Genomic DNA, 144,179 nt, shown 5'->3' with positions numbered 1-144,179 from the left:
CGCTATCCCCCGAGCATTCCCTTGAGCCTTCAAAGCTCTTCTGGGCAGCTTGGGGAGTGTTCGGCCTGTATCTTGGGCTTTGGGCCTCATCTTAGTGCGCGTACCTCATTAGGGTGGACACATAGCATTCTGGTGGTGGAGCTTGTGCCGTATGCTCCCTTCTATGAAGGAGAGCTCCTTTGTAGGAGACTAGCTGCATGGGGTGCTCCATGTCGGGTTACTATGGAGGAACTTGCAAAATGTGAACCAAGGATTAGGCCCTAAGGTGGGGTAGAGCTATTTGCATGAAAGGGATTAAATAGTGGATTATCAAGTGCATATGCCGAGGAGGGGTGAGGTGAGGCATGCAGTGTTTTCTATAGAAGGATGGCCTCCGTGATGATGTTCATCTTGCCTCAAATATGGGGCGGATTCCAACCAGTAGCAGATCTTTTCTCATGCCAAGTTGCACAGACTGGTTGTGATGTAATGGGGTAGGGATCGTCCCTAAAAGAATAGATTGAAAAGGGAAAAATCATGTAGAAGGGGACGATGCCCTATCTACACCCTCAAAGGTGTTGGCCAGTGCGTCCCATGGTGCCAATGAGGGCTGCATGGCCTCCACCTGGAGGCGGGAACGGTCACACAACTTCTAGATGCGTGGTGAGAGGACTTGAGGAGCTTAGCCTGCCAAACCCAAACTTTTCTCCCTGTGCTTGACTATCATTGCTTGTGTGTGTTGGTATTATCTATACAAAGTCACAAAACTCATTGTTTATTTATGTACACATTTATGAATCCATGTTACTTCATGAGGATAAAAACTAATTGTAGAACTCAGGATTGTACTAGAGTGTGGCACACACATCCACTATTCATGGCAACCTACTCAATAACAATAGATATTTTGCAACATCGAGTAGCATGGTACCTTGTCTGAGTCTACTTGCAACATGTAGCTCCTCCTCAGTGAGAATCTTATCAACCAGAGAGTTCTCTTGGCTAGTTCTGGCTAAGTCCATACCTCAAATGGTAGCTAGTACTCAAAAGGAAGTTAGTGCCACATAGATTGGGTCTCTTTGAGACCACCATTTGGCCAATTGCTCCTCTGAGATTGTCATAATCTTGGTCATTGTAACGCGGATTTCAAACCAACATTTTTTAAATTGACTTCGACCCTCTAATTGTCGCTTTAGTTGCTCTATCTCTAAGAGATTTGGTTGGCAAAGTGCTTCGTTGAATGTCACAATTAAGTGTAGTTTGTCGGCCTCCTCGTCAGAGATGAGTTGCATGTGCTCATGTAGGAGCATGTCATAGTGGTTGTTAAGTTATTCTTGCTCTTCCCAGGATAGAGGACATGGTAAGTATTCTTCAAGCTGCTTCCTAGGGAATGTGCCCATGTCTGCAAGGATGTAGACACGTGTGAATAATTTGAGTTTAGTGTCTAACTCAGTCAAGCACTCTGTGACACTTCTATGTTCTATGAAGACTTGCTCAGTTGCTATCTCATGCAAGGTTTTAGGAGTTTCTCTAGGCTTTAGCATAGCTGGGGGGTCGATGGACCTAGATGAGCAAGATTGGTCAATGCTAGGATTTCCTATATCCTTGGGGTTTTCATGTTTCTCTTGAGGCTTTGCTGCTATTGTGTCATGGTTCTCCTCAGATGTGACTGGTATAGTCTTGTCACCCTATTGTGACATTGTTTTATCCACTCTTGATCGGTCAATGCAAGTTCTATTGTCGGTGGATGGAGTGGTGCAAGCAACCGTAACGATTGCTTTGATTTTTTAGAACACACGGAAGAGTTTGAGGTTTCACCGTTGTTAGGAAAGATGGCAATGGGTTCATTGGTGGATCGACTAGATGTTTTATTTCTCAGCTCTTCATCAGCGCTCTTGGTCTCCATCTTCTTGGTGTCTACAGCCACTAGCAACTGCCATTGTTTTCTCCTCTTTTTCTTGGGCAATTGTGGTGTATCCTTTAAGGACTCGGGACCCTGAACTAGGTCAGATGTTGATGTGCTTGGTTGGGCTACCTTAGCATTCTCTTCCTTTAGCGTGTCCTCATGGGACATAGCTGCGGCATACTAAATAGCCTCGCTAGGTTGTGAGGGTACAAGCTGTGATTCCTTATTGGAAGTAATAGCGGCTAGTTCAATGGATGGGCCACTATTGGTAGACTGCAATGTCAAGTCCTTATACGAATCGGAAGTGGTCATGTCTTTTGTTGCTCTTTGAGCATTTACTTGTGTAGATCGAGCATCAGTTGAGCTAGCCACGGTGGATTGCACGAGCACATCCCTAGGTTGAGAATTAGGAGTGCTGTCATGTCCCACACCTTGGGCATTTGGAAGCTTAGATGGAGATAGAGATTGGGATTGAGTAGCCGCACTTGACGACTGTTGTTGTGCTTCCTGTGTCCGTTTAGGGGACTTGGGACTCCTAAGTGGCTTTGACACTGGCTGGAATATTTGTTGTGTCTATTAGATGATTCTGCCATTTGCTTTGTTGAGTAGTTAACCTTACCATGAGCAATGTTCTACCTATGATGCTCATTATCCTCCTAGGAAATCAAAGGCTCCTTAGGCACTAGTGGATTTTGCATACCCTCAACAATTACATCCAATATCTACTTGTCAAGCATGCTAGGCTGATGATCTATCATTTGAATAGTTTCATTTGGTTTCTTGCTTTCAATCATGAGGGGCTCGCTCACTGCACATTATCATCACATGCATGCCTATCACACATTTATTTAGATAAATTTGGAATCATTGAGATAAAGCAAAGTAGATTGTATTAAACAAAAAAGATACAATATGTGAATGAAAATATTGACTAATATAAAATTGATTTACAAAGATATGCAAACAAAGAAACTCAATGTTTCATCAATTTCTTTGATGGTCGAGATGCATGCCTTCAAATGTGAACATTTGACTCAATCTAAGGCATTTTCACTTCAATTCTTACTATAGGATAAGTGGGTCAAATACCTTACCTAGCTCACCTAATGAAACAAGCATGTAGATTGCTCCACCACATTGATCAAATAGGTACAAAAGCTTTTGGTGCTTCATGAGCACCACCTTCTCCATGCTGAGCATTGTAGGTATTGTAAAAATGGGTGTAAATTTCATCAATGCTCAAATCTTCATTATTGTCTCATCCTCTCCATGCAAATGCTTCATATGGAAGATGATCATATTGATAGAAAGGTTTTTGATGTACTTCCTTAGGACTAAATCCTTGTGATTGTCTAGATGTCTAGATCCTCCTTGCCGAGACATAAACTCATTAATGTAGAGTAATAATAATTCATGAATCACATTGTCAAAACAAAAACATGACTAACTGACTTGGAGTTATTGGACAAAAATGGACCTATACTTATTGTGACAAAACTTAATCGTAAGATGCATCAAGATTTCCAATCAAATATTTATGAAAATTGAATGCTACAACACCTTGGTTTGAAGTCTATCTAGGAACATGTGTCCAAATGCTATTCGAACCAAGGCCTTACAATATTCATTTTTCATCAAGATTCTATTAGCAATATCAAATGCACTCGATGCACCCCTTGGTCAAAATTTGTCACATGGAAATATATAAATCTTGGAAACTTACTTTCTTCTACTCATCATGTAGCTTCAACTTGTTATTTGTTAATGAAGCACCCTTTTGAGAAAAGGGATTGGCAAATTACCTCATGGTAGAAACCTTATGCCTCGTTCTGAATAGGTCATGTTGCAAATCTTGGAACTAGGTCTTGAAAATGTTGTTATTTGGCTTAGTTGTAGCAATGTCCTCCTACATAGCTATGATTGCATTCACTATATCCTTGACCTCGAAGATGCTATAATTTTCCTCAATTGTATCAATGTACCCCTGTGTAGCTGTGATTGCATGCACTATATCCAAGCTTGTTCCATCATACCCTTTGGCTTCTACTACTATTGGACACACACCCATCTAATAGTAGTTGATGAGGTGATCCATTGAATCTCTAAGGAGATTTGAGAACAAATCTTTCTCCATCTCCAAGTACTCCTACACATTGAATAGTACCAATTATTATACACCCTCTATCTATATAGGTGTCAAGGAAGAGATTGAGTTTTTCCAAGATTGGCTCTTCTAAAGGTGATGGCATTATGAGAGTCAACCCTTGCTATGTTGCCATCTAATATTTCTCTTGAAGGTCGATAGGCTCTTCTTCCCTATAAGTGGCAACAATTGAACTTGCATCTTTATTGCCCTCCTCCTCTATGGTTCTTTGAATGCAAGTAGGTAGATGGCTAAGGCACAACCGTGCTCCACAAGCTCAAAGGGCATTGTACCTAGTGTATTGCCCGTAGGTATAGTGCATGTTGTATGCCATGGACCCATATGGGACAAGCACATATTGACCACTTTTTGTGGTTCAATCTAAAGGCACTCAATACATATCGAATCCATCAATGGAGTATAGTGGGTGGCTAGTGAAGGTAGTCACAAACTACTCCATGATCTAGAGGTTGAGATTTGGCATTGAGAGAATATGTCCAAGTTGAAGACCTTTAACAACATCTCAAAGATCTCATCATATTGGCTATAGCAAACCACATATAGTGGACCCATAGTTGAAGTGTATATAAGCATCATTGCAATAGGTAGGAGGGATATGTTCAACATAAATAAATTAAGATAAAGTTTATGGAATGAAACAATGAAACCAAAAGTAAACTAATTTTGTCTTAAAGGCCCTAAGTTTTAAACTATTAAGGGACTATTGTCATGTAGGAAATTTTGGCATGTAATTAGGACATAACCACAACCATAAAATGGGCTGACATATGTAAATGTAACCAAAAGACTAGGTTTAGCTATAGTTTGACTAGGGTTAGCTATAGCTATAAATGGGAGAACAGCCACTAATTGGGGATATCATGCTATTATGGAAGATTGAGTTTGGTTTTTGTTCTCTCTAGTAACCATTTCCATTTTTGGTAGTTTAATGGTAGCTAGCATTAGATTCTTGTTTCTTTGTCAATTTCTTGTCATTTCTATTTGATTCTAGGCTTGAATAGGCTAATTTAGTCTTAGGCTAAGATCCGTTCATTACATCGGTATTAGAGCCTTGCTTTGATCCAAGGCAGGCTTTAATTCCATCATTTTCATGATTATGACCTTGCTAGGGAGGTCATTGTCCATGTACAATTTGATTATAGTACAGGTTTGGTTTGGTTAGAACCATGGATTTCTGTGTCTAGTTGAATGGGGGTGACTTGCACAGTAAAACCGAGGTTAGAATTGAAGTAACTCTCATTAATCTTGGTTAAGAAGGTGGTTCTTGGCATGATCTTGGTCAAGATGGAGGTTCTTGGCATGATCTTGGTCAATATGGAGGTTCTTGGCATGATCTTGGTCAAGATGGAGGTTCTTGGCATGATCTAGTAGATAATGGCAGACTCCAGCTAACTTTGTCAGGTCATGGTCCATTTTGAGGCCTTTTTGGAGGTATTTTGGCAAAAAGAAGGCTACATGCATTTGGAAAAGAGTAAAACCTTCACTCCTTTTTGAAACAAACACGTTTCTTTCTCTCTTCAAGCTTCCATTGAAGCTCTTGTGCAAGAAATCTTCTTCCATTTCACTACCTTGGCTCCTCACTTGACTCCAATGGTTTCCATGGTACCTTGCGCTTGAATCTATAGCTTATAAGCTCTCTACGGAGCCCCATTTTAACCATGATTGATCTCATTTTTCTTCAACAGTAAGGCAAGCTTATTCTGCATTGTTTGCACCTGAAGAGCCCTTCTCCCTTCTATTTCTTCTCGGATAGCAGGAGCAGATCTTGGATGTGCTCTCTGCCAAGGCTTAGTCAAAGTGATAGAAGACTATGGACAGTAGCAAAGAACTTATGCACAAACTCCCCAGCATCAACCTCGTTTGGCAGTGAGAAGTTCTTGGCTTTTTCCACAATAGAGATACTGGGAGCAAAAAGCTTTGTGAACATAATACAATGATTCCCCAAAGTACCAAGAAGCACAGTTTGTAATACAGTTAAGTGACCTCCCAAAAACAAATCTCTGGCTGTAGTAAAGCTTTAATTGGATGCCATTGCAAGCAAGGGCTTGTGCATGTGTGGCACAACCACAAATTTCCAGTGTGCACAAATCATTTCTGTAAGTTCGCACTATGGGAAGATAATCTCCAAGTCCTGTGATCAATGCGAGCATCTCATCGTCATTTCCAGAATCCCATGTGCCATCCACGATCTCAGAGAAGTCTGCACTATTCTTTGTATCGGACAAATCCTGCGTATCTTCAGTATTCCAAGCAGAAGCAACTGGATTATGGTGTGTTGCTTCAGATGTGAGAGAGCTGGCCCCTTTCCCCTCTACTTTTATGAAGCTCATGGCCGACTCTAAATGCAAGGTTAGCAAGTCGCGCAAAGGGATATGGAACGGACCTAAAGCTTTGAAGCCCTTTCCAGTGATTATCAAATGCAAGACCTATAGTCGGGTTAAGCTTCCTCACTTCTCCCTCCCAAGATGGAACGGTAGCATGATCGAATGCTTAGAGTAAAGGAAGAGAAAAACTGCTTCATGGCATCTGTTCACTGAAGCTATGACAACGACATTCTTCACTACGCATCCTAGAAAGGCCTCTGCTATCTCCTTCATTTTAATCAAGACCATGGAGGAGATCTCCTCGACAGCAAACCTCTTAGGAGGAGGAATTGCACCTTCTCATTTCCCTCACCACTAAGAATTGTAGCGTGGACAACAGTACTGTAAGCAACTGCCTCATCAGGGTTGATGCTCTTGCAGAGCTCTTTCCCATTGAAGAAATCCTGAAGCAATTGCTGCACTTTGGGAATCCTAGTAGAATCTCCTATCAAAACCACATCGTAAATGTTGCTCTTGTCCATCTTTGCATCCCTCAAGCACTTCTCCATTGGCTCCATACATTTCCTGAACAAATCCATGTTGAGCTTCTCAAATCTGGTTCGAGTAATGGTGGAATAGAAATCAATACCCTCATACAGAGAGTCAATCTCAATAGTTGTTTGAGCAGTAAATGAGAGGGTTCTCTTCGCTCTCTCACATGCAGTTCTTAGCCTGCAGCTCTTGAGGATTTGGATGATCTCAGCAAAAACATTACAAGCAAGTGGAATGATGAGACATCGGTGTGAGGATCGCAGCCATCCTGAATAGGATTTTCCAAAAGGATGCGGTGTCTACCATGTAATAGCACCAACCATCCAGAGTTCTCGAACTACATATCCTCACATGTCTATACAGCATGGGCGATCTATGTCATCTCCCTAGTGTTCAAAAAAAAAAAAAAAGACCATTAAATCTACATATTTTGGAGCTGATCCTTATCTTTGGAAGACCAGCAAGCTAATCACAAGGACCAGAACCTCGTTCATCATTCAGATATATAAAATAACCAAAGAAGTCACACAACAAGGGGGATTTCAAACAACAAGGGGGATTTCAAAATTTTGAGAGTCTCAGTACCTAACTGGCATTGAACCAGGGCATCAAATCTTGGACTCCTCTATGTCATTTGAAGGTTTAGTAACAATCTATTTGAAGAATCCATCAAGATTTTGTACATTTGATTCCTCTTCTTCAAACTATTGCTCATGGAAGACCAATTGAGCATTCTCAATGGTATGGTGCTATAAGTAAATCTCTCTTCATGGAACCATCAATGGGAAGATTATTTTACTCTTTTCAAGCTGAAAATTGAAGTTCTTTAAGCAACATTAGTCTACAAGAAATCTTCTACAGTCATATACTTCTTCTTATCAATGCCTCTTGCTTAGTTTGGGATGCAATTTTCCAATGCCATATTCATGGAATGGTTTGATCCTTTGGGCAAGGCATTTTATGCTTGAAGCGCATTGGTTCTTGCACTATTATGGTTTATTCTAGCAGGTACTTGACTAATTGATCAGTGGCAATTACACATGGACAAATGGTTCAATGTAATGTATGCAAGATGGCAATGATGTATGGCATTTTGGCAAGTAAGTTGGGATATTGGATTTGGTAGCAAGTTGTACTCTCCAATGGGCATATGTAATGCAGGGGTGAAAATGCAATGAATGTATAATGCAATCTATTTCAGCCCTACACTTTTGTACTTTGGAGTATGCAATGGTATTGACAATACATAAATGTTTATTGGCATTCTTATGGACCATGGGTATCATTAGCAGTGAATCTTGGCTTGGTTCATATTGCCTATTTCTTTAGTTTTCACATAGGCAAGAATTACTTCAATCTTGGAAATTGCAGGGGATGTTTCCACCTACTTCAACATTTTACAGCTCTCTCCTACTCATTTGAGTGTCTCGGTATTGGGGGTATTGACTCAAGTTGGATAAGAAGTACTCAAAACACTTGGAACAGGGCCAAAACAACGTGTTGTAATAATAGGACAGAATTGGTAATTTTGCTACTGGAATTTTTCAACTCATTCTAACAAGAAAAGACACTTGCAGTGGATACTAGACATCACAAGCTTCGAGTGGAGCTATCAAACGCTTCATTTGGACACATATTTCTCAAGTTAGAGCCTATTTAGTACCGGTAGTTCACTAGCAGTTCACTGTGGACAGTTCTAGAAATTCTTAAACAGAGAGGAGTATTGCTACTCCTAAATTCAAACCAAGATTTCTACTTGATACTAGACATCTTAAGCTTCAAGTCAAGCTATCATACACCTTATTTGGACTCATATTTTTCAAGATAGGGCTGATTTTGTACTAGCAGGTCACTATGGACAGCATGTATAACATGGGGTATAGGCATGTAAGTGTGAGACCTATGCTCAGTCAAAGGCAACAACCTAATCATCAGCATTCCTATAGACATCAAGTGCATGAAGGGCATTGTTCTTATGATGATAGATCTCATAGGTATTCTCCTTATGGTCAGCAAGAGTATGCAGGGAATTACCATATGGAGCAGCATTCATATGATCATAATCATGGTTATTTTCATGAGACTGATGGGTAGCATCAACCTTGTACAAATGAGAAAAATATGGGAGCAAATGATGCCTATGGAATACACTATGCAGAGTACCAAGGTCTGCCAGCATATGTAATGGATAGTCATTTTGAAGAAGAAGAACCCATCCATCCTTTCTCATTCAACAATGTACATGGTACCTATGTGTCAAGTCGCATGTTTGAGGATATCACTTCAAAAGGGTTTTGTTATAAATGCGGTGAGAAGGATATTTGTGGTCACATAAAGGTATGCAGGGCAAAGCATGTTAAAGTATCGACTGTCCTAGAATTTCCTACTCCCTATGGCATTCAACAAAGGCTTATACCTCACCAAGAGTTGAAGGAAATGTGTCGGCAATTCATATGCTATAAATGTAAAGAACGATGGACTCCTAGTCATGACAATTACTGCAGAAACAAACATTTTGCTACAGCCGTTGTTTTGGAGGATTCAAGTGAATATGAAGAAGGGGATTACCAAGTTCAACAACAAGAGTTTTATGGAGCTGAAGTTGAAGACAAAGTTGAAGATAAAGTTGAAGATAAAGATGAAGATGAAAATGAAAATGAAGATGAAGATGAAGATGAAGATAAAGATGAAGAAAGGATTGATATTAATGCAGACAATGTAGTCAAAGAGCAAGGTAACGTGGATTACCAAGAAAAAGAAGACAACTATGATGATGATGGCATACAAGAGGGCAACATTGGGTATAATGAAAGCTTTTATGAGTCCATTCATTCCCAAGAGGGTGATCGTGAAAGTTTTAGCAATGCATTTCAGCCTTGTTGAGAGTGGAAAAAGACTGAATTTTTGACTGATTTTTGTTGTTTTTGAGGTTTAAATGATTGATTTTTTATGGATTTAGAGTGATGTATGGTTGTTAATGGAAGTGTTTGAGAGTGCTTTGGATGATATTAAATATGTTTTAGAAGTTCATGATGATTCTCAATGAAGATATGAAGCTCTATGATGTTTTGTTGAGGTTCTAATTGGTTCTGTGTACCTTCTATATAGCTTCTGTTTTGTTCTGACTGTCTTCTGTATGAAGCATGGATTGATGATTGATGAAGATTGAGATCTTTTGGAAGCTTATTGAATAGTTTTTGATAGTTTGGAATGGTTTGAGTATGAGTTATGAGGTTCTAATGACCTTGTGTAACCCTCTGTAGACCTTCTGTAGAGCCTTTGTCTTTGCTTTGTCTCTGTACTGTAGCTGCTCTAGTACTGTACTGTAACTGTTATGTAGATCTTCTGTAAGTGTTTCGTAGAATGTATGTGTGACTTTGGGAAAGTTTTCTAACTTTTGGAAATGATGAATCTAAGTTCAAAAGAGCTAAAACAAGTGAAAGAAGCGGTTGCTAAAGACTGAAGAGAAGACTGAGTGATAGTGACAGTAGTGAGCTGTGAAAAGACACTGTAGTGGCTTTGGTGACTCTTCATATCAGACATACCTCTTGGGAGGTGCATCCACGAACTAAGAAGGATTATTGATAGTTATTATGATAGTATTGTAGTGAGGAGATGATGTACTATTGAGAGAGAGAGAGAGAGAGAGAGAGAGAGAGAGAGAGAGAGAGAGAGAGAGAGAGAGAGAGAGAGAGAGAGAGAGAGAGAGAGAGAGAGAGAGAGAGAGAGAGAGAGAGAGAGCCAGAGATAGTCAATTCTATCAAAATAGTGTAACTGTATATGAGAGATTGAGAGAGAGAACTATGAAGATATTGAAGATGAATAGTATGTGATTGATTTCCATTCAAAAATGGTGTATTATTCTAGGTTCTTTATTCTATTGAAGTATTCTATGAAGATGTTGAAGAATATGGTTGATTCTATCAAATCCGTGGGAGATATCTACTATGATGCTGTGTGAAGATTTGTTGTTTTCTTTGTTTTGATGATCAAAAGAATGATCAACAAGTATCAAAAGAGGCTGAAAATGAAGGAAATGGCATTGCCAAGAAGAGAAGAATCCAATGGATGTTTGCAAAGTTCCTTCTCTTCCACTGAAGAGTTGGAGATTCTTATTATCAAAGCCACTTTCCACAAGAAGTTCATCCCACAATGGCGGAAACATATCACCATCATGATGCATGCTCCATGTGGTGGATTGTTTCCTCTTCCTGTTGAAGCAGTAGAAACTTGCATCTTGGTGGCAAGTTGTTTGGAAACAAACTGAAGAGCAGAAATAGAGATAATGACCATCCATGGAAGATTTGGCATTCATTGAGAAGTTTCCAGACATCATCAAGTGGAAGATTGTGAAGAAGCTTCAGGAGTCGTGGTTTGTGGAGGTTCACGAAAACAAGAAGGAAAAGAGTTGGAATTTGTTCGTGGATGCTCAATAGCAAGTTACGTGGGATGCTTGGTGCACTGAAAATCTTCTGTTTGTCCAATTAGCAACCCACTGGAAATTGGTAGATAGAGTGTTTTTCACAACATACACTATTGAAACCCTAAAAAGCTGGCATTATTACAATGACACAACAACGATCCTAAGAAGAATGAGTTTTGATACTTTCAGAACATAATATCTTCCCCTCTGTAGTGGTTTGAAAGCTGAATTTAGAGATGTTGAAAAGAAGGAAGTAGAGGAGATGTTAGCCAGAGAATCCCTCAGAGACTGAAGCCCTCTCTGATACTATCCTGTTGAGTACAGACCAACTGGTTGGAGCCAACCTCCTAATGAATGATGCAATAAAGAGGCAAGCGTTGGAACGAGTCCAGAGGTACATGAGAAGAGAGAAGGCAAAAATCAAAGCTAAGAACGGGCTTGCAGTAGAAGCCTCCTTTTGACGCCCTAAAAGCACTCTTTACAGTAGTCCCCATGGCAACTCAAGGTCCCCTTCCTAGTCAGATTCGTTCTAGAAATATTGATGACATGCAAGCAAATGTAGTCCCATTGCCAGTTTTTAAGGGAGAGTATAATGAAGACCCTGATCTTCATGTACCAGAATTTATGGTAGCATGTGTGGCTAACAATGTTAGAACCCTTGAGCATTGGTTAGCAATATTCCCCGCCACTTTCAAGGGCGCGACGTTTCAGTGGTATGAGAGACAAGCAGCAGGAACTTTTGGCACTTGGGACGATTTGAAGTTGGCCTTCCTCACTAAATTCAGGCGTGAAGGTTTTGAAGAGCGGATGCGAGAGGAGTTCATGAACCTAAGTCAGTCCTCTGGAGAAAGAGCAGAAGCTTATGTTTCGCGAATGGAATCCATCCTGAAGAGATGGACTAACCATCATTTGGATGAAGGCATCCAGAAAGGAGTGTTTCTCAAGGGCCTACAACCAGAAATTCATAAGTTTGTGGAATTGAGAAGACTAGTCAATCTATAAGCTGCAGTGGAAGGTGCAAGATTGTATGATGAAGTTGAAGCAAGGCTGTCAATGACTCCAGGAAGAGGAGTCTTACCTCCTCCCATGCCAGGAATGGTATACCCACCAAATGCAATCCTAGGGACAGTTTTCTACCCCTATCCCCAGATGCAAATAGTGCCGCAGTATAATGCACCTAATCCAGTGTGGTCACCGGAGACGACAGTGCCTCAAATGATGGTTCAAACACAGCAACAGTGGCCTCAAACAGTTCCTCCAATGGCGACTCAACAATAGTGGAACCCTACCAACAACTGGAATCAACAACCTCAAGTCTCATCAGAAGCTCTGAATTAGAACCAAAACAGAGGACCCTCTGGATCGACCCAACCAGTGTATGCAGTAATTATAGAAGCTTCCCAAAACTCTACCACAAGCACTTCAGGAGGTGAAAATTTGAAGGAATACTTATCCAACTTAGTTGCAAGTATAAAGAAAGAGCTTCTGGATGTGATTACAAAGCAGCTACAGACATTGAAGGTGAATACCGCCAATATATCCACTCCTGCGGGAGTTGGAAGAGATGTGATGCACTCTAATACATGGTGTAGAAAGTGTCATCAAGCGGGATATTTAGCCACTGAATGTACCCGAAAACCAACCATTCCTGGAGCCTTCTATTCTTATTGTTTGTGGAAGAACCATACAAAGGATATTTGCTCTCTGAAAGAGATGCATGAACGAAGACAGAAGGATGAAAATGTAAGATTCAACTTGCTGGAATCTAAAATGACAACACAGGATATTGGACCAAAGCCTAGGGAGCTTGGTCCTAATTTTGGTCTAAGGAGGTTTCCCTCTCAAAGTTACAGAGGACTACACTCTGGCAGTGGTCAAAGATCAGAAGTGGAATGTTATAGGTGTGGAGAAAAGGGACATATCTCTCTGAATTGTCCAAAGCCTAGATGATCTGTGGATTACAAGCCCTTATGCAGTCGATGTAAAGGTGAAGGCCACACTACAAAGGACTGTCCATGCCCAGCCCCCCCTTAAAGGCCAATGGCACTGATAACCAACATAAGGCACAAGAGCCTGCCTCCAATCTGGTAGAGTTGGAAGTTGCTGCTATTACACCCATCAAGAAGAAGGAACTAGTGGTTCAGAATGAAAATAACTCTCCTGCCAAGATTGTGAAATTCAACCTGCTAGCAGAGGGACAGAGCAGTACAGAACAGAACAGTGTAGTATAGAGCGCTGTAGTGCCATAGAGAGTTACAGAGACAGTCCCAGAGATAGGACCAGAGGTCTAGGAGATAGATGAGACAGAAGTACTTCCAAAAACATAAGAAGTGTCGATGCTGCAATTATTAGAAGAAAAAGAAAAAATGAAAATGGGTGTAGCTCCATTCCCTAGGAGGTTGGAGAAGCCTGTGGATCCTATCAAAGATTATGACTTGGTAAAAGATCTAGACACTTTTAAACCAAACTTAACATTTCGACAGTTGCTGATGCTATCTTCTAGCTGCCAAAAGAAATTCAAAAGCATCTTGACAAAAAGACGTGGACTAAGGATCGCTCCTTCAACAATGACAAAGACCAATAAGGCCCTAGAGCCTGTAAAGGAAGTAGATGTGGCTAATGCCTTCCTAGATCCTGGAATCCCAGAGATTATTATATGGATAGAAGGATGCTTCATTTCAGATGCATTGATTGATGGAGGATCATCAGTAAACATAATGACGGATGTGACAATGAAGGACTTAGGGTTGCAAGGAATTCAACCTACACAGTGGCTTATTAGATTGGTAGATCAAAGTAGAGTCAAACCGTTGGGCATCCTCCCATACATAAAAACAACCCTTGTAGGAAGAGATTATTGGCTGACATATCTGGTGGTCAAACCAAATTCTTATGGGACCTCATACCCTCTACTGTTGGGAAGACCTTGGCTTTTTGAAGCAAGAGCCAAGACGCACTGGTTCAAAGGAACCCTAACCCTAGGCAGAGGACCCAACAAAGCGGTGTTAAAGTTGTATGGATCGCAAAAAGGCAATGGATCCACATCCATTGAAGTAATAATTGATTCCTCCGACGAGGTAACACATGGTACATCAGGAGATGAAAAGGCTGTTAAGCAGATCTTTCCTAAGAAAATAGAGGCACAATCCCTAACAATGGGTACTATAAGCCAACTGCCAAGGGAAGAAAAATCCTTGTCCATGGGTGAATACCTCCTGCCTCAACTAGAATTAACTTCTGAAATCACCTCTTACAGTGATTTAGAAGCATGGATGTACTATTCTTCTTGTTACATGACAGTCGTAGAGACAATACAGAGACAGAACTGTTACAGAGCAAAGTCAGTACAGTTACAGAGTAGAGATAGAGTGGATATAGTACATATACAGAGCAAATATAGAATAGAGGCATAACAGAAACAGAGCGGATATAGAGACAGTAAGACATAGAGCCAGAGCTAGAGCCAGAGGCAGAAGCAGAGTCAGAAGCCGTGACAGAAGCAGAAGCAGATGCTGAGGCAGAAGATCTGTTCTTCTCTTATAGAGCCTCTACAAAAGCAGAGACAGAGCCTCAAGAGAAAGAGGATAAAAATGATGAGGAAGAAAATGAAGCAGGTTATGAAAGTGCAAATGAAGAATTTCCTCTGATAGCAGATGATCCTCTTGATGTCCCTATAGAGACCTCAGAGGTCGAAGATCTCAGGGTGTTGGATGAAATGACCATGGTTCCATTTGGGTTGGCCAATGGACCACAAAGTATGCAAAATCTGTATAAGCAATGGATTAGAAGCACAAAAGTTAAGTTCACTAGTGGCTCCTGTCGCCCTGACCATTCAGTCCATAGAAAAGATGATGATGATGCCCCCTGCCAACAGAAGCCCAAGCCCTCAGAGCCACGGCCTCTAGAAGGTCCATGCTATGTGACATTCCTGGATGCATTCTCTAAAGATGAATATCTAAGTTTAGAAGAAATTACCACTCACACAGAAGTAAACAAAGTTTTGATACCCTTTCAGCAACTTCAACAGACGAATGAATCATCTGTTCAGAAGGAGGACACTAGATGTAGTGGAACATCAGACGAGGATAATACCCTCTTGAAAGAGTCAGACCTCTACCCAGAAGCAATTCATGGGATATTTATCCGCAAAGTGGAAGGTGAAAGACAAGTAGCATTCCTGGATACTGACAGTACTGAATGTCACCTGAAAGTGGGTCTCAATCTTCCAGAAGAAGAACTAGTGGTCATGTGAGACCTACTCAAAGAGAAGTTAGACGTGTTTGCTTGGCCATATAAAGATCTAAAGGGGATTGATCCCACAGTATGCCAGCATCACATTGACCTAGAGCTTGATGCCAAACCTGTAAGGCAAAGACAAAGGCGTATGAGTCCTAATTACTCTGTTCTGGTGAAGGCTGAATTATTGAAACTTCTTGAAGCAGAGTTCATTTATCCCGTGGCTAACAGTGAATGGGTTTTGCCCATTGTGGTTGTACCCAAGAAGAACGAGAAACCTCGAATATGTGTCGATTTTCGAAAGATGAATTCAAAGACAAAGAAGGATCATTTCCCTATCCCTTTTACATACCAACTGTTAGACACAGTGGGGCAGGCCATGTATTCCCTCTTGGATGGATTCGGTGGATATAACCAAGTCCAAATCGTAGAAGAGGACCAATCCAAAATAACCTTCACCACATAATGGGGGACCTTTGCCTATAGAGTGATGCCATTTGGGCTCTGTAATGCTCTTGCCACCTTCCAACAAGTAATGATGGTTGTCTTCCAGAATCATCTTCATGATTTCATTGAGGTGTATTTTGATGATATCTGTGTCTATAGTTTGATCCGAGAGCACTAGGGACACCTAGAGCAATGCTTTGATAGATGCCGAGAGTATGGTATTTCTCTCAACCCCGACAAATGTGTCTTTGGCGTCTCATTAGGAGTTCTTCTGGGCCATATTGTCTCTACACAAGGGATTGCAACAGACCCGGCAAAGATTAAAAAGATTACCGCTTTGAAAGCACCAACAAACCTCAAGCAATTGAGAGGATTTCTTGGCCATGTGGGCTATTACAGAAGATTTATTGCACATTTTGCAACCAAGGCAACCCCTCTGCACAAGCTTCTAAGGAAAGAGGCGGATTTCCTTTGGACTGATGACTGTGAATAAGCCTTTAATACCCTAAAACAGTGCCTGATCCAAGCACCTATTTTACAACCTCCTGACTGGACGAAGGAGTTCCATGTTCACACAGATGCATCAGTTGAAGGGCTAGGTGCTGTCCTATGTCAAAAGGGCCCCTCTAAATTAGATCAACTAATATATTATGCAAGCCGAAAGGTCACTGATAGGGATTGGAACTACATAGTGAGACAGAGCTTGAATGCTTGGCAATGGTGTTTGCACCGGAGAAGTTTCGACACTATTTATTGTCAACGCATTTCAAGTTCTATGTGGATCATGAAGCCCTCTCCTTCCTGATGAATAAAGCAGATGTTAAAGGACAGCTGATGAGATGGTTACTCCTATTCCAGGAGTTTGACTTTGAGGTAGTCACTAAAGCCTAGCCGTTCCCATATCCTAGCTGATCATTTGTCAAGGATCCCTCAAACAAAAGCAGAGGAATAGGATGATCCAAACCTTCCTGCTGCTTCCTTGTTTCTAGTTGAAACAATTACTCCCTGGTATGCAGACATAGCTAACCTCCTGGCATCTCAACAGTATCCTCCTGGCATCTCAAGCCGTGAGAAGAAGAAGCTTCTATTAGAATCAGCCCCCTACACCTTGTTAGGCGGTGCACTGTACAAGCGAGGCAAAATGAAGTGCTGCGAAGATGTGTTGTAGGGGATGAAATAGGCATAGTATTGAAAGTATGCCATGATGAACCCTGTGGTGGACACTTCGCAGGAGAAGCGACAGCCAGGAAGGCTCTGTCAGCAGGATACTGATGGCCGACCCTCCACAAGGATGAATATGATTAATGCAAGAGATGTGATGCTTGTTAGCGAATGGGGAACCCCACCAAAACAAGTGCCATGCCACTGCAACCCATTCTTCCCCTAAAGCCGTTCGAGAAGTGGGGGATTGATTTTGTGGGTCCCATTGATCCACCCACCAGACGAAAGCAAAACATATACATCTTAGTATGTACGGATTATGTTACAAAGTGGTGTGAAGCTAAAGCCCTGAAGTAGGACGATGGTAACAACGTAGCCCTATTCATATACGAGAATATTATCACCTGTTTTGGTAGTCCCCTCAAGCTGGTAAGTGACAGATGTACTCATTTCCTTAACAAAATCATGGAGGAGTTGACAGAGCTGTATAAGATCCGCCATCGTAAGTCCACTCCCTATTACCCCAGAGCCAACAGCCAAGTTGAAGTCACCAATCACATCCTCTGCTCGATCCTGATAAGAATAATTGCCGTACATCATTGCGACTAGGATGATCGACTTACAGAGGCCCTCTAGGCATACAGAACCTCCCATAAGGCAGCTACAGGACAGACCCCTTTCTAGCTAGTGTATGGTACAAAAGCCGTCTTCCCTGTTGAGCTGGAATTGCCCTCTTTGCGAGTGGCAATTAAAGAACGCTTAGGAGATGCTGAGTCACTATAACGCCATCTTCTGCACTTGGAATGCTTGGATGAGATATGGTAGATGGCCCTACAGTGCATGGAAACCACTCAAGCACGATGCAAGGCCTATCATGACAGTTTCATAAAGCACAAGGAGTTCAAAGAAGGTGATCAATCTTGTCCTAGCCTATGATTTGAGATTTGGCAAGTTTCTTGGCAAGCTTCAACAACGGTGGATGGGCCTGTACAAGGAACTTGCTGTCAATCCTAACAGCTCTGTTCAGGTACAGACCGTTGATGCCTCCGATGATCCTTTCCTCATCAATGGCTATCACTTGAAGATGTACTTCCTTCCCTAGGGATCTTGACAATCACAGTCAACCTACTCTTTCCCTTTTGGGTGGCACACTGTCATTCTTGTCGTGCTTTTGATAGCCCTTATGATTCTCCTCATGAGGCGGTCTCGTTCTGCTACACTCTCGCAGAAATATCTCAACTTGACATTGTTCTCTTCTCGTCTGATCCAACAACGGTGGCAAGGTTGGTCCTGACACATGGTATTTCTACCATTTTTCTTTCTTAACGAAAAAAAAAGAAGAAAAAAAAGAGGGAAAAAAAAGAAAAAATAAAAACAAAAATAAAAAGGAAAAAATAAACAAAGTTGTTATGGGAGAAAATGAAGAAATTCCCTGTCATAATAGGCATCGTTCCAAGAAAAGGTGGAAACACCCTTGGGCGAGAAGTTGACTGTGGAAAAGGTGGTAACGCCCCGCAGTTTAGGATAGCTGATTCATCACCAGTGGAACCTCTTCAGAAATTAAATTGAAGCCACATCCTTGGTGCGCTATTTCTGCAATATCACTCTATCTGTCCTTCTTAACATACGACTCTTCTTACAAGTCCTCAAAGTATGAGACTTGTTGGCTGCCTCCTTGGGTACGTCTCGTCTTCAAGATCCTAATGACAACAACAGCCAACATGATCTTCATCACCAACCCCTTAAGTGATGTGAGCTTCATCCTAACAGGATGGGGACGTGAGTATGGGCTGCCCTCTATATCTATCAAAGAGCGTGAGACAGAGGGTGGAGTGAGTGACCAGTCTTTCTCTTTAAATCAAATGAGAGGTGAGATGTGTGAACGGAGTGTTGCATGCACGGGATGGGCCTCTCAATGCACAAAGCACGATCTATTCCTATGCACTGCACCATAAGGCTCCCTAGCCTTCCTTCTTGCACTGTATGCCGGCACAAGGCGGGATGCACAGTTGCACCATCAAATGTGCACAAGGCATACAACCTCTGCACAAGTGATGGTGAGGATTACATCAATGGGTTTTAGAAATGGGTTGTCCTATGTATCTTTCAACAGTGCGTGAGACAGAGGGTGGGTTGAGTGTGACTGGTTTCTTCCATCAATTATCAAGAGGTGAGGATTGAGGGACGTTGCGACCATTGGAGTCAGGTATGTTCCCGTTTCCCTATGCACCCACGAGATGGGTTTCTGCCATAAGCACAGGACATGTTATTCTATTCTGTACACTGCACTACAGGGCTCCCCTGGCCTTTCTCCTTGCACCTATGCCAGACAGGGTTGGACGCACTTATGCACCAGCAACTGTGCACCCTGGCATACTCTCTCTGCACCACCTCCTTGTCGATTCCTAAATCGGGTGTGAGCTTTGGGTTTTCATCATTATTTCCTTGAGTGATGTTAGTAATGGGGCGAGTGACTACTCTTTCATTCCATTTGAGTGATTGTGAGTTGAGTGCAATATCCCTCGCCATCGGTGAATTTCTTGCGATTCCTTCAACTAGCTACCTCCCTGGGTACTGCCGCTTGGTCCCTGCCATGAAGGATGAAGGACATGTGCTGTGATGACACCTTGTTACCTCCTGCAGCCGACAATGATACAAGACGCAACCTCGATAGTTGACATTCCTCCTCGGCAATATGGGCCAAGTTTTTCTAACCCTACACCTTCTATTTCTCAGTGATGGTTATGTCTTAAGTCTGGGGATGTTCGGGTTGGTCTGATGTGAGGTACCAGGTCCTTGATGTTTGGTTTACCCTTCCTGCTAAGGTTTTAAGTCTGGGGACGTATCCCTACGCGTCTATGTTGCATACCCCCATGCATATACCCTATTTGATCATGCGCCCATGCCGTGACTTCATTTTACCGTGATGGGGTCCCTTTCCCACTCCTCCATTCTGTTTCACCCTATCCCCGGGGTTGTTTCTTGATCATTTTTCTTTAACCTTTGTTTTGTGATTTTCCCATGTGAACGTATCCTAAGTTCACCAGAATCCCAATCCAATATTAGAGCCCTGTTTGTCCCTTTTAATTGCCTACTTTTTCTTTTTAGTGACCCTTGTTTTGACAGACGGTTCTCAAGTTATTAATTTTTGAAGCAATGCCTGTAAATTTGAGAGTTTTCCATGTGAATGCATCTTTATTGCTTCAAAACCCTGATTTGATGTACTAGCCCTATCCTACCTATTCTCCTTGATATTTTTTCTTTTTATTCCATGTCATTCCAATGCACGGTTCATCCGTTATTAATTTTTGTGGGTTTTCCGGTCCTTTTCGTGCCTATTTTTCACATTTTTCCATGTGAACTGCCCTATTTTCACCAAATTTCCATTTTAATTTGACAATCGTGTCTTACCAGCGTTTGTCCCACTTTTTCCTTTTTCTTTCCCCCTCTTCTGACTGTCGGATTTTAAGTTATTAATTTTTCCGAGTGTTTTCAGATGCGTTTTTCGTGTTTTTCCATGTGAACCTCTCTTAGTTTCCCCCAAACTGAGTTTTGATGCACCAATCATGGGAATTCCTTTCTTTTGGACATTTTTTCTTTTTCCTGTCCTTTATTCCGGTGCAGGGTTCTTCTCGTATTAATTTTTGAGCCTATTTTTAGGCCCATTTTTTGGGTTTTTCCCATGTGAACGCATTCTATCTCGATCGAAACTGTGTGTTATCATGATAGATTGTTGGACACCTTATTCTGCACAATTTTCCTTATTTTCGCACTTCGTTCCGATACGCGGATTTTTCGATCTTAAGACCCGTACGTGTCCTTGGTTTTTTTTTGCGTTTTTTCCATGTGAACACCCTGATTTTTCCCCCGACTCGGTGTTGCATGTTTCCATCATTTTCCTCTCGTCTCACGGTACATTTTTCATTCTTATGATTTTTTGATCCGACGAACGGTTTGGATTTTACTAATTTTTATTCCTTTTTGCCGTGTAACTGCGTTTCTTGTGTTGTGCGTAAATGCTCCTGTTTTTGGTTTTACACACCGCGGGACGCCCCCGTGGCATCCGTGGCTTGCACGTCGCCGTCCTTGCCCCGTTTGACCCTGTCACTGCAAATTTTTTTGCCCCTGCCCGCGCATGCGTACTAGACGGGGGTGTGTTTTTTGCCCCTCCATTTTTTACCTTTTTATTTTATTTTTCTTTTTTCATTAAAAAAACATAGCAAAAAAAAGGGAAAAAGAAACAAACAACAAGGACACAAAACGAAGAAGGAAAAAAAACACACAACCGAATACATAATCATAATAATAAATAAATATAAAAAATAATTTTAAAAAAGAAACAACAAAGCAACATCAAAAGGAAAAAAAAAAAGACAACATAGAAAGAAAACAAAGAAAGAAAAAGAAAAACGAAATACAAAAAGAAAAAAAAACACATACTTGTTTGCCCATTGTTGTCCTCGCGTCCTCCCCTTCTCCCTTCCTCTTCTTCTTCTTCTTCTTCTTCTTCTTCTTCTTCTTCTTCTTCTTTTCTCCTCCCCCTCCTTCTCTTCTTCCTTTTCCTCCTTCTTCTCTTTCCTCCTTGGCCGCCCTGCTGTCGTTCATGACGCTGCCAGTGCCCTGTTGCCCTCGGCCGTGATGTTGCCCCAGCGCCTAGAATGCCACCCTAGCGACGACGAACGTTGCCGGCAACCACCACCATCCTCCTCCTCCTCCTCCTCCTCCTCCTCCTCCTCCTCCTCCACCACCACCACCACCACCAGCAACAGCACCACCACCATCCTCCTCCTCCTCCTGCACCATCCTTCTCCTCCTCTTGCACCATCATCATCATCCTCCTCCTCCTTCTCCTCCTGCTCCTCCTCCTTCGCTGGGCGAAAGGACTTTACGCGCCCATCCCATGAAGCGTGTTTATTTAAAAAAGGAGGAAAAAAATGCAATGAGAGAAAATGGTTTTTAATGAAGGGTTCATTTTAAGAAATTATTAACAATGGGTGACATTTTATTAGATTATAAACCTTAATAAGAAAACAACGGTTCTTTATTAAAATTTTAATTACAACTTATTAGGGTGAAACGGTGTTTTATCGAAACCCGGATTACGATTCCCAGACTGGGTCTCTAAATGCAAATTCATTAATTAAAAATTAATAGTGATGTGGAGCGTTTTTTTGCTAGTGAGTGCTTTTTTGTGACGGTTGGTTCATTTTTATTAAAAATCAAGGTGCCTCTTAAGTGCACGTAGTATGTGCAAAGTGAACGGCTGGTTGATTTTAAATTATTAGAAAATGTGTGTTTAGCACAAATGCGCGTGAATAAGGTGGGTGAGTCTAGTTCATTTTAGCAATTAATTGTGGTTAAGGGGTAATGAAAATAAATAAAGCTCACAAAATAAATACCTGGTAGGGGTGTGTATGCAATGGACTGAAGGCGCATGGAGTAGTCCCCCAAATGCAATGAATCCAGTCAAACAAAAACAAACACCACTAACTGAAAAAAAAATATAGCACCTTAGTGTTTTTGTTGATTTTTATCTCATTTTTATTTTTATTTTGTATTTGGTTTGTTTATGTTTTTTTTTTCATTTCTATTTTAGGTGTGTTTGTATTTTGTATATTATTTGGTTTGGTTTATTTGTTTTGTTATTTTTATTTTTTATTTTTTAAATAATTAAATGATTAAATCACGATATATGACACATGAATATGTTATGATGTGTAAGAGTAAATTTTCAGCCATTTAGCAAGTGTCAACAATGTATGTTAATTCATTCATGATTTTCCCATTGATATTTAGAATTTAAAATGATTTTTTATGAAGTGAAGTATTAAATTTAGGATTTTTTGCTTCAAATAATATTTTTGCCTTTTATGGAAGCATTTTTAATTGAGAAATCAGTGGCAAAAGCATAGGGGGATTTGTGAAATTTTTTTGGATTTATTTCTGAATTTTTACTAATTTTTAATGACTTTTACTCATTTTACATGTAATTTTGAAGGAATTTTCAGATTTTAAATTTTTTGCAATTTATTTTTTAAAATTTTCACTTTAAAAATATTTCAAATAATTTTAGCAATATTGGTAAATTTTCAAAAAAATTGTAATTTTTTTATTTTTAAGTGAATTTGTGGAAATTTTTATGGGTTTTATGTTTATTTTTATGTATTTTTATATATTTGCGGGTTGGAAAATAAAAGGTGATACCCGGGCTGCGTGTGAACAGCGAAGGATGATTGCGTGTGAACGACTGACTGCAATACTCCACCGCACGGACAAGTCGGAAGCGCGTCCTCGCGCGTGAACGCCTGCTAGCACACCCGTACACAGCGAGAAAATAACGGAAGAGAAAGGGCAAGAACGGGGGCTAACTAAGTAGATTAAGTGAATTAAGTGAGTTTAGTCTGAGAAAGTTGATTAAGTTAATTGAATTGAGTAAATCAATTAAGTTAGTTAGGTTAGGTTAGTTTGTTAAGTTAGGTCAGTCAGGTCAATCTGGTTACTTAGGTTAAGTCTAGTAAATCAGGTTAGTCTAGTTAGTCATGTAACTAGGTTAGTCTAGTTGGGCAGGTTAAGTCAAGTTAATTAGGTTAGTCTAGTTAAGTTCAGTAAGTTTAACTAGGGTTAGGGATCTAACTAAAGGTAAGTTAATCTAACTTGGGTTAGGGAGGCTAACCGTGGTTAGGTTAGACTAACTAGTGTAAAGTTAGGCTAACTAGGGGTTAGGTTAATTAACTGTGGATTAGTCAATCTAACTAAGGTTAGTTAATTTAACCAAAGGTGAGTCAGCTAACTAGGGTTAATGTAGACTAACTAACGGTGAGTTATGCTAATTAGGGTTAGGGGTCAATTAACTCACGATCAGTCCTAAAAGCAGTCTTGACCTCATCACCCTCTCTCATGCGAATCTGATGATACCCTGATCTCAAATCAATCTTCGTGAAGAATCGAGCCCCCTTAAGCTCATCAAGCAAATAATCTATCCTGGGTATAGGATACCTATTCTTCACTGTTATCTTGTTAAGATCCCTGTAGTCAATGCACATTCTGAAAGATCCATCTTTCTTTTTGACTAACAGGACTGGGGATGCATACGGTGAAGAACTTGGTTCAATGAATCCCATTTCAAGAAGCTCTTTGATTTGCTTGGCTACTTCCTCTCGTTCACATTTTGATAGTCTGTAAGGTGGCTTATTGATCGTCTTTGAGTTGGGTTCCAAATCAATGGGGTGATCCACCGCTCTCTTAGGAGGCAATGAAGTAGGTACTTCAAATAGATCTCTGTACTCCTCAAGAAGAGCTGTCAAGGCTGGATGGTTTGCTGAATTATTGGGCTGTTCCTGTGTTTCTTTGTTCAAATGCAATACAAATATCTGTGAGCGCTTCTTGTACTCTTTCTTGAGTTGTTGAATGGTGATAAGCTGAAAATCAGATTTACTAGGGATCCCCTGTAAACGGATGAGCTGTCCATTGGAGAAAAACTCCATATATAACTGTGAGAAATCCATAGTAATCCTGCCTAAGGTCATCAACCAGTCACAACCAAGTACAATATCTATGGGCCCCATTTCCAAAGTGATCAGGTTTACTTTGACTTCAAAATTTTCAGCCATCTGCAAAGAAACCTGTGGACAAATCTGTGTGCTGATTTCCTCTTCACCATTAGCCACTTGTACTCTAATGGGCTGCTGTAAGTCGATGGGAACACAATTCAACTTGTACAAAATGGATTTATTGACAAAACTGTGAGTACTGCCACTATCTATCAGGATGAACACTGGCTTTCCACATATGCTTCCCTTCATACGAAGTGTATTAGGGTTCTTAGTCCAAGCATCCATAGAGATAGAACAATTAGTGGCAGCAGGCGACTCATTACAAAATCCACCAGGATCAAATGGAATATCACCGCCTGGATCAAAAGGAAAAGAGTCAAATGGATCATAGAAGTACTCCTGTCCACCATCATCCTCGAAATCTTCATTTTCAGCATTGATTGGGACTACATTCACTTCATCTATGTCATTTTCAAGGTCCTCAAGAACTAGCATACTCTGAATTTTTGGCTTGGCATTTTTGTATACACACTTTGAAGCATGGTCAGGAGTATACTTTTCTCCACACTTGAAGCATAAGCCTTTGTCCTTTCTTTCCTTATAAAGATCCATGGGAATATTTCTGGAATTTGTATTGGCTGAAGTAGACTTAGGCTTATTGTCACCTTGCTTAAATTCAACTTTTGGACTGTTTGCTATCCTGAAATTGCCTTGAAGCCTAGAAGCATTAAATGGGGGATAAGTTGGTATCCGTAAACTCCCATTAGGCATATGGTTGCTGCCATAATTGTTACCAACTTGCCCTTGCTTTAAAACAGTCCTTGGCTGTCCATAACTTGGCTGAAATGAAGACTCTTTCCTATACTTCCTTCCAAAGCGCTCTGCAAGCTCAATAGCCTTGAAAAGTGAAGTAGGATTTTGCGCCATAACATCAGCTGACAAGGATGGTTCTAAACCATACATGAACTTATGTAACTTGGCCTCATCACTGATGTTTTCCACATACATGGTCAAGTTGAGGAATTGGTTTGTATAATCTCTTACACTTAGGCTCCTTTGTTCCAAGTTATACCATCTTCGTTCTAACTTCTCTTTTTCAAGAGGTGAAACAAAGACTTCAGCCATAAGTGCCTTGAAAGCTTCCCAATTCTCAATAAGTACATTCTCTTTCTTGATATACCTCCACCAAGTGTGAGCAAATCCTTCTAAGTGCAAGGAGGCAAAGTGTATCTTCATAACATCAGTTTTAGGAAATATATCAAAACAAGACTCCATCTTAGAGGTCCATTCCTCTAATTCTGATGGTGAAGATGACTGGCCATTGAATTTGGATAAAACAATTTTATCCTTGAACTCTCTATCATGGAAAGGTTGCTGTCCCAAAACTGGCTGATCGGAATTTCTAAGTACAAAACCCCCAAAATGAGATTGAAATCTTCCAACAAGTGGCTGAGAATTACCCTGTAATCTTCCTGTTGGTAAAGCACCCCTAGAATGCTGAGTATGCAGTCCAAAAGCTTGAGTATTGGCGCCGTTCAAACTGCCCAAATAGTCATCATGCCTTTGTGAAGCTTCTCCTACTTCATACTGACTATTGGGAATACCTCTTCTTCCAATGATTCCATCTCCATAACCATTTTGGTTGGATGGCTGAAGTGGGACTGAAGGGTCATTGTTTGAACAAGCCTTCTCATTAGCTTCTTTTGATCCTATTTGCGATGGCATCAATTGAGAAAATTTTGCCATAAGCTGAGCATTGGATTCTACTAATTTATCAATGGAAGCCTTGGTTTGGGTAGTTGATTCCATCAACTTATCAAGCGTAGACTTCGTTTTTCCATGAGATAAAACCATTTGTTCCATTGTAGACTTTGTTTGACCAAATGATAAAATCATATGCTCCATTACTGACAAAATAGCTTCATGACGTTCCTTATGTCTTAGTTCATGGGCACACAAAGCGTCATTGAGAATAATAATCTCTCCTTGTTGAGGCTCTTCAGGGTTCTCTTGAAGTGTGTTTTCCATCATAGAATCCCTGATTTGCTGTGCATAGTCCTCCTGGACCTTATTTTTGCCTTTATGTCCTGCCATACTAGTGCAGTCCTGCAGTACCCCCTGTCAGTAAAACGGCTATAACTTTGGCTAGAAAACTCCGATTGCAAAACTTTTTTATGCGAATCGAAGCTTACAATGCCCTCTTCGAGATGAGCTATAGCACGCTATAACGGGTTTAGGATAGAAAATTCTGTAACTGACTTTCAGAGTCTGAACTGTTCAGTCCTACACCCTGTTTAGGCCTGTAAGTGCCCTGTTTTGACCCTGTAATGCAAGAAAGTAACCTCCAAAGGCTACCAAACCCTGCAAAGGGGTATATAGGACCTGTGGGTACCCTGTAGTACCTGCACCTGTACTTCAGTATCAAAGGGTGTACCTGTATCCACCTGTAAATACCCTGTGGGTAACCTGAAAATGCCATGTTTTACCCTGTTTTACTCCAATAGGTACTTGAGTCGTTGAAAAGTCTTCAATCTTCAATTCTCCACTCGCTGTACCTGTGTGAGGGATAAAACGGCAGGACGGGCTCCCTACACGGGCTCCGAATCACCGGGAGGTGGGCAAAGTTCCCCCCGGGTCGGTTGGTTGCACCCCTTCGGGATCTTCGATAGTGAGGGAGGGTCACCTCTCTTTTGTCCCACTATCTCCCCCGGCATCCACCTTTTTACTCGGTGGGAATATCAACATGGCAGAGGCTAGTGTACTAAGCAATCAGCATGATATGCATTTGGAAAATATTCATTCAGCCTTTCATGAGATGCAATTGATTGAGATAAAAGAACTTGAGATGGGAGAAGGGTTTTACCTATGCAATTCAGTGACTCACTGATTGCTAGTACTTACCCTTTACAATTTTCCAATTTAGGCAAAAGAGAATCAACCAATCAATTGGATTAGAGTAAGCAAAGGAATCAATCAATGTATTCAGTCCATAGGATTCAAATGTTATGCTGAAATCTCAGATTAAGGCCCTTCATTCACTGATTGAAACTAATATGCATTAGACAAGCATTGCATTCATGAATAGATGAATTCAAGCAAAGGTTGGCTGAGAATTTGATGAAAATGTTCAATTCTTTAATCTCTCAGTCAAATGGCTTAAGCTCAGCAATTGGATTAATGAGAGAGATTAAAAATTGAAGAGAAATACCTTGACATGGCTGAAAATAACTTGCCAAATGCTTGATAGGGCTCCCGGTTGTCCAATGTTAGCAAAATAATCTAAGAAGCTTGCTTATCTAATGGTAGAGACCAATCTTGAGGCTTCAAATGCTTGAAATTGAAGCATTAAACCCGTTTCCCCCAAATTTTTGCTCCATTGAAGCTCTTGATCTTCAATCTTAAGCCATCCCGTGCTTAATCCTTGCAATTTGTTGAAGAATCCTTGCTGAAATGATTCCACGGGCCAAAAGGATGAAGAATCTTCAAAAAATTGTCAAGAAATAGAAGCTTGGGCTGAAGCTTTCATGGCTGCCCATGGACTGTTCATGTAAGGTTCAAGAGATGCTGAAGAATCATGAATGGAGCTGAATCCTTTCCTTTTTACTGATGATTTAACTTGCCAAGGGATCAGGAAGAGTGCCAAGGCTGAGGGAGAGTAAGGTTGGAGCAGGGCTGGGCTGGAATCAGCCCGAAAATTGCGCCGCAATTTTCGGGGCTGTTTCTGGCCTGTATATCTGCTCAATCTTGAGCAAGTAGGTGCTCAACTTGAAGCTCATGCTGAAAGGCTTCTATTCCAGGTGATTGTAGGTCAGGAAGATCAGAGGTAAGAGAGATATGAACAGATCTTGGGGCTGAACCTCCATGGAACCTGCAGGAATTTCCAGGAAAGGGGAAAGAGAAACCCCTCTTTTCAAAGTAACCACAATTTGTTCTCAAACTAAGCCCGGTTAACCATTCTTTACCCTAGTTACCTCCATTTTTGCATAAAATTTGATGACGTCCAGCCATTTAAGCCTTTACCCGCCATATCTGACCTTGGATAATTCCAGATGTAGTCATTGCTAACTGTAGTTGTCCTGCAGCACTCCACTAGTCACTGTCTTGTACCATTTTTGTCTGAAATTGGTTTTGAAATAGGAAAATAGGAGTGAAAATGGAAGAAAATAATGGATCAAAGACTGAAGCTCTGATACCACTTGTCAGAGAGAGAACTAGGGAGAGAAGAAGAGGAGAGAGAAAGACTGCAGAGGAGAGAGAAAGACTGCAGGAAGAGAGAGAAATAGAGTGACGAGGAGAGAGAAAGACTAGAATTGGAGAGAGAAAGATAGGAAAGATGTAGAAGCCATGGACGCTTGGAGCAAGAAGGGAGAGAAAGATTGTAATTGTATTGATATGTCAAAAAGATGTGAAAAATTACAACTTCTCTCCTTATATACCAGTGTCAGTGTGACATGGCATATTATTAGCATTCTAAGTATTCCCAGCTTCTTACAGGGGCGACGACAACAAGCCCTGGGGCGGCGTCACGGCCGAGGGCGACAGGGCGCTAGTAGTGTCAGGAACGACAGCAGGGCGGCCGAGGAGGAAAGAGAAGGAGGAGAAGGAAGAAGAGGAGGGGAAGGAGGAAAGAAGAAGAAGAAGAAGAATAAGAAGAAGAGGAAGGGAGAAGGGGAGGACGTGGGGACGACAACAGGCAAACATGTATGTGTTTTTTTTTTCTTTTTTTCTTTTTTTTCTTTTAGTCTTTCGTTTTTTTCTTTGTTTCTTTTTTTTTTCTTTCTTTGTTTTCTTTCTGTGTTGTCTTTTTTTTCCCTTTTGTTGTTGCTTTGTTGTTTCTTTTTAAATATATATATTTTTTGTATTTATTTATTATTATGATTATGTATTCGGTTGTGTTTTTTTTCTTCTTCATTTTGTGTCCTTGTTGTTTGTTTGTTTTTTTTCCTTTTTTTTCTTTTTCGAGGTGGATTTTTTAATGGAAAAAGAAAAATAAAATAAAAAATAAAAAATGGAGGGGCAAAAAACACACCCCCGTCCCGTGCGCATGTGCGGGCAGTGTCAGAGAGAGAACTAAGGAGAGAGAAAGAGGAGAGAGAAGGCTGCAGAAGAGAGAGAAAGACTGCATGAAGAGAGAGAAGGAGTGACGAGGAGAGAGAAATACTAGATTTAGAGAGAGAAAGATAGGAAAGAGGGAGAAGCCATAGAAGCTGTGAGCAAGATGGGAGAGAAGGACTATAATTGTATTAATGTGTCAAAAAAATATAAAAAATTACATGTCCTCTCCTTTTATACCCATGTCAGTGTGACATGACATAATATCAATATTATTTACACTAAATCCTTATTCCCAGCTTCTTACAATCCATCCCTTCCTAAAAGTTTTTGCCTTAAAAAACAATCCTGGAAAAACTAGAAAAAGATGGATAAAACAGAGTACTACTCTGTTTTACAGCTTTACAAATGGGAAATGAATGAAGTATGACCAACTATATGGATTGAAATTGAAGAACAGAAGTAAGCCTCAGCTATATACATGATTTTGAGTACTTCAAAAGTATATGGAGCCATAAAGTCTTCAACAAATAATCTCAAAACAAAGTAGACAACTTGCTGTGTAAACAAACCCTGCTGGACCAAATCTGCCACAACTTCTAGTAGAAGTGTCCAAATGAGACGTACCATATATCAAAATGAAGCTCTTGAAGAGTAATTTAAGCCCATGTAGATAGCTTAATTCTGAAAATTAGGCACGATAAAAACTGTTCTAAAACAACGTGCTATCCTGAACCTGTCTGCATCATCACTAGCTCCATAAGCAATAGGCTTTAGCCACCAATGTATCCCTTAAGAAAGGAAACTCATCCAATATAGAATCAGGTCTCCAAGAAGCTTCTTCAGGTGGTAAACCTCTCCATTTGATCAAATATTCCACAATAGAACAAGATCGAAGCTTCTTCTCACGCGACCTATAACAACCTTTGGGATGTACTGAATAAGACCGTCTTTATCAATAGGTGGCAGCTCATCAACTATATCCATTGGATCACCATAAAAGGACTTGAGCTGACTAACATGGAAGACATTATGAATCTTTGTGGAAGAGGGAAGCTCTAGTCTGCATGATAAATCTCCAATTCGCTTAAGGATCCGATAAGGGCCATAAAACCTGTGGGCAAGCTTATTACTAGATCCGTCTTTTAATGTAGAGTACTTGGACTTGGGCATCTTTAATAAAACCAACTCTCCCTCTTGGAACTCTAAAGGTCTCCTCTTCTCATCAGCATACATCTTCATTTGATCTTGAGCCTTCCTTAGATTCACCTTACATTGCTGAAGAAGGATCTACATTCTTTCTAACTCTTCCTTCCCATGAGGATTGATCTTTTCATTAAAGATGACTGTGGGTAAGGGCACCTTGTAACCATACAAAGCCTCAAAGGGTGAAACTCCTATACTAGCATGAGTAGAATTGTTATAAGCAAACTCAGTCAAGTGGAACAAAGAATCCCATGAGGTTTGGACATCATAGCCAAAATGGCGAAGATAAGTCTCCAACCATTTATTGACTCTTTCTGACTGTCCTCAGTTTGAAGATGATAAGCCGTAGTAGATGGAGCCAATTTAGTGCCCATAGATGTAAATACCGCCTGCCAAAAGTTACTCATAAACTTTGAGTCTCTATCATGGACAATCACCTGCGGTAATCCATATAGTCTAAAAATCTGCTCCATAAACTGAATGGCCACTTGAGAAGCAGTAAAATGAATCTTGGTTGGAATAAAATGGGCTGCCTTGGTGAGTCTCTCTACCACCATATATATACTATTCCATCCCTTCTTGGTAGTAGGTAAGCCAGTAATGAAATCCGTAGTAATATGAGTCCATTTACCAGTAGGAATAGGTGGCTGTAACAAACCTCTTGGCTTATGGGTGCTGTCCTTATTCTGCTGACAAGGCATACACTTCATAGCAAAGTCCTTGACATCTTTCCATAGTCCTTTCCAATAGAAACTTTTACTGATCATGTCATAGGTCTTGAAAACTCCTAAATGTCCAGCTAGAGATGAAGAATGTAGCTCCTCCATAATTTTTCGTGTAAAAGAAGAAGTAGAAGGAATAACAATCTTTCCTTTCAACCAAATAAGGCCATTTTTAAGCTGGTAATGCGAGTTTTCTTCCATAAGACCTTGTTGTAATTTCTAAAAAATATGGTTGAATTCCTCATCCAGAAGATAAGCCTCCTGTAATTCTTCAATCCAGTCATTATGCAATTCTGTCATAGCTGAAACTTTACAAGCCCACATATGAGAAAGAGAATCAGCCACTATGTTATCTTTGCCCCTTGTATGAATGATGTCAAAATCATAATTCTGTAATGTAGCTACCCAACGACGTTGCTTTGGAGTAAGATTGGACTGAGTAAGGAAATACTTAAGTACCCTGTGATCACTATATACTCTGAATCGGCTGCCATATAAGTAATAGTGCCACTTCTTAATTGCATGCAAGATAGCCAACATCTCCTGGTCATAAACATTCATGGCCATCTCTTTATCTGTAAGCTTACGGCTCTCAAATGCAATTACTCCATGCTCCTATAGCAAAACAGCCCCAATGCCACGGCCACTAGCATCACACTGTATAGTAAATTCTTTGGAAAAGTCTGGGCGTACTAAGATAGGAGCAGAGATAAGGAGTTCCTTTAACTGATTGAAGTTGCTATTTGCAAGAGCATCCCAAAAGAAAGCCTCCTTCTTCAACCTATCAGTTAAAGGAGTTGCAATGGCCGCATAATGCTTAATAAATCGGCGATAGAATGAAGATAAACCAAGGAATCCTTTAAGAGAGGTAGTAGTAGTAGGCGTTGGCCAATCTTTTATACATTACACCTTCTTGGGATCAGCCTGTATTCCTTTTTCACTGACAATATGTCCCAAGTATTCCACTTCAGTCTGCATGAAAGAACACTTCTTCTCCTTAGCAAAAAGCCTATGATATCTCAATACATCAAAAACCCTCCTCATATGTGCCAAGTGATCATGTAAAGTCTTGCTGTAGATCAGAATGTCATCAAAGAACACCAAGACAAACTGAAAGAGGAAAGGTTGTAAAATCTTATTCATCAGTCTTTGGAAGGTAGCTGGAGCATTTGTAAGCCCAAATGGCATCACTAAGAAATGACAAGCCCACGATCAGTCCTGAAAGCAGTCTTGACTTCATCACCCTCTCGAATGCGAATTTGATGATACCCTAACCTCAAGTCAATCTTCGTAAAAAATTGAGCCCCCTTAAGCTTATCAAGCAAATCATCAATCCTGGGTATCGGATACCTGTTCTTCACTGTGATCTTATTAAGATCCCTATAGTCAATGCACATTCTGACAGATCCATCTTTCTTTTTGACTAACAGGACTGGAGATGCATAAGGTGAGGAACTTGGTTCAATGAATCCCATCTCAAGAAGTTCCTTGATTTGCTTGGCTACTTCCTCTCGTTCACACTTTGATAATCTGTAAGGTGGCTTATTGATTGTCTTTGAGTTGGGCTCCATGTCAATAGGGTGATCTACTGCTCTCTTAGGAGGCAATGAAGTAGGTACCTCAAACAGATCTCTATACTCCTCAAGAAGAGCTGTCAAGGCTGGATGGTTTGCTGAATTATTGGGCTAATCCTGTGTTTCTTTATTCAGATGCAAAACAAATATTTGTGAGCGCCTCTTGTACTCTCTTTTGAGTTGTTGAATGGTAATAAGTTGAAAATCTGATCTACTAAGAATTCCCTGTAAATGGATAAGCTGTCCATTGGAGATAAACTCCATATACAACTGTGAGAAATCCATAGTGATCCTGCTTTATGTTGTCAGCCAATCACAACCGAGTACAATGTCTATAGGCCCCATTTCCAGAGTGATCAAGTTTACCTTTGCTTCAAAATTTTCAGCCAACTATAAAGAAACCTATGGGCATATATGTGTACCGATTTCCTCTTCACCATTAGCCACTTGAACTCTAATGGGCCGTTGTAAATCTGTGGGAACACAATTTAGCTCATCCATGATGGACTTATTCACAAAACTATGAGTATTGCCACTGTCTATCAGAATGAACATTGGCTTTCCACATATTCTTCCCTTCATACGGAGCGTATTAGGGCTCTTAGATCCTCTCCAAGTATCCATAGAAATAGAACAATTAGTGGTAGCAAGCGGCTCATAACGAGTCCCACCTGGATCAAACGGAACACTTCTACCTGGATCAAAAGGAAAAGAGTCGGTTGGATCATAAAAAAACTCTTGCCCAACTTCCTCCTCAAGATCTTCATTTTCAGCATTAAGTGCCATTGCATTAGCTTCATCCATGTCATCCTCAAAATCCTCAAAAACCAACATACTCTAAAGCTTGGGTTTGACATTTTTGTATACACACTTTGAGGCATGATCAGGTGTATACTTTTCCCCACACTTGGAACATAAACCTTTCTCCTTTCTTTCTTTATGAAGATCCATAGGAATAGATTTAGGATTTGTATTGGTTGAAATGGATTTAGGCTTGTTGTCCCCTTGTTTGAAATCAACACTTGGACTGTTTGCTGTCCTAAAATTACTTTGAGGTCTAGAAGCATTAAATGGAGGATAAGTTGGTACCCGTAAGCTCCCATTTGGCACATGATTGCTGCCATAAGTGTTACTAACTTGCCCTTGCTTAAAAATAGTCCTTGGCTGTCCAAAACCAGACTGAAATGAAGATTCTCTTCTATACTTTCTTCCATAGCGCGGCGCAAGTTCAATAGCCTTAAAGAGGGAAGTAGGATTTTGTGCCATAACATCAGCTGATAAAGATGGCTTAAACCATATATAAACTTATGGAGCTTAGCCTCATCATTGATGCTTTCCACATACATAGTCAGGTTGAGGAATTGGTTAGTGTACTCTCTTACACTTAGGCCCCTTTATTCCAAACCATACCATCTCCGTGCTAATTTCTCTTTCTCAAGAGGAGAGACAAATACTTCAGCCATAAGTGCCTTGAAAGCTTGTCAATTCTCTACAAGTATGTTTTCTTTTTTTATATACCTCCACCAGGTATGGGCAAATCCCTCCAAATGCAAGGAAGTAAAATGAATCTTCATGTCATCAGTTTTAGGGAATATGTCAAAGTAGGACTCCATCTTAGAGGTCTACTCCTCTAAATCAGATGGTGAAGATGACTGACCATTAAATTTAGCTAGAACAATCTTGTCCTTTAGCTCTCTTTCATGAAATGGTTGCTGTCCCAAAATAGGCTGATCATGATTACCATGTATGGAACCTCCAAGTTGAGACAGAAATCTTCCAACAGGTGGCTGAGAACTACTATGTAATCTTCCTATTGGTAGAGAACCCCTAGAAATTTGAGTATTCAGCCCAAAATCTTGAGAATTAGCTCCATTCAAACTACCCAAATAGTCATCATGCTGCTATGAAGCCTCTCCTACTTCATACTGGCTATTTGGAATGCCTCGTCTTCCAATAATCCCATGTCCATGACCATTTTGGTTAGATGGCTAAAGTGGGACTTAAGGGTCACTGTTTGAATAAGCTTTCTCCTTAGTTTCTTTTGGTCCCATTTGCATTTGCATCCATTGAGAGAATTGTGCCATAAGTTGAGCATTAGATTCCACTAACTTATCAATAGAAGCCTTTTTTTGAGTCGTTGAATCCACTAACTTCTCAGTGGAAGACTTCGTTTGATCAGTAGACAAGACCATTTGCTCCATTCTTGATAAGATGGCCTCATGTTGTTCCCTATGTCTTTGTTCATGGACGCACAAAGTATTATTAAGTATACTGACTTCCCCTTGTTGTTGAAGCTCTTCAGGTCTCTCTTGAGGTGTATTATCCAACATGGAATCCCTGATTTGTTTAGCAGAATCTTCCTGGACCTTATTTTTACCCTTATATCCTGCCATAATAATGCAGTCCTGCAGTACCCTCTGATAGAAAAATGGCTATAACTTTTGCTAGGGAGCTCCGATTTAAAAACTTTTTAGTTCAAATCGAAGCTAAGAATGCCCTCTTTGAGATGAGCTATATCACGCTATAACAGATTTAGGATCGAAAATTCTAAGCTAGATTTCTGAGTCTGAACTGTCCAGGCCTGCACCCTATCTAAACTTGTAAGTGCCCTGTTTTGACCCTATCTAAACTTGTAAGTGCCCTGTTTTGACCCTGTAATGCAAGATAGTAACCCCAAATGGTTACCAAACCTTATAAAAGGCTGTATAGGACCTATGGGTACCCTGTACCTGCACCTGTACTTCAGTAATGAAGGGTGTACATGTAACCACCTGTAAATACCTTGTAAAAGCCCTGTAAATTCCCTGTTTTACCCTATTTTGGACATGTAGGTACTTGAGCCTTTGGGAAGTCTTCAATCTTCAATTCTCCACTCACTGTACCTGCGTGAGGGATAAAACGGCATGACATGCTCCCTATACGGGCTCCGAATCACCGGGAGGTGGACAAAGTTCCCCCCGGGTCGATTGGTTGCACCCTTCGCAATCTTTGATAGTGAGGGAGGGTCATCTCTCTTTTTTCTCACTATCTCCCCCGGCATCCACCTTTTTCCTTGGTGGGTATATCAACATGGCAGTAGCTAGTAATCTAATCAATCATCATGAGATGCATTTCTGAAATATTCATTCAGCCTTTCATGAGATCCAATTGAATGGAATCTTGAAAGTTTGGATAGGAGAAGAGTCTTACCAATGCAATTCAATGACTCACTGATTGCTAGTACTTACCCTTTTACAATATTTCAATTTGGGTAAAAGAAATTCAGCCAATCAATGGATTAGAGTAAACAAGTTCATCAATCAATAGATTCAATCAATGGGATTCAAGTGTTATGCTGGAAATTTCAGATTGAAGCCTCTAATTCACTGATTAGAACTAGTATGCATAAAGCAAGCATTGCATTCATGAATGGATTGATTCAAGCAAAGGTTGGCTGAAATTTGATGGATATTATTCAATTCTTTAATCTCTCAATCAAATGGATTAAGCTCAGCAATTGGATTAATGAGAGAGATTAAGAATTGAAGAAGAGTACCTTTGACATGGTTGATGATGACTTGATCAATCTTCATATGCTTGATAAAGCCTTCGGTTGTCCAATGTTGCTAAAATAATCCCCAAGGCTTGTGTATTCAGTACTTAAGAACAATCTTGAAGCTTCAAATGCTTGGAATTGAGGCATTAAACCCGTTTCCCCCAAATTTTTGCTCCATGGAAGCTCTTGAGCTTCAATCTTTGACCATTTCGTGCTTAATCCTTGCAATTCGTTAAAGAATCCTTACTGAGATGATCCCACGGGCTAAAAAGATGAAGAATCTTCAAGAAATTGTTGAGAAATGAAAGCTTGGGCTGAAGCTTTCATGACTGCCATGGACTGTTCATCTAGGGTTTAGGTAGAGGCTGGAGAATCTTGAATGGGGCTGAATCTTTCCATTTTACTGATGATTTTTACTTGCCAAGGATCAGGGAGAGTGCCAAGGGCTGAAGAGGAAGCATCCACAGCAGAAAACATGCTGGAATCAGCCGAAAAATTGCGCCGCAATTTTCAGGGTTGTTCTTGGCTCCATAGCTGAGCCAATCTGAAGCAAACTTGTGCTCATTCTGAAGATAATGAAGCAAGGGATCTATTCCAGGAGGTGCTTGGCCAAGAAGATCAGAGGTTTGAGAGATATGAGTAAATATTGATGATGAACTCCCATGAAACCTGTAGGAAACTCCAGGAAAGGGGAGAGAGAACTCCCTCTTTTCAAAGTAACCACAGTTTGTTCCCAAACTAAGGCCGGTTAACTCTTCTTTACCCTAATTACCTCCAAATTTGCATAAAATTTGATGACGACCTGTCATTTAAGCCATCCTCCGCCATATCTGACCTTGGATATCTTCAGATGTAGTCTCTCACTAACTGTAGATGATCTGCAGCACTCCACTAGTCACTGTCTTGTACAATTTTTGTCTGAAATTGATTTTGATAGAGGAAAATAGGACTGAAAATAGAAGAAAAGAATGGATCAAAGACCAATGCTCTGATACCACTTGTCAGAGAGAGAACTAAGGAGAGAGAAAGAGGAGAGAGAAGACTGCAGGAAGAGAGAGAAGAAGAGTGACGAGGAGAGAGAAAGACTAGATTTAGAGAGAGAAAGACATAAAAGAGGGAGAAGCCATAGAAGCTGTGAGCACGATGGGAGAGAAGGACTGTAATTGTATTAACGTGTCAAAAAAATATGAAAAATTACATGTCCTCTCCTTTTATATCAATGTCAATGTGACATGGCGTAATATCAATATTATTTACACTAAATCCTTATTTCCAGCTTCTTACAGGCAAGGGTAAAAAAGTTTGCAGTGACGAGGTCAAACGGGGCAAGGATGGCGACGGGCAAGCCATGGACGCCACGGGGTGTCCCGAGGCACGTAAAACCAAAAACAAGCGCGTTCACGCGCGACACAAGAAACACTGTCACACAGCAAAAAGGAATAAAAATTAATAAAATCCAAACCGTTCGTTGGATCGAAAAACCATAAGAAGGAAAAATGTGACGGGAGGGAAAAATGATGGAGACATGTAACACCAGGTCTGGGGCAAAATCAGGGTGTTCACATGGGAAAAACGCAAAAACAAACCCGAAGACACATACGAGTATTAAGATCGGAAAATCCGCACATCGGAATGAAGTGCGAAAAGAAGGAAAATTGTGCAAAATAAGGTTTCCAACATGCTTGTCACGATAAAACACAGTTTCGATCGAGATAGGATGCATTCACATGGGAAAAATCCAAAAAATGGGCCTGAAAATGGACTCGAAAATTAATATGGGAAGAATTGTGCACCGGAATAGAGGATAGGAAAAAGAAAAAATGTCCAAAAGAAAGGAATTCCCAAGGTTAGCGCATCAAAACTCAGTTTGGGGGAAATTAGAAGGGGTTCACGTGGAAAAAACACGAAAAACACATTCGAAAACACTCGGAAAAATTAATAACTTAAAATTCGACAGTCGGAAGAGGGAGAGGAAAGAGTAAAAAGTGGGAGAAAGACTAGCAGGACATGAGTGTCAAATTAAAATGGAATTTTGGTGAAAATAGGGTAGGTTCACATGGAAAAATGTGAAAAATAGACACGAAAAGGGCTTGAAAACCCACAAAAATTAATAACGGATGAACCGTGCATCATAATGACATGGAATAAAAAGGAAAAATGTCAGGGAAAATGGGTAGGACAGGGATAGCACATTAGATCAGGGTTTCAAAGCAATAAAGATGCATTCACATGGAAAACTGTCCAATTTACGAGAATTACTTCAAAAATTAATAACTTGAGAACTGTGTGTCGGAACAGGGGTTGGTAAAAAGAAAAAATAGGCAGTTCAAAGGGAAGAATAGGGCTCTAAGATTGGATTGGGATTCCGGTGAACTTAGGATGTGTTCACATGGGAAAATCACAAAACAAAGGTTAAAGAAAAATGATCAAGAAACAACCCCGGGGACAGGGTGAAACAAAACGGAAGAGTGGGGAAGGGACCCCATCAGGGTAAAATGAATTCATGGGATGGATGCATGATCAAACATGGTATATACATGGGGGTATGCAACATAGACGCGCATGGACGTGTCCCCACACTTAAAACCTTAGCAGGAAGGGTAAACCAAACATTAAGGACCTGGTACCCCACATTGGACCAACCACGAATGTCCCCACACTTAACACATAACCATCACTGAGAAACAGAAGGTGTAGGGTTAGAAAAACTTGGCCCATATTGTCGAGGAGGAATGTCGACTATCGAGGTTACGTCTTGTATCATTGTCGGTTGCAGGAGGTAACAAGGTGTCGTCACAGTACATGTCCTTCGTCCTTCATGGTAGGGACCAAGCGGCAGTACCCAGGGAGGTAGCTGGTTGAAGGAATCGCAGGAAATTCATCGATGGCAAGGGATATTGCACTCAAATCACAATCACTTAAATGGAATGAAAGAGCAGTCACTCACCCCATTACTAACATCACTCGAGAAAATAATGATGAAAATCCAGAGCTCACACCCGGTTTAGGAATCGACAAGGGGGTGGTGCAAAGATAGTATGCCAGGGTGCATCAGTGCGTCCAACCCTGTCTGGCATAGGTGCAAGGAGAAAGGCCAGGGGAGCCTTGTAGTGCAGTGTACAGAACAGAATGACATGTCATGTGCTTATGGCAGAAACCCATCCCGTGGGTGCATAGGGAAACGGAACATACCTGACTCCAATGGTCGCAACATCCCTCAATCCTCACCTCTCGATAATTGATGGAAGAAAACCAGTCACACTCAGCCCACCCTCTGTCTCACGCTCTGTTGAAAGATACAGAGGGTAACCCATTCCTAAAATCCATTGATGTAATCATCACTGTCACTTGTGCAGAGGTTGTATGCCTTGTGTGCATTTGATGGTGCAACTGTGCATCCCGCCCTGTGTCGGCATACAGTGCAAGAAGGAAGGCCAGGGAGCCTTATGGTGCAATACACAGGAATAGATCATGTTTTGTGCATTGAGAGGTCCATCCTGTGCGTACAACACTCCGTTCACACATCTCACCTCTCATTTGATTTAAAGGGAAAGACTGGTCACTCAGCCCACCCTCTATCTCACGCTCTTTGATAGATACAGAGGGTAGCCCATACTCACATCCCCATCCTGTTAGGATGAAGCTCACATCACTTAAGGGGTTGGTGATGAAGATCATGTCGGCTGTTGTTGTCATTAGGATCTTGAAGACGAGGCGTATCCAGGGAGGCAGCCAACAAGTCTCATACTTCGAGGACTTGTAAGAAGAGTTGTCTGTTAAGGACAGACGGACTGATATTACAGAAACAACGCACCAAGGGAGGTGTCTTCAATTTACTTTTTGAAGAGGTCCCGCTGGTGATGAATCAGCTATCCTAAACTACGGGGCGTTACCACCTTTTCCACAGTTAGCTTCTCGCCCAAGGGTGTTTCCACCTTTTCTTAGAACGAGGCCTGTTATGATAGGGAATTTCTTCCTTTTCTCCCATAATAGTTTTGTTTGTTTTTTTCTTTTTTTTGTTTTTATTTTTTTATTTTTCCTTTTTTTTCTCTCTTTTTTTCTTTTTTTTTTTTTGGTTAAGAAAGAAAAATGGTAGAAATACCATGTGTCAGGACCAACCTCGCCACCGTTGTTGGATCGGACGAGAAGATAACAATGTCGGGTTGAGATATTTCTGCGAGGGGGTAGCAGAATGAGACCACCTCATGAGGAGAATCATAAGGGCTATCAAAAGCACGACAAGAACGATAGTGCGCCGCCCAAAAGGGAAAGGGTAGGTTGACTGTGATTGTCAAGATCCCCAGGGAGAGGGAAGTACATCTTCAGGCGATAGCCATTGATGAGGAAAGGATCATCAAAGGCGTCAACAATCTGTACCTGAATAGAGCCATTAGGATTGACAGCAAGTACCTTGTATGGGCCCATCCACTGTTGTTGAAGCTTGCCAAGAAACTTGCCAAATCTCGAATCATAGGCTAGGCCAAGATCACCTTCTTTGAACTCCTTGTGCTTGATGAAACTGTCATGATAGGCCTTGTGTTGCACTTGAGTGGTTTCCATGCACTATAGGGCCATCTGTCGTATCTCATCCAAGCATTCCAAGTGCAGAAGACGGCGTTGTAGTGACTCAGCATCTCCCAAGCGTTCTTTAACTGCCACTCGCAAAGAGGGCAATTCCAGCTCAACAGGGAAGACGGCTTCTATACCATACACTAGCTGGAAAGGGGTCTGTCCTGTAACTGCCTTATGGGAGGTTCTATACGGCCAGAGGGCCTTTGTAAGTTGATCATCCCAGTCGCGATGATGTGCGGCAATTGTTCTTGTCAAGATCGAGCAGAGGATGCGATTGGTGACTTTAACTTGGCCGTTGGCTCTGGGGTAATAGGGAGTGGACTTACGATGGTGGATCTTATACAGCTCTGTCAACTCCTCCATGATTTTGTTAAGGAAATGAGTACCTCTGTCACTTACTAGCTCGAGGGGACTACCAAAACGGGTGATAATATTCTCCTACATGAACAGGGCTACGTTGTTACCATCGTCCCGTTTCAGGGCTTTAGCTTCACACCACTTTGTGACATAATCCGTACATACTAAGATGTATATGTTCTACTTTTATCTAGTGGGTGGATCAATGGGACCCACAAAATCAATCCCCCACTTCTCGAACGGCTTTAGGGAAAGAATGGGTTGCAATGGCATGGCACTTGTTTTGGTGGGCTTCCCCATTCGATGACAAGCATCACATGTCTTACAGTAATCATATGCATCCTTGTGGAGGGTCGGCCACCAGTATCCTGTTAACAGAGCCTTCCTGGCTGTTGCTTCTCATGCGAAGTGTCCACCATAGGCTTCGTCACTATGCCGATTTCATCCCCTGCAACACATCTTCGCAACACTTCATCTTTGTCTCGCTTGTACAGTGCACCGTCTAGCAAGGTGTAGGGGGCTGATTCTAATAGAAGCTTCTTCTTCTCATGGCTTGAGATGCCAGGAGGATACTATTGAGTTGCCAGGAGGTTGGCTATGTCTGCATACCAGGGAGTAACCGTTTCAACTAGAAACAAGGAAGCATCAGGAAGGTCTGGATCATCATGTTCCTCTGCTTCTGTTTGAGGGATCCTTGATAAATGATCAGCTAGGACATGGGAATGGCCAGGCTTAGTGACCACTTCAAAGTCAAACTCCTGGAATAGGAGTAACCATCTCATTAGTCGTCCTTTAGCATCTGCTTTGTTCATCAGGAAGGAGAGGGCTTTATGATCCACATAGAACTTGAAATGCATTGACAATAAATAGTGTCGAAACTTCTCCAGTGCAAACACCATTGCCAAGCATTCAAGCTTTGTCACTGTGTAGTTCCGTTCCCTATCAGTGACCTTTCAGCTTGCATAATATATTGGTTGATCTAATTTAGAGGGGCCCTTTTGACATAGGAAAACACCTAGCCCTTGAACTGATGCATCTGTGTGCACATGGAACTCCTTCGTCCAGTCAGGAGGTTGCAAAATAGGTGCTTGGATTAGGCATTGTTTTAGGGTATTAAAGGCTTCTTCACAGTCATCAATCCAAAGGAAATCCGCCTCTTTCCTTAGGAGCTTGTGCAAAGGGGCTGCCTTGGTTGCAAAATGTGCAATAAATCTTCTGTAATAGCCCACATGGCCAAGAAATCCTCTCAATTGCTTGAGGTTTGTTGGTGCTGTCAAAGCGGCAATCTTTTCAATCTTCGCCAAGTCTGTTGCAATCCCTTGTGCAGAGACAATATGGCCCAGAAGTACTCTTGATGAGATGCCAAAGACACATTTGTCGGGGTTGAGAGAAATCCCATACTCTCGGCATCTATCAAAGCATTGCTCTAGGTGTCCCTAGTGCTCTCGGATCAAACTATAGACACAGAAGTCATCAAGATACACCTCGATGAAATCATGAAGATGATTCTGGAAGGCAACCATCATTACTCGTTGGAAGGTGGCAGGAGCATTACAGAGCCCAAATGGCATTACTCTATAGATATAGGTCCCCCATTCTGTGGTGAAAGTTATTTTGGATTGGTTCTCTTCTGCGATTTGGACTTGGTTATATCTGCTGAATCCATCCAAGAGGGAATACATGGCCTACCACTCTGTCCAACAGTTGGTTTGTAAAAGGGATAGGGAAATGATCCTTCTTTGTCATTGAATTCAGCTTTCGAAAGTCGACACATATTCGAAGTTTCCCATTCTTCTTGGGTACTACCACAATGGGCAAAACCCATTCACTCTTAGCCACGGGATTAATGAACTCTGCTTCAAGAAGTTTCAATAATTCAGCCTTCACCAGAGCAGAGTAATTAGGATTCATACGCCTTTGTCTTTGCCTTATAGGTTTGGCATCAGGCTCTAGGTCAATGTGATGCTGGCATACTGCGGGATCAATCCCCTTTAGATCTTTATATGAACAAGCAAACATATCTAAGTTCTCTTTGAGTAGGTGTCGCAGGACCACTAGTTCTTCTTCTAGAAGATTGAGACCCACTTTCAGGTGACGTTCAGTACCATCAGTATCGAGGAATGCTACTTGTCTTTCACCTTCCACTTTGCGAATAAATGTCCCAAGGATTGCTTTTGGATAGAGTTCTAACTCTTTCAAGAGAGTAGTATCCTCGTCTGATGTTCCACTAGAACTAGTATCCTCCTTCTGAATAGATGACTCATTTGTCTGCCGAAGTTGCTGAAAGGGTATCAAAACTTTGTTTACTTCTGTGTCAGTGGTAATTTCTTCTGGACTTAGATATTCATCTTCAAAGGATGTGTCCAAGAATGTCACATAGCACGGACTTTCTAAAGGCCGTGGCTCTAAGGGCTTGGGCTTATGTTGGCAGGGGGCATCAAAATCATCTTTTCTCTGGACCGAATGGTCAGGGCGACAGGAGCCACTGGTGAACTTAATTTTTGTGCTTCTAATCCATTGCTTATGCAGATTCTGCATACTTTGTGGTCCATTGGCCAACCCAAATGGAACCATGGTCATTCCATCCAACACCCTGATATCTTTGGCCTCTGAGGTCTCCATAAGGACATCAAGAGGATCATCCGCTATCAGAGAAAATTCTTCATCTGCAATTTGATAACCTGCTTCATTTTCTTTCTCATCATTTTCATCTTCTTCCTCTTGAGACTCTGTCTCTGCTTCTGTAGAGGCTCTGTAAGAGAAGAACATATCTTTTGCCTCTACATCTGCTTTTGCTTCTGTCACGGCTTCTGGCTCTACTTCTGCCTCTGGTTCTAGTTCTGGCTCTGGCTCTGTGTTTGTTACTGTCTCTCTATCCGCTCTATCTCTGTTCTGCCTCTGTTCTATATCTGTATTGTATCCACTCTATCTCTACTCTATAACTGTTCTGCCTCTGTACTGTCTCTGCGAGTGTCATGTAACAGGGAGAACAGTACATCCATGCTTCTATTTCACTGTCAGAGGTGATTTTAGAAGTTAATTCTAGTTGAGGCAGGAGGTATTCACCTATGGACAAGGATTTTGCTTCCCTTGGCAATTGGCTTGCAGTGCCCATTGTTAGGGATTGTGCCTCTGTTTTCTTAGGAAAGATATGCTTAATAGCCTCTTCATCTCCTGATGTGCCATCTGTTACCTCATTGGAGGAGTCATTTATTACTTCAATGGATGTGGATCCATTGCCTTTTTGCTATCCATACAGCTTTAACACCGCTTTGTTGGGTCCTCTGCCTAGGGTTAGGGTTCCTTTGAATCAGTGCATCCTGGCTCTTGCTTCAAAAAGCCAAGTTCTTCCCAACAAAAAAGGGTATGAGGTCCCATAAGAATTTGGTTTGACCACTAGATATGTTAGCCAATAATCTCTTCCTGCAAGGGTTGTTTTTTCATATGGGAGGATGCCCAACGGTTTGATTCTGCTTTGGTCTGCCAAATTGATAAGCCACTGTGTAGGTTGAATTCCTTACAACCCTATGTCCTTCATTGTCACATCCATCATTATGTTTACTAATGATCCTCCATCAATCAATGCATCTGAAATGAAGCATCCTTCTATCCATACACTAATCTCCGGGGTTCCAGGATCTAGGAAGGCATTAGCTACATCAACTTCCTTTACAGGCTCTGGGGCCTTATTGGTCTTGGTCATTGTTGAAGGAGCGATCCTTAGTCCACGTCTTCTTGTCAAGATGCTTTTTGAATTTCTTTCGATAGAGCTAGAAGACAGCAGCAGCAACTGTCGGAATGTTAAGTTTGGTTTAAAAGTGTCTAGGTCTTTTACCAAATCATAATCTTTGATAGGATCCACAGGCTTCTCCAGCTGACTGGGGAATGGGGATACACCCATTTTCATTTTTTCTTTTTCTTCTAATAATTGCAGCATCGGCACTTCTTCTGTTTCTGGAAGTGCTTTTGTCTCATCTATCTCCTGGACCTCTGGTTCTGTCTTTGGGACTGTCTCTGTAACTCTCTGTGGCACTGCAGTGCTCTGTACTGCACTATTCTATTCTGTATTTCTCTGTCCCTCTATTGGCAGGTTGAACTTCACAGTCTTGGCAGGAGAGTTATTTTCATTCTGAACCACTGGTTCCTTCTTCTTAGCGCGTGTAATAGCGGCAACTTTCAACTCTATCAAATTGGAGGCAGGCTCTTGTGCCTTATGTTGGCTATCAGTGCCATTGGCCTTTACAGGGGCTGGGCTTGGACAGTCCTTTGTAGTGTGGCCTTCACCTTTACATCGACTGCATAAGGGCTTGTAATCCACATATCGTCTAGGGTTTGGACAATTCGAGGAGATATGTCCATTTTCTCCACACCTATAACATTCCACTTCTGATCTCTGACTACTGCCAGACTGTCGTCCTCTGTAACTTTGAGAGGGAAACCTCCTTGGACTAAAATTAGGACCAAACTCCCTAGGCTTTGGTCCAATATCCCACGTTGTCATTTTAGATTCTAGCAAGTTGAATCTTGCATTTTCATCCTTCTGTCTTCGTTCATGTATCTCTTTCAGAGAGCAAATATCCTCTGTATGGTTCTTCTGCAAAAAGTAGGAATAGAAGGCTCCAGGAATGGTTGGTTTTCGGGTACATTCAGTGGCTAAATGTCCCGCTTGATGACACTTTCCGCACCATGTATTAGAGCGCATCACATCTCTTCCAGCTCCCGTAGGAGTGGATATATTGGCGGTATTCACATTCAACATCTGGAGTTGCTCTGTAATCACATCCAGAAGCTCTTTCTTTATACTTGCAACTGAGTTGGATAAGTAGTCCTTCATATTTTTACCTCCTGAAGTGCTTGTGGTAGGATTTTGGGAAGCTTCTGTAATTACTGCATACACTGGTTGGGTCGATCTAGAGGGTCCTCTGTTCTGGTTCTGATTCAGAGCTCCTGCTGAGACTTGAGGTTGTTGATTCCAGTTGGTAGGGTTCCATTGTTGTTGAGTTGCCATTGGAGGAACTGTTTGAGGCCACTGTTGATGTGGTTGAACCATCGTTTGAGGCACTGTCGTCTGCGGTGACCACACTGGATTAGGTGCATTATACTGCAGCACTGTTTGCATCTGGGGATAGGGGTAGGGAACTATCCCTGGGACTGCATTTGGTGGGTATACCATTCCTGGCATGGGAGGAGGTAAGACTCCTCTTCCTGGAGTCATTGACAGCCTTGCTTCAACTTCATCATACAATCTTGCACCTTCCACTGTAGCTTACAGATGACTGGTCTTCTCAATTCCACAAACTTGCAAACTTCTGGTTGTAGGCCCCTGAGAAACGCTCCTTTCTGGATGCCTTTATCCAAATGATGGTTATTCCATCTCTTCAGGATGGATTCCATTCGCAAAACATAAGCTTCTACTCTTTCTCCAGAGGACTGACTTAGGTTCATGAACTCCTCTTGCATCTACTCTTTAAAGCCTTCACGCCTGAATTTAGTGAGAAAGGCCAAGTCCCAAGTGCCAAAAGTTCCTGCTGCTTGTCTCTCATACCACTGAAACGCCGCACCCTTGAAAGTGGCAGGGAATATTGCTAACCAATGCTTAGGGGTTCTGGCATTGTTAGCCACACATGCTACAATAAATTCTGATACATGAAGATCAAGGTCTTTATTGTACTCTCCCTTAAAAACTGGCAATGGGACTATATTTGCTGGCCTATCATCAATATTTCCAGGATGAATCTGACTAGGAAGGGGACCTTGAGTTACCATGGGGACTTCTGTAAAGAGTGCTTTTAGGGTGTCAAAGGAGGCTTCTGCTGCAAGCTCGTTCTCAGCTTTGGTTTTTTCATTCTCTCTTCTCACGTACCTCTGGACTCATTCTAACACTTGCCTCTTTATTGTATCATTCATCAGGGGGTTGGCTCCAACCAGTTGGTTTGTACTCAACAAGATAGTATCAGAGAGGGCTTCAGTCTCTGAGGGATTCTCTGGCCAACATCTCCTCTACTTTCTTCTTTTCAACATCTCTGAATTCAGCTTTCAAACCACTACAGAGGGGAAGATATTCTATTTTGAAAGTATCAAAACTCATTCTTCTTAGGATCGTTGTTGTGTCATTATAATAATGCCAGCTTCTGAGGGTTTCAACAGTGTATGTTGTGAAAAACACTCTATCTACCAACTTCCAGTGGGTTGCTAATTGGACAAATGGAAGATTGTCAGTGCACCAACCATCCCACATATCTTGTTGTTGAGCATCCACGAACAAATTCCAACTCTTTTCCTTCTTGTTTTCGTGAACCTCCACAGACCACGACTCCTGAAGCTTCTTCACAATCTCCCACTTGATGATGTCTGGAAACTTCTCAATGAATGCCAAATCTTCCATGGATGGTCATTCTCTCTATTTCTGCTCTTCAGTTTGTTCCCAAACAATTTTCCACCAAGATGCAAGTTTCTACTACTTCAACAGGAAGAGGAAACAGTCCACCACATGGAGCATGCATCATGATGGTGATATGTTTTCACCATTGTGGGATGAACTTCTTGTGAAGTGGCTTTGATAATAAGAATCTCCGACTCTTCAGTGGAAGAAGGAACTTTGCAAACATCCATTGGATTCTTCTCTTCTTGGCAATGCCATTTCCTTCATTTTCAGCCTCTTTTGATGCTTGTTGATGGCAAGCTTCCCTGACTACGCACCAAAAACGTGGAGCCCCAAAAGGAACACCGAGGAAAAGGGAATTCTCTTGCAAGAAAATCTATCTTGTAACATCAACAAGCTTTTATTTCATTCTTTTGATCATCAAAACAAAGAAAACAACAAATCTTCACGCAATATCATAGTAGATATCTCCCACGGATTTGATAGAATCAACCATATTCTTCAACATCTCCATAGAATACTTCAATAGAAAAAAGAACCTAGAAGAATACACCATTTTTTAATGGAAATCAATCACATAGTATTCATATTCAATATCTTCATAGTTCTCTCCCTCAATCTCTCATATACAGTTACACTATTTTGATAGAATTAACTATCTCTGTCTCTCCCTCCCTCTCTCTCTCTCTCAATAGTACATCATCTTCTCACTGCCATACTCTCATAATAACTCTCAATAATCCTTCTTAGGTCGTGGATGCACCTCCCAAGAGGTATGTCTGATATGAAGAGTCACCAGAGCCACTACAGTGTCTTTTCACAGCTCACTATTGTCACTGTCACTCAGTCTTCAACAGCTGCTTCTTCCACTTGTTTTAGCTCTTTTGAACTTAGATCCATCCTTTCCAAAAGTTAGAAAACTTTCCCAAAGTCACACATACATTCTACAGAACACTTACAGAAGATCTACAGAGCAGTTACAGTACAGTACCAGAGCAGCTACAGTACAATTACAGTACAGAGACAGAGCAGAGACAGAGGCTCTACAGAAGGTCTACAGAGGGTTACAGAAGGTCATCAGAACCTCATAACTCATACTCAAACCATTCCAAACTATAAAAAACTATTTACTAAGCTTCCAAGAGATCCCAATCTTCATCAATCATCAATCCATGCTTCATACAGAAGACAATCAGAACAAAATAAAAGCTATACAAAACCAATCAGAACCTCAACAGAACATCATAGAGCTTCATATCTTCACTGAGAATCATCATGAACTTCCAAAACATAATCAATATCATCCAAAACACTCTCAAACACTTCCATTAACAACCATACATCACTCTAACAGTGACTTGATGGATGATGACCATTATTTGGGTAACCCATATGATCAAGGATAATATTTTGCCTCTTACCTATGTCATGGAGCAAGGGACAGCCTGCTGTCATAATTTTTTGTCAGATAAATAATGCGTATAACTTCATCAAACATGGAAAATTTTGTCATGAGCTGATAGTTTATGTTATGAACTTTATTTCTAGAGTTCACACGCCCCAATCGGATGATGCTACTGAAAGTTATGCTCATTTTTCTTCAACTCCCTGTTTCAGGCATGTTCACTATTTCATGGAAGTTTCTTCTACAAGTTGAAGACTATCCTTTGAAGATCTTTTCTTGGAGTTACATTTGGATTTCAGCTACTACCATCCTTGTAATCATTGTACTTTAAGCTTTGAGGACAAAGCTTCTTCAGGAGGGGATGGTTTGTCATGTAGAAAATTTTGGCATGTAATTAAGACATAACCACAACCATAAAATGGGCTAACATATGTAAATGTAACCAAAAGACTAGGTTTAGCTATATTTTGGCTAGGGTTAGCTATAGCTATAAATAGGAGGACAACCACTAATTGGGGATATCATGCTATTATGGAAGATTGAGTTTGGTTTTTGTTCTGTCTGGTAACCATTTCCATTTTTTGTAGTTTAATGGCAGCTAGCATTAGATTCTTGTTTCTTTGTCAATTTCTTTTCATTTCTATTTGATTCTAGGCTTGAATAGGCTAATTTAGTCTTAGGCTAAGATCTCTTCATTACAACTATTCACATATGAAATTTACTCATGTATCTAGTTAATATATTTATACATTTAGTATGCATATATAAATGTGCTAGTGTGGCACTTGCCTATTAAATTGGCTAATAACTCAAAGGATCCTCTCTCTCTCTCTCTCTCTCTCTCTCTCTCTCTCTCTCTCTCTCTCTCTCTCTCTCTCTCTCTCTCTCTCTCTCTCTCTCTCTCTCTGTGTGCGGCACCCACATCCACACATACACATGCGCTCTCTCTCTCTCTCTCTCTCTCTCTCTCTCTCTCTCTCTCTCTCTCTCTCTCTCTCTCTCTCTCTCTCTCTCTCTCTCTCTCTCTCTCTCTCTCTCTCTCTCTCTCTCTCTCTCTCTCTCGACCATCCTCCATTTGAGATAGTTGAACACCAAGCAGAATGTATGTCACATGACAAAGTACCTATAATTAGAAAGAAAGTTAGCTAAGAAATCACAAAATAAGAATTTATTCATTTAATATGTAAAATCTTACATGAAAGCCATGTCCCTTGTCTCTCTACAAAGAAGACAATCATCTTGCTAGGATGGGACCTTCAAATCCCACAAAGTCAAGATCATATGCAATCACACTCCTTCTGTGATGAACAACGAGGAATTTATTGGCTCATAGCTCTACTAAGCTTAAGCTTCCTTGATCCTCTAAAGCTATCCTACATAACAAGGGTATTCCCACTCAACCCCTTGTCCTCTCAAGTGCTCGAGTGAAACATAAACAAAAAACACCTACCTCTCATAGGAGTGTAGAACCCCTACCCACATATGAATTTTTCAATATTTTGTAGAATGCTAAGGAGTATTGGAGTAGAGATCCCAACATCTTGAACCACCATAATCCATAAACCACCTAACTGCTATAAGTATGTGTTAACCCTAGCTTGAGATAAAAGAAAAAGAAATAAAATACGGAGACAATGGAAGAAGCAGGATGGAGAACAAGCAAAGGCACAAGGATGGCCTCTAAAATAAAGTTAAAGGCAAAAGCACATTTTTGAGTGAAAGGAGCCCCAAAAATTTTGTAAAAGAGTGCTAGGGTATAAGCTAAAGAAATAGGCCAAGTAGAAGGGAATGGGAAGAATGACCTTGCCACAATGGCCGGTCATGTAAAAAAGGGGATGGGTGTCCATGGGATTTTAGGGCATGTATATAAAGTTCAAAAAGTGAATGAGAGCTTATTCTTTGGTGTGGCAACAAGAGACTTTTCTTCTTCTCTTCTTCTCTTCTCTTTGCTTGCTTACTTGTGTGTGTTTTGAGAGAAGGAGTGTGAGAGTGTGAGGGAGTGAGTGTGTGAGGGTGAGAGATCAAGGAGGGGAAGCTCTCCACCATCTCCTCTCTTCTTCTTCTCTTCTCTCGTCTCACGCATGCCTATGGAGGATGGAGCTTGGAGGTGGAGGCTTGAGGATGCTTGAGCTTGCATCAAGAATCGTGGAGCTACTGGTGTGCTTAAGGGAGGAGGCAACTCATTCGAGCATCGAGGTAAGCTTATTACACCCCGGTAGGATCGAATGCATGATAGCTAGGTGAGAGATAGCCAAGGTGCTCACTTGAAATGCTTGAACGAATAAGTGGTCTGTGGGACTTGGCAATTGAGCATGAACTCACCTCTAGATTTTGGTTCCATTGTTGCCAGGACCAATGGATTCAAGCTTGAGTGCTTGCACACCTCAAATCAAGCATCGAAGCAAGGGGGTTTCATTCCCAAAGTGGAGCTTGAGATAGGTAGGAAGTTTTGGATTTTTAAATCTTCACAACAAGTAAGTATTTTGGTTATTTTGATGGTTTGGTGATTAAGAGCATGGGAGAAATTAGTTCAGTACTTTGCTTTCAATTATTTTTCATTTAGAGTAGGTTAGGACAACTAAGAAATTGGATTGGAAAGGCGTAGGGTTTGTTGTAGGGACAAACAAGGCACAAATCAAGAAAAATGGGGAAGAAAGAGTGCTCAAGGGGATTCAGCTCAACAAGTGAGGGATTAAGAGTGACAAGACCTTACCTAGAAAGGGGTTTAACAACCAAGAGGCCAAGGGAGAGCTCATTTGAAACCCTGGTTGAGGGGAGAGAGAGAGAGAGAGAGAGAGAGAGAGAGAGAGAGAGAGAGAGAGAGAGAGAGAGAGAGAGAGAGAGCTCCATTGCATGGATACCCTTTGATCTTGCCATTGACGAGTTTGTTGCCCGCTATAGGTATACCCACACGTTCTCCTTGATGCATAGATAGGATCTGGAAGTGCTTGATAAGTATGAAGTAGTGAATCACTCGGTGCATCAAATTTTTTGCCATTTTGGTAAAAAAATGTGCCGCGTTCGGTCGTCCGAGTGGCTTGATCCTCCTGGGTTGAGTCCCAAAATCAGTCCTTGGCCACTCGTCTTTGGCCATTTGGCCTATCCAAGTCCTCCTGGCACATTCAAACACATAACCACTCGGCCCACCTAGACTTGATCATCCGAGTCATACATTCGGACAGACTAGGTATTTAGCCCTTCCAATTCGGCCTCGGACTGCCCTCCTCCTCTGCCTAGTCATTTGGCCATTTGGCCCATCCGAACTCCATATTCACTTGTGCCACATGCCATTTGGCTTGTCCCAATTCAGCCCAGTTTCACTTGGCTCTCGGCCACTCGACCCATTCGAGTCATACACTCAATCCTTGCAATTCATACCTATCGGGCCAAATCTGATTTTTCCCAAAATTTTTAAATTTTGGATCAGACTCACCTAGACACCGACTGTACGAACCTTCAAAGGCCATACAGACACCTGAAACACCCTTTTGGCATAAGGAATAGAAGAATCAGTGAGACACAAATGTGAAGGTGATGCTAATCGACTATCTAATGACCCAATCCGTTAGCGGCATCAAGCGGAGTCGTAGACCCCAACCAAATCTTGTCTGAGCAGGAAGCGTAGTGAAAAACCCTATAATCCAAGAGGACGACCAGAAACCAAACATACGAGCCTATTAAGCCAACCCATAAACGAGAGTGCAAGAGTTTCTTAGACACTTTTTTTTCTCACTCACTCTGATTTTCAGCACTCGAAACACACTTAAGAACAGCTAAAAGCCTGATTGCGCACGATGCATGAAAAAGAATACATACACACAGATGCACAGAGTAAGGGTAAGTTGAGGAATGTTTGTAATTAACAAGGAACTCACTCAAATATAAAAACTTAAAGGAACCCACCAGTAAGAGAAGATCCCAAGACACAGACGAGTGATCGAATCCCCAAAAGTAGGACCAAGTGAAGAACACAATTGAAAAGCTAGACGCATCAAGGATCGACACTATCGAGGAAGTGGATCTACCCAATCTCATCAACCTAATCGACAACTTGGCGAAACAAGAAATCTTAGACATGAAAGAGGGTAGCTTAGGCCATAGAAGCAACAAAGAACTTAACCTAAGAGACTTTTTTGAGGTGATCCAATAGTTAGTGAGCAAATATGATGCTCAAACCTGGGTGGAACACCACGACAGACCTACGGAGGACATCATAATTGATCTTGAGGAGGAGAGAAAGCTAGTATGCAAGGCTCTGCAAGGCATAATACAACTAGGATCAGCAAACTAGGAGCTTACGCCAGAGCATGTAAATGCGAGAGATCTAGAGAGTGCTAGCCCTAGGATGCAAAAATCAGACAGAGAGCAAGAGAGCACTAGAAGGAGACCTCATGCTGAGCGAGCTTTTGACGAAGCGGTTGCTAGATAACACGATAGCGGAGCAGAGCACTGCAGTGTTAGCAACATTGCTACTGGCAGGTTTAGGAGTCAGCCAAAGCTCTAAGATCTAGATAAAAAATTCCCGTGGTAGCAAAGCAATTGGACAAATACCAAGCGAACGACGACCCGTACAGCTTTGTGGAGTAGTTCAAGTAGGTGTGCAAGGCCAATGGCCTCAATGATCCCACTCAACACTCACAAGCTTTCAGATTTTGCTTAGGTGACAAGGGTCGAACCTCCATGAGTCTGGATGCTGCAGAACAAGCCAATTTCAATGGCCTAAAAAATGTCTTCATTAAGTGATTTTTCAAACCTAGATACTCCAATAACCTGCTAGTGCGACTTATGAACGTCAAGTAGAGAGAGAAAGAGGACATACGAGATTGCGTGACCCATGTGAGGATCCTCTTCCAAGAGAATCCCTATGGGTGAGAGACCAACTGAAAGAGCGGTGTCTACTATATTCATTAACGGAATACAAAGTGAAGGGCTCTACAAAGCCTTGGCCGACAACTCGAGCTTGTAGCGAGATGCACTAGCCCTCTTTGAAGAAGCTATTAGAGTGGATGACCAACTCAAGGAGAGAAGCTTCAGGAGCTCAAATCAAAAAGAGTCCAGTACCAGGAATTTTGAGAGGGCTTCAATGCCAAGTGAGAGATTAGGCCCAAGCGCTCAAGATAAAGGGAAAGGTACTGATTTAGAACAAGAGCTAGTAGAGATGAAGATGGAAATAGCCAAATTGCAGGAGATGATGAGACGATCAACACGTCCAATGTGTGCATTGTGGAAAAAACTGTATGTCAGCCGAGTGTCAGACCCTAGGTCACGACCTTGTGCTAATTGTGGTAGGTTCGGTCATGATGCCATGCATTGTCGACTACCCTAGAGACTCCCATACTCGCAACCTACGGTCAACCCTACCTTGTGAATAGGCTATCAAACTTATTTGGAAGAGGAGCCCCATTGGCCCTCCCAACACCTAATGACACTAAGCCAACCATCCCTAGGATGGAGATAAACCCTACAGGTATCCCTAGACCACATGGACCGTATGTAACCCATCCACTGAGTGATACTCCAGCCCACTATGTGGAGGAGCCGAATGGTGATGAGCCTTATGTAAACCCTTATGTATCATACGATGAAGAAGGCAATGCAGTCCTTATGGACTATTGACCATTATTGGTGGTGGAGTTAGGTAGAGGGAGAGGAAGAGGCCTAGGAGGGCAGACACAAGAGCCAATCATGTGTTGGAGTTGCTGTCACACCCAGGATACGTTTCTTCTCTTTGCCCCCAAGAGAGAGCAAGCTAATAGAGACAAGACTGACTTAAGATGTGTTGAGTGTGGAATCACTCATTTCTTTGTCGATTTCCCTAAAAGGAAACCATCCTCTAGTTTTGCAAATAAGCCATCGGTCCTATTGGGATTGTTCGGTGTCAAGACACTCAACGGGGAGGCCACACCCATCCTGTTGCATGTCATGACTTACACGCAAACAAAGCAAGCCGGCATATCATTGTCAAGGCCTAGCAATCTCAACGCAACCTCAATTAGAAAGAAGAGTCAAAGACGGAGGAAGAAGACACCAGATGCTAAGGTCACACTCAAAATCGAAAGTGTCACCACATTGCCTGTTGGATAGAAGGTCATTGACGCAAAAGCAAAAACGTCAGCTCCAAAGACGGCTGCGATGGGAAGTGCTAGGGTTAGGAAGTACCCCAATCCAAAGTGCTAGTTCGAAGCCATAGAGAAGATAAAGGAGTGGGTGAAAGAAGCTCAAGAGTATCTCAAAGATGTTGAGCCCATATTAGAAAATGAGATCGATGATCTCTCAAGCATAAGCACTCTAGTCCCACCCCCACGACTAAAATTGAGGGATACGACTGCACCACAAGCAATGCTGGTTAGATAAAGTCTAAATACTATGGCTTAGCAAATTAGTCAAGGCCATTGGTTAGGAACCGCGGGGTAGTTAGGAGAGAGGCAATCAACTAGAAACCTCCTTAATACATTTATGACTACCCCTGTGACTCTAAGCTTAGGAGACCTGCTTAGGCAACATCCAACGCTATGGCAAGAGCTGAAACAATGGGTCAAAGAATCAAATGAGCAAGCCACCCGAGAAGACTCGCATAAGCATGATGTGGGAATACAAGTACCGAGCCTAACACTACACTCTGTACATCTAAGTCTTTGCATGTGAATGCCTTTTGGAAAGGCACAGAGATGCATGCAATCCTACCAGTCTTAGCCCTTGGAGATGCCACAGAAAGGGAATCGTAGACATAGGAGTGGGAGTTAGTGTGCTAAGTCATGCGCGGTACTCCAAACTTGGGGTAACACACCGGTCAAGACTGCTAGGTTCAACGTCACACTGGATAATGAAATGAAGGTGAAACCATTCAGGATGTTAAAGAATTGGCTAGTGAAGATCGCAGGAGTTCAATTCTCTGTTGAGTTTATAGTCATGAAGGGAGGGAGTGGACTACGACATCTTGCTAGGCTGACCCTAGATGCGCAATGCAAGAGTCATAGGCAATCAAACAGAGGCTATAAGGGTAGAGATGGACACCTAGAAAACTATGTCAATTGACCTAGATTCCACCTCCACCATGCTGAAGAGTGAGGACCAAATTAGGAAATCCTATGGGGCCTTAACCAAGTATATCCCAGGTCCTGAGGACAAGCAAGACTGGATGCATGTCCTTGCTACCATCAACCTGCCATTCTCAAAAAATGAGTATGAACAAGCCATCAAGGCAATTGGCAAGCCCAAGGGCACACCCTCATTACCAATCTCTGCATGATAGCTGGAAGCTTATGCAAAAAACCCAATCCTATTACATTCCAAGTCCTAAATAATAGATGAGAGCTCCAAGAGATCCTGGGATATCTAACTGACAAGTTGGCTGGAAATCCAGCAACAAATCTCAAGCCACTCCAAGATCTCTTGGATGAGCTTGAATGGAAATGGTCCAAGGTGCACGATTTAAAATTGATGTAGAATTGGGCTACAAGAAGAGATGTGTCAAGACTTGGAGAATGATGAGCAGATGATGATGAATATGAAGACTGTTGTTCCTTCAGTGATGAGAGCAAAGGGGAAATAGACAGTATAGAATACGACACTGGGGGACACGTAATTGAACAAATATGAGTTGACTCCAGACCACGAAAGCGGAACGCCTTTAGGGTAGGGAGAGGAGTCATGCACATGGATTGTGACCAAACCTAGTTGGAGCACATAGGCTTAATTGACTATGATCAGGCAGGCCTAGCCCACCAACCAAGCAACGTGCCACTACTGAGAATGGACTCACCTTCTGAGCTGTGACCACCAAGAGAGACATCCTCTTCTAGCAAAGATGGAGAGTTTGATTTTGAGTCGGAAGTCAGCTCAGATAGTGATCCTGAGATACGTCAACCTTCCAAGATGAGACGCACCCACGGGAACCTACCTGTCCACCTAAGGCGGCAATAGTTAAGAGAGGAACGACGGAAGCTACCTAAGGAAATGCAAGCAGAAGAGCGGCAAAAACCGCAAGACCTGCCAAAGAGATTCATGAAGTTCAGAAAAGGGATGAGGTAGTGATCTTGCCGGGAGCCAAGCAACAAGGGCAAGCAAGAGAACCAATTGAAGGACCCGCCAAGGTCAAGGAGGTCAATTTAGCCAGGGATGGGGAGACACTTCGACCCGTCTTTATAGTCGATGACTTGACCAAGGAAGAAAAGCAAGCTTCATTGCTCTCTTACGAGAATATATAGACGTCCTTGCTTGGTCCCTAGAAGAGCTCAAAGGGGAAGAGTGACTCACAATATACCCATGACACAAAATGCAACGTCGGTCAAGCAGCGACCGTATCCCATGAATTCAAAGCATGTTCATGTCATCAAGAAATTGACAAGCTAATTAGAGCAATATTCATCTACAAAATTGAGCACAGTGAGACTGGGTTTCTCCCATATTCATTGTATTGAAGAAGAATGGAAAGATTAGAGTGTGCGTCAATTATAAGAAGGTAAACGTGGCTACGAAGAGAGATAACTATCCATTGCCATACACCGAGCACATACTCGAGAGAGTGGCGGCAGATGACTTCTCTAGATAAATCATGTGCAAGTGCATCCTAATGATAGGCATAAGACCTCATTTGCCACTGAATGGGGCGTCTTTGTCTACATAGTCATGCCTTTTGGGTTGACTAACATGCTAGCCACCTTTCAATGACTGATGTGCACTATATTCAAAGACATGCTTAGGAAGGAGCTAGAGGTCTTCATGGATGACTTGTATGTTCACTCTACTTGGAGGGAACACTTAGACAGACTCTGAGCAGTCTTTGAACGGTGTTGATTATACCATCTCTCATTGAACCCCTTGAAGTGCCAGTTTTGGGTGAAGCATGGATGCATCCTAGGACACTAGTGTCAAAGAATGGCATTGCCACAGATTTCTCGAAGATCAGGGTCATTGTCAATCTTCCACCCCCAACTAATTACAAGGGTGTTCAGTGCTTCTAGGCCATATAGGGTATTATCAGCGGTTCGTGTTGAGCTATGCCTTGATTGCTAGGCCTCTATACAAATGTTGATCATATTCGAATGGACCAAGGAATGTCAATGCACCTATGAGGAACTGAAAAAGGCTCTGACCACTACACTAATTCTACAAGCCCGAGATTGGACATTCACGTTCCATGTGCACATTGACGCTTCGAAATTCATCATAGGAGCTATTTTGTGCTAGCCTGGTGAACACAACCTAGATTGCCCGATGAGCTTTGCTAGTAGACAACTCATTGAGACCAAAATAAATTACTCAACAACGGAAAGAGAGGATTTGGTCATGGTATTTGCTGTAAAGAAATTTCAACATTATCTTTTGGCTAGTAGGCATTTTACCTTCTTTGTTGACCATCAAGCCTTGTTATATCTTGTTAATAAACCTTGTGTTACAAGACGCATCACTCGATGGCTACTTATGCTTTTAGAGTTTGACTTCTCCGTGGTGGTATATAAAGGGAAGCATCACTACATGGCTGACCATATGTCTCCCATCCCCACAGAAGAAGCCACTGGACAAGGCATTGTAGACCAACTACCACAGACGCACATCTATTCAGCTTGTCTAGCAAAAGGGATTTGTTTAGAGCCGACATGGCAATGTATTGGGAAAATGACATAGTTCAAGTGCTTGAGCACGGAGTGTCTGAAAACAACCAATAGAAAAGGCCCAACTTAGGTGGCTCATCTTGAAGATCCAACCCTATTAGTTGATAGCATACCAACTCTACATGGCTGGGGCAAGATGGATTACTATGCATATGCATGTGTGAGCATGAAATGCATGATATACTCACAGAGACACATGGTGGAATTACAAGAGGACACTTTAGTGGAGATATAATAGCCTGTAAGGTGCTGCAGTCCCAGCTGTGGTGGCCCACCCTTTTCTGAGATGTAGCACGATTCATAAAGCATTATGGTGAGTGCCAATGGACTAAGGTCCCTATTTATAAGGACCACATGGAGCTAACCCCAATCATTGCACAACAACCCTTCAAGAAATGGGAGATTGACTTCATTGGACCCATTAGTCCTGCGACACAGTATTCTCAAGCTAAATACATCATTGTTGCCATCGATTATCTAACAAAATGGGCAAAAGCACACACTATGAGAAGAAACAATGCTCAGACCACTGCCAAGTTCTTATAGGAGCAAGTGATCTCTCAATTTGGTTGCCCCATCGAACTTGTTAGTGACCAAGGCACACGCTTCAACAACAAAGTGATAGCTCATCTCCTATCCACCTTCCTAATCATCCATCAAAAGTCTTCACCTTATTACCCTCATGCAAACGGCCAAGATGAATCCACAAATAAAATCTTGGTGAATGTCCTAACCAAGATAGTCTCTGTGTCGCGTAATGACTGGGATAACAAGTTGATGGTGGCCTTGTCCTACCGCATGGCTTACAAAAGAGCTATAGGTTAGACTCCCTTTAGATTGGCCTATGGAATGGAGGCAATTCTACCCTTAGAATTCTTCGTCCCTAGCCCTATGGATAGCCCTTCAAGAGAGATGGGAGGGGAATGAGGCATGGAGGGAACACCTGGTTGATCTTGAATGCTTTATCGAAAACCCGGCTTCAAGCCACCCATGCACTAATATGTGAGAATGCAAGACGCAAAAGCTAGTTTGACAAGCACGTCAAGCAATGAGACTTTGAACAGGGAGACTTAGTACTATTGTACTCAGTCAAGGGACATAACAAAAAATGAAGTTTAGGGGATTAGGTTCCTTTAGAGTTTGAACCATCAACCAAATTGAAAACTTAGAGCTCGAAACCCTCAAAGGTGAGGGCATAGACTTCTTCAATGGCAGCCACATAAAGAAGTACTTCCCTCCCACGCACCCACGGCATGAGCCTCCAATGCTAGCACCCCCTATCAATGTAAGAGTAGCCACCATCACTGAGATGGATGATGAGGATGAAGAAGCTATAGAACCAGCATAGCTATGCATAACGGTCACTACCAAGCACACATACACCTTTGATGCATTGATCAATGAGGGGGCTGATTTTAATATCTTAACTCATGATCATTAGACCCAAATTGGCAAACCGCAGTTACAGCCCACTAATGCCAAAGTCAACCCATATGGGGGCCATTATACTACGCACTCTTGGGAAGATGCAAAACTGCAATTTCTATCGATTTTGAGAGCATACCGATGATATTCTATGTGTTGCCCAACACTAAAGAGGTAGGCACAGAGTCGCTACCTTCAAGAACCAAGCTCGCTGTAATGTCGACTACGAATTGCAGCATATCCACCTAGCCATGGGCAATGCCTACATAGTTATTACAACCTTCAACAAGGGCTGCATGACTCCTTTCGAGTTCGCCAAGCCACATATAGAGAAACCTACCACCAAGTCTAAGGAGGGGAGTCATGACTCGTCACCACCTGCCAAACCTAAAGACATGAAAACCACTAAAGCCAAAACTAAAACCCCTAAACCAAGGATTCAATGGATACGTAAACATCAAGGCCCACCACCTAGGAGCATATATCCATGGCCTCACAAGGCTAATGACCCACACTCGAAACCTAGGAGGCCACGATGAAACTATGGATATCGACGTACGGTCAAGCTGTAATGGGTCCCCAAAACCTTATTGCAAGCGCAAGGCTACTATTAACCCTTAAACGAACAAGGTGGAAAATCTGAAAAATCTAAAGTAGAAGACAAGGCCAAGGCAAAAGTGAAACGGAAGATGAAGTCTCGCCAAGAAGAATCTGGAAACACAAGAAGTGCAGAAAAGTCATATCAAGGAGAAAGGCACACAAGAAAAGTGCAAGTTAATACTTTTGTAAAAGAGGGCAAGGTGCACCATGATTTATTTTAAGAGCATCGGGCTCTCACCCGTGCAAATGGTAAAGGTAGATGGGGAGTATGAAGGAAGCTAGGAAGATAGGAGGACAATGGGAAAAAGAGCCTAGGCTATAGCCGGCCATATAAAAAAGGGGATAATGGGATGACCGCCCAAAAGGGATTTAGGGTTTTGTATATAAAGTTGAAAAGTGAATGAGAAGCTCATTCTTATGTGTGGCCAAAAGTAGCTCTCCTATTCTTCTTCTTCTTCTTCTTCTTGCTTGCTTGAGCTTGTGCTTGAGAGAGGGAGCGTGAGAGTGTGAGGGAGTGAGTGTGTGAGGGTGAGGGAATGTGGTGGAGAAGCTCTCCATCTTCTTCTCTTCTCTTCTCTTCTCTTCTCTTCTCTTCTCTTGCTCATGGCAATGGATCTTAGAGCATGGAGCTTGAGGATGGAGCTTGCTTGAATCTTGCACTTGGATCGTGGAGCTACCGAAGTGCTCAGCAAAGGAGGCAACTCGATCAGGCATGGAGGTAAGCTCACTACACTCGTAGAGATGGATACTATCACTTCGGCTATGTGAGAGGTATCCATTAGCGCTTGGCTTGGAAATTTTGAACAATAAGTGGTCCATGGATCTTGACAGTTGATCACCTCTACATTTTGGTTTAGTTGCCAGGACCAATGGATTCAAGCCTTAAGTGCTTACACGCTTTGAATCGAGCATTGAAGTAGGGTTTTTCCCAAATCGGTGCTTGAGGTAGATAGGTAGGAAGCGAGGGAGTTGAAGAGGTATTCAATCTCCTTAGCAAGTAAGTTTTGGTTTTTTGGATTTGGAAAAGTAGGTTGGAGTAGTGTAGGTGTTTTCTTTGTGATTTTTTTTTACATTTAGGTAGGATAGGAGCAAAATAATTGAGCACATAGTAGGGTTTCTGTTGCTATATAACAAGCTAAAATAGGAAAAAGAAGGGCAAAAAATGAAATTTTGGGTTAAATGTTGATAAGGGGAGAAAGACTAAGGTAAATGTAGACCTAGGTAGGGTAATAAGAGGCCAAGAGTGGCAAGGGAGACCTTAGTTTGCATTTCAAGGATTTGGGAGAGCTGGAGAGAGAGAGAGGGAACTTCATTGCGTGGTCCTTCTTCAATCTTGTCATCAAGGAGTTATTTGTCCACTACAGGTATTTCCACACCCTCTCCTACATGAGTAGTTAGGATCTGGAGGTGCTTGACCAGTGGGAAGGCCTCGATCGCTCGGTGCGACGAATTTTATGCAAGTTGCATTTGGCCCATTCGAGTGATGGCAATTTTGGGCCACGTCCCAGAATCGGTCCTCGGTCCTCTCGTATTCGGCCATTCGGCCACTACCACTCGAATGCCCACCGCTCGCCCATTTGAATCAACCACTCAGATGAACTTGATATTCGGCCCACTTGATTTGGCTCTCGGCCCTTCTGACTCGGCCCACCCACACTCGAAAAGCTGACATTGGACCACTTTCCATTCAGCCCACCTGACTCGTCGGCTCTTGGCCGTTCAGCCCAAACCCATTCAAACGAACCACTCGACCCTTGACCACATCAATTCAGCCCACTAACATTCGACCATTTGGCCCTCAGAAACCACATTTGGATTGGTCGAATTTGATATTCGGACCAGTTGCATTCGGCCCTCGGCCATTCAGACGGGCTGAATTGGGCATTTCGCCCCTGCAATTCGGACCTATTGGGCCGAGTTTGGATTTTTTTCAAATTTTAACTTGTAGACCTTGAAGTTGACCTAGATACCATACATAGCCAAAAGCACATCACAGATCTATCACTAGATTGAAATCTAGAGCAAGTAGTTCAAAACTTGACTACAAATGGTCCTTCAAATTGTACATGGTGTCTAACGTAATAGCCCTCTACACCTTCCCAAGTAGGTTGGAGAGAAAACATGCACCGTGACAGGTCCTCCAAATCAGATCAGGCCACACTATTAATTAGTTTTTCAATTGTTGGAACTTGAAGTCACCTATGCCTTAGATTGTAGGTTGCAAGTCATACTTCTTACATTTTTCCATAGTAAAGATAATATTGCATCTCTTTCTAGGGTCATTAATTAGTGAAGATAACTCATTATTAATGATCCTCATCAATAATTGGGAGTCCTAGCACTTTCACATTTACAAAAATAAATTTCCAAGATAATTATATGAAAATAAGAAAACGATGCACTCGAGAGAATAACTTCAAGATGGTCCTTCTTCTATTACATTTACATGATGCCAATGTGAATTCTCATATTTTCAATTTTCATGTCAATTTTAACATTTATTATTGTTATCTTCACCCACTTGTAGTGAACAACTTTCTAAAGTTTAGTGGTGTTGAGGTTTCAAGTATGTCTCCATGTTTTAATGAACGAGTATTTTTGTGTATGTACGAGCTCGGTATTTTACAACAATGATGGTGATGGTGGTGGTCATGGCAATGGAAAATGGTGGAATGAATAGATTATCTAGAATATAAATAGGAGGTTTCCAGACAAAGCTTGCTCCAAAATCTCACTTCTTGCCCTTCCTCGAATAGACTCAAGATGACAACCCAAAACACTTGCTTCTTGCCCTTCCTCGAACAAATTCAAGGTGACAACCCAAAAATTCATAAAAATCTCTCTTTAGATTTCAATTTAATGAAGGATAAAAAGTTAGAGGCAACTATAAAATAATTCTCATTGACACAAGTCAAACCACATGTCCCCATCCTACTTAAATTTATCATTCCTATAAATTTTGAGAGAACTCTATCAACATTGTAAACAAATTAGTGAAAACAAAAGTCTTCACAAATCAATAGTTTTATGGTTTCATTTCCAATTTTCAAGCAAAAAAGGAAAAGTAAATTTCTTCTTATAATGTTTGTTTCATGATCCATGAAGTTTACACGAGTATGTGATGGATTATAATGTTGAATAGTTGATTGACAAAAAAATCGTTGTCTTGATTGTCATTGGGGCATTCATGATTGTGTTGGGGAGACGGAATCATCATCTACACGATCCTTCTTCTTATAGCCACATCACTTTGGATCCTTCTCCACATGAACCAAGGAAAGGGAAAAACTAAGATCCCAATCAAGGGCGAAAGAAAGAAGGAATTTTGAAGTTGAGAGAACAATGTCAAAAGATGAAGATGAAGTTGAAGCAAAAAAGGAGGGGAATCTAAGAAGAAGGATGAGCGATGATAAGGTAGGATCTAGTAAGAAGAAAAAGAAGAACTCAAAAGGAGAGAAGATGAAGACATATGCCAAGCCATTTGAAGACTAGTGGAGTAGCCTAGTAGGGTAGAGAAACTAACTAGGAGCTAGTATGGATCTTAGCCAATGTGCTTGGTAGAAGTTGGATCTAGTAGGAGTGGAGAGAAGAGCATGCTTGTGGAAGGTAAAGAAAAGGCACCAATTGAAGCCATACCACCTCCTCTACCTCAACAAAGAGATCTAGCTCTAAACACCATTCCTCTCCCAATGTACTCAACCATGATGGAAGTTAGTCATAAAAATGAGTTGGAGACTAGAATACAAATTCTAGAAATTGATAGCACTATTGCAAGCATGATCAAAATAGTCAATAATTACAAGGTCTAAAATAATGGCAATAGGGAGGTAGAGTTAGAAAAAAGGATTGGAAATATACCTATAACATAAGAGTTATCTACTTCATCTCCTCACACGTGGCCCTACATACGACTTTGAAGATTTGCGAAAGGAGGTAGAGAAGTGAAGGAACTAGAAAGATGAAGAAAGGAAAGCTATTGTGGTAGTGTTGGAAAAGAAGCTTTTAGTGCCTAGGGATGTACATATATATAGAAAAGAAGTGGCTACATCAAAAGAAAAAGGAAGTGATGTACTTAAGAAAAGCATATCCCTATTGATGGATAAAAAAAATGAATTGGTAAATGCTAGAAAGAGTAGTAGGTGATTATGAATACTTTATCTAGGTGGCAAAACCGAGGACTAGAGCCTATAGCTCAAGCAAAAAATTAAGCAAGAAGAGGAAAGGAATGGAGACATCTTATTCTAAATTTAGCTACTCAATTAGCACAAGCAAATTAGGAAGGGAAATGGACCAATGAAAGGGCCTATTTGATAGAAAAGTTGTTACACTCCCAATAACAAAACTTCATCCACAATCTAACTATAGTTGCATGCTAACCTAGATGAGGAGGACTCAATGGATGAACTCAAGAGGAAGTTGCAAATAGCAAGAAAAGCTCTCAAAAAAAGTTTGGGAGTAACAATTCCTTAATAAGATTATAGAATTACAAGAGAAAACTATGCTACAACTCAAGGAGGCAAGATGCTTAAGTGAGGATCTAAAGAAAATTGCCATCATTACAAGAAGAGCCACCAACATTACCAAGAAGTGAGGATCTAAAGAAAATTACCATCATTACAAGAAGAGCCACCAACATTACCAACACCATTTGATAGAGGAGTAGGACCCAATAGATACCCTACATCCAATATCCCAAGAACTAGCAACCATAGGAGACTCACTAGATGAGCCACCTCTTTGGATATAAGCAAGGATCCTAAGCAAAGGAGAAAGGATGTCAAGAGAAAATTTGACACCTCACCCTATTAGGGGAATATGGACTCAAAAAGGACCCTTTAGCTTAAAAGTGAGTGACTCTCCTAATGACAAGAGATTTGAGGTGGACCAATGGGAGAGGGGGCGATGTGCACATTTTATCTACTCCCTTTTTTCCCTTGTCCCTACCACTTATAGGCTTGTCCCCCTATGTCCCCTTTTATCCACCCCCCACTTTTACCAGCCCATGTCAAGTGGGTCCCATTGGGCATCCAAAGGTGACCCAAAATCTGAAAATTTCTCCCCCTCCAAAAATGGCTTCCCCTCCCCCCCACCCCCAAGCCTCTTCTTATGTCATGTATAGTCAAAAAAACATTTTTTGGTGTCTTTCTATAGGCCATGCTTCCAATTTGGTCATTCCCTTACATCCATCTCACAAATCTTCTCAACTTTCTATGCTCCCAACTTCTCTCAGCCATAGCCACACAACTCCCATCTTCTCTCAGTCATAGACACACACAACACCCAACTTCTCTTTTCTTCCATGGTCGTTCTCTTAGGGTTCTCTTACCTTCATTCCACAAATCTTCTCGTCTTTCTATCCTCACATAGCCATAGCCACATAGTCCCCAACTTTTCCTAGCTAGAGCTACATAGCACCCAGCTTCTCTTTATCTTCTAAGCATAGACATAGCCACATAACCCCCAGCTTCTCCTAGCCATAACCATGCAACACCCAGCTTCTCTCTTTCTTCCATTCCACAAAACTTTTCACTACAAAATTATTGGAAGTGCAGAGTGCTTGGGTTTTGGGAGTGCATTTGTTCAATATGTATAAGGCAAGGACTTGAAGCTACCTCTTGGGACTACTCAACAATTCTTCCCCTTGAATTGTAAGTCACTACTTTTATGTTCTTAACTTCTCATATGTTTTTGAGGTTTTTACTTCTTCTCTCTTATCAGATATTTTCTCTTTTGAATCTTATTGAGGATCGGCCTTTGAGAAGCTTGTTTAGGATATATAAAGCTCTACATGTGGATGTGGGTGAGACAATGATGATTGAAAAGTCATTGCAATATCTTTTTCATTGGGAGATTTTCTTCTAAAATTCATGTATATAGCTCCTACATTAGTTGATTCATATGGTTCTATTGAATAACTTCATTGTCTATCTCTCAATTTTTTTGGAATGGTCTATTTCATATGACTGGATGCTTCAAACATTAAAATTGAAAATCGTACATGACATTCATAACTCATGGAAATTTGGGAGAGCTTTAAGATCAATGGATCTTTCATGGTTTGTACCAATTCATGTTTTTGCTTGTATCTTTAAAACCATTAATATGCATCAATATTCCTTTAAAACCATCAATATGCATCAAAATTGAAAATCGTACATGACATTCATAACTCATGGAAATTTGGGAGAGCTTTAAGATCAATGGATCTTTCATGGTTTGTACCAATTCATGTTTTTGCTTGTATCTTTAAAACCATTAATATGCATCAATATTCCTTTAAAACCATCAATATGCATCAAAATTGAAAATCGTACATGACATTCATAACTCATGGAAATTTGGGAGAGCTTTAAGATCAATGGATCTTTCATGGTTTGTACCAATTCATGTTTTTGCTTGTATCTTTAAAACCATTAATATGCATCAATATGCATCAATATTTTCCAACTCTCCAACCACTTCTCCTCTCTTGAGCACCCTTATACTTGCCTCCCACACCCCTCCTCCCAAGATGGATCACACTTTTAATAGCTTTATGCAATTCCTTTAGGGAACAGAATTCATCGAGAGATTAGATCTCTACTAGATCTTTTGTTCCAATATCAAGTATTATGATATGGTATTGCGGCATGGTCCAAGCTTGCTGTCACTAAATTGATTGCTTATTACGCATTCTCTATTTAATAAATTCATGTCAATAAATTAATGACTCACTTTTCTTTAAGTGTTGATGATGATCTCGCATGGCCATGAGACCATTTAGAGACCAATATTCCTAGTGCATCATTTAATGGGGTGATCAAAGCACTGTTCCGGGGATATTTGGTACAGGCAGTACAAGTTATTAAGGGGGAAAGAAGTGTCTACCAAGTGTAAGAGTGTACACAAGAGCCAATGAGTTACACATAAATGAAGATGGATTAAGTTCTAAGAAGAAGAAGTGCATTAGCATTGTGTATATGTATTTATGTGTGCATCTGGGGATGCCTAGGAACATTTACTTGTGTGTAATGAGCATTGAATTCATTTGGGGTCATCCTCTCTCTTACAAGTCAAGGTTTAAGGTCTTTTCTTTCATTAAGAAAGACAAGAGAGGTAATTCTCTCACTAAGAAAGACAAGAGACGTGATCCTCTGGAAGTGAGGAGAGGAGTGATTTTCTCTTTCTAAGTCTAAAAAGACACAAGCTTTTGTGTGGAAGTTAATCTTAAGGTTGAGGCCCAATGCAATTTAATGAACTCTCCTTAAGGTGGTTACATAGACCACAAGTAAAGAGTATAGTTTGAGAAGTTGTTCTTTTTAAAAAAGACATGGTGAATCCATTTTTAAAATATATCGTGATAAAAAGACATTTTCTAAAAACGGGATGTATGGCTTATCGGAAACAATGAGATCTACAACTTTCTGTTGCACGTTTTTTCATCTGAACAATGCACAAAGAGATATCTCAAAATTAGTGCTCCAGAGTAGGCCGTAGAACAACCACACCTTGCATGAAGATCAACTCAAGTCTCTCTCTAAGAAGAGAAGCTCTTGAAAGCCTATAAAAGAGGAGGCTCTCCTTGGGTGTGAGAGAGGTAAAGGAAGCATCACTTTGCATGCATCCAAGAGGAGAAGAGAAGGTGCAGGTGCTGTGGAAGCTCTGCTAAAATCAAGTTCCAAGAGGAGAAGAGAAGGTGCAAGTGTTGCGGAAGCTCTACTGAAATCAAGCTCCAAGAGAAGAGCCCTACACATATTTTGTAGTAGAGAAGGATGAGGCATTATGGATGCTAACAAGCACCAATAACTTCACCCTCATGTTTGATGATTTGCTTGTAGAGTATAGCAACCCAAAGTTGGAAGACAAAGAGGGCCCACTTATATCTCTTGGAGATGTTGTGGACTTGGTAGAGCACACCACGATTGGCACCATGAGTTTGAGGTAGTGCAAGCTTAGCTTGGTGGTAGGACAAGTGCCCTTGGAAGAGCAACAAGCCGGGGCACTCAATGAGTCTAAGTCAAGTGTGGACTTGACCAAACCCTCGGAGGTTGTCACTGATGCCAAGTAGGAGATAAGTATATCAATATTCCATCTAAACACTTTGTTTTACTATGCATAATATTTTGAGCTAACTTCATTTCAATGTAGGCTGTGCTCGACATCGATGATTTTACTTGAGAAGGATGCCTCAATAGGGCACTACAGTGGTTGGATCCCCGCTGACAACATAGCCATAAGAACACTATGATGTAAATTATTTTTGAGAACTACTATGAAAATTGTAATATATTCCAAAATGACTCATTGATGAAATGGAGCTTGGGCGCACTAAAATTGGAAAGGATAATTGAAATTGGAAAGCATGCATAAAATAAGAGACTTTTGATTTTAGGCCAAAAAGAGGGTAGGGTGCCAAAAATCAAGCCCATGTATAAAACCTAAACAATGAATGGGTAAGGCCATTCTTTTGGTATGTAATCTTGGAGAGCTCTTTTTTTCAAGGGTAAGAAAGACCTAATTGCAAAGACAACACTTGAGCTCAAGGAGTCCAAGAAATTGGCACACCATAAACTTGCCTCAAAAGCATAAATATCAATATCATTGCCTTCCCTGGTTGGCAATTTTAAAGTGGCCCTTGTACACCACTCATGACCTTGAGAGGAGCTACTACTAGATACATCACTAGACAACTACTAGGGGTTCCATCTTGAACACCCCGAGGATGGTTGATGAAACCCTTGGGACTCATGCACTAGCATGATCATATAGGGCAACTTATTGGCAACATGAACAAGTCTCTAGATTAGTTGCACTAGTTGAAAGCAAGAAAACCCCACTTGAACAAATCGCCAAGCACAAGACCAAGTGTGTATGAGGTATCAAGGGTCACACACCCCCAAGAATCTAAGAATTGGGAACACTCCCACAACCTCGATCATAATAAAGGAATTGTGTCTTAACTAGGAACTACTGGCGACAACTGAGTCAAGCTATGAGCCTGATGGAGCTGATTACATCACTTTATTGATTATCCACTACACCAAGGAACTATAATTATGCTTTCTTTGATTGACTAAAGCTCTTCGTGTGGTTGAGCATTGGATTTGGAACCTAGATATCCATAGCTTTTCAATACAAAGTCGGTAAGGTACACTAGAAGAAAATCTATCCAATTGATCCTTGCATCCCAAAAGAGATGGCTAGAGGTTTGATACATACTATGCAAAGTGAACTCAAATGGCAACCTAAGAACTATATGTGTGCTCACTTGGAACCTTTTTGGATGAACAAACTAAGTTGAGGTGTTACCTTGAAAATATTTTCAAGGCCCCATGCAACTAGGTTGCCAAGAGTAACTATCCTTATTGTAGAGTAGACTTTAAGGAAAGACAAACTCTAACAAGGCCATAAAATTTATTGAATTAACTTATGAAAATCTTCACAAGTTGTTGAATCATCAAAAGGGAACTAATAGATTGTGAAGTATGTTGCACTAATTGCGCCTTAATACTTGTTTGCATACATCACATTTGGATTGAAAAGTAAATAGATTGTTTGAGCACCATCACTAGGAAAGTTTTTGTGTTGCATTAGACCACACTAATTGTGAAAAAACAAAAAGGCTAATTATGCACAATGCACTTTGCACTCACTTGCATTAATTGGTAGAAAGATTGGTTGCTTCTAAAAGGAACACAAAATGCATAAGTGAATAAAATTAAAAAAGGAACCATGAGATAACAACTAAACCAAGGAAATAGAACATCTAAGTGAGACATAAGCAGAGAATGAGAAAATAAGAAAATTAAGAGACAAATTGACCAAATATCAACCAATTTAATCACCATAGCTTGGACAAAGAAAACATGCTCGAAAAATAGACCTTATTATCAAAACCATCCTAAAGCTCACATATAACAAAGATCATAACACAATGAGTATGAATAAAGACTTTCATATCCTATGGGAAAATATCACCGAATGTTTTATTAGTTGTACATTTCTAAGACCCTAGTGTATTATATAATCAAAAAGCTATAATATGATACGCAAATTGTGCCAAATATAGTGATAAATGCCATTTTTAACTTATCACTCTATGTGATAGCCATTTGGTTATAATGAGCAAAGAAATCCATAAATGAATAAATATCCTTACCCACTATAACTGATCTAGAATCTGATTAATAAATGGCAGCAAATAGTAATCATGGATTGTCTCTTTGTTGAGCTCCCTAAAATTTGTGCAATTTGATTTTTTCCCTTTTTCCTAATAAGTACCACTGAATACCACTCCTTGTGTTGTATAGAAAATATCATGTCAACCTTACATAATTTTTGTAGCTCGTTAAATTGTCCATCCCTTAGATTAAAAGACATATTCCCCACTTTTTTTCGAACAAGATGACTATCTTCTTTCAACGGAATAGTATGCATAGCCACATAGAAGGAATACCCCTCAATCCATCATATCTCTAGGAAAAAATATCACGGAATTCTTGGATCAAGGACACATAGTCCTACCTTTCTTCCAAACTAAGCATAGATCCTAATTTAATTAGTCGTGGCTCATTCAACATACCGAAATTTAGCTTAATCACATTTGCAAATATGATTCTATCTTGAGCTTTTATCATCTCATTCAAAGTCACATGGCAGACGTCTTCTATAATGGACCCTTCTCTTGACTCATTGCTTGATGAAGTCTCATTGCCAAAAGAATCCTCCAATGTATCTAGTTTTGTCAAAGATAAGGGTACTCTCTTGCTTTGAGGAGATTCAAGATAATCATCCACTATTACACGTCTGGTACCTTTGCCAAAAATTGGATGATCAGTGGGTATATCAACTTGAAAGTCGGATTGCAAGAACCATGGCCTTCCTAGTAATACTTGATAGCTTGGCTGCCCTACAAACCTAATAATCCTAAAGTCCAAAATGCATTCCACATTAGTGAGAGTTACATGAACATTGGTAATGCAACCTTTCAATTGTCTTAAACTGTTATCAACCATTCGAAGAATTGCGGAGGCATCCTTTTGGATTACTAATCCTAGGAGTCAGCTTTGACTCCATTAGCTTTTAGAGGACTGGCTTCAACATTAGGATTAAGGACTTGCCTCCCTTTATCATCATGTTTAGGGCTTGTCTCAACAAGTTTTATGCTATCTCCAAAGCCTTCTTTAACCTTCTATCCTCTTGTAATGGCTCGTAAATTGGAAGCCTCAATGGTGTTGAGACATACAGCTTTGATAAGGCTGACACCACTACCACTAGGCAACTCTTCTACGATAGCTTTTCCTCTCTGCAATAGTTTCTTTGGTCCCTCATCCTATTGAAGGTTATTCCCTTGTGCTTAATGATTAGTTGGACATGGCTACTTACTCCCATGCTAAAGAGAATTGATTTTACTCTACCAAGTACTAGCTAGATGGCTAGACTTCCCACATATATTACATTTGATATTAGGGCATTTTCTCAACAAGTGTTGACCACCACACCACTTACAGCTAAGTCTTAATGGACCACCCTCTTCAAGACGTCAACTTTCTATGAAGTTTTGCTACTTCTTTAGGAAATTAACATCTGCGACTATTTGTCTATGATTATCAAACATTATAGAGTAGGAAAATTGCCCAAAATATTAATGAATTCATTGAAAAGAGTCTCTTTTTTCCTTCCTTTAAACTCTCTTTAATATTAAAAGGCTCACCTAAAGTCTCCATCACTTTACCATTGATTCTTTGTCAAATAGCCAAATATGATCTTGGAAGAAAATAATTGTACACTTGTTTCATATTTGATTGCATTAATTGATAAATTTGTATATATCCATCTTAAGACTAATGCCAATGCTTTCTAGAGTCTTCTACACTTGCTCACAATCCAAAGAATGATTGTTAAAGAGAGGCTGAAAGAAAGAATTTTAGCATTGTCTCTTTCCTTTTTTGAATTTCTTCCCCCTAAGAATCTCACTTGGAATTACTTAAGATAAAAGGTTATAATAAAATTGAGATGATTTTAAACTATTCCTCTCATATACATTTGGTTGAAGAAGAAACCTAAAGAAGATCAATATTATAAATTAAATATAATTCTAAACAAGGACATATTTAACATTTTTCATGTTAAAAAAAGAGTACTTTTACTGCATCCCCCTCCTCCTTGTCTTAGATTTTTATTGTTCCTAAGATTTCTTTATGGTCATTGATATGTTTTTCCAATGAATGGAACTTCTATTGATAAAACTATAGTTTCTATAATAATTTATCTCTATGATTTATTAATAAGCGATTCTCTAATCTTAAAACATCTCTCTATGCAATAAGATTGAGTGTATATCCTATTTAGCCATTATAACCATCACGAAGACACCTCATCAATGATAAGCGATTGTAAAAAGGAGGTGTACTCTTTTTAATAGGAACTTTGGGATATAACCTTCCATCCAACCAAAGATTAAGATAATTTTTTTCTTGAAATATTGACACAAACTTCATGGGATCTGAGATAGTGTTGGGTTTTGTTCTTTTCTTAATCAATTCAAACTCACTTTTTAGCTTGATATGAAAATGATAAAGAGCTCTTTTCTAGCAATACAAGGATTATGAGATTATTGATCCCTAGTAAGGATATGATTTGAAGATCGCTTTGAGAAAACTCCATGAATTCAAAAAGGAAAAATGAGGAAGACACTAATAAGGAGGAGGAGAAAGGAAGGAGGAGGTAATGAGGATGGAGGGAACTAATCAAAATTTTTATAAAATCATATTAAGTATTCATTACCATTTTGTTGACTTAAAAGTAGAAACTTTATTTCCCAAGCATTATCACATTTACAAAGGCATAGATTTCTAGCCTTGATGTAAGCCACCATGAGTATGTTATGATTATGACATTTCAAAATTTTAAATATACCAATTTATTTTTAAAAATACTTTTGAATAAGCACATATGATTTTTCTCCAAAAAAAAAATCTCTCTACAATTTCTTACCGTGCTATTCGAGACCTTAAATCTCATCTAATGAATAATAATGACTAAGCATAGATTCTTCTAATGTGGAAGGGGAAGACCAAAGCTGCTAAGAAAAATATGATAGTATCTAAGAGTACCAACAAAAGAACTCCATTAAGAAGAAAATAAGACCAATGACTTATAAGCATAAGCATAGATAAAGAGTTAGCATAAAGTCAAGATGGATCCCTAAACCTTTCCTACATACTCAAGGGTATTGTTAATTTTAAATTGATAGGAAAAAGTTAAAGACATTCAAAGAAAGTCAAAGCATAAGTGTTAAGGGTATTGTTAATTTTAAATTGATAGGAAAAAGTTAAAGACATTCAAAGAAAGTCAAAGCATAAGTGTTAGATTTATTTTTTGGAGGATTATTATTTTTTTGAGCTTCAATGTATGATTTTGGATATTTGTATTGCTTCATGGACACACCATGTTTATGTAAATGTAGGCATATTTGGCAGTGGATTGGAAGAAACAAAGGTGTTGGATCATAGTGCTTGGATCATGGAATTGTCATCAATCCATTAAGCTAAGATAGCCGATTGCATTACACCTTGAAGTTGTATTATTTTCTTGGGTAGGAGAGAAGGTTGCATGGCCAGTCAAAGTAGAGTATTGAGGAAGGTTGTGGATCCTTCGATACTGCCATGGCTATCTCTTGACGAAACTTCAAATGTTTGTATGGACTAGCATCTACCTTAAGTTGTTGTTTATCTTTACTAGGTGGTTTTATGATCTCCTTGTTCTTCTTTATTCCTTTGACTTTTCCTTCTCATTTTACTACTAACATTATTTTGCAAGAGGTGGAAATCCTAAAACATAAGGGGAGGGACCATAATCTAGCCATATATATATATATATATAAGGCTTGAAATTAAATGGAATAAGCTATTCATATGTGTGCACATTTTGAGCTAGTACTCATATTGTTGCTATTCTTCTATCTCCTGAAATCATTGTTGAGAGTGAAGAAGAGAGCGTGTGAAACTATAAGCATGAACGAGAAACTAGGGATAGTGAAGCTCTTTTCCATCTCTTGCTTTTCTTTTCTATGTGCCATTTTGGTAAGAGGTTGAGTTTAAGATTATGTGTGAAGATTGAGTTGTGAGAGAGTCACAAGGTGCAGCTTACTCCTACTACTTCTTCTCCTCCTCCTTCTATCAACAATGAGCATGCTTAATATAGATGCAAATGAATTGAGTGTCTATTATGGACAATATATCACTTGATCACGGAACCATATTAGATCCTTCAAGATTTGAACTACAATGCAAGAAGGTAAGTCGATGAGCTCAATACATCTCAAAGCTACCCTTGTGTTCTTTGCTTTCTTAGGTAGCAAGAAAGGATGCATGATTTGTTTAGAGTTGAGCATGAGAAGACTATGTGAGAGATAGTTGGCAAAGGAGGTTGAAGATTCTAAAATAACAGAAGTTTTGTCCAATGTCTTAACTAGCCCAACATTGGTTGTTTGGTCCTTGGGTTTCAAGTCATATGTAGCCACTTCTTCTTGATGCCTAGTTAAGTGTTCCCTATTCATGCACTCAATCAAAGATAGTGGTTCATGAGTTTGTGACTCTCTTACAAGTTTGTAATCTAGTGTGTGTTTGTTTGTTCTATGAGAGGTGGATCCTATGAAAGACTTAACCATGACATAGGTTTATGCCTTAAGGCCTAGGTTTGTTTCCATTCCAAGTTGCTAAAAAAAGTGGCTTAGCTTAAGTCCAATGGTTATGCATTAGTGTTATATGGACCTATGGTTTTAGCTCTCAATGATCATTGAGGCTATATAGATGCCTAAGAGAGGGGATGTGGCCCTTTTCCTATGGATTAATTGTATGGAACCTTAGTTGATGTGCCCATAGCTTGTTGACATGGTCGATCAAGAAGGTGGCCATTGAGCATCAAATTCTTAGTGTAAGAACTTGAGAAAATTGCTCAAGGTGCCAAGGTATACTCAAGACAAGGTAGGTTTCTCAAGCCACTTAGATGTGTGCATACATGGCAATGACCACTCAATCATGATAACTCAAGAGAAGGGCATGTGCATGGTAGAATAGGGCACAAAATTTAAAATACAACAACTCACATGGTACCACATTCAATGATCAATCATTATCAAGTAGAAAATATCATAGGCACTTAATCATGGATTATGCAATGGTATTAAGATGTACTTATGAAGGTGATGATGATGTCATTATGATCTTGTTCATTCTTCTCCCTCTTACACCTTGCACCCTTAATCTTCTCTTCTCTCCTCTAGCACTATTGGTCTTGGCCTGTATTGCTCCTTCTATGGGACTTTTATGTAATGTTGGCTTCTGGTCTCTAAACCAATCATGCAATCCTTAGTGTTTTTGCCTATTGTTGCACGTACACTTCAATGCTACTCTCAATTGGGTGATCGTGCTCTTGGGAATTACACATCTACATGTAGCATGGTGGATAGTGTGTTGAGTGTTGAAATGACTTGTTTTTTGGCTGATTTTTGTTGTTTTTGAGAGCTGAATGGATGATTTTATGAGATGATTGATTGGTTTGGAAGTGGTTTGAGAGTGTTTTGGATGATATTGATTGTGTTTTGGAAGTTCATGATGTTTATTAGTAGAGATATGAGGTTTTGTGATGTTCTGAGAGGTTCTGATTGGTTCTGTATACCTTTTGTATAGCTTCTGTTTTGTTCTGATTGTCTTCTGTAAGGAGGGATGGAGTATTGATTGATGAAGATTGAGATCTTGTGAAAGCTTATTGAATGTTTTGTGAGAGTTTGGAATGGTTTGAGTATGAGTTATGAGGTTTTGATGACCTTCTGTAACCTTCTGTAGAGCTTATGTCTCTGTTCTGTTCTGTACTGTAGCTGTTATGGTACTGTATTGTGACTGTTCTGTATGCTTCTGTATGTGTTCTGTTGGATGAGAGTGTAGCTTAGGAAAGTTTTCTAGCCTTGGAAAGAGGTGAATACAAGTGCAAAAGAGCTGAAAGAAGTGAAAGAAGTAGCTGCTAAAGACTCAAGTGAAGACTGAAGTGAAGTGATAGTAGTGAGCTATGAAAAGACATTGTAGTGGCTCTGGTGACTCTTCATATCAGACATACCTCTTGGGAGGGGTATCCACGACCTAAGAAGGATTATTGAGAGTGATTATGAGAGATTGTAGTGATGATATGATGTATTATTGAGAGAGAGAGAGAGAGAGAGAGAGAGAGAGTCATGGATAGCCAATTCTACTAAAACAGAGTGATTGTATATGAGAGATTGAGAGAGAAGACTATGAAGATATTGAAGATGAATACTATGTGATGTATTTCCATTTAAAGATGGTGTATTCCTTTGCTTTCTTTGTTATGTTGATGGATTTTGTGAGGATTTTGAAGAAGATGGTTGATTCTATCAAATCCGTGGGAGATCTACATGATGTTGTATGAAGATTTGTTGTGCCTGGTGTTCTTTTCTTCATTGTGATCATATGAACCATAATAAACAAGCTTGTTGATTGTACAAGATAGATTTTCTTGCAAGAGAATTCCCTTTTCCTTGGTGTTCCTCTTGGGGCTCCATGTTTTTGGTGCGCAGCCGGGGAAACTTGCCATCAACAAGCACCAGAAGAGGTTGAAAATGAAGGAAATGGCATTGCCAAGAAGAGAAGAATTCAATGGATGTTTGTAAAGTTCCTTCTTCCACTGAAGAGTTGTAATTTCTCATAATCAAAGCCACTTTCCACAAGAAGTTCATCCCACAATGGCGGAAACACATCACCATCATGATGCATGCTCTATGTGGTGGATAGTTTCCTCTTTCCCGTTGAAGCAGCAGAAACTTGCATCTTGGTGGTAAACTATTTGGGAACAGACTGAAGAGCAGAAATAGAGAGAATGACCATACATGGAAGATTTGGCATTCATTGAGAAGTTTCCAGACATCATCAAGTGGGAGATTGTGAAGAAGCTTCAGGAGTCTTGGTCTGTAGAGGTTCACAAAGACAAGAAGAAAAAGAGTTGGAATTTGTTCGTGGATGCTCAACAGCAAGATACATGGGATGCTTGGTGCACTGATAATCTTATGTTTGTTCAATTAGCAACCCACTGGAAGTTGGTAGACAGAGTGTTTTTCACAACATACACTATTGAAACCATCAGAAGCTGGCATTACTATGATGATGGCACCACCACAATGCTTAGACGGATGCATTTTGACACCTTCAGAACCAAATACCTTCCTCTGTGCAGTGGCATGAAAGCGGAATTTAGAGACGTTGAAAAGGAAGAAGTATAAGAAATGTTGGCAAGACAGTCCTCCAGAGACTGAAGCCTTCTGTTAACCCTCTGTGGAGCACTAACAACATAGTGGAGCCAACCCCCTGATGAATGACGCAATAAAGAGGCAAGCGTTAGAACAAGTCCAGAGGTACGTGAGAAGAGAGAAAGTAAAAATCAGAGCCGAGAACGAGCTCGCAGCAGAAGCCGCCTTTGACGCCCTTGCGGAACTCTTTGCAGAAGTCCCAATGGCACACCAAGCCCTTCCTCCTCCTGTTGAAGGTCCACTTCCATGCCAGATCCGTCCTGGAAATATTGATGACAGGCCAGCGAATGTAGTTCCATTGCCAGTTTTTAAGGGAGAGTACAATGAAGACCCCGATCTTCATGTAGCAGAGTTTATGGTAGCATGTGTGGCTAACAATGCTAGAACCCCTGAGCATTGGTTAGCAATATTCCCCGCCACTTTCAAGGGCGCGGCGTTTCAGTGGTATGAGAGACAAGCAACATGAACTTTTGGCACATGGGATGACCTGAAGTTGGCCTTCCTCACTAAATTCAGGCGTGAAGGTTTTGAAGAGCGGATGCGAGAGGAATTTATGAACCTAAGTCAGTCCTCTGGAGAAAGAGTAGAAGCTTATGTCTCACGAATGGAATCCATCCTGAAGAGATGGACTAACCATAATCTAGATGATGGCATTCAGAAGGGGGTGTTTCTCAGAGGATTACAACCTGAAGTCCGTAAGTTTATGGAGCTGCAAAGACCAGCCACACTGCAAGCTGCAACAAAAGGTGCAAGACTGTACGATGAAGTGGAAGCTAGATTGGCAATGAATCCAGGAAGAGGAGTCCTACCTCCTCTGATGCCAGGAATGATGTACCCACCAAATGCAGTCCCAGGGACAGTCCCTTACCCCTACCAACAAATGCCCCCAGTATCACAGTACAGTGCACCAAATCCACAGTGGCCACAATCAATGCCTCAAATGATGGTTCAACCACAACAACAATGGTCCCAACCAATTTCCCCAATGCCAAATAAGCAGCAACAGTGGAACCCTACCAACTAGAGCCAATAGCCAACAGTTCAAACAGGAGCTCTGAATCAGAATCAGAACAGAGATCCCTCTGCACCAGCCCAACCTATTTATGCAGTGATTATAGAGACTCCTTAAAACCCTACTGCCAGTACCTCAAGAGGAGAAAGCTTGAAGGATTATTTATCCAACTCAATTGCAAATATCAAAAAGGAGTTGATGGATGTGATTACAGAGCAGCTACAGATGCTGAAAGTGAATACCGCTAGCATATCCAACATTGCAGGAGCAGGAAGAGATGTGATGCGGTCAAATACTTGGTGTGGTAAGTGTCATCAAGCAGGTCATTTAGCCATTGAATGTACACGAAAACCAACCATCCCTGGAGCCTTCTGTTCCTATTGTTTGCGGAAGAACCATACAAAGGACATTTGCTCTCTGAAGGAGATGCATGATAGGAGAAGGAAGAAAGAAGACGCACAATTCAACTTGCTAGAATCCAAAATGACAACACAGGATATTGGACCCAAGCCTAGAGAGTTTGGTCCTAATTTCAAACCTAGAAGATTTCCCTCACAAATTTATAGAGGAAGACAGTTTGGCGGTGGTCAGAGATCAGAAGTGGAGTGTTACAGATGCGGAGAAAAGGGACACATCTCACCAAATTGTCCAAATCCTAGAAGGTCAGTGGATTACAAGCCCTTATGCAGTTGTTGCAAAGGAGAAGGCCACACTGCAAAAGACTATCCAAGCCCAGCCCCAGTGAAAAACAGTGCTACTGATAGTCCGGCCAAGGCACAAGAGCCTACCTCCAATTTAGTGGAATTGGAAGTTGCTGCCATCACACGTGCAAAGAAGAAGGAACCACCTATCCAGAAAGAAAACAATCCTCCTACCAAAACAGTGAAGTTCGATCTTCCACCAGAAGAACAGAACAGAACAGAGCCTGACAGTGCCGTACAGAGCACTACAGTGCCACAGAGAGTTACAGAGACAGTTCCAGAGACAGGACCAGAGGTCCAGGAGATAGAAGAGGAGGAGGTGCCACCAGTGGCAAAAGAAGTTCCCATGATGCCCCTGTTGGAAGAAACAAGGAAAATGAAGATGGGTGTTGCCCCATTCCCTAATCGGTTAGAGAAGCCAGTGGATCCTATTAAGGAATACGATCTGGTTAGAGATCTAGATACCTTTAAACCAAACTTCACATTCCGAAAATCATTGATGTTGTCTCCCAGTTGCCAAAAAGGTTCAAAAGTATACTGACAAGACGACATGGCTTAAGGATTGCTCCCTCAACAGCAACAAAGTCCAATAAAGCTCCAGAGCCTGTAAAAGAAGTGGATGTGGCTAACGCCTTCCTAGATCCGGGTACCCCAGAGACTGGTGTGTGGATAGAAGGCTGCTTCATTGCAAATGCACCGATTGATGGTTGTTCATCAGTGAACATTATGACGGATGTGACAATGAAGGATCTAGGCCTACAAGGTGTGCAACCAACCCAATGGCTCATCAGACTAGCGGATCAGAGCAGAATCAAGCCTTTGGGCATTCTCCCATATGTGAAGACTACAGTAGCCGGAAAAGATTATTGGCTAACCTATCTGGTAGTGAAGTCAAATTCTTATGGTACATCCTACACTCTGTTACTAGGTAGACCATGGCTTTTTGAAGCCAAAGCAAGGACGGATTGGTTCAAAGGAACCTTGACCTTGGGTAGAGGACCCAATAAAGTGGTGCTGAAGTTATATGGTTCTCAAAAAGGGCATGGATCCACCTCCTTGGAATTATCTTCTGACTCGCCTAATGAGGCTACAAATGGAACATCAGCAGACGAAGATGCTGTCAAACAGATCCTTCCCAAGAAAATAGTGGCACATTCCTTAACAGTGGATACTGTAAGCCAACTCCCAAAAGATGCAAAGCCATTATCAATGGGAGAATACTTCCTGCCTGAACCAGGAACGATTTCTGAAATCACTTCTGACAGTGAGATAGAAGCATGGATGTATTGCTCTCCCTGTTACATGGCCATAGCAGAGCCAGAGATAGAGGCAGAAGATGAAACAGAGAACCTGTTCTTCTCTTACAGAGCTCCCACAGAGACAGAGACAGAAGCAGAGACAGAGACAGAGACAGAGACAGAGACAAAGATAGAGACAGAAGAGGATGAATATGATATGGACGAAGAAGGCTATGAAAGTGAGCCAGAAAAATCTATCCCACCTGCAGAGGATACATTTGAAGAAGAGGTCGAGAAGCATCAGAAGCAGACAAGCTCATGCTATGGGACAGAATGGCGATGGTGCCATTTGGTCTCGTAAACGGATCTTCTCATATGCAAAATCTTTTTAAGCAATGGATTAAGAAGAATAATCCGTCTTTTAGCAGTGGCTCGTGCTGTCCTCACCCATCCTTGCCAAAGAAAGATGATGATGATGCACCGTGCCAACAAGCACTAGTCCTACAAACCCAATAGGCATCAGAGGGTCCCTGTTATGTGACGTTCCTGGACGTGTCATCAGAAGATGAGGCTTCAAGCCAAGAGGTAACTAATCTTGAAACCAAACCCGAAATGGCTCTAATCCCATTCCAACATCTCAAGGAGCAAATTAAGTCTCCACCAAAAGAGGAAGTTGGTTCTAGTGGGACATCAGAAGAGGACATCACTCCCTTGAAGGAGTCGGATCTGTACCCAGAAGCACTCCGCGGGACCTTTATCCATGAAGTAGAAGGTGAAAGGCAGTTAACTTTTGTGGATCTAGATGGCACTGAACGCCACTTGAAGGTAGGGAGCAGCCTCCCAGAAGAGGAGTTGTCAACCTTGTATAACTTGTTGAAAGAGAATTTGGACATATTTGCGTGGTCTTACAAAGACCTAAAGGGGATTGATCCCACAATATGTCAACATCATATTGACTTGGAGCCCAATGCCAAGCCAGTACGGCAACGATAGAGGCGAATGAACCCGAATTATTCCACATTGGTGAAAGCAGAGCTGCTGAAGCTTTTGGAAGCCGAGTTCATCTATCCAGTGGCAAATAGTGAATGGGTTTCACCCATCGTGGTGGTACCCAAGAAGAATGGCAAGCTTCGAATATGTGTGGACTTCCAAAAGCTCAATTCCAAGACAAAGAAGGATCACTTTCCTATCCCTTTCACAAAACAACTGTTGGACACAGTGGCAAGACATGAGCTTTATTCCCTTTTGGATGGATTCAGTGGATACAACCAAGTGCAGATAGCAGAAGAGGACCAGTCCAAAACAACCTTCACCACAGAATGGGGGACCTATGCTTACCGAGTGATGCCATTTGGACTCTGCAATGCCCCTGCTACTTTCCAGTGAGTCATGATGGCCGCATTCCAAAATCATTTGCATGATTTTATTGAGGTATATTTGGATGACTTCTGTGTCTATAGTTTGATCCGTGAACACTGGGGACATTTGGAACAATGCTTTGACCGATGCCGGGAGTATGGGATTTCCCTCAACCCCAACAAATGCATCTTTGGGGTCTCTTCTGGAGTTCTGTTGGGCCACATTGTCTCTGCACAAGGGATATCAACAGACCCTGCAAATATCGAAAAGATCGCAGCTCTGACAGCACCCACCAACCTCAAATAGTTGAGGGGATTCCTAGGCCATGTGGGTTACTACAGAAGATTCATAGCCCATTTTGCAACAAAGGCAACCTCCTTGCACAAGCTTCTGAGGAAAGATGCAGAGTTTACTTGGACGGAAGAATGTGACAAAGCCTTCAACACTCTGAAGCAGTGTCTAATCGAGGCACCCATTCTTCAATCTCCTGATTGGACGAAGGAGTTCCATGTACACACTGATGCATCCATTGAAGGCTTAGGCGCAGTTCTCTGCCAGAAGGGCTCCTCGAAGCTGGATCAACCCATCTATTATGCAAGCTGAAAAGTCACTGATAGGGAACGGAACTACACAGTGACAGAGCTGGAGTGCTTGGCAATGATGTTTGCCTTAGAAAAGTTCCGTCACTATCTCCTATCTACCCACTTTAAATTTTATGTGGATCATGAGGCCCTGTTCTTCCTAATGAACAAAGCAGACGTAAAAGGACGAATGATGAGATGGCTCCTTCTATTCCAGGAGTTTGACTTTGAGGTGATTACTAAGCTTGGTCGTTCCCATGTTCTGGCTGATCATCTGTCGTGTATCCCACAAACTGCAGACGAGGAGTAGGATGATCCAGACCTCCCTGATGCTTCCCTCTTCCTGGTAGAAACTGTAACCCCCTGGTATGCAGACATTGCCAATCTGCTGGCAACCCAACAGTATCCTCCTGGCATTTCTAGTCGAGAGAGGAAGAAGCTTATGTTAGAATCAACCCCCTACACCCTACTAGGTGGTGCGTTGTACAAGAAAGGCAAAGATGAAGTGCTCAGAAGATGTGTTGCAGGAGATGAGATTGGGATTGTTCTGAAGGCTTGCCATGACGAGCCATGTGGAGGCCACTTTACAGGAGAAGCTACAGCCAGGAAGGCTCTGCTAGCAGGATACTGGTGGCCGACCCTCCACAAGGATGCCTATGATTACTGTAAAAGATGTGATGCTTGTCAGAGAATGGGGAAACCCACCAAGACAAGTGCCATGCCAATGCAACCTATCCTTCCTTTAAAGCCGTTTGAGAAGTGGGGCATCGACTTCATAGGTCCAATCGATCCTCCCACCAGAAGGAAACAGAACAGATACATCCTCGTATGTACGGACTATGTCACAAAGTGGTGTGAGGCTAAAGCCCTAAAGCGGGACGATGGTAACAGCGTGGCCCTGTTCATGTACGAGAATATCATCACCCATTTTGGTAGTCCCTTAGAGCTGGTAAGTGACAAAGGCACTCATTTCATTAATAAAGTCATGGAAGAGTTGACAGAGTTGTATAAGATCCGCCATCGCAAGTCCACTCCTTATTACCCCAGAGCCAACGGCCAAGTCGAAGTCACGAATCGCATCCTCTGCTCGATTCTGACAAGAACGATTGCCGCACATCGTCGTGATTGGGACGATCGACTTACAGAGGCCCTCTGGGCGTACAAAACCTCCCATAAAGCGGCAACAGGGCAGACACCCTTCCAGTTGGTGTACGGTACAGAAGTTGTTTTCCCTGTTGAACTGGAATTACCCTCTTTGAGAGTGGCTATCAAAGAGCGTTTGGGGGACGATGATTCACTGCAACACCGTCTCCTGCACTTGGAATGTTTGGACAAAACTCGCAGGATGGCTCTACACTGCATGGAAGCTACGCAAGTTCGATGCAAGGCTTACCATGGCAGCTTCATCGAGCACAAGGAGTTCAAAGAAGATGATTTAGTCCTAGCCTATGATTCACGATTTGGCAAGTTTCTTGGCAAGCTTCAACAGTGGTGGATGGGCCCATATAAGGTACTTGCCATCAACCCTAATCGCTCTGTCCAAGTGCAGATTGTTGACGCATCTAATGATCCCTTTCTGATCAATGGATATCGCCTGAAGAAGTACTTCCCTCCTTGGGGATCTTGACAATCACGGTCACCTGATCCTTTACCTCGTTGGCGTGGCACTGTACTTCTTATGATGCTACTTCTGATAGCCGTTCTTCAGCTACTCCTGATGAGGTGGACGCAACCCTCTGTCTCCTCAACCCTACCTTCCAGCCTTGATCTCTTATCCTCTATTTTCCACCAGCGATAGTGGCGAGGTTGGTTCTGATACATGGTCTTTCTACCATTCCCTTGCTTAATTCGAAGAGAAATATATATATATATATACACATATCAATCATGGGAGAAAAGGGCTTAGGTCCCTGTCATGCCGATCTATTCTTCGAGAAAAGGTGGAAACACCCTCGGGAATAGGGGCAAACAAAGAAAAAAAAGAGAGAAGAAAAAAAAGATTAAAAAAACAAATCTGTTATGGGAGAAAAGGAAGCAATTCCCTGTCATAGCAGGCCTCACTCTAAGAAAAGGTGGCACACACCCTTGGGCGGGAAGCTGGCTGTGGAAAAGGCGGCAACACCCAGCAGTCTAGAAAGTGGATTCATCAATTGATATCCCCAGGATCCAATTTCGAAGCTGCCTCCCTTGGTACGCTGTGTCCTGTGTCTCTCTGTAGAGCGTCTAACTTTCCTCTAGCAGACGTCATGTTCCTATCCAACACAATGTTCGATTTGATAGCTACCTCCCTAGGTATGCCTCTTTAACAACTGACGACGCGATCTTCATCGACAAACAATCGAGTGATGCGAGTGTTCATCCTAACCGGATGGGGTTGTGAGTATGGTTGCCCTCTGAAACTATCAACAGAGAGTGAGACAGAGGGTGGGCCGAGAGACCAGTCTTTTCCCTTCAAATCAAATGAGAGGTGCGAAGTGTGAATGGAGTGTTGCACACACGGAATGGGCCTCTCAATGCACAAAGCACAATCTGTTTTTGTGCACTGCACCATAAGGCTCCCTGGCCTTCCTTCTCGCACTATATGCCGGCACAGGGCGGGATGCACCGTTGCACCATCAAATGCGCACAAGGCATACAACCTTTACACAAGTGACCGTGAGGATAACATCAATGGGTTTCAGGAAATGGCTGCTCTCCTGTATCTATCAACAAAGCATGAGACAGAGGGTGGGCTGAGTGTGACTGGAGTTTCTTCAATCAATTATCGAGAGGTGAGATTGAGGGACGTTATGACACTTGGAGTCAGGTATGTTTCCGTTTCCCTATGCACCCACAGGATGGGTCTCTGCCATCATCACAGGACACGTCACCCTGTTCTGTACACTGCACTGTAAGGCTCCCTTGCCTTCCTCCTTGCACTTATGCCAGATGGGTTCGACGCACTAATGCACCATCAACTGTGCACCTTGGCATACTCCCTCTGCACCATTCCCCTGTCGATTTCTAAGCCGGGTATGAGATATGGGTTTCAATCATTCTTCCTCGAGTGATATTAGTCATGGGGCGAGTGACAGTTCTTTCATTCCATTTGAGTGACTGTGAGTTGAGTGCAACATTCCTTATCATCGATGAGTTTCCTGCGATTCCTTCAACCAGCTACATCCCTGGGTGCTGCTGGGTGGTCCCTGCCATGAAGGACGTGTGGTGAGAAGATGCCTTGGTCCCTCCAGTAGCCGACAATGACACAGGACGTGCCATCGACAATCAACCTTGATTCCCAACAACATGGGCCAAGTTTTCTAACTCTACACCTTCTATTTCTCAGTGACGTTCATGTTTTAAGTGTGGGGACGTTAGTGGATGGTCTGTTATATGGTTCTAGGTCCCTGTTGTTCGGTTAACCCTATCCGTTAATGTTTTAAGTATGGGGACGCGTCCTTGCGCGTCTATATTGCATACCCCTCTGCATATGCCTCAACCTACTAATGCCTCTATGCCGTGACTTGTTTTTACCTTGATGGGGTCCCTTCCCACCTACTCGTTTATTTTTCCCCCACCCTTGGGGCTGTTCCCTTGCAGTTTTCCTTCATTCCCTACTTTTGTGGTCTTGCCATGTGAACACACCCTACATTGACCGAAGTCCACATCCAACCTTATAGCCCTGTTCCTCCCTCTGAACTGACCATTTTTCCTTTTTACCTACCCCTGTTCCGGTGCACGGTTTTTGAGTTATTAATTTTTGAAGCATTTTGCACAAATTAGCCGGTTTTCCATATGAATGCGCTTTGCTTGCTTCGGAACCGTGATCTGACGTTATAGCCCTAACAAGAAATTTCCCCCTGACATTTTTTCTTTTTACTCCGAGTCATTCCGATGCACGGTTTGTCCACTATTAATTTTCTGGTTTTTTGAGACTTTTTCGTGAGTCTTTTTGACATTTTTCCATGTGCACCTGCCCTTTTTGCATCGGAATTCCAATTTGATTTGACAACCGTGTCCCCCGTGCCTTCCCCTACCTTTTTCCTTTTTCCTCCACCCTCTTTCAACTTCTAGATTTTTTTATAATTAATTTTTAAATGTATTTTCGGGAGTATTTTTTGTGTTTTTTTGCATGTGAACCCCTCCTACTTCCCTCCGAACTGCGTTTTAACATGACAACCCTGTGCCATCCCTTCCTACGGACATTTTTCCTTTTTACTACATGTCCTTCCGGCAAGCGGTTCGTCCAATATTAATTTCCAATCCCATTTTTGGGTCTGTTTTTTGGGTTTTTCCCATGTGAACGCATCTTATCTTAGTCGGAACTCTGTTTGGATGTGTTCAGATTGTCGGCCGCGTCTTTCTGTACATTTTTCCTTTTTCCTGCACCTCGTTTCGATGCACGGATCTTCTAATATTAATTTTTAATTGTGTTTTTTGATCCGTTTTTTGTATTTTTTGCACGTGACCGTCCTTTACCCCCCCCAGAACTCCCGTTGCACATTTTCCCTATCTTTCCCCTGTCGTCTTGCCCACTTTTTGTTTTTACGCCATTTCGTTTTGACGAGCGGATTGGGAGTTATTAATTTTTATTTATTTCTATGTGTTTTCGCGCATCTAGTCCCGCGCGTGAACGCGCCCGTTTTTTATTTTCCGTGTCTTAACGTGCCCCGGTCCCGTCTGCGTGCCTCGTCCCATCATCCGGGCGCCCTTTCAATCCCGTCATGGCAAATTTTTTTACCCCGCCCCGCGCATGCACGCGAGACGAGGGTACGCCTCCTTTTTGGGCCCCTACCCTAGCCTCCCTAACCTAACCTTTCCACCCCCTCCCCCTACCCTTCCCCGGGCACCCCCAACCCCTACCCCGCCCATAACCCTACCCTACCCCTTCCCCACCCCCAACTTTCCCTATCCCCCCTCCTCTCTCCCGACCCCTCCCCACCCTAACCGGCTCCCTCCCTACCTCTCCCCTCCTATGCGTCCTCCTTCCTCCCCCTACCCCTCCCCTCCTCCTCCATTCCCTTCTCCTCCACCTCTTTCCTCTCCTACTTCCCCCTCCTTCTCTTCTCCCCTTCTTCCCCTCCCTCTTCCCCGCCTACACCGCCGTGGCCCTGCCCCGCCACGCCACCACATGGCCGCCCGCGACCTCCCTCTCGTGCTGCCGGGTCGCCAACACGCCGACGTGGGGCCCCGTGTAGCCTTGTGCCGCCCCTCGCCTACGCTGAGGCGCCCCTGCCCTGGCCGCCGTGCAGATCTCCTACCCACCGCCTGTGTCATCGACTGGCGCCCATGCGCCCTCCCTCCTCGCCGTTGTGGACGCCCACGCCCACGCCGCTGCCTCGCCACGTCCCTACTTCGCCTCGCGCCGACCGCCGTCCTCCACGCCGTGTGTTCGCCTCACGCCGCCGCCCCGACAAGTGCCCACGCCTTCCCCCGCTCTGTAGCCGCTGTCGAGTGCCGTCGGGCCACCCTGTGCCGCCCTGTGGGCCTCCTGCGCCTCTGCCACCTGCAGCCTCTCCCTGCCGACAACAACATGCCTTCTCCCTGCTCCCGCCACGGTCCGCCAGCCCACCTCCCAACAGCGTCGTGGTTCCCGCCTGCACGCGCCGTCGCTGACGTGGCCGCCCGCCAGGGTTGCCCGCTCCACCCGCCCTCTGCTACGTGCAGCCCAACCCCCAACCAAGCCCCCTTTCCCCCCTTCCCACCATCCAACCCCCACTAACACACACCCCCATTAAGCCCCCTACCCACCTTCCCCCCCACTAACACACACCCCCAACCAAGCCCCCTTTCCCCCCTACCCACCTTCCCCCCCACTAACACACACCCCCAACCAAGCCCCCTTTCCCCCCTACCCACCTTCCCCCCACTAACACACACCCCCAACCAAGCCCCTTTCCCACCACAAACAACCCACCCCGCTGTCAACCCCCTGTTCCCCCGCACCAGCTTCCCCCACCCCTTCCATAAACCCCCGTCTCACCCGCAGCCACCCTCGCAACGCCGCCAAACGCGCGAGTGAGTGCTTGAGATCGATTGCTCATGATCGTGCGCGGGTGCGGAAGTTTGTTCGTCCGTTGCTGCCACGCAGCTTATTTCTGGGTATTTTCCCAGATTTTTTACTTCAAACACCCGCAACCTTTAAAAACAACAAAACAACAAAACCATTGACATTTTTTTAAAAAAACAAAAAAACATTAAACAACCCTTAAAATTCTGAAACAATTCCAAAAAAAAAATCTAGCAAAATTCCTACTATTTCTGCAACACATTGCCTATTTTTTTTAACCTGTAAATTTCAAGAAACAACAAAATTCCAACCATTTTAAAATTCAAAATTCTTTTAAACATACTCACAAAAATGCAAAAAATTCATTAAAAATGCAAAAAATTTCCAAATTAATTTTTGAAAAATTCCTACAAATTTCATTAACATTTTTACTTAATTTTTGGCATATTTTATAAGCTGCAAAACTACTTCATTACACACCTAAATTCATCAAATAACAAAAAATAAAAATCCAAAAACACAAATATAATTAAAAATCCTTTTTCCTCCACCTACCCACTAACCCTCCAGAGAAAAAAATCCAGATATTTTTGGATTGAGGAGAGCGCATTCTTTGCATTTCCATACACCCACTACTAGGTATTTTCATTTTATTATTATTATTATTTTTTCCAGCTACCCCAAACATCACGATTAATTTCTTTAAAAAACACCAAACAAAATGATGAACCCTAAACACCACTATGGCACGCGCATTCGCGCTAAACACACCATTTTTTTAATAAAAATAAATCCACCGTTCACTTAACATGCGCTACGTGCGCTTAAGAGGCACTTTAATTTTTAATAAAAATGAACCAGCCGTCACAAGAGCACGCGCTGGCAAAAAAGCGCTCCACGTCACCTTAATTTGTAATCAATGAACTTGCATTTAGAGACCCAGTCTGGGTATCGAAGTCCGGGCTTCGACTTAAAGCATCGCTTTAACCTAATAATTGGTAATTAAATTTTTAAGAAGGAACCGTCATTTTCTTGTTAAGGTTTATCACTTAATAAAAATTCACCAATTCTTAATAATTTATTAAAATGAACATTTCATTAAATTAATTCCCCCTCATTGCACTTAATTCCCCTTTGTAATAAACCCGGTTTCGTGGGATGGGTATGCGCAGTCTTTGGAGTTATTTCCATGGTCCAACACCGGTTTATCAAAGATGTGGTCTTGATGTGTGTAGGTTGTTGTGATGTTTTGGTTCAGTGTATTTGTTACGGTTAAGGGTACGATGTGTAGTTTTTTCTTTATTGCCTGATACGGCATTTTGGATGTTTGTATGATGCATAGCATGAAGCTTTCGGTCGCATATGTCTCAAGGTCATGTCGAATTTTTTCTAGGCTGTGGTTTGCTTGGGGATAGTTGGTCGAGTCACGTTTTATCATTTTGGTTGTTCTCTTATCCTTGGGTTTTTTTGTCTGTTGCTTTGCAGGCATTTTCCTTGATTGTCTGTGTTTGTGGTGTGTGTGTAACCATCTGAATGGTGCCTTCTCACACTCCTCCCCCTATCCAGTATGTCCCACTAGTTAGTAGGGATTACTCTTTCCTACTCACTTTTGAGCCTCTCACGAAGGCGGGACTCGCTGCTTTTGTGGCTACCTCCTTTCCATTGCTTCCAGAGGATCCATCGATGTGAGATGAGTTTCTGGCCTCTTACAGCAAGAAGTCGAGACTGGTCCAGGGTATTTCTATGACTTTGACACCTCGAGGCCTTGAGAAGGCTCTTTCTCTTCCTCCAAAGGTGAACCCTTTGTTACCACTCACCAACTTTTCTCTAATGAAGAGATTTTGAAGCTGTTACAAAAGCAGACAAGGGAAATGCTAGATGTTAAGAAGGTGATCAACTCTTCAGGAGATTCCTTTTCCATGATCACTGATCCTGTGTGGAAGATGGTCTGTCAGTTTCTCCAGGACAGGTTTATGCCTGCCAAAACGCCATCCCAGTACTTGTCCAAAGAGCTTTTCATAGCTTCAAGGATGGTGTTGAAAGGATTAGCTATTGATTGGAGCACTTACCTACTCACTAAGATGGATCAACATTTCGTCAAAGTCACCAAGGGCAATGTTACCAATGTCACCTATGGATCGTATTTGTCTGCCTTCTTGACCTACTCAGGTTTACAGAAGAGTGTGCCTCCGCCTCCTCCCTCAGATCCAGTACCTCCTCCTCCACCTTCAGATGAGTCAGAACCCATTGATATAGAGGATGATGATTCTCCGCCTCCCCTGGTCATACAGTGCAAATGCTTGAAGCGGGTAGCGGATAAAGCTCCTTCAGTTCTTCCTTCAATGCCCATTCCTTCTACCTCTAGCAGTGATCTCCCTAGTTATCTCACTTGTAATAACATGTTTAGAGCACATCAAGAAGGTTCGTTGGACATATCAGTTCCCTCACTGAACAGTCTAGTCTCGGGAGATGTAATTCCTTTCCTCTGTAAAGACATTTAGAGTTCCATTGAATTATCAGTGACCGCCTGTGTGTTCAACAACTGTACGCTTCCTTTTATGAAGAACTGATGCAGTCTAAGGACCAATTGCATAAGGCAACATCCGAGTTAGCCTCTGCTAAGGATACCCTAGCAGATTTGTTTAAGCAGATGGAGCAACAAACCCAACTGGTTGCAACCCAACGAGATGAGATATCTTCTTTGAAGATCCAGTTACTAGAGGCTCAATCAGAGGTTACTAGCCTTTCAAAGGAGAAGGAGAAGATGTCCGGCAAAGCGCAGGCGTTCCAAACTCTTTTAGATGTCAAACTTTCAGCCTTACAGACTGCTAATGACACAGTGGAATCACAAGCTTCCCAAATCAAGCAGTTGCAAGATCAACTGGCAAAGTCCCGGTCTGTTCCTCCCACCCCTAATGTTCCCTTGATCCCTTCTCTCTCACAGCAGGACTTGGCTGCTCTTCAGAGACAGGCTACCCTGTGTCCTCTATTCCAAGATAAAGTGGAAAGATTGCAGTCCAGGATGGATTTGCTATGGTCTACATTTGAGCAGTTTCAGGAATATGTTCCACCAGACCATTCTTTCTTTGTCCACTACCACTTAACAGAAGTTGGCCTTCTACATGAAGCTTTCCACGATGGATTTACCTCTTCCAGAGGATGGATGGAGTGGGGCTTGGTCTGCTGAGTTGCTGACAGAGGTGGTAAGGATGGTGTTTGAAGATTCTGTCATGATAGATACCATGTTGATGTCATACATGTATCTATGAGGAGACTTGTTAATTCCAGATGAGGTGGATATGGCATGGTATGTGGGAGACGTGGTTCTACAAGCTGTTTTGTATGTCAACCATTTGGAGTTGCGCATAGATGACATGTTTCAGAGTTACTCCTCCAAAGTGGCTAATTGCCCTGATAATTCCTGGCATACCATGATTGATTTTGTGGTCCTGAATCAAAGACAGAATACAGCCCCTACCTATGCCCAGAGTACTAATCAACTGAGGGTGGATCCCTTCGCTTATCTTTCAAAACATAATCCGTTTAATTCTACCTTGTTTGAGGCCTATCATAGAAGATCTCTCTTAGGACCTTCTGTTCCTACCCTCTTGTATTACCAACAAATGGCTCACCGATATGATATATATCTTTCCCTTTGTCAAACTAATTCCACAACCATTTTTCCCCTTCTTTTCCAACCTTCCTCTTTCCCTCAAATTCCCATTTTTACATACAGTTCTTTTATTGAGGATAGAGTATTTTCCCCTTCTCCACCATGTCCTTCTCCATCCATTCATGTACCTTCCACCTTTTCTATTTATCAGTTAACACCCTTTCTAAGTGATTCCCTCCAAATTTCAGCCACTCCTTCTTTAAATCATTCTTCCTTTTATGATTTTGCCTATCCCTCACTTCATCCACTTTTTCTTATTGCACTTCCCTCTCCTAACACTTCTATATCTCAACCACCTCAGTTGGTTAGTGACTATGACGGGTTTGATCATCAGATTTCCAGAAGAAGGGGATGGAGCTCAAATGATTCTCTTACAGGACCTCAGATAAAATGGCCGGTAATCCCAGGAGAATGGACAGCTGCCAGTCAAGCTTATCAGAACTATATTCATTTTGCTCAGCAGTATTCACAGTCTGCAGATCCTTCAGTGAGATTAACTACTCACTTTGCTTGGTACCTGGCGTATATGCATAGGCATTCTCATAATGATTCCAAGCCTATTCCAAAGTTGTGCATGAATGTCAATGTGAGCATTGATTCCCAGCAGGTGGATATATTGTATTTTCATTCCCTTTGTTTGCCTAGCAGATACCTGGTCCTGTTGGAAAGGATGTGCTGCCTTCAGTTTTTTCAGAATCCTCCCAAAACATTTGTAGATGAATCCTTGTCTATGGATCGTTTTCGAAATCATCAATCTTTCAAGAGGGATCATCTTCATTGATACCCTTTCCAATGTATGGTGGATGATTTTTAATGAAAATCTCTCTTTTTGGAGGAGTCATTCAGATGGTTGTGTTGTGTGTAGTGTTTGTGTTGTGGGTTAATTTATGTAAAAAGATCGTGGTGGTTGCCTATTGGATTGGATTTCGTGCAAGCTATATTTTGAAGAATTGTGGTGATGGGGTCGTGGTTGGAGAGTTGAAGATGCTGATGAAGAAGAAGAAGAAGAAACCTCTTATATCCTTTACAAGTTTGTTGTGATTTCTAGTTTGATAAGAAGTGTTAATGTATAAAGGGTTTTCCTTTCGTTGTATTTTTATATCAGATACAGGTTATAAGTTGGGGTCGTGGTTGGATGGATTGTTTTTGAAGAGATATTGAAGATCAAAGTTGAGCTTTTGAATGAACTTGTATTCCCTTTTTCCTGGGTCGCAAGGACGCTTCTTTATTAAGTGTTGAAATGACTTGTTTTTTGACTGATTTTTATTGTTTTTGAGAGCTAAATGGATGATTTTATGAGATGATTGATTGGTTTGGAAGTGGTTTGAGAGTGTTTTGGATGATATTGATTGTGTTTTGGAAGTTCATGATGTTTATTAGTAGAGATATGAGGTTTTGTGATGTTCTGAGAGGTTCTGATTGGTTCTGTATACCTTCTGTATAGCTTCTATTTTGTTCTGTTTTGTTCTGATTGTCTTCTGTAAGGAGGGATGGAGTATTGATTGATGAAGATTGAGATCTTGTGAAAGCTTATTGAATGGTTTGTGAGAGTTTGGAATGGTTTGAGTATGAGTTATGAGGTTTTGATGACCTTCTGTAACCTTCTGTAGGTCTTCTATAGAGCTTCTGTCTCTGTTCTGTTCTGTACTGTAGCTATTCTGGTACTATACTGTGACTGTTATGTATGCTTCTGTATGTGTTCTGTTGGATGAGAATGTAGCTTGGGAAAGTTTTTCAGCCTTGGAAAGAGGTGAATACAAGTGCAAAAGAGCTGAAAGAAGTGAAAGAAGTAGCTGCTGAAGACTCAAGTGAAGACTGAAGTGAAGTGACAGTAGTGAGCTATGAAAAGACACTGTAGTGGCTCTGGTGACTCTTCATATCAGACATACCTCTTGGGAGGGGTATCCACGACCTAAGAAGGATTATTGAGAGTGATTATGAGAGATTGTAGTGAGGATATGATGTATTATTGAGAGAGAGAGTTAGAGATAGCCAATTCTACTAAAACAGAGTGATTGTATATGAGAGATTGAGAGAGAAGACTATGAAGATATTGAAGATGAATACTATGTGATGTATTTCCATTCAAAGATGGTGTATTCCTTTTCTTTCTTGTTATATTGATGGATTTTGTGAGGATATTGAAGAATATGGTTGATTCTATCAAATCCGTGGAGATCTACATGATGCTGTATGAAGATTTGTTGTGCCTGGTGTTCTTTTCTTCATTGTGATCATATGAACCATAATAAACAAGCTTGTTGATGTTACAAGATAGATTTTCTTGCAAGAGAATTCCCCTTTCCTTGGTGTTCCTCTTGGGGCTCCATAGTGTCAATATACTCTATTTTCAATGGTGCTAGAGGTAGGTAATGATATTTTGTTTATTTATTGAATTAAACTTTCTACATAAATTTAGATAAACCTAACCTTGTGTCATGATTAAATAGGAAAGGTCTCATTACAATGGGAAAAGCCATATGAGGCATCATCTGATATTAAGGTTTTGTCCTCTTCACATCTATAGATGTCAAAAGGTTACTATATCTAGAAGTTAAAGGAAGCACCTATACAAACAATTATACAATCTTTTCATTAAAAAATACTTTATATACCCATTCTCATATCTTGTTCCATTTTAAAGCATCCTCAAGCTTTAAGTAATCCTTGTGCACTCCATTTGATGATTTGATGTTGCTTGAGTGTAGTCTCTGCTCATTTCTCCCCTTTTCTTTGGTCACAAGACCACATCACTCAAATACTCCACTAAAGTGGATGATTCCAATGCTACTTATTCTCACCCTTTTCTCTAACACTCAAGTGTATCCCTTAAGCACTCCGTGTTCTCTCCTTTAATCCTTCTTCCACCACTTGAGTGTGTGCACTCAAGTGTCTCACTTAAGTGGGTGGTTGCTTGGAGTTATTAAATATGAGGTCTCACCATAAGTTCTCTCACTTGAATTGGAATAAAAATTTAGTTAAATTCTCTTGATGTGGTGGTGGTTCCTCTCAATGTCATGGTTGTAATGATTGGCAATCAATAGAATGAGAGTTATCCCTCCTAAGAATGAATTGAATGGTGATTATTATTCCCCCTATTTTAAAATGTGCTTGTAGCTAAGGCACTATTGTGTCATTAAATCAGTGAATTTTCCTTTCACCACTCAAATGGTTACAAGATACACTTAAAAACTTCCCTAGAATTCTTTGAGTCCCTCAATGATACCCTAGAATTCTTTGAGTCCCTCAATGATAGTCCAAAGAGTAAACTGCTTTTCTACTACTCCACAACTCTACTTCTCGCAAATTTGTAAGTCAGCAATTGTCTCTCCCCCTATCCTAATGTGCATGCCTCACAAACCCATGATTGTAAAAACTCAACACATATGTCAATGATAGGAAATCTATTAGACTCCTATTCTTTCAACTTTTGTGATTTTTCTATTTTCTTCTTCTTTTGTCTCTACTAATTTCAACAATGTTTTCTAAACAAGTTTAGAAATCCAATACTACTCAATTAAACAAAAAAATATTCATTCACATCCTAGCCTAGCTAGCATGTTTCTAAGAATGTGTAACATGCAAGAAACAAATCAAGACTCCTATTATTATGCACTGGTTCTATCCTTTACTTGGAAATGGAACCAAAATGTTTAGATTTACACATACTCAACACTGGAGCATTGGTGGATCTCTTATTGGTTCAAAGAGTTCGACCAACCATGATAGGCTATCTATCACCTAATTGCTCACTCTCCAAATCAAAACCATTGCACACTTCTCTCAAAACAACCATGCAAGAGGAGAGCTCAATGATTTACAAGATTGTGGTAGACACGCCTCTTTTTTGTCTTCTTATTGTAGTCCTTACTTGAAGTGAAAGTGGTGGATCTCAAGATCCTCATGGTAGCCTTTTGCATGCCAATATCTCAATCCAATGCCCTCAAACCTTCCTTTAAGCTTGAGTAGTGTTGCATGTCACAAGAAGAAGAAGGGTGGATGCAATGGTGTGCTTCACCTTCTTGTCCCTCACAGGTTCTCTCTCTCTCTCTCTCTCTCTCTCTCTCTCTCTCTCTCTCTCTCTCTCTCTCTCTCTCTCTCTCTCTCTCTCTCTCTCTCTCTCTCTCTCTCTCTGTGTGTGTGTGTGTGTGTGTGTGTGTGTGTGTGTGTGTGTGTGTGTGTGTGTGTGTGTGTGTGTGTGTGTGTGTGTGTGTGTGTGTGTGTGTGTGTGTGTGTGTGTGTGTGTGTGTGTGTGTGTGTGTGTGTGTGTGTGTGTGTGTGTGTGTGTGTGTGTGTGTGTGTGTGTGTGTGTGTGTGTGTGTGTGTGTGTGTGTGTGTGTGTGTGTGTGTGTGTGTGTGTGTGTGTGTGTGTGCACGCGCACGCGTGTGCATGTGCGTGTGCGTGTGCATGTGCGGGTGCGTGTGCGTGCGGGTGCGTGTGCATGTGCGTGTGCGTGTGCATGTGCGTGCACATGTGCATGTGCATGTGCGTGTGCATGTGTGTGTGCACACGCGTGCGCATTCGCGCATGTGTACAATGGTAATGGAGAAGCAAGAAACAAAGAATAGAGAGAGTTTGAGGTATGCATGCATACTCCTTAGATTAATATGACCTAAACCATCTAAAGTGAATAGAATTACCTATTCTACCATTAAGAAATTTTTGAATTCTTAAAGGAGTGAGCTTGGATCTCACATAAATATTTATGGAAAAAACATTCAAACCTCCTATAACAACAAATTTGGATTGTCCATTGTGAATTGATAGCACCTAGAATAATTGTCCATTTTCAAATTGAGTTTTGACACTCATATATTCTCCAATTGACTTTACTTTTGAGGGCTAACATGTAGCCAATTAATGGAATTGCATCCTACGTTAAAGACTTCATGGAAAACATTGGTGAACTCACCCAAAGCATAGACAAAGAAAAAGATAGTCCATGTGTATAGCATATAGGAGCTTTCATATACATGCCATGTACTAAAGGCTTGGGATCTTAGGGAGAGTGTGGGAAGGCCTACATTGATGGTGGAACCCAAGTTTGTGTGATTACACAAGCTTGTGTTTGATGAGATATGGAAATGACATGTCTTCTATGATTTTGATTTGGCTAAACAACCACTCAAAAATTAGATGCTTGGGAGTCATCCACAGTTTGGAGGTAAAAGTTTTTGGAGTTTCCTCCAAAATAGATTTTCCTATGATATCTAATAGATTAGAAGCTTTTCCATTGATTTTGGGAAGGCCTTGGTTGAGAATTATCAATGATATTTGAGATTGGGAATGAGATCTCATCACCAATGGAAAAGCTTAGTACGGTGACCTAGAAGCCAATGGAAGAGGAAAGTAAAGAAGAGGAGAAGGAAGCAAAAAAAGAGTCATCTTATCAAAGGAGAGTGAAGAGAAAGATACATTACGGCTGGAAGTTCCACTATTCTTTTGGAGAAAGGAGAAACGGTTCTCCTTTGTATCATGAAAGAGGGAGACAAAGATGGAAAAGTAAAAGAAATTGAAAAATTATTGGGCAAAATGACCCCTTAGGCTAGACTTGATGGTGGTGGTACTTAGTCCAACCTAACTAAAGAAGATAAGGAAAACTATAGTTTTCTTAGGAGTACCTAGATTTCCTTATCACTTTTTGTGAGGAGATGTAGAGGTACAAATTTTAGGCTTTACATTTGATTTGAAAGAGGAAGCTAAACCTGTGTGTCAAAGCTAAGGCCCTTATCAAATGAGCAAAGTCTTGAAGAAAGAAGTAGGGAAACTCCTAAATGCAAGATTTATATGTATAGTGGAATGTTCAAAATAGATTAATCCAATAGTCATTCAATCTAAGAATAGTAGTGGTTGGAAAATCTCTGTGGATTTCAAGCCCCTAAATACTTACTAAAGAGGCCACTATCATCTACCCTTCATTGATCAGATTTCGGATTAAATGATTGGTTATGAGTGGTATAACTTTTTTTGCTAACTATGAAGTTTTACATTTTGGTCTATCCCATGGGCTAACTTGTTTCCAAAAGAGGGGTGATTATAGTTTGGCATTGCTATTAGGGGAAATCCATAAGATTGTTTATTGATGACTTTTGTGTCCATAGTTCAAGAGTTGGTCATTGTGAGAAATCAAATATAACCTTTAGGAGGTTAGATAGTCTTGGATTTAGTCATGGATTTAGTGAAACTTTAAAAATCATATTCTAAAAATGGAATATATATAGACTCTAATAAAGCAAATTCTTTAATGTTACTCCATTCTCTTGAGAACACATCAAAATTGACGAGTTTTATTCAAAAGGTGAAGTGCTTATCCAAGTTTATTCCACTCAAATTCCAATTTTATTCCCTCTTCAACAAGCAATAAGATTAGAACCATTCACATATACAAAAGAGTATGAAAAGGTTTTTATGAAGATAAGATCAACAACCAATAACTTTAGGATTGAGAAAAAGGCATGTTCCATTTTACAATTTACTTACATTAACAGTCTTTCATTGTGATGCAAGTTTGAATTATTTGATGCATGAATTTTTGGATTGCCATTTTCACTTATATGAATCATATTTATGTGTACATTTTGAAGTCCCTTCATCATTTACTTGGATCTTTCCTTTCAAATTAGCATCTACAAATTGAATACATGATTTTAGATTTTGTATGTTTTGGAAGCAATCATACTTGAATAAGACATAAGGAACAAGCAATATAGAATGATTGAAGGGTCCTGGTTCCTCTATGAATATTTTTGTAACCACTAGATATGGAGAGGGGCTTCTATGTGAATCTTTTAGTAGGGGTGGATGCTATTGCATAGATTTGTTGCAAAGAAGGAGAGACACACATTATGTTAGGATGGTCTACTATGCAAGAAGATGATGAGTAAGGAGGATAGAAACTTTTTAGAAGTGAAATAAGTTATAGCTAGTAGAATATTTTTTGCATATCTTTTGTGGTTTGAGAAGTTATTCTCAATGCAACCTTTAAATGATCATTCTATTTTTATGTTCTCCATCTTCTATAATCATTGTTGAGAGAGAGAGAGAGAGAGAGAGAGAGAGAGAGAGAGAGAGAGAGAGAGAGAGAGAGAGAGAGAGAGAGAGAGAGAGAGAGAGAGAGAGAGAGAGAGAGAGAGAGAGAGAGAGAGACGCGTGCATTGAGTGAGGAACTTAGGATAGTGAAGCTCTTCACCATCTTCTTGCTTTTCTTCTTCTCCTTTCCATTCTTGGTACGAGATTGACCTTGAGGCAATATGTGAGGTTATGAGATTTTGGAAGAGTGAGGAATATAATAAACTGAAGCTCCTTTCCATCTTGTGGAGGAAAGTACTAGGTTCACTCTACAGGGAGAACCCAAAGATTATATGGGAGAAGGATGTATGAAAACCACCACATTAATACTAGATGTTAAATATGCATGCATTTGTTCTTTTCTTTGATGGTTCTTGCAAGAAAGCCCATACAAAACCTTCATGGTATCTTATATCATATAATCTAGGTGGAAACTTGGTCAACAAGGATTTTGAGTTAGATGTGTAAACTAATAATGAAGAAAAATATGCAATGTTGAAGAAATCTTACCATTGGTGCATGATCTATGAATTAAGAGATTGAACGTTGGAAACCTGGCTTGGTGGTACAAAAATTATACCCATTTTTAGTTTGCTCCATTGGTTCTCTTTGGCAAACTTGGAGGGAGTTTGGTATTTCTTTTTATGGCATTGAAGTTTAAAGAACTTTCGTATAACAAAAGTTTGGAATTAAAAAAACAAGTGGAAAATTTCCTGATCATGGTATGGACATCTAACAATTTGAAAGTGTGGATAGTGGTGAATGCATGATTGCTTTCTTTTTACAAATTTTTATATGTCATTTCAAGTCCTACATGGGACCTTTTCATCATCTCTGCTCTGCTCAATGGCAAGCATCTTCTCTAGCTCAGTGATGACACTCCTACCGAGGCTTTGGATTACTCGATGACCAACATCTTCTTCCAACTCATGAGGATTGTTTTGCCCAAGCCTCTATTTCCTAACATCTCTTGTATATCAGTTGAAGGCATCAAGCTTTAGGCTTTCAAAGCCCCATTTACAGTTGCTACATATGAGGACACTAATGCACAAATGTGCTCCAAGGGTGAGCCCAAAAGACATTGTTGAGAAATATTCCAAGACAAAGAGGGCCAAAAAAATACCCACTAACACCCAAAATGAGGCCCATAGGACTAAGGTGCGACATAGCAGCATGAGGTCTGAAGCACCGAGGTAGAACATGGGTCAATCATCTAAGGGAACAAACAATCTCTTCGATGAGAGCATGAGAAAATATTTTTTTGTGCATGAGAGCAAATCAACAAAATGAAGAAGAAGAATAAGTAATTGCATGATCTGATATAGGTAACTATAGGATCAATTTTTGGTGCTTTGCAATAACTAATTAAGTACTTGTGCATTACAGAGAAAAACAAAATGGATGAGTACTTGTACTTAATAAATTTTGCTATACAGCAAAGAAAATAAATGAGGAATATGGCCTTAAGCCTTAAGGGAAAGCTTGCTCGAGACTTGATGGATGCAAATCTTCCCAACAATCAATGGCTCATAGTGTTCAAGCTATGGCATCAAAAGAATTCCAAGTTATACCTAAACCATCTACAGTCTGGATTTTTTAGGACTGCTTACTACTTTCTCGCAAGGTGTACCAAGCTCCCCCCCATCATGTGGGGAGATCATAGCAAAGTTTGTGAGATGCTGCGCATTTGAGAGGTGCACTGATGCAAAAAAGGACCCACCAACACATAAGATTGCATGGGCAAAGTTTGATGAAAATGTGCTAAACATGTCCAAAACAAAGCCTAGAGGGCTTGAAAGGAAGTTTGATAATTGGAGGGAAATTTATGTATTTTTGGGTGGTTTGCATGGGTTGAATAAAAAGACTAATTATACACAAGATACAAGCAACATTTGCACTGAATAGGACAATGTTGTGAACTTTAGACCTTCTAAAGCAAAATATATTTCTGATTTGTAGAGCACTGCCAACAAAGTTCCATCAAATTGTATGCATAAGCTGATCAAGTTGCATGAGTGAAAGAAAACTTTTCAAAGAAAGAAGGAGAGCTTGCTAAGGGTTGAGGGATCCAATGCTGTGGCTAAGATAATTAAGGACAACATTGTCATATTTGAGCAACGCCTCACCAAGCTATATTAACAATGTCCACCTGATGTTGAAGAGTTAAAAGAAATTCAAGCCAATCTAAATATGTTGAAGCACATACTCTCTTGACTTGGAATCATCAAGGATTTTCAGCTTCTTGCCTAAGATGTGAAACCTCTGTAGGTACTTTTGCCTTACCTTTTAGCATCTTCTTTTCCTTTAGTAGTTATCGTGATCAATTAGTCTTGTGTTGTTTTTATTTAAGTGGATTTTGACAAAATTTGGATCTTTTTGTATAATTTGATATTTTTTATGTTTAAAAATGAACATAATTTTTGTACATTTTGATACTTTTTTTTGGATGTTTTGAATTTAAAAATGTGGACCCTTTTGATACCTTTTGAGACCTTTTAGTGCCTTTTGTAAATTTTAATACGGTATTGCACATTCTGCAATTCACCAATTTGTACATTTTGAAACATTATGGAAAATATTGGACATTATGGTATATTTATCATGGACCTTTTAGAACCTTCGATATCTTTTGGTGCCTTCTAGTGCATTTTGGTACCATGGTCTTATGTCTGTTTGTACTTCTTATGATAGACCTTTGGAAATTTATATATATCTTAAAGCCATATTATTTGATTATTTTTAAAATTATATTAATTTTTTATTACTATTTGGTACATTTTTTAACACATTATATACTATTTGTGACCTTTTGTAGTGTTTGGTACATTATTATCGTGCATTTGGGTACATTTTGTTACATTATCTCTTGGTATATTTTTCTACATTATATATTGGTACATTTTTTATTGGTACATTTGAAAATATTTTAATATAGTTGGGTACATTTGAACTACATTTTGGTACATTTTATCTTGCTCTCGCTTGGTACATTTTGGGACATTTTTTGTCTATATTTTTACAACAAACATTTGGGGTATTGCACTATTTCATACTTTTTGTACTATTTAGAACTTTTTTGTATTGTTTTTAAGTATTTGGTATATTTTTGTATATTTTATAATATTATGATATATTTTGTCTTACTATCTCTTTTTACTTTTTGTAGTAAACCTTTGGGGAGTTATATTGGTTGACACTTTATAGTTTATACTTTTTTGTAGTGTTTGGTAGTATTTGATACCTTTTTGGAGCTCACATACGTTTAAAAATCCTTGCTACTTTTTTTGTACCAATTTATATTCTCTACATGCCAAGTTTTTAAACATCATCTTTGAAAATCTATAGCGTTGTATGTTGGTGTGAATATAATAAACGTAATATGTATTTTTGGTACTTTTATCATACTAAATTATATCTTTTAATCTATTACTACAATTTGGTAGGATCATCACATGCATACTAGTTTGAGTACCAAGTTTGGGTTCTTTTTAGTACCAATCTCGATCTTAGTTACTTTCTTGTTAGTATGTAAAAGAGCTAGTTACATAGCTACAAGAAAACATATAAAATGAATAAGAAGCACAAATAAGCCATGATCAAAGCAACCATAGTTGTAATCTTTGATTTCATGGAAGAAATAAATATAATAAGCAGCAAGGCACACATCCCTTGCCATGGTGGTGCAAGGTACACACCCCTTACGATGGTGGAAGTTCCAAGAGAAGGAGTCCTCAACAAGATGATTTGATTAATGGTAAAAAAGACTATCGCTTTTCGAAGAAATATCCATAATGCCTTCTATATACATGGACAAATTCAAGAACATATTGAAGTATTTCCTCGTGCACTATCCCCTAGCTTCAAATCATACCAATTTCTTTGCAAATTATTTTTCTCCATTGGAGAGACAAATACGTCAAACATCACCCACTTGAATTCATTCCATGTACCAAACTCCTCCCCAATCTTTTACATGATCTTCAACCTTCAAGGCGAAGGGCTACGTGGTAAATTTTTACTTCATCAAATATTGGGTAAAGAGAAAATTACATTTTTCAAGTTTATTGATCCATTCTTCCCACTCCATTGGAAAGAATTGTCTCCCTTGAAATTGGTAATGCTGATCTTCTCCTTATACTCACGATCATTGTATGGGGATTGATTAGAGTTGGGTTATCCAAAGTATTGCTATCTCTAAAAATCTCTATTCCATGATTGGTGCCTTTGGCAGGGCTATCCACGTTGATTGCTATCAAAATATTGATGAAATGATTGATCGTTTCCTTGATCAGAGGACCTTTCAAATGATTGTCATTCTCTTGGAAGTTAATCTTGCATAGATATTATTGCACCCTTTTTTCTTTCATCATGTTAACCTCTACTTGTCTCTTGGCATGGTAGGGCTTGTGTTCCGTGCATATCATAATTTATTTTTCTTGCTCATTAAGGTATGCTTTGATTTTTTTTACTTTTGCTAGGTTAGAATGTTAAAGAGAAAGCTATCCCTTGAGGGAATGGAGCAAGAGGAGTTGGAGAACAATTGTGATAATAGGCTTTTTTATTTTCTACAGAAGATAGAGAACTCATCAAAATTTATGTACATAGGGATACGCTCAATGTCCCTTTTGATATGCAAGAGCTCTTGGCAGATCTTGATGAAAAGCTTAAGGAGTACAAGGAATTCTATGCTAGACATGTAGAGTCTCTCATTATCGACAACTATATTCATTTTAATGATTTGATCCAAGCAACCAATGCTCCTAGGATAACTTTGATTACCAAGTATTATCTCATTGATTAGGAGTTTAGAAGGCATGAAACAAACTATATTTTCCATAGGGACTAGCAATAGTAACTTTTGATTTAAAAAGACACAATTTTTCTTATGTTTTTTCAATATATGGAAGACTCTTCTTTAGAGAAAGTGCAAGAGAACAAGGGAGAAGATGTTGCATGTATAGCTAAGGAAGTTAAAGAGAAGGCAAAGATGTTTCAAGAGGATGTCAGAATTAGCTAGTGCAAGGTTTTGAGCCTGTTGTGTTCAACAAAATATTACAAAGGTAGAAGAAGAGGAGATGGAATTGAGTACAAAGATTGAAGAAGGCCTCTTGATTATATTGCTACATTTCCTACCTACCTTATCGATAAAAAAAGATATGTGTTGCTCAATGATATTCAACATCTTTTTTATCTTAGAGATGATTACTACTTAGCCATCCTAACAACATGGAGCTAGATTGATAAGATTTTCATAAGTTATAAATCGTGCCCACTAGCAGCTCTGGATGTTGAGGTGGAGAATTTTCAAGATAGGTTCATAGCCTTACACACATGTATTAATCAAATTGTGGAATATGAAAAGAATAGGTATTTGCCATAGAAGAATTCTTAGAGATCCAAAAAAGACTTAATGTTGAGGGCATGTGATATGAAGACACGTTGAAGCAACCATCAGAGGAGAAGCCAAAGAACTCAATAAATCTTTATGATGAGAGCCTCCTTGAAGATGATGAAAACCCAATGATATGAAAGATATTTCCAAGTTCTTTCTAGGAAAACTTATTTGATTCTTTTGTAGATTGAAAATGAAGATCCTAATAACTTTCTTAGAAGGGCCAAGGGCTCTAGACCACTGAAGCTTGGGAAAAGTCAAGCACTTGGCTACTATATGGAAGCTTACATAATCAAACTATTGTAATTTATCATAATAGATTCTCAAGCTCTCCAAGTTTGCCAAAGATGGCTTGAAAAGCTATTTCCAAAGTCATTAGATCTAAAGTTTTCAACAGAGGAGTGGAGAAGATAATTTTGGTAGAGAAGGAAGAAGCCATAAGGGTTTTTGGCTACATGCCTATTTATAATGAGTCTAAAGCTGGATACTTTGGAGTTCTTAGCTCTTATTTACACTCCCATGTAAGAGATGCAAAAGATTTGAAGCTTCTCCTAGGCTACAAAAAGCAGGAGTTTTTGAAATATAGAGGCCCTATTGAGTCGCATGAAGCCAAAGATTCATTTGCAACAAAGAGAGACTAATGAATCTTAAAGAATCAAGGGTTTTTAAACTCTTTGGTTAATTATTTCAAAAATCTCTACTTTGCACAAGAGTTTGGATATCCCTCTTTCTTTTTTGGGCAACCATTTGTATAGTTTTTGTCAATGTAATTTTTCCATGCCTTTACTTGTCTAGATAGATAGACTTTCATATTTGTTGATAAAATATAGAGCATGGTTGTATAAAATATATTGCACAATTGAAAAATAAAGAGAATTAGTTAAAAATCTTATATGAGTTAGACAATGAAAAAACATAACAACTTCTTACTATATAGTGAGTGAAGTATTGATTACCCCAAGATTCTATCATTTCCTTTTTGAAAAGGTTCAATTGATCTTTGAGGTATCTTTCCAATCAATTTTATCATAATAAAAAAATACTTTATCAAGTGTTTCTCAAACTTTAGCTTTTCTATTTCAAGCTTGTTTATTATTAGTATGATTCTTAACTACATTATTTAGATGTTTTTGTTTATTATATTTAGTGGTTGAATTTAGAGTCAATCTTGCCAAGCTTTTCATGAAGGATTAGGAACCTTCTAGCCTTCACTCCACCAATAGATGGCTTTTTGGAGACACAATTTCTATCTTTGGACATTTGAAGATTTGGTTCAATAACAATATTACCTCCAGGCAAACCAATTACAAATAAAACTTGCTTGAACTTTGTTGAACTTTCTTCTAACATATTATCTAGCTTATAAGGGTTTTAGCTTCCAAGTAAACCCTATGTAAAGATAAACAAGCTTTTCAATCATTCTATAGAGTACATGAAGTATATATATATATGGGTGTTGGTTAAAGAAATATCTTAAATTATCTTGAAGTACAGTGGGTCTTTGATAAGCCTAGAGGGGGACTCCATTCCAGTTGCTTGAGCTCAATTATGCAGTTGAGGATATGCATACAGGCAGAGACATCTAGATTTTGCTCCTTTAGACACATTATATATGCATCTAAGTGTCTTTAAGTCATCAGCTATGTGCCATTTGACTTTGTAGCTCCCAAATTTCCCAACAAATGGCTCTTCTTCTACGTATTGGCTCTTAATTACATTAGGTATTAAAGTTTGATGGAAATCCCAATATCATATGCCAAGGTCCTCTGTGTCTACTTCAAAAGCTCCTAACCACTAGATATTTTTTTTAGATTGAATACTAAATGACATTGAAACACTACAATGACTTGATGAAAGTTCTCTATTCATCAAGGTATTTTAGAACCTTTTTAATTTTATAAACTTTAAAATCTCACTTTCATCGACTTTAATCACTAATATGGCTACTCTGTGTATCTCTTCTAGAGGCAAATCATATAACCTAATCATCAAACATTGCAAGATAGCTAGATCAAGGAAAATCGCATAGTTGATCGTGTTTTATATTTGATTGCATTAGCTAGAAAATTTGGGTATATGCATCTTGACTAACACCAATACTATCTATAGTCTTTTGCACTAGCTTAAAATCCAAAGAATGGTTTAATAAAAGAATCAAGCATCATCTCTTTACTTTTCTGAACTTCTTCTTCTCAAGAATATCCTTTGGGATTCTAGAGGACAAGAGATAATACTAAAACTGAGATACCTTTGAAGCCTCTCTCTCACTTACATTTGGCTAAAGAAGAGATCTAAACAAGATCAACATTATAACTTAGATACTATTATAAGCAAAGTTGTATTCAATATTTCTTAAGTAAAAAGATATACTTTGCTACTTGGATTCTTTTCTTACAGCCACCTCCTCCTTGTTTGAGATGGTCAATATTCTTAAGAGTTCCTGGTCAATTTTGAAGGCCTAAAATAGTTTGTTTTCATTGGTATGCTTTGATGTGTTTTTCCAATGAATGATTCTTTTGTTGACAATCCTATAGTTTTTTCAACAAGTCATCTCTATGTTTTGTTAACAAGTGATTCTCCAATCTAAAAACATCGTTCTTTGGAATAAGCTTAAGTAAATAGTCTAAAATTTTATTATAATATCACCAATAAATTGCATCAGTAAAGAGCTATTATAAAATGAAAGAGTATCATTTTTTATAGGATCTCTAGGATATAACCTTCGAGCCTACCAAAGTCAGGATTTTTCTTTCCTTCAAATCAAAATCTATATTTTATAGACTTTGAAATAGTATTTTATTTTATTCTTTTCCTTATTAGTTCATGCTCATATTCTAACTCAATGTGAAGATTATAACGAGCTCTTTTACCAATGTAACAAGGATCATTGGATGATTGATCCATAGCTAAAGATATGATCTACAACTTCAAGTAGAAATATAGTGTGAATTTGAAAAAGTGGAAGAATAAGTGACTAACAAGGAGAAGAAGAAGGAAAATAGATATTGAGGATGGAGGGAGGTAACCGAAAGCTATTATGAAATAAACTATGATATTATTTTAATGAGTGGGATGCCCAAATAGAGTGCATAATGAAGAGGATTTAGTTTACTTTCTTGAGTGGCATATCTAAGTTGAGATTGTTTGATTTTGTCAATGCTCTTTTGAAATCTTATGTAATTTATTGCTAAAGCATCATCTATTAGAATATCAGTAACTATGGTAGTCATAGACATAGAAAATTTCTACTTGTTGTAAACTATCTCAAAAAGTACTCTATCACTCGTTGAATGTGAGATGAGAACATGAGTATGAACCAATCACAAAAAAAAAAACACTATTTCAAAGTCCATGAAACATATGTTTCGATTTGAAGGAAAGAAAAAACTTGATCTTTGGTTAGATGGAAGGTTATAGGCCACAGATCCTATGAAAAATACTACTCCTCTCTCCTTTTTATATAGCTATTCACTAATATGGTTTATTCGTTATAGTTATAATGGATTTTTAGGCTATACACTCAATCTTCTTCCAAAGAATGATCTTTTTAAATTGGATAATTGCTTGTTAACAAAACATAGAGATGAGTTGTTGAAAAAACTATAGGATTGTCAACAAAAAAAAAAATCATTCATTGGAGAAACACATCAAAGCATATCAACAAAAAGGTTCAAGTTTTTTGCCTTTTTTGACTTCTAGCATCATTTAGTTTGGTTGCTCTTTTGCCACATTATTAGAGCTATTAGCTTGAGAATTATACATATTTTTTAAAGCAACTTTTAGCTTCTCTCTTTCTTAGTGCCCTTTGGGCACCTTGGCTACAAATTGCAGTGGCTAAGGTAAACCTAGCTTAGCTACGGATTGAAGAGACAAAGTCGCCTTGGCTCTACGGAATATAGAGGATGATTTTGAGTCACCCTAGTTGTGAACTAGAGGGAATATTGTTTAAATCCCTCTTTAAATGATCATGTTTGATATGACACTGATAGAGTAGGATGACGACATAGTTTTAGAGGAACAATTGCAAAGGCAATGTGTTGATGGGAGCAAGGAGATCATCCAAGGTGTTGCATACTTCTAATCTAGGGGGCAAGGGCTCTTTGTGTTTCATGGGGCATTGGTCCACGTGTTTAGGTAGAACATCTATAGATCAAGTGGCATGCTAAAGAGGAGACAAGAAGCAAGATCATGGGGTTGTCATTTAGGGGGGAAGAATGTGCATGAAAAGATGCTAAAAGGTTTGAGGATAATTATTGTTGAGAATCATGGATGAGAATCATGGACCTAGAACTAGATGAGCTATGGTGGACGCAAATCAAACACACGATACATGATTAGAATGAGAAATTGTAACTCAATTGAATTAGGTTCCAAGATAGATTAGCTTGGACTCATAAACACAATCTTGAGTGACCCAAAATGATTGTACCATATTATTGAAATGAGTGTCAAGTACATGCCTTTATAGCTTTTTGGATAATACCATTGTACTCACTATGCATATGGGATTTTGGACATCTCTTCCTCGAGCTTCTAGAGCATACATATTTGTCATATCTCCTATCCTCTTCAAGGCATAGATTCAGCCTCTATGGGCATACATCTGGCCTCTATGACCAAGCATCATTTGCTACTCTCAACACCCCCCCTCAAATGATGAATCTCTACTCTTGTTGGCACCTACATGCAAAACATGGACTAGGAGACTAGCTCTTTTGCAGCCTAGTCAAGTTAAGGCTTGAAACTTTACATTCTTGGTAGGGTTTCCACTATGGAAAATTCTTTGTTGTCAGTAGGAAATTTCTTTATCTTCTTGTCGCTTCTTTGGTAGCCTTGGGTGATCATGATCTTCTTGGTGTCTTTTCTTCATGCTCTTCATCTTTGACTTGTTTTCATTATATTGTGTTCTAGTCTTCTTTGTGAGGTCCTTTTGGTCTTCTTTCTCAATGAGTTTGAGATGGGTACGTGCCTTTTGCTCTAGTCTTCTTGACACAATCTTTTTGCTCAGTGATTTTGTGATGCATATACATAGGTACATTGTTTTGACGTCTCTTAAAGCTAAAGTTGTAACAGCATGTGCAACATCATCTGTCAAATCATACTTTTGATCATCTTTGTACTCTACATGCTCAACTTCAACTAAGCTAGTTGGAAGAACCTTCATAGTCTTCTCCAATTGAAACCTTTTATCCACTCTTCCCAGAGAATATCCATAAATTACTGATGTTGCATATATTTGTCCCATTCACAGTTTGCTAATCTGAGCTATAGTAGTCTGATGATCCAGTGTATCAGGCTCTCTCCCTCCCAAAACAAGGGTTAAATGTTTTTGAATCAATTCAAATGCTTTGTGTGAATGAATTGCCTCTAGTTCCCTCATCTTGGCATTGACTTTATCCACCTCGGCCAGCTGGTTGTGTTCGATCCACTGAATGGCTTGCTCCACCACATCCTAGACCTTCTTCTTGTCTGCGGCACCTAGCTTGTCAACTATCTTCTCAAATTCTTCCTTGCTCAGCCGCCCCTTAGAGAATATCCATAAATTACTGATGTTGCATATATTTGTCCCATTTGCAATTTGCTAATCTGAGCTATAGCAATCTGATGATCCAGTATATCAAGCTCTCTCCCTCCCAAAACAAGGGTTAAATGTTTCTGAATCAATTCAAATGCTTTGTGTGAATGCATTGCCTCTAGTTCCCTCATCTTGGCGTTGACTTTATCTGCCTCGGCCAGCTGGTTGTGGTCGAGCCACTGAATGGCCTGCTCCACCACATCCTTGACCTTCTTCTTGTCTGCGGCATCTAGCTGAAGTCCTAGAATTTGCACCTCTAAGGTCTTGCATTCATTGTGCAAGCAATCAATGTCTCCAAGGAAGGAAACAGTGTGGGAACACCTCTCCTCGTTTTGCCCATCTTCATCTTGAAACCATGGTTGATTGACTAACAGTTGTTCTAGGGGCAACTGTTAAGGGATGCTGAATGAGTCTCCGATAGACTAGACTCTTGCTGGTGTCCTTGTGAGTCTTCACCTTATGCTGATAGCCTCAAGCAAAGTAGCTACTGCCGATGCTACGCTACTACTTAGTGCTTCTTGCTGCACAATACTATAGCACAGTGGCACACCCTAAGGGGACGGGCCCAATGAGCATGAAAATGTAATGCACACCCTCTCTTATTCTCTTTCTCTATTATGCTTCTCCAAGCTACTTGATTTTTCCTTGAGTAGAACCCCCTTCCTTGAGCTTCTTTGCCTCAAACACACACTTGATATTGGATGGTTTTAGAGATTGGAATGAAAGTGAACTTGTACAAGGAGAAGAATGAAGGAAGGATAAATTGAAGAGCTTGCAAAGAAGAAATCACACCACTAGCTACCTAGCTCAGCCATGGCTCTAATACCATGTTGAGAATCATGGACCTAGAGCTAGATGAGCTATGGTGGATGCAAATCAAACACATGATACATGATTAGAATGAGAAATTGTAACTCAAGTGAATTAGGTTCCAAGATAGATTAGCTTGGACTCATAAACCAATCTTGAGTGAACCCAAAATGATTATACCATATTATTGAAATGAGTGTCAAGTACATGCCTTTATAGCTTTTTGTATAGTACCATTGTAATCATTGTTCATATGGGATTTTGGACATCTCTTCCTAGATCTTCTAGAGCATACGTCTTTGTCTTATCTCCTATCCTCTTCAGGGCATAGATTCAACTCTATGGGCATACATCTGGCCTCTATGACCAAGCATCATTTGCTATTCTCAACAATTATCAGCACAACTCCCTCCATTTAGGAAGGTTCAGGCCATACCTGGTCACCCCATCCTAAAGAAGTAGAAGCACCCCTAAAGGGGGGTTTGGTCTTTCCCCAATGCTTATCACCCAACTCCCATCCCTTGCTAGATTGAGACTTGCACTCTACTAGCATGCTCATGTGGGAGTGTGCGAAAAGATTTGCTAAAAACCTAATCTTATATTCAAATTTTTTAAAAATTTACACCACAAAAAAAACAATGCTTTCAATAGAAGCTAACTAGGAAGATAGGCCAGTGGTGGGGCCCATACTAAAATCCATGTTTTCCCTGCCAAAGGTGGCCATCTAATAAGGAGTAGGATACAACATGAGAGACATGGACTTGCAGAATTTTATGTATGCATATATTATATAGGCAATTGAAATGAAGTGTTATGGTTGCATGTGCAAAATGATAGAGAGAGGGGGGTTTGGCAAGATAAAGGATTGTGCTAACCTGGTAGGTTATGTGTACTCTTATGCCTTTGTAGAGCCAAATATTTTCTAGCATATGCTTACAATCCTTTGAAGTATAGCTTTTGTGCTCTCTCTCTCTCTCTCTCTCTCTCTCTCTCTCTCTCTCTCTCTCTCTCTCTCTCTCTCTCTCTCTCTCTCTCTCTCTCTCTCTCTCTCTCTCTCTCTCTCTCTCTCTATGGCATTCATGCGTGCAACCTCCCTCCCTTGATCTCAAGGATATCACATGGAATCTCAAACACATACCAATTGATGATAGCATCACAATGCAACTATATTGGTGAGTAACTCATCATATGAGCCCTTCATCACATGCCATAAAATACACTTACTTCTTTCATCATGACATGCATAAACCCCTTTTCTTATCCTTTTTCCTATTCTCATCAAGTACCAACACATCATGAATGTCATCTATGCTTTTTTTTTTGCAGAACATGGGAAAGAAGATTGATGTTGAAGAGAACTTTCAAGATTGAAGGTGTGTGAGATGATGTGTAATCATGTAGTTCCATGACCTAAAACACAATCATGTATCTACACACACAGTGACCTAAGTAAGCTAAGCAAGAATCAGGGAAAAGTATGCGGGTGAAAATCAATAGGAAAGTATAGCATAAACCTTTGAATACAAGATTGTAGATTGAAAGCTTATGGTGGAGTTGAAATATAGGGAGTCATAGGTGCATACTCATCTATAGGATGTAGAATAATGATTTTACACTTTTGGCTTGCAACACTGTTGTTGCTAAGCAAGTAAAGTAATGACCTCTGGATAATGCTAATTGGTTATAATCATAGCAACCCCAATCTCCTTCAATGGGCCTCTGCCTCTCTACTTCTCATGAGGACATTCATCATCAAGCTAAAAGTGCCTCTCATGAGGGTGTCCATCATCATGCAAGCAATGAGGACTCTAAGGAAAAAATTTTATGTTATTGCACCACATTGTAGATGATAAGACAAACATGGGATGGTTAAACTCCTGCATCTCCTTCCCTAATGACCTTTCAATGAGGATGAAGAACCTCATAATTGGTAGTAAAGCCTCCAGAAAAATGTAGAAATTGTTACCTAGGTACATGAGTTCATGAGCTTGATATCTCAACGCAATTGTGTTGCATGGATCTCTCTATGGATGGAGATGTGAGATTGAATTTTATTTAAAATAACCTTAAAATTTATTGCTAATGTTGATGAACTAAAGGAGAGTAGCCAAAAGTTCCAACACATTGTGTACAGCTTAAAGTATTAGTAAAGAGCTCGAATAGCCATCTACTCAAAAGTAGCCACCTTAAAGCACTAAGCTTAACGGTTGTACACTCTTCTTACACTATGGAAAAGAAGAAATTATATTATAATAGTAGTATTAGTTGACAATAGTAAGAGGAAAATCTGCAATTAAGTTTTCAGGATTGAGGTAAATACAAAAACTAATTTGAGTTTTTACTTTTCAATGAACCCCCTCCTTATTTTTAAATGAGTTTTCTAAATTAATAGTTCAACACCTGAGGTCCCCAAGGTTTTAAACCAACTCTATGAATTAACTTTTAAAAATTCACTCTTAGGAACCTAGCATTTAGTCACACAACTAGGTCCACACACACATCCACACACATGTGCGTACACATAGCACCTATACACAAGTGTCCCTTTAATTCACCATCATCCTCCTATATGTGCATATATGTGGATTATTTGTGGTACTCATAGGAACCTCTACCACCTCTTTTTATTTTTCTTTTTCCCTATTAGAGACTCCCATGCCCAAACACCCACAAGGGGGTAATGGCATCTTCTGTCGATACTAAGGATAATCTATGAGCCAAGTGAACAATAGAGCTTGATAGCAACTAGGATCCTCCTCCTTGGGCCACTCACCAAACCAACTCTTAAGGCTTGCATCATTAACTATCAATCTATGAGCCAAGTGAACAATAGAGCTTAACAACAACTAGGATCCTCCTCCTTGGGCCACTCACCAAGCCAACACTTAAGGCTTGCATCATCAAATACCAATCTCGAAGAAAATTGAGCAATCACACATAAAGGAAAAGCAAAGTTGACATAAGCATATGAATGCAAGCATGATGATGACTCCACATGGATTGTGTTTGCCATACTCATGTCCAAATTTCTTACTTTGCTACATGATTGGCATAGCTAGCTCTTTCATAATACATATTGTCATAAGTTACATGATTAGATTTATAGCACACTTGCCATTAGTCCTTTAGCTACCATTAAGCTATCATGTGACATGTGTTAACTTAAGAGCTCATTTGACTAAAACATGTTACTTGGCACTAATCTCTTCACATAAGGTACATATGAGTTGCCTTTATGGGCCCCACATGGAAACCTCTTTGTATGACACATCATGTGCTACATCATATGTTGCATCATGGTGTATGGCATCTCATAGATCAAATCACACTCTTTGTTACTTCATAACCAGGATAGCAATTATTGATTAATGTATGACCTCAATCCATATGCAAAGTAGACCCCAATGCATTTATAGTGTTTGCAAGATATCCTTTATTTGCACCATAACATCAAGAGGTTGTAACATAAACAAAGGTGGTACTATATGTATGCAAAAGTAGAGAATCCTCAAAAATGATAGTTGTCATTGTTGAAGATTTCAAAATGATGCCTTTTATGCTTTTAACAAGTTAATACTTTTTCTCTTTAAGAATTTGATCTATTTCCACTTTCCTATTGTGAGTTGATGCCCAAAAAGAAATATATGGAAAGGTTGATATGCTCATAACTCTATGTACTTGTGTATTTTTTCAAGTTTTTTAGCATAAATTCATCCAAAATAGGTATTAAAAATGCTTCCAACCATATACTAGCATAGCACATTCTAACAATGAATATTTTATTCATGTAGGTTTATCTAATCACATATGGAATCCAACACTTCATTGACAAGAATCTAGAATTTGATGCTTCCTATATATTTAGGAAGGTGTGACACAATGGTCTATTGAGTTTGTACATAAGAGTTGCCTTCTACACAAGAGGATATCAAAAAACCCTTCCAAGTATCTTGTCAATAATGTAGGCTAATTGAATGGCATTTTGCTATCTCTATAGTCTTATCTTTCTTGTATAGACTTTTGGTTTTTCATTGGGTTTTGTTTTTTGAACATGTTGAACTGAAATGCTTGAAGTGTGAACTAGAATGATCTAGGTCATAAGCTACATGTCCACATTGTTATGTGGTTAGAAAGCTTGATGTGTTTAATATGATGCATCAACACTACACTAGGTGAACATAGAAAAAATGTTTTATGTTGAATAAAACTTCCATTAGTGATTTTAAATGGATTTTGATGGCATGATAATTAAGCTAGCTTTTATTTAATAATATATGCTTGATAGTGTTTGCCTAAAAGTTATTCCATATTTTAGGTGAAAGTTACATCATGTTGACTTTGATAGAACCATATTTCAAGAATCTCACAAAGATTAATGATAACTTACAAATATGCAATCTATAAATCAACACACTTGTAGAATGTATGAAGTTAACTCCATATAAACTTATGATTCTGTAAAATATAAATTGCTAAAATTTAAGGTTTACAACTGCATTACAATCGCAATATATCATTTAGATGTTAAAAATGTAACATAAATTCCATGAACTCATTACTCATGAAAGCATAAAAACGCAAAAACATTATCAAAATTTTTAAAAACTACACACAGATGAGGACCTTTTATGGCTGAACATACAACCTAAATGTCCATCCCATTAAAAAATACCAAACAATCAGCATATCGAGATATTATGTACCTAAATATACAACCAAATGCCCATCATTTATATATTCATGTGTAACCCATCAAGACATTATCTAGCCAAATTGAGAACTAAGTACCCAGCCATACCTAGAGGTAAGGAAGGGTGTTACAATTAAAATGAAACCTCTTTACCAAGTTCATGGCATAGTGTCAAGTTGATTGTGATATAGTTGTCAAAAGACACTCACTTACCCTACAAACTCATGACTAGAGTGCCTATTTGATAAGCACCTTTCATCCTTATACACATCCATCACAAGATAGAGGTATCATGACATGTATATGTCGAATGCATGACACATGCAAATCCAGTATCCCATAAGTGACTATATAACATACATACACACAAAAACTTGAACACACTAGTAGTGCATGACAAGGGAGAATTGACTCATGGCATACATAGTACATGCCAATCAAAGACCTCTCCCCTACCATACATGTATGTGTGAAAAGTACACACATACGCATAGTGAGTGATAGGAGAGGATTGCCTAATCACTCCTCATGACATGCATGTCCCAAATTTACAATGCATGCTAGCCTCTCCTATCATGCTTATGTATATGCATGTACATACACACGCACCTACATGCATAGTAATGTATACGCATAGTTAGTGATAGGAGAGGATTGCCTCATTAATCCTCATGACATGGATATCCCAAATTCACGGTGCATGCTAGTTAGATGGCCTCAAAATATCATGCTTATGTATATGCGTATACATACACACAAATCTATATGCATGGTAAGTAGCAAGAAAGGACTACCTCATAAATTGCATGCGCTGAATTCATTGCACATGGGAATTAATAGGTCCCTCTTGTCACACACACTTCATAGCCCAAAACTCAAAACTACTTTTTTGTCTTATGTTAGTTGAAATTTATCCTTACCAAAGCTTGAGATTGAAAAGAAAAAACCACCTAACACAACAAATCAATGAGAATTGGTCTATAGCTTGATTGCAAATCTTGAAGTGTCAAATCTTCAAGGGTTGGTTCGAGTCTCCATAGTTTCATATAAGCCTCATAGTTTTATATAAGACTCTATAGATTAACTACTACTTTTTGTAATTCAAAAAGATTCTAACCTTTAACAAAGGAAATAAGGCCTACCTTTCATACCTTTGCAATCCATTGTTGTAGTTTCACATATTAGTAGTATATGCAACTACCTACATAACCAAGTAGGGACCATGATAAATGCTTGCACTACTTTAGATATTATTGATTTTCACTACTCCAGCTATTTTTTAGATATAATGAACTATTAATAAGATCTCGGTTTCCATTCCTTTATAGATTGATGCAGTCATTAACATTTGTCATCCCCATCTTTATTCTGAGTACATGGTAAAACATCACTTTCATCCATACAAATGAAAAAATTTACTTGCAAAATACCAAAAATGTACCATATTTCTTCTCACATCTTAAAAAGTAATCATAACTTCAAAGCATCCTCATAAAACAATTAATTTTACTAATAACCCCCTCCTCATGAACAACTCTTATACTCAATAGTCGTTCCAAATATATTGAGCCACTAATCACAATCAATAAGATGATCTTCCAAATAAAACTCAAACCTATCTCTAAATTGGAGGAATACTTTGATATATTTCCTAGGATCAATAATCAGAAGATCCACTTTGCACCATACACTTAGAGGGTTTTGCTCGCACTTGGTGGCAATATGGGAATATCGTCAAGTGGACACTTGGGATGATTTTAAGGTGCTCATGGTGGTACAAGTCTTCGTTTCCCTTGTGGAAAAAGAAAATCTTGCTAGATGTTGGTATGGCCTAGAGCAGAGGGGTCTTTTCGTGAGATAATACACCAATCAATTTTTGAACCTTACTATGTAAGTGGAGTTTGTTAGTGATGATGCCAAACTTCACAAATACATGTACAGTTTGGAGTCCAATCTTTCAATTTATGTGGTGGCACAATCCCCAATAGTTTTTTTAAGAGCTATTGAGTTGGCTAAAAAGTATTCCAAGAAATATAGGAAAGAAACCCCTTCATAATCACCTTTTGTGTAGCAAAGAAATACTTTGAGGCAAGTCCAGTCAGGGACATGTAATGGAGGGAATAGTATGCCATTTAGCAACCCCAAAATACCTTCATGCCCACCTTTTAATGCTTCAAGGTAGTAAGGTAACTTTAGGCCAAAAAATAGTTCAAGAATGGACCATAAAAAAGAAGGGGACAACAAGCCTAAAAGCACCAACATTTGGTAATCAAAAATCTATTCCCATGCTTGTACAAGGAAAGAAAAGAAAATGGATTTTGTTTTAAAGGTGGTGAGAAATACATGGTTGATCATGCAACAAAGTGTGCCCACCAGAATGGGAAAACTAAGGTTCATAGTATGCTAGTCCTTCAAGATCTAGAGGATGATAATGATGGATGCAAGTGCACTTATGGCTGCTATTGAAAATGAGGATATTGATAAGGATATTGGGCAAGATCAACTTTATGATCTTGTTGATACTTTCCCTTTTGACCCTGGTGGTCGTGTTCAATATGCTACCACTATTTGTTCCATTTCAATGGATGCATAGACAAGTTTAAGAAGCCCAGACGCACTTCAAATTCAAGGGAGCATTAACAGGAAAAATATATTAAACTTGGTTGATAGTGGTAGGACCCACAATTTCATCAATAAATTAGCCATACACAATAAGTTTTTTCCTACTAATTTATAGCAACCCATTAAAGTGTAAGTGGTGCAAATGGAGATGAAGAAATCAGCTACCTAATGTGTCTCAAAGTGCATATTCAATTGGCTAAATATTATATGCAACAAATGGACTTAATTTCTTTGGATATGGGCCCCATTGATGTTGTGTTGGCTAATGTATTGAGGCAAAATTGTTGTGGATTTTTCTCAGTTATACATAGAGTTTGTGAAGGGATAGCTCATACACTTGGAAGGAATCCATAATAAAATAGATTTTCAAATTATTACAACAAAGCAAGTCAAAAAAGAGTGCAAGAATTGTTTCCTAATCTTTAACTTGCATCTCAACAAAGAATTAATTGATCAACCCAAAGAATTAGCCAAAAATTCAACAATGAAAGCTCTTTTGAAAGAGTACAAGGGTCAATTCCAAGTACCTACAACATTGCCCTCTAAAAGAGTAGCCGATCATCCAATTGATTTAGAGCCTCATTATAAATCAATCAACAAACCACCCTACAAACTCTCCAAGTGTGAAAGAGTCCCGGGAAGTTGCTAAGCATATCAAATAACTATTGGAGATCGGATTCATAAAGCCTAGTTCCTCACCTTATGTATCTCTAGTTCTCTTGTTATGGATCATTTACAATGCGCATTGACAATAGGGATATTATATATATATATATATAGAGAGAGAGAGAGAGAGAGAGAGTGTGTGTGTGTGTGTGTGTGCGTGCGCGCGCGCTTATCATTAGATAGGATTTGCTCTACCTCTCTATCTTGATCTTAATCCTTGCACTTGGCATAAGATACTTAAAAGACCTATCTTTTTGCTCTCAGAGACATCCAAGATATTGATACAATACGATTTCAAGGATCCTTTGCAAGGTTTGGAAACCAACTAAGGATGAAAATTTGAGCAACTACACAAGTTGGAATCACTAGCTCTTGTAAGATATACACAAGCCCTTCTTTGTTCAATTTTGAGGATTTTGGTTGTTTGAGTACATTTCAAGGTTGCAAGAGTGATGGTCAAGTTTGAGTTTTACCTTTGTATCTCATCAACTTTTACCTCTTGCATTTGTGACATCAAGCACTCCAATGTAAGGTAATGCAACTCCCAAATCTTCTTCTTATTGTAACAAGTCTAGTCCTTTGTGGTCCAAGTGATCAAGGCCCGATAGAGTGTCACTTTAGGAATTCAAGGACAAGGTAATGCAAAAAGGAAGATATTATTTTCCTTGAGTCTAGAGTATGCAAGTCTTATAGATTTCCAATGGATCTAGTAGACAAGGTCTGATGCCCCTTATGCTAGATTTAAGACTTCAATGTTATGAGTGCCTAGTCATAGGAGTCCTTGAATAAACTATGGTGTCAAGGGGTTGGGCTTGAGGTAAAATGTATTTTTTTCCCTTAGGGTATGTATAATCAAGGGCTCCAGGAGAACTCTATTATTTATGTAGTCCATTACAATTTTACCTCGATGGTAGAATGCTAATCCTAGCCTCTTAATGTAACTCGAGAATTATTCCTAAAATTTTAATTAGGTGATGTTACTAATCAAGGTAGAAAATATTCTTCAAGATAATATAAAAAACTTTGTGAGAAGAAGAAGAAGGAGAAGAAGAAGAAAAAGAAGAAGATATGAGAGAGAGAGAGAGAGAGAGAGAGAGAGAGAGAGAGAGAGAGAGAGCTCCTATGTTAGCTCTTGTTCTTGATAGCAATGCATGTTTTGGACTTTTGACTTGCCTTCTTACCTTCATGCCATGAATTCACTTTAGTGTGAACTCGCTTATGCAATCACACCTACACATAGGCCATACGTACAATCATTTGATCCTACAATGTTGTCCTAGTGGTCCATCTTGATTAGCTCCTTTTTGTGGTAAGAAAGCTATAAAGGAGAGGCATGGATTGGCTTAGCTCACATGAGGGGAGAGAGATAGAGAGGTAGAGACAGAGAGACAGTGATTTTTTGTCCTCCCCTCTTTTAGTGCCTTTCAAGGTGTTCTAAATGCTCAAGCCTATATTTCTTGCTTTATGTCATGGAGGTTGGTTGCAAGCTTCTACCCAATGGTTATGTCATGGGAACACATATTAGTCTTTCTGAGGCTTTCAAAGTTTGCAGGAGTGATGGTCAAGTTTGATTTTTACCTTTGTACCTCATTAATTTTTACCTCTTGCATTTGTGACTTCAAGCACTCCAATGTAAGGCAATCTAACTCCCACCTTCTTCTTATTCTACCTCATTAGTTTTTACCTCTTGCATTTGTGACTTCAAGCACTCCAATGTAAGGCAACCTAACTCCCAAGTCTTCTTCTTATTGTGACAAGCCTACTCTTTTGTGGTCCAGATGGTTGAGGTTTAATACAGTGCCACTTTAGGAATTCAAGATTAAAAAGAAAGAGATTCTTTTCCTTGAGTCTAGAGTATGCAAGTCTTATAGATGTCCATGGATCAAGTAGACAATGTATAAACCCTTCTATGCTAGATTTAAGACTTCATAATGTTATGAGTGCTTAGTCATAAGAGGTCTTGGATATACTATGGATTCGAGGGGTGGTCTAATGTTAGGCTTGAGTTAAAATGTATGTTTTCACCTTGAGGCATATACAATCAAGGGCTCAAGGAGAACTCTATTGTTTATGTGGTCCATTACCATTTTACCTTGATGGTAGAATGTTAATCCTAGGCTCTCAATGTAACTCAAGAATTATTCCTAAAACTTGAATTAGGTAAGGTTATTGATCAACATAGAAAACATTTTTCAAGATAATATCAAAAACTTTGTGAGAAAGAGAAGAGGAGACAAGGAGAGAGGGTTAGAGGACAAATAAGAGAGAGAGAAGAACAAGAACAAGGATAAGAACAAGAAGAAAACACACACACACACACACACACACACACACACACATATGCACATAGAGAGAGGGGGGATGAGAAGGAGAGGAGGAGATGATGGTTTTGGAGGAGAGAGGGGGAGAAGAAGTAGGAGGAGGATATGATGGTGTTGGAGGAGAGAGAGAGAGAGAGAGAGAGAGAGAGAGAGAGAGAGAGAGTGTGTGTGTGTGTGTGTGTGTGTGTGTGTGTGTGTGCGTGCGATGGACAGAAAGAGGGAGGGAGTTCTTTGTGAGATTGAGGGAGAGAGAGGAGGAGGTGCTAGTAGGAAGGAGCAAAAGGTAGTGTTGGTCATCATTGTGGTAGTGATGGTGGTCATGGAAGTGAAAGTGGATGTGGATGAAACTAAAGGTGGAAGAAAATGAACTGTGTGGAATAAAAATAGGGGGTGCCAAAAAAACTTTTCAAAATCTTTCTCAAAAAACTTACTTCTTTCCCTTCTCCATACCACTAGAATCCCCATGATCTCAAAGTCTTGTATCTCAGGATTCATCCTATATCATGAGATAGAGGATCCATGTATCTTTTACCTAAAGAGAAAGGTTTGTATAGATGTTCACGAGGGGTGGAGAGAGAGAGAGAGAGAGAGAGAGAGAGAGAGAGAGAGAGAGAGAGAGAGAGAGAGAGAGAGAGAGAGAGAGAGAGAGAGAGAGAGAGAGAAAGGGGGAGGGAGAGGCAAACATTCTTTAACCTTTTATCTCGTTATTTAGTATTTTTAAAAAAGTCATCTAATTTGAGTTTATCTTTGTTGAGTGTCTCTTTCTTGCCCAAAAATCCTAATTAGCCTTTTTATTTTCACACAAAATATAAATTCTAATTTATTTACCACTCTCAAAACTATTTTCCCCTACCCCTTTATTTTATTGCATGAAAAGTACTCCCAATATTAGATCAATGTATTGTAAAATTATAGAAGTGACTAGTTTTTTTAGACAACACGTCTATATAACTAGTTTCTCATAGTTTCAAGGGCAATAAGATGAAGATAAGATAGGAAGCCACTTCGAAGCTCTCTCTCTCTCTCTCTCTCTCTCTCTCTCTCTCTCTCTCTCTCTCTCTCTCTCTCTCTCTCTCTCTCTCTCTCTCTCTCTCTCTCTCTCTCTCTCTCTCTCTCTCTCTCTCTCTCTCTCTCTCTCTCTCTCTCTCTCTCTCTCTCTCTCTCTCTCTCTCTCTCTCTCTCTCTCTCTCTCTCTCTCTCTCTCTCTCTCTCTCTCTCTCTCTCTCTCTCTCGGATAAGAAGATTGAGTCTCAAAAGTGTGAACACACAAGAATGAGCACTCTATTTATTATTAGACATTATATACATAACTTTTCCTTTTGGATCCATGCTTATAGACTCCTACTTCATCTATTGAATGTCTAAGGATTGAAGTTCTTTAGGCATCTTGATTCTTTATGCCTTGACTTGTTGGCAAGTTAGGCATTGGGTTACACACTATAGTATGTCTCTTTTCATTATTTCCCAATGATAGCTCCTGCAAACTACATTGAGAATATTTGCATATGTTGGATGTTTATCAATTAGGTTGTCATGTGCCTTTCACAAGATCTTGGTCTTAACTTCTTTTCCTTTTGGAATAAAAGATTATATTGGTAGTAAAAACTCCCATTTCTTATGTGATAGTCCTTTATCTTAGCCTACTTTTTATCAAAGCTCTGGCCTTGGAGTACCTTGTCCACGTGCAATGTCCTCGTTACTCAATTCAACTTAATAAACAATGCTCTCATTATTCAATTCACCTTAATTAAAAAAAATTCTTGCACATTCTATTAAAATAAAATAAGGTGCAAAAATATCCACTTCAAAAAAAAGTAATTTTATGTTTGAAAATAATTTACTATATAAAGTTACCACATTCTCACACATGCATGCTTAGAAAAATTAAACGGTAATGTTCAATACACATGTTTTAAACTAGCACTAACCATGTTTCAATAGTACAAATCATTGTTAGTATTAGTGAGGTATTATATGCCAATTCATAAGTATAATTAGTCAATAAACCATCCCAATTCAAGCTCATTAAAACGATATTTGGCAACAACAAGAACTAGCCTAATCACTTGATAATTAAGGGCACTTAGGTGACGATACTACCTGGATGGGTAACCTCGTGAAAAGTTTTTTTTACAAGTGAGTGATGGTTTCTCGCATGCAATCAATGGCACCAACAAAGCCTTCGTAGCATGTTGCCAAGTATGCCAAGGTCATGTCCTAAAATGGAGCCTTTGCCCTAACATCATCAATGATGTCAGCAAAAATGCTAAACATGAACCCCCCTTCCCCTTGAGTACTCTATAAATTGGGGAAGGGGCACCTCAAAAATAGACAACTCCTATAGAGGCTCCATTCTATTGAATGTGATGAAGGTGCTTGCTCCTCCTCTCTCTTCTACAATCACGCAAAAGTCCTGTCGAAATCCTTCGAGCTCTTCCTCTCTTTTTTGCACCATGCAAAAGCTCTATTGAAATCCACCAAGCTTTGCCCTCACTTCCGTAATGATGCAAAAGCTTTGCCATATTTTTTCGAGTCTATTTCGCGGCTCCTAAGACATGCAAAGATGTTGCTAGGCTCCTATGCATGACGAAGGGGTCACTAGTGCTGACATTCAATCCGAATCTAAAGCATACCCTAAAGTTGTCCCTAAAACCATTCAACCTGTAGAATCAATCATCACATGGAAATTGAAGTTACAATCACACCCCATAATAATGGTGGTTGGCCTATAGAAGATAATCAGGTTTGGTGAAGGAAAACAAAAGAGCTATTTTTAAATCCTTCGATTTATCTCAAAGACTTTTATGAATTCTTTAATCAACTTATATGGTTACTTCATTGAAATTAAAAAAGAAAGATCAGGATATTAAAAAAGTACGTATGACAAGTATTTTGCTTCATAAATTGTGTATGGCTAGAAGGCTAGAATTACTCAAATTTACTACTAGGAAACATACTAGAATCATGATATGCCTTTAGAAAAGGATATGGAAATTGATGAATGAGTAGACTTTATTCATTGCATATGCTAAGAAGTATATTAAAAATAGTGTTTCTATGGTTATATTTGATTTTGGATTTGAGAATAATGAGATATGTATCTTATAGTTCTATACTTGTAACAATCAAGTGTGTTATGGAATATGGTGGTTCCAAACATTGGGATCCCTAGCCTAATGCTCTTTAGCACTCTGTAGAGTGTGAAAAAACTCACCTACAAGTGGGATTCATGCTCTCCCAAGAGAGGTAGGTGTTTTATTTTTTAAATTTGAGCACTTGAGAGGGAAAAGGGCTAAGTGGTAAGTGCCTCTGTTATGTAGAATGGCTCTTGAGGCTCAAGGAAGTTTAGAGAGGCTTTGAGCCAGTAAATTCCCTATTGGCCATAGATGGAGTGTGATCACATGTAGCCCAATCCTATGGCATTAGTATGTCATATCCTAGACCACAAACAGTGTCTTTCTATGGAAAGACGATTTTGTACCACTCTATGGAGGTTTTGATTGCTATTATCAAATAAAGTATTTGATTTCTAAATTATTGGTATGTGCTAAAGTTTGAGTTTAACAAACCTTGTTTAATATCTATTAAAAAAGATACTTTTATACAGTTTCACAATGTGGTAGTATACTATTGAAGTGGAAGCTCACACTCGACTGTTAAGACCCACAAATCGCTAATTGTTTCAAGCGTTTCAAGGGAGCTCTAATGGCTATCTCTCACCTAACCGACATGATTCCAATCCTACAAGTGTAGTGAGCTTACTTTAATGCCCGAATGAGTAGCCTCCTCCCTCAAGCACTCTAGTAGCTCCATGATCTGTGATGCAAACTCAAGCAAGCTTAACCCTCTACCTTCAAGTTCCATCCACCATAGCTGCACGCATGAGACAAGAGAAGAGAAGAGAAGAGAAGAAGAGAGGAGAGGAGAAGATGGAGAGCTTCTCCACCATGGTCCCTCACCCTCCCACGCTCACTCTCTCACACTCCTTCTCTGAAGCACAATCACAAGCACAAGCAAGAGAAAGAGAAGAAAAGAAGAAGAGAGCTACGTTTGCCACACACCAAGAATGAGCTTCTCATTCACTTTTTGAGTTTATATACAAGCCCTAAATCCCTTGGGCAACCATTCCCTTTTTTACATGATCATTCATCTTGCTAAGGTCCTCTTTTCCTATTCCCTTCTATTAACCTTATCCCTTTACCTATGCCCATCTAGATTTTAGAGTTTGCACAGGAGGGAGTCTGGTGCTCTTTTACAAAATTTAGGGGCGCCTTCCATCCTTTGCATTTTTCTGAGGTTTCCTTTACGCCTTTTGCCTTTTCTCCTTCTTGTTGACATCATTGGGTCCGCATTTCAAAATTTTCTTGGATTTGTTTTTGCTTTTCTTTTTCTTGTCCTGCATTGGGGTTAACATTGCCCCCCTCCTAGTTGAATGTTAGTTCCATGGCACTTGCGATTCTTTGTTGATGAGGACTCAGTAAGTTGAAGGATGGGTGCGTGGATTGATGATAGGGCCTTGTGGGGATTGGTCATGGGAGATAAGCTTATCGAATGATTGAGGTGGTGGAGGCTGAGGGTATATCAAGTGAAGGACAGGGCCTCCAAGGTCAGTGGTTGGTCGCCTTTGTCTTTACTTGAAAGGAAAAGAAAAGTGCATTGCCTAGAGGATGTGTCTACCTTACCATGCAGTGTAATGTAGTCATGTTAGTGAAACTGGGAGCCGGGTCAAAACCATAAGCAAGCTTGGATGTTGTTCCACACTTGAGGACCCAGTTTGTGCATAAGGGAGGTGCGACGAGTGAAGCTTAGGGAAAGAGGTCTAGCCATAGGTGAGTGTGACCTCCCTAAGTATGTCCTACCCTTGATGTGCCCTAAGCATGAAGTGGGGAATCAAAAAGGGGTTAGGGGATTAGGGGTGAAGCCAGTCAATCGAGGCCACTAGGCGCATCTAACTTGAGAACCACTAGGTATAGTGACTGTGGTGCTCATGTAGTGAGTTTCTTACATTCTCTTGTGATTTACTTCTTTAATTTCTTACTCTTTTCTTTTCTTTTTCCTTTTTTTTTTGAAAGAAACGAAGAACTAATATTCATCATCACAGTCACGTGAGAAGAAGTTGGGAGCTTAAGGGACTTGCTAAGGAAGGCTTTTCCCTGCATATATCCCTTTGGGTTCATTCTAACTTGGAGAGGAGTTGTGGACAAAAATGAGCGGTTGCACCTAGTGAAGTGACTATCATTCATGTCCTCTAAGAGGGCCATGCAAAAGGATGGTAAGAGAGTAGCTCACATCATCAACCTAGCCATGGCACAATTATCTATACCAGTGTTAAGATTAAAAAATAGGGGCGAGAGGTGGTACACTTCAGATGTAGGATCCTATCTATGTAGTACCTTAAGTAATCTAAGATAGTTACAAGTAGTAATAAAGGTAGGTGTTGAGTTGTTTTTGAGGTCTGAATGGTTGATTTTTTATGGATTTAGAGTGATGTATGGTTGTTAATGGAAGCGTTTGAGAGTGTTTTGGATGATATTGATTATGTTTTGGAAGCTTGTGATGATTTTTAGTGGAAATGCGAGGCTTTGTGATGCTCTAATAGGTTCTGTTGAGGTTTTGATTGGTTCTGATACCTTCTGTATAGCTTCTATTTTGTTCTGATTTTCTTTTGTATGAAGCATGGATTGATGAATGATGAAGATGGAACTCTTTTTGAAAGCTTATTGAATAGTTTGAAATCTATAGAATGTATGGGTGACTTTGGGAAAGTTTTCTAACTTTTGGAAAGGATGAATCTAAGTTCAAAAGACCTAAAACAAATGGAAGAAGCTGCTGCTGAAGGACTGCAGAGAAGGCTGGAGTGATAGAGATAGTAGTGAGATATGAAGAGACACTGTAGTGGCTCTGGTGCCTTTTCACATCAGGCATACCTCTTGGGAGGTGTATCCACGACCTAAGAAGGATTATTGAGAGTCATTATTGAGTGTTGCACTGAGGAGATGATGTATTATTGAGAGAGAGAGAGAGAGAGAGAGAGAGCCAGAGATAGTCAATTCTATCAAAACAATGTATCTTTCTATGAGAGATTGAGAGAGAAAATTATGAAGACATTGAAGATGAATACTATGTGATTGATTTCCATTCAAAAATGGTGTATTCTTTTATGTTCCTTATCCTATTGATGGATTCTATGAAGATGTTGAAAATTATGGTTGATTCTATCAAATCCCTGGGAGATATCTACTATGATGCTATGTGAAGAATTACTGTCTTCTTTGTTTTGGTCATCAAAAGAATGAAATAAAACCTTGTTGATGTTACAAGATAGATTTTCTTGCAGTAGAATCCCCTTTTCCTTGGTATTCCTCTTGGGGCTCCATGTTCTTGGTGCGCAGCCGGGGAAACTTGCCATCAACAAGCATAAGAAGAGGCTGAAAATGAAGGAAATGGCATTGCCAAGAAGAGAAGAATTCAATGGATGTTTGCAAAGTTCCTTTTTCGACTAAAGAGTTGGAGATTCTTATTATCAAAGCCACTTTCCACAAGAAGTTCATCTCACATTGGCATATTACCATCATGATGCAAGCTCTATGCAGTGGATTGTTTCCTCTTCCTGTTGAAGCAGTAGAAACTTGCATCTTGGTGGCAAATTGTTTGGGAACAAATTGAAGAGCAGAAGCAGAGAGAATGACTATCTATGAAAGATTTGGTATTCATTGAGAAGTTTTCAGACATCATCAAGTGGGAGATCGTGAAGAAGCTTTAGGAGTCATGGTCTGTGGAGGTTCACAAAAACATGAAGGAAAAGAGTTGGAATTTTTTCGTGGATGCTCAACAGCAAGATACGTGGGATGCTTAGTGCACTGACAATCTTCTATTTGTCCAATTAGCAACCCACTAGAAGTTGGTAGACATAGTGTTTTTCACAATATACATTGTTTAAACCCTCAGAAGCTGGCATTATTATGGTGATGGCACAACAATGATCCTAAGAAGAATGAGTTTTGATACTTTCAGAACGGAATATCTCCCCCTCTGTAGTGGTTTGAAAGCTGAATTCAGAGATGTTGAAAAGAAGGAAGTAGAAGAGATGTTGGCAAGAGAATCCCCCGGAGATTGAAGCCCCTCTCTAATTCTATTTTGTTGAGTACTAAACAACTGGTTGGAGCCAAGCCCCTGATGAATGACGCAATCAAGAGGCAAGCGTTAGAACGAGTCCAGAGGTACGTAAGAAGAGAGAAGGCAAGAATCAAGGTTGAGAACAAGCTCACAGCAGAAGCCTCCCTTGCCGCCCTAAAAGCACTCTTTACAAAAGTCCCCATGCCGACTCAAGGTCCCCTTCCTAGTCAGATTCGTCCTGGAAATATTGATAATAGGCCCGCAAATGTAGTTCCATTGCCAATTTTTAAGGGAGAGTACAATGAAGACCCTGATCTTCATGTAGCAAAGTTTATGGTAGCATGTGTGGCTACAAGTAGCAAGAACTTTTGGCACATGGGACAACCTGAAGTTGGCCTTCCTCACTAAATTCGAGCGTGAAGGTTTTGAAGAGCGGATGCAAGAGGAGTTCATGAACCTAAGTCAGTCCTCTGGAGAAAGAGTAGAAGCTTATGTCTCGCGAATAGAATCCATCTTGAAGAGATGGACTAACCATCATTTGGACGAAGGCATTTAGAAAGGAGTATTCCTTAGAGGCCTACAACCAGAAGTTTGCAAGTTCGTGAAATTGAGAAGACCAGTCAATCTACAAGTTGCAGTGGAAGGTGCAAGATTGTATGACGAAGTTGAAGCAAGGTTGTCAATGACTCCAGGAAGAGGAGCCTTTTGTTCCTACTGTTTGAGGAAGAACCATACAGAGGATATTTGCTCTCTGAAAGAGATGCACAAACGAAGACACAAGGATGAAAATGCAAGATTCAACTTGTTGGAATCCAAAATGACAACACATGATATTGGACCAAAGCCTAGGGAATTTGGTCCTAATTTTGGTCCAATGAGGTTTCCCTCTCAAAGTTATAGAGGACGACAGTCTGGGAGTGGTCAGAGATCAGAGTTGGAATGTTACAGGTGTAGAGAAAAGGGTCATATCTCACCAAATTGTCCAAACCCTAGACAATCTATGGATTACAAGTCCTTATGCATCCGATGCAAAGGAGAAGGCCACACTGCAAAGGACTATCCAAGTCCAGCCCCTGTCAAGGCCAATGCCACTGATAGCCAACAGAAGGCACAAGAGCCTGCCTCCAATTTGGTAGAGTTGGAAGTTGTCGCTATCATGCGCGCCAAGAAGAAGAAACTAGTTGTCCAAGAGGAGAACAACTCCCTTTCCAAGATTGTGAAGTTCAACATGTCAACAGAGGGACAGAACAGTGCAGTACAGAGCACTGTAGTGCCACAGAAAGTCACAGAGACAGTCCCAAAAACAGGACCAAAGGTCTAGGAGATAGATGATACAAAAGCACCTCCAGAAACATAGAAAATGCCAATGCTGCCATTGCTAGAAGAAAAAGGAAAGATGAAAATGGGTGTATCCCCATTCCCCGGTAGGTTGGAGAAGCCCGTGGATACTATCAAAGAATATGACTTGGTAAAAGACCTAGATACTTTTAAACCAAACTTAACATTCTGACAGTTGCTGATGCTATCTCCCAGCTGCCGAAAGAAATTCAAAAGCATCTTGACAAGAAGACGTGAACTAAGAATTGCTCCTTCAACAGCGACCAAGACCAATAAGGCCCCAGAGCCTGTAAAGGAAGTAGATGTGGCTAACGCCTTTCTAGATCCTAGAACCCCAGAGAATAGTGTATGGATAGAAGGATGCTTTATTTCAGATGCATTGATTGATGGAGGCTCATCAGTAAACATAATGATGGATGTGACAATAAAGGACTTAGGGTTGCAAGGAATTCAACCTATACAGTGGCTTATCAGATTGGCAGACCAAAGCAGAATTAAAACCGTTAGGCATCCTCCCATACGTAAAAACAACCCTTGCAGGAAAAGACTATTGGCTAACATATTTGGTGGTCAAACCAAATTCTTATGGAACCCCATACCCTCTGCTATTGGGAAGACCTTGGCTTTTTGAAGCGAGAGCCAAGACGGAGTGGTTCAAAGGAACCCTAACCCTAGGCAAAGGACCCAACAAAGTGGTGTTGAAATTGTATGGATCGCAAAAAGGCAATGGATCCACATCCATCGAAGTCATAACTGACTCCTCCAATGAGGTAACAGATGGTACATCAGGGGATGAAGAGGCTGTTAAACAGATCTTTCCCAAGAAAACAGAGGCACAATCCCTAACAGTGGGCACTGTAAGCCAACTACCAAAGGAAGCCAAGTCTTTGTCCATGGGAGAATACCTCATGCCTCAACTAGAATTGACTTTTAAAATCACCTCTAACAGTGAAATAGAAGCATGGATGTACTGTTCTCCCTGTTACATGGTAGTCGCAGAGACAGTAGCAGAGACAGAGCCAAAGACAGAATACCTCCTGCCTCAACTAGAATTGACTTCTGAAATCGCCTCTGACAGTGAAATAGAAGCATGGATGTATTGTTCTCCCTGTTACATGGTAGTCGCAGAGACAGTGGCAGAGACAGAGCCAGAGACAGAAGCAGAAGCAGAAGCAAACACAGAGGCGAAAGATCTATTCTTCTCCTATAGAACCTCTACAAAAGCAAAAACAGACACATAGGCAGAAGATCTGTTCTTCTCCTACAAAGCCCCTACAGAAGCAGAGACAGAACAAAGCCTCCAGAGGAAGAGGATGGACGTGATGAGGAAGAAAGGAAGCAGGATATGAAAGTGCAAATGAAAAATATCCTCTGATAGAGGAAGATCTTGTCGATGTCCCTACGAAGACCTCAAAGGCCGAAGATCTCAGGGTGTTGGATGGAATGACCATGGTTCCATTTGGGTTGGCCAATGGACCACAAAGTATGCAAAATCTGCATAAGCAATGGATCAAAGGCATAAAAATTAAGTTCACCAGTGGCTCCTGTCACCCTGATCGTTCAGTCTCTAAAGAAAAGATGATGATGATGCCCCCTGCCAATAGAAGCCAAAGCCATCGAAGCCACGGATTCTAGAAGGTCCATACTATGTGACATTCCTAGACGCATCCTCTGAAGATGAATCCCTAAGTCCAGAAGAAATCACCACTCACACAGAAGTAAACAAATCTCTGATACCCTTCCAACAATCTCAACAAACAAATGAGTCATTTGTTCAGAAGGAGGACACTGGTTCTAGTGGAACATCAGACGAGGACATGACTCCCTTGAAAGAGTTAGACCTTTATCCAGAAGCAATCCGTGGGACATTTAACAACGAAGTAGAAGGTGAAAGACAAGTGACGTTCCTGGATACTGACAATACTGAATGTCACCTGAAAAGGGTCTCAATCTTCCAGAAGAAGAACTAGTGGTCCTGCGAGATTTACTAAAGAAGAACTTAGACATGTTTGCTTAGTCGTACAAAGACCTAAAGGGGATTGATCCCACAGTATGTTAACATCACATTGACCTACAGCTTGATGTCAAACCTGTAAGGCAAAGACAAAGGCGTATGAATCCTAATTATTCTGCTCTAATGAAGGCTGAATTATTGAAACTTCTTGAAGCTGAGTTCATTTATCACGTGGCTAATAGTGAATGGGTTTCACCCATTGTGGTAGTACCCAAGAAGAATGTGAAACTTTGAATATGTGTAGGCTTTCGAAAGCTCAATTCGAAGACGAAGAAGGATTATTTCCCTATCCCTTTTACAGACCAACTGTTGGACATAGTTGCAGGCCATGAGCTATATTCGCTCTTGGATAGATTCAGCGGATATAACCAAGTCCAAATTGCAGAAGAGGACCAATCCAAAACAGCCTTCACCACAGAATGGGGGACGTATGCCTACAGATTGATACCATTTGGGCTCTGTAATGCTCCGGCCACCTTCCAATGGGTAATGATGGCTACCTTCTAGAATCATCTTCATGATTTCATTGAGGTGTATCTTAATGACTTTTGTGTCTATAGTTTGATCTGTGAGCACCGGGGACACCTAGAGCAATGTTTTGACAGATACCGAGAGTATGAAATTTCCCTCAACCCTGATAGATGTGTCTTTGGCATCTCATTGGGAGTTCTTTTGGGCCATATTTTCTCTGCACAAGGGATTGCAACAGACCCGGTGAAGATTGAGAAGATTTCCGCCTTGGCAGCACCAACAAACCTCAAGCAATTGAGAGGATTTCTTGGCCATGTGGGCTACTACAGAAGATTTATTGCAAATTTTGCAACCAAGGCAACCCCTCTGCACAAGCTCCTAAGGAAAGATGCGGATTTCCTTTGAATTGATGACTGCAAAGAAGCCTTTAATACCCTTAAACAGTGCCTTATCAAAGCACCTATCTTACAGCCTCTTGACTGGACAAAGGAGTTCCATGTGCATACAAATTCATCAGTTGAAGGGCTAGGTGTTGTCCTATATCAAAAGGGCCCCTCTAAATTAGATCAACCAATATATTATGCAAGCTGGAAGGTCATTGATAGGGAATGGAACTACACAATGATAGACCTTGAGTGCTTGGCAATGGTGTTTACACTAGAGAAGTTTAGACACTATCTACTCTCAACGCATTTTGAGTTCTACGTGGATCATGAAGCCCTGTCCTTCCTGATGAGCAAAGCAGATGTTAAAGGACAAGTGATGAGATGGTTGCTCCTATTCCAAGAGTTTGATTTTGAAGTGGTCACTAAGCCTGGCCGTTCCCATGTCCTACCCGATCATCTATCACAAATCCCTTAAACTACAGAAGAGGAACAAGATGATCCAGACCTTCCTTATGCTTCCTTGTTTCTAATTGAAACAATCACTCCCTAGTATGCAGACATAACCAACCTCCTGGCAACTCAACAATATCCTCTTGGCATCTCAAGCCATGAGAAGAAGAAGCTTTTGTTAGAATCAACCCCCTATACCTTGCTAGGCGGTGCACTGTACAAGAGAGGCAAAGATGAAGTGCTGCGAAGATGTGTTGAAGGGGATGAAATTGGCATAGTATTGAAAGCATGCCATGACGAACCATGTGGTGGACACTACGTAGGAGAAGTGACAGCTAGGAAGGCTCTGTTAGCAGGATATTGGTGGCCGACCCTCCACAAGGATGCAATGACTACTGTAAGAGATGTGATGCTTGTCAGCGAATGAGGAAACCAATCAAAACAAGTACCATGCCACTGCAACCCATTCTTCCCCTAAAGCCATTCGAGAAGTGGGTGATTCATTTTGTGGGTCCCATTGATCCACGCACTAGACGGAAGCAGAACAGATACATCTTAGTATGTACGGATTATGTCACAAAGTGGTGTGAAGCTAAAGCTCTGAAGCGGGACGATGGTAACAGCATAGCCGTGTTCATGTACGAGAATATTATCACTCGTTTTGGTAGTCCCCTCGAGCTGGTAAGTGACAAAGGTACTCATTTTCTTAACAAAATCATGGAGGAACTGACGGAGCTGTATAAGATCCGCCATCGCAAGTCCACTCCTTACAACCCCAGAGCCAATGGCCAAGTTGAAGTCACCAATCACATCGTTTGCTCGATCCTGACAAGAATGATTGCTGCACATCGTCGCGACTAGGATGATCTACTTACAGAGGCCCTATAGGCATACAGAACCTCCCATAAGGCAGCTACAGGACAGACCCCTTTCCAGCTAGTGTATGGTACATACATCGTCTTCCTTGTTGAACTGGAATTGCCTTCTTTGTGAATGGCAGTTAAAGAGCACTTGGGAGATTATTAGTCACTGCAACGCCGCCTCCTGCACTTGGAATGCTTGGATGAGATACAACGGATGGCCCTACAGTGCATGGAAACCACTCAAGCGCGATGCAAGGCCTATCATGATAGTTTCTTTAAGCACAAGGAGTTCAAAGAAGGTGATCTTGTCCTAGCTTATGATTCGAGATTTGGCAAGTTTCCTGGCAAGCTTCAACAATGGTGGATGGGCCCATACAAGGTACTTGCTATCAATCCTAATGGCTCTGTTCAGGTGCAGACCGTTGATGCCTCTTATGATCCTTTCTTGATCAATGGCTATCGTCTGAAGAAGTACTTCCCCCCTTGGGGATCTTGACAATCACACTCGACCTACCCTCCCCCCCTTTTGGGCGTTGCACTGTCCTTCTCTGCGTGCTTCTGATAACCCTTATGATTCTCCTCATGAGGCGGTCTCGTTCTATTATAGAGCGTGAGACAGAGGGTGGGCCAAGTGTGACGGATGGTTCTTCAATCAATTATTGAGAGGTGAGGATTGAGGGATGTTATGACAATTGGCATCAAGTACGTTTCTATTTCCCTCTACACCTACGGGATGGGTCTTTGCCATCAGTATAGGATACGTCACTCTGTTCTGTACATGGTCCTGCAAGGCTCCCTGGCCTTCCTGCTTGCACCTATGCCAGATGGGTTGGACGCACTGATGCACCATCAATTGTGCACCCTAGCATAATACTCCCTCTGCACCACCCCCTTGTTGATTCCTAAACCGGGTGTGAGATCTGGGTTTCCATCAATATTAACTCGAGTGATGTAAGTTATGGGGCGAGTGACTGTTCTCTCATTCCATCTGAGTGCCAATGAGTTGAGTGACTATCCTTCGTCAAAATGGCACCTACCTCGACGGGCTTCATCAACCAACTATCTCCCTGGGTGCTGTTGCATGGTCCCTGCCATGCTGGTGACTGAACGCTGGAGCGAGCCATGGTACCTCCTGCAGTCAACTCCAATCCTTCTGTAGCAGTGATGGTTCCTTCAACCATACGTGAAACGGGCCAAGTCTTTCTAACTTTCTCCTTATGCTTGCAAGTGTACATCATGTTTTAAGTGTGGGGACGCTAGAGTCCAGCCGATTGACGAGCCCTAGTTTATGTTGTTGCATCTAACCCTGCCCGGTAGTAAGGTCTTAAGTGTGGGGACGCGTCCCTGCACATCTGTTCTGCATATCATCATGGAAATATATATATCCACCTCCAAATGCAGAAATTTATTTTTTATGCTCTAATGGGTCCCTTCCCCACTCATTCGTTCTTTTCACCCTATCCCCGGGGTTGTTCCTTGTCCGTTTGCCTTTATCCCTTGGTTTTACCATTTTTCCATGTGTACGCAACCTACGTTCATTGAGATTCACATCCAACCCTATAGCCTTGTTCGTCCCTTCGAACTGGCCATTTTTCCTTTTTATATACCCTTGTTTCGACTTATGGTTCATCCGCTATCCCATTTTGAACAGTTTTATATTTTTTCATGTAAACGCATCCTATATTCATTGGACCTGATATCTAACATCATAATCCAGTTTGTCCCTTCGATTGTCACACTTTTCCTTTTTATATCCCTTGTTCCGACTTACTGTTTTTGAGTTATTAAATTTTGAAGCAATTCCCACTCATTGGATATATTTCCATGTCAACGCGTCCTTCTCACTTCAAAACAATAATCTAACATACTAGCCCTGTCCTACGCCTTCTCTTGGACACATTTCCTTTTTACAACCTGTCCTTTTGCTCTACGTGTTGTCCGTTATTAATTTTTGCGAGTTTTTGTATTTTTTTCATGCGTACTTTTACCATTTTTCCATGTGAACCTGCCCTATTCTCTTCAAAATTCCATTTTGACTGGATAGCCTTGTCCACCCACCCTTTCTACACAATTCTCCTTTTTTCTTTGCCCCGTTTGACCCTCTGGATTTTTTGTTATTAATTTTTATTTGTGTTTTTTAGTGCCATTTTCTTGTTTTTTCTATGCGAACGCCTTCTAACCCCATCCGAACTGAGATTTGATGTGACAACCCTGAAGATTATATTTTTTCAGACTTTTTTTTTGTTACTATCCTCTATTCTGATGCACGGATCATTCCATATTAATTTTCGAATCCCTTTTTAGGTACGATTTTTGGGTTTTTTTCCATATGAACGTGTCCTCTCTTGATTGAAACCGTGTGTTGACATCATAGGTTTGTCGCGCATATTATTTGGCACATTTTTCCTTCTTTCCACCTTGCGTTCTAGCGAGCGGATTTTTCCATATATCCTCGTATGTATTTTTGGAGCCATTTTTCGTGTTTTTTCTATGTGAACACCCTGATTTCGCCCCGACACCCATGTCACATTTTTCTATCATCTTCCCCTCATTCCCATCACATTTTTCCTTTTTACGATCTTTCGATCCGATGTACAGTTTGGGTTTTATTAATTTTTCTTCCTCTCAACGTGTGGCCACATCTCTCGTGTCGCGCATGAACGCACATGTTTTTGGTTTCCAGCGCCTCGGGACGCCCCCACGGCCTTTGTGCCTCGCGTGTCACCGTCCCTGGCCCGTCTGATCCTGCCGATGCAAACTTTTTTACTCCTGCTCCGCACATGTGTGCGGGTCGGGGGTGCACTCACCTTTTCATGTATTTCAAAAAAGAAAAAAAAACCCAACAATTCACCCCTACCACCAAAAACAAAAAACCAAAAAAAAAAAAAAAAAAACACCACCAAAAAAAAACCCCAAAAAAACCAAAAAAAAAACACAAAACAAATCCAAAAAACCAACAAAAACAAAAACCAACATACATTTTAAAAAAAACAAAATAAAAACAACAACCACAACCATAAAAAAAATTTAACCAAAAAAAAAAAACACAACACACAAAACAAAACACACCTAACTTTCAAAAATAAAAAATTTTAAAAAAACAAGAAAAAAACCAAAAAAAACACAAAAACCCAAAACATAACTACTTACCTCCCTGTCGTCGCGCGATTCCTTCTCATCCCTCTCCCTCCTTCTCACGCCTCCCCTCCTTCCTTCCTCCTTCGCCTGCACTTGCCCTCCCTCCCCTCCTTCACGCCTCGCTAGGCCCCCCACCTTGGGCCCCACCGCCTCACCTTACCTCCCTCCTCCTTCGCCTGTGCCTCCCCTACCTCTCTCCTTCGTCGCAACTGGCCAGCCGCCCCCCCCTCGCTCGTGGGGCCCTCACCCCTCGGTCGCCTACTCCTTGGGCCCACCACCTCGCCTCGCCCTCGCCTAGTTCCACCGGCCACCCGCCAATGAGGCCGCCTGGTCATTTGACCACCCGCTCGCCTGCCAGTTGCTGGGCCCACCTTGCGCCCGCTTGGCTTGGACACACCTCCCGCCCCACCCTTTTTTTTAAACCACCCCCACCCCTCTTTTGAACCCCCCCCCCCCCCTCCGCCCGCCCATTCCCTAACCCCCTCCCCACAAATTTAACCTTTCCCTCCCCATTTTGGCCCTACCCCCCATTTTTAACCCCATCCCCCAATTTCACCCTACCCCCCTATTTTTACCCCCCTTACCATTTTACCCACCCCTCTTTTTACCGTGCCCTACCCCGTGTTCTCGTGTACGTGTGTAAGCGTGTTCGCACGGGTGTCAAGGTGTGCCTGTGCGTACAGGCACTGCCTGCAGGTGTTCACTTGCGAGGACGTGCGTTTCGTCTTATCTGTGCGGTGGTACGTGCCGTCCCCGAGCACACACAGCTGTTCATACACAGCCCGGGTATCTCCTTTGATTTTCCACAAACCCAAGAAAAATACCTAAAAACACTTAAAAACATTAGAAAATTCATAAAAAATCAATTTAAAAAACAAAAAATTTTCATCAATGCATTTGAAAAATTCAAAAAATTTACAAAAATTTCCATCGATGCATTTGAATGCTTTTGAAATATTTTCTAAGCTGGCAAAAGCCTTGGCACATGATCATTCTATTATTTTTGGACCCAAATGATAAACTTTTAATCTAAATTCATTTAAAAATCATTTTAAATTCCAAAAATAAGCTGCCAAATTACAAAATAATTAAAAATTTTACAAATCCATTATTGAAGCCTGATGGTTTCATTTCCAATTAGGTTGACTGGTTTATGGTACTTCCATGGTTTTGACACCTAGAGGGTTAGGGAAGGCTTTGTCTCTTCCCTACAAAGGAGAACCCTTTGTTGCAGCCAGATAGTTATTCTCAAATGACGAGATTCTCAAGCTGTTACACAAAAGCAAACTAAAGAGGTCCTCGATGTCAAGAAGGTGATTAACACTTCAGGAGTGTATTTTTCAATGATCACTGATCCTCTCTGGAAGCTAGTCTGCCAATTTCTCCAGGACAGGTTCATGCCTGCTGCCAAGACACCATCTCACTATTTGTCCAAGGAGCTCTTCACACTTCTAGGATGGTGTTAAAAGGGGTTGCCATATTGACTGGAGTACTTACCTTCTTGCGAAGATGGACCAACATTTTGTCAAAGTGACTAGAGGCAATGTTACCAACATAACTTATGGTTCATATTCATATGCTTTCTTGACATATTCAGGTCTTAAGAAGGGTGTGCTACCTCCTCCTCGATCTGATCCAGTACCCCCCCCTCCACCTTCAGAAGATTCAGAACCGATTGACATAGAGGATCTTGATTCCCCTCCTCCATTGGTTATTCAGCGAAAGCACTTGAAGCGTGTAGCAGAGAAAGTTCCACCAGTCATTCCTTCAATAACAATTCCTACTACCTCTGGAAGTGACCTCCCTGCCTACCTCACATGCAACAACTTATTCAGGGCACATCGAGAGGGTTCTTTGGAAATATCAGTTCCTTCGCTAAACAGTTTAGTGTCAGGGATGTCATTCCTTTCCTTTGTAACAACATCCAGAGTTCCATTGAACTCTCAGTGATAGCTTGTGTCCAACAGTTATATGCTTCTTTATATGAAGAATTGATGCAATCCAAAGACCAGATGCATAAGGCAACCACAAAGTTAGCCTCTACTAAAGACACTCTTGTCGATATGTTTAAGCAGATGGAGTAGCAGACACAAATGATTGAGACCCAGAGAGAAGAAATATCTTCTTTGAAAATTCAATTAGCAGAGGCTCAGTTAGAGGTCACTAGAGTTTTGAAAGAGAAAGAGAAAATGTCTAAAGAAGCTCAAGCGTTTAAGACTCTTTTAGATACAAAACTGTCAGCTTTGCAAACTGCTCACAATACATTGGAATCCCAAGCTTCCCAGATTAAACTGTTGAAGGACCAACTGACGCAGTCACGATCCATTTCTCCAAGTCCCAATGTTCCTATGATTCCTTCTATATCTCAGCAGGACTTGGCAATTCTCCAGAGATAGGCCACATTATGTCCGTTGTTTCAAGATAAAGTGGAAAGATTGCAGTCCAAGATGGATTTATTATGGTCTACATTTGACCACTTTCAGGAGTATGTTCCTCCCGATCATTCCTTTTTTGTCCACTATCAGCTGCAGAAGTTGGCCTTCTATATTAAGCTCTCAACGATGGATCTCCCTCTTCCAGAGGATGGTTGGAGTGGAACTTGGTCTTCTAATTTGCTGACAGAAGTTGTCTATATGGTCTTTGAAGATTCCGTGACGATTGATACCATGTTGTTGTCTTATATGTATCTATGAGGTGATCTGTTAATTTCAGATGAGGTAGATCTAGCTTGGTATTTGGGGGATGTGGTCTTACAAGCTACCTTCTATGTCAACCATTTGGAGTTGAGGATAGATGACATGTTCCAATGCTATTCTTCTAAAGTGGCTACTTTCCCTGACACTTGATGGCATTCAATGATTGATTCTATAGTCCTGAACCAACACTAGAATACAACTTCTACTTATGTGCAAAGCACTAACCAAGTGAAGGTGGATCTCCTAGCTTATCTTTCCAAGAACGATCCATTTGATTCATCCTTCTTTGATGCCTACCATCGGCGATCTGTTTTAGGTCCCTCTGTTCCTAGCTTATTGTACTACCAACAAATGGCCCATCGCTATGATGCTTATTTTTTCCTTTATCAATCCAACTCAGCATCTACCTTACCTCTCCTTTTCCAACCTCAAGGTTTCCCTCAAATTCCAATCTTTACCTATTATTCTTTCATTGAAGATCGTGTCTTTTTCCCTTCTCCGCCATGCCCTTCTCCATCTATCCATATACCTTCTACTTTTCCTGCTTTTCAATTAACATCTTTCCTAACTAATTCGCTTAAATTTTTAGCCACTCCTTCTTTAGCTTATTCCTCATTTTATGATTTTGCCTACCCATCTCTTCATCCCCTTTTACTTATTCCACTTCCATCTCCTACAACTCATATTTCTCAACCCCCTCAGTTGGTTAGTGGGTACAAAGGATTTGATGAGTAGATTCTGAGAAGAAGAGGATGGAGCTCAACTGATTCTCTCATGGGACCACACATTAATTGGCCATTAATTTCAGGGGACTGGACAACTGTTAGTCAAGCATACCAAAATTACCTCTATTTTTCTCAACAACATTCACAATCTCTAGATCCTTCAGTGAGATTGACAGCCCATTTTGCTTGGTACTTAGCATATATGCATAGGCATTCCCATAACAATCAAAAGGCCATTCCAAAGCTTTGTATGAATGTCAATGTGAACATTGATTCCCAACAATTGGATGTCCTATATTTTCGTGCCCTTTGTCTACCTAGCAGATACCTTTTTTGCTAGAACAGATGTGCTGCCTTCAATTCTTTCAGAATCCTCCAAAATCTTTTGTAGATGAGTCTTTATCCCTGGATCACTTTCGTAATCATCAAGCTTTCAAGAGGGATCATCTTCATTGATACCCCTGGATGTATCTTATGTGCTTCTTAATGAGACATCTTTTGGAGGTGCCTTTCAGATGGTTGTGTTTGTGTGTGTGTTGTATTAATTTGTATGTGATGAGTTCGTGTTGGTTGAATAATTTGTTCAAGAGCTCTCTTTTCAACTATTGATGGTGGATGGCAAGCATACGATGGAAATCTGAAGAACCTCTTATATCCTTTACAAATTTATCATCACTTTTTATTGTTTATCAGATGTGTTAATGAATAACGAAGTTTTTCTTTAGTAGTATTCTTTTCTAGAGATATAGGTGATAAGTTGGGGTCATGGTGGCGTGATTGTTGAAGATACTAAAGAAGATCACTTTATTCCATTTATCTTCTTCTTCTTCTTTTGCCTTGAGCGCCTTTAGCTCACTTATCTCTTTCTAATAGCATGCAACTTGGCGTGTTTTCTCAAGCTGGTAGGCTACTAGTGTCTCCTTCTCAGCCTCCAACTTGGCTATTGATATCTTCTTATCCTCCTTTACTTTCTCTAGCTGTCAGAGAAGCTCTTTGATGTATCCATCATAGCCTATGAAAGGTGACATGGCGCTGGGGATGGAAGTGTCACAGCCTATTCTTCCATGGCTACATCTTCCAAGTTTAGGATGTGCCTGAACATGAACTGGTTGAAGGCAAGGCTTGTCTCTACTAATAGCCCGTACTTTGCTTGTTTCTCTTTCAAAAATGGAAGTTTGCTACTTTTCTCCTAACTTGCCATTGTGGGTCCCTGTCATAATACCACGGCTCACCATTAGTTTTTTTAAGATAATTCCTGCAAGAAGATGAGTAGAAAATGATTGTGAACTTATAAAAACATGAAATGCTTAAGTACAAAAAGAGAATTTTCTTCAAGCAATCCACACAATCCAATAAAAATCCATGAAATCTTTCTTAAAGTATATTTTTCTACCTTACCCCCTCCTCTTGGGAATGTGAAGGATCCTTCCTAGGATTAGAGGGTGAAGGGTTAAGGTAGTCAATGCGCATTCATAGTGCTTTACTCTTGCATAAGCCAAGCATAGAATTATGGGTTGTATTCCAAGTAGGCATGGTAGTCCATGTCGATCGAATGCCAACACATGTTATGTAGGTTAGGACATCTGTTAGAAAGCCACTAGAGGCGATTCGGATAGCAGTATGGAGTTCCTTCTAAGTTAGGATGTGTCTAGGTAGGGATGGTGAGGTCGTGATCATCTAAAGTCTGGACTGCAAGTGATCGCCAAGACTCTGAATGAGGTAGGAGCCATGTAAGTCAAAACATACTCTGATGTTTTAATTGCATGTCTTTGCTTGGCTTTGGTCATGATGTGGCAGCCCTGATGTTCCCATCGGAGTCAAAGAGAATATACCATTTACACAAGAAGGTAGACTCAGTGTTGATTAGGGATTTTAACACTTCAATTTCTTGGGTCATGGTAGAGATCGTGTGTGTGTCATAAGATGTGATGAGTCGTTGTTTGCATGCTTACTTACGAAAGATTTTGTTGTCGATTAACTCTTTAGCTACCACGAGATCCTTAACAAATACAAATTCAAATTCCTCCTAGGAGCAAGGTAGCATACACATTTCGGTTGCTACAGACTCATCTACAAGATCCAAGCCTAATTGATCATAGCTTTTAGAAAGCATGATGAAGGTAGCATCTAAGTGTCAAATGCAAGTGACCAAGTTATCCCTTGTATTCTCAGCTAAGTTCGAGGTCAAGGTAAGCATAGATCATTGCTCATAAGAGGGTTTAAGGCATGTAGGAGCTTGGGGTTCGTTTGGGCTATATAGCTCAGCAGTAGCTAATGTCTACAATTTTTTTCTGTGGATTTGGAGGGGTTGGTATAAATTCTTGAGTGATAGCCGTGGTTTGCGATTTTGTCGTTGTAGTGCTAGATGCTTGTGAGGCTCTTAAAACGCTAGGAGTGCTAGGTTGAGGCAGTTTGGGAGCAGCAAGCTGCGTGTTCAGTCGGTAGACTTGTTGAGGCTCTATAGGCTTAATGGGTTTAGGCTCTGTGGGCTTCCTAACTTGAGCCTTTTGTGGCTTCAGCTCCTTAATGGGTTTAGGCTCTGTGGGCTTCCTAACTTGAGTCTTTTGTGGCTTCAGCTCCTTAACTGTTGTGCTATCCTATTTAGGCAAGTTTGAGGGTTGTACTTCAGTAGTGCCCTTAGCAGTCTTAGCTTTAGGCACCCATATCCAGGTATTGCCCTCATAATAGCTATGTGCTTACAATAGGGTTTTGGGAACCCTTAACCGTCCATCAATGCGTATAGTATCTTTTTTGCCTCCTAGGATTTGACTATGAATCCTTAGCATTGCAAGACCATGTTTGCTTATTTCTAGGTGG

Source organism: Lygodium microphyllum, chromosome 30 (genome assembly GCF_053477565.2).
Source record: "Lygodium microphyllum isolate KBCC chromosome 30, Lygodium_microphyllum_v1.1.10, whole genome shotgun sequence".
Taxonomy (NCBI): Eukaryota; Viridiplantae; Streptophyta; class Polypodiopsida; order Schizaeales; family Lygodiaceae; genus Lygodium; species Lygodium microphyllum.
The sequence above is the reverse complement of the archived record's forward strand: the minus strand, read 5'-3'. Positions refer to the sequence as shown.